The sequence below is a fragment of the Salvelinus alpinus genome, chromosome 10 (assembly GCF_045679555.1).
Source record: "Salvelinus alpinus chromosome 10, SLU_Salpinus.1, whole genome shotgun sequence".
Taxonomy (NCBI): domain Eukaryota; kingdom Metazoa; phylum Chordata; class Actinopteri; order Salmoniformes; family Salmonidae; genus Salvelinus; species Salvelinus alpinus.
In genome coordinates this window covers 70,373,522-70,517,700 of record NC_092095.1, presented here as the reverse complement: position 1 = coordinate 70,517,700, position 144,179 = coordinate 70,373,522, and the positions used below count along the sequence as shown (strand labels likewise).

General features: G+C 48.6%; 5 protein-coding genes across 19 annotated transcripts in view; 2 read left to right on the top strand and 3 right to left on the bottom strand.

Annotated features, from left to right (window-relative positions):
- Positions 1 to 19,513, top strand: part of phka2 (phosphorylase kinase, alpha 2 (liver)) — a 36,209-nt gene extending 16,696 nt beyond the window's left edge. The window contains exons 17-32 of one of the 3 annotated variants that reach the window (XM_071330814.1): positions 472 to 616; positions 1,037 to 1,115; positions 1,281 to 1,420; positions 1,875 to 2,045; positions 5,646 to 5,745; positions 5,837 to 5,864; positions 6,135 to 6,273; positions 6,641 to 6,954; positions 7,127 to 7,256; positions 8,786 to 8,887; positions 9,374 to 9,492; positions 11,339 to 11,365; positions 13,545 to 13,598; positions 15,288 to 15,521; positions 16,963 to 17,163; positions 17,631 to 19,513. In XM_071330814.1, the coding sequence (XP_071186915.1) occupies positions 472 to 616; positions 1,037 to 1,115; positions 1,281 to 1,420; positions 1,875 to 2,045; positions 5,646 to 5,745; positions 5,837 to 5,864; positions 6,135 to 6,273; positions 6,641 to 6,954; positions 7,127 to 7,256; positions 8,786 to 8,887; positions 9,374 to 9,492; positions 11,339 to 11,365; positions 13,545 to 13,598; positions 15,288 to 15,521; positions 16,963 to 17,163; positions 17,631 to 17,804 (2,157 nt within the window). In that variant the 3' untranslated portion in view covers positions 17,805 to 19,513. Of the gene's footprint in view, positions 1 to 471; positions 617 to 1,036; positions 1,116 to 1,280; positions 1,421 to 1,874; positions 2,046 to 5,645; positions 5,792 to 5,836; positions 5,865 to 6,134; positions 6,274 to 6,640; positions 6,955 to 7,126; positions 7,257 to 8,785; positions 8,888 to 9,373; positions 9,493 to 11,338; positions 11,366 to 13,544; positions 13,599 to 15,287; positions 15,522 to 16,962; positions 17,164 to 17,630 lie in introns of all 3 variants that reach the window. The other 2 variants (XM_071330813.1, XM_071330815.1) reach the window with 2 other exon arrangements.
- Positions 19,512 to 36,180, bottom strand: LOC139532781 (uncharacterized). Its single transcript, XM_071330824.1, has 8 exons — positions 36,028 to 36,180; positions 35,714 to 35,887; positions 33,598 to 33,762; positions 29,752 to 31,074; positions 25,581 to 25,703; positions 22,913 to 23,119; positions 20,910 to 21,047; positions 19,512 to 20,338 (listed from the first exon to the last, which is right to left on the bottom strand). The coding sequence occupies exons 1-8, from the start codon at positions 36,086 to 36,088 to the stop codon at positions 20,184 to 20,186; spliced, it is 2,346 nt and encodes a 781-aa protein (XP_071186925.1). The 5' UTR covers positions 36,089 to 36,180; the 3' UTR covers positions 19,512 to 20,183.
- Positions 36,181 to 37,815: 1,635 nt separating this feature from the next.
- ppef1 (protein phosphatase, EF-hand calcium binding domain 1) lies at positions 37,816 to 100,922 on the bottom strand. 5 transcript variants are annotated; one of them, XM_071330819.1, is made up of 21 exons: positions 100,680 to 100,922; positions 99,765 to 100,451; positions 96,739 to 97,939; positions 96,116 to 96,151; positions 95,601 to 95,728; positions 95,405 to 95,465; positions 92,631 to 92,800; positions 92,234 to 92,348; positions 86,509 to 86,555; positions 86,236 to 86,402; positions 85,786 to 85,822; positions 85,465 to 85,614; positions 82,836 to 82,904; positions 74,448 to 74,843; positions 74,308 to 74,379; positions 73,896 to 74,081; positions 59,789 to 59,931; positions 40,803 to 40,909; positions 40,012 to 40,175; positions 39,813 to 39,897; positions 37,816 to 39,261 (listed from the first exon to the last, which is right to left on the bottom strand). In XM_071330819.1, exons 3-21 carry the CDS (start codon positions 96,791 to 96,793, stop codon positions 39,062 to 39,064), a joined length of 2,388 nt encoding a protein of 795 aa, XP_071186920.1. In that variant the 5' UTR covers positions 96,794 to 97,939; positions 99,765 to 100,451; positions 100,680 to 100,922; the 3' UTR covers positions 37,816 to 39,061. The 5 variants fall into 5 exon arrangements, with proteins under 5 accessions (XP_071186920.1, XP_071186921.1, XP_071186923.1 ...); XM_071330820.1 differs by having other exon boundaries at positions 96,739 to 96,912; XM_071330822.1 differs by lacking the exon at positions 96,116 to 96,151 and having other exon boundaries at positions 96,739 to 96,912.
- Positions 100,923 to 101,179: 257 nt separating this feature from the next.
- Positions 101,180 to 136,008, top strand: rs1a (retinoschisin 1a). 2 transcript variants are annotated; one of them, XM_071330811.1, is made up of 6 exons: positions 101,314 to 101,506; positions 102,254 to 102,279; positions 102,512 to 102,635; positions 118,842 to 118,983; positions 119,295 to 119,490; positions 135,089 to 136,008. In XM_071330811.1, exons 1-6 carry the CDS (start codon positions 101,449 to 101,451, stop codon positions 135,239 to 135,241), a joined length of 699 nt encoding a protein of 232 aa, XP_071186912.1. In that variant the 5' UTR covers positions 101,314 to 101,448; the 3' UTR covers positions 135,242 to 136,008. The 2 variants fall into 2 exon arrangements, with proteins under 2 accessions (XP_071186913.1, XP_071186912.1); XM_071330812.1 differs by lacking the exon at positions 102,254 to 102,279 and having other exon boundaries at positions 101,180 to 101,506.
- Positions 136,009 to 137,894: 1,886 nt separating this feature from the next.
- cdkl5 (cyclin dependent kinase like 5) overlaps positions 137,895 to 144,179 on the bottom strand; it is a 71,542-nt gene continuing 65,257 nt past the window's right edge. For 6 of the 8 annotated variants that reach the window (XM_071330796.1, XM_071330800.1, XM_071330798.1 and 3 more), the window contains 6 exons: positions 142,878 to 142,989; positions 142,072 to 142,204; positions 141,809 to 141,917; positions 140,873 to 141,037; positions 139,268 to 139,486; positions 137,895 to 139,104 (listed from right to left, as the gene is read on the bottom strand). In XM_071330796.1, coding sequence (XP_071186897.1) covers positions 138,706 to 139,104; positions 139,268 to 139,486; positions 140,873 to 141,037; positions 141,809 to 141,917; positions 142,072 to 142,204; positions 142,878 to 142,989 — 1,137 coding nt within the window. In that variant the 3' untranslated portion in view covers positions 137,895 to 138,705. The remainder of the gene's footprint in view (positions 139,105 to 139,267; positions 139,487 to 140,872; positions 141,038 to 141,808; positions 141,918 to 142,071; positions 142,205 to 142,877; positions 142,990 to 144,179) is intronic. The other 2 variants (XM_071330801.1, XM_071330803.1) reach the window with 1 other exon arrangement.

The window sequence follows — 144,179 nt, the reverse complement described above, 5'->3', positions numbered from 1 at the left end:
CTCCTTTAGTTCCTGGACCAGCATCACTTCTACCTGGCTCTGGAAAACCATCTCTCTGTCTCTCCTCTCTTTTAGTTCCTGGACCAGCATCACTTCTACCTGGCTCTGGACAACCATCTCACTGTCTCTCCTCTCTTTTAGTTCCTGGACCAGCATCACTTCTACCTGGCTCTGGACAACCATCTCTCTGTCTCTCCTCTCCTTTAGTTCCTGGACCAGCATCACTTCTATCTGGCTCTGGACAACCATCTCTCTGTCTCTCCTCTCCTTTAGTTCCTGGACCAGCATCACTTCTATCTGGCTCTGGACAACCATCTCACTGTCTCTCCTCTCCTTTAGTTCCTGGACCAGCATCACTTCTACCTGGCTCTGGACAACCAACTCTCTGTCTCTCCTCTCCTTTAGTTCCTGGACCAGCATCACTTCTACCTGGCTCTGGAAAACCATCTCACTGTCTCTCCTCTCCTTTAGTTCCTGGACCAGCATCACTTCTACCTGGCTCTGGACAACCAGATGATAGTGGAGATGCTAAGGACGGAGCTGTCCTATCTCTCCTCCTCCTGGAGGATGACCGGACGCCCTACCCTGACCTTCCCCATCACACACAGCATGCTGGGTAAATACCCTCCCCTTCCCCGTCACGCACAGCATGCTGGGTAAATACCCTCCCCTTCCCTGTCACACACAGCCTGCTGGGTAAATACCCTCCCCTTCCCTGTCACACACAGCCTGCTGGGTAAATACCCTCCCCTTCCCTGTCACACACAGCATGCTGGGTAAATACCCTCCCCTTCCCCGTCACACACAGCATGCTGGGTAAATACCCTCCCCTTCCCCATCACACACAGCATGCTGGGTAATCATTCTGTGTTGTTTGTGTGACTTCTGGACTAAACATTTATTTAAATGGGAATTCAAGGCTTAATCTGAGTCCAGGAAACTGACCTTTGCTGGGAAACTACATTCTGTATGGGACAAACAAGGTTTAGTGATTGGTTGGTTGGTTAATTGATCATGTTTCCCTTGTTGTTCCCAGTGGATGATGGTGAGAGCATCGACCCGTGTATTCTGTCCACTCTGAGGAAGCTGCACGATGGATACTTTGGAGGGGCAAGGTCAGACTGACTCTCTTCCATTTTTAAGATCACTCATCTTAAGAGAGCTCTCTGGATATTTACAGAAGGAAATGCTAGGCTCCAATATTTATGTCACTACATCCCTGCTTGTGAAAGTTCCAGTGATGTCCTATTTGGTTCCATTCCATCTTGTGTGTTTTGCAGGGTTCAGATGGCAAACATCTCCAGCTTCCAGACTACCTCGTTCCACACAGAGCTCAGCTTCCTCGACGGAGACACTGATGACGACCTGCTGGAGAATGAAGAAGACGAGGAAGACGAAGAAGAAAGTTATGTCCCCTCAGGTACGTCAGCCGTGGTGGTGGTGGTGTGTGTGTGTGTGTGTGTGTGTGTGTGTGTGTGTGTGTGTGTGTGTGTATAGGTCATTGGTGTTTGTGTGTTTGTATTTGTGTTTGCATGTTTGTGCTTGCGCTATGTAATATCATATTGCTGAGTCTACATTTATCTCCCACAAACAGTAAATAAACAAACAGTAAATGTAATGATAACTTTACTAGGCATGTTGAGGCCTTGGACCTGGGCCATGAAGGAGAGGATGTCTCTGGTGGTGTGTTCAGCACTAAACACGTCAGCCGTGGTGTGTGTGTGTGTGTGTGTGTGTGTGTGTGTGTGTGTGTGTGTGTGTGTGTGTGTGTGTGTGTGTGTGTGTGTGTGTGTGTAGGTCATTGGTGTGTGTTTGTGCTTGCGGTATGTAATATCATATTGCTGAGTCTACATTTATCTCCCGCCCCCCTCCAGGCAGCTCCAAGGACATGTTTGACCACTACCTCAGCCAGCTGATGCAGAGCACAGCCACCAAGTGTCATCTCCCTCCCATCCAGAGGGGGCAGCACCATGTGTTTAGTGCTGAACACACCACCAGAGACATCCTCTCCTTCATGGCCCAGGTGCAAGGCCTCAACATGCCTAGTAAGTTATCATCACATTTACTGTTTGTTTATTCACCAAGTGTTAGGTTTAGGGTTATGTTTAGGCGTATTTATGGGACTCTACTGTATGTATGGGACTCTGTTGGTTTCTACTGTATGGGACTCTGTTGGTTTCTACTGTATGGTTGGGACTCTGTTGGTTTCTACTGTATGGTTGGGACTCTGTTGGTTTCTACTGTATGGTTGGGACTCTGTTGGTTTCTACTGTATGGTTGGGACTCTGTTGGTTTCTACTGTATGGTTGGGACTCTGTTGGTTTCTACTGTATGGTTGGGACTCTGTTGATTTCTACTGTATGGTTGGGACTCTGTTGGTTTCTACTGTATGGTTGGGACTCTGTTGGTTTCTACTGTATGGTTGGGACTCTGTTGGTTTCTACTGTATGGTTGGGACTCTGTTGGTTTCTACTGTATGGTTGGGACTATGTTGGTTTCTACTGTATGGTTGGGACTCTGTTGGTTTATACTGTATGGTTGGGACTCTGTTGGTTTATACTGTATGGTTGGGACTCTGTTGGTTTCTACTGTATGGTTGGGACTCTGTTGGTTTCTACTGTATGGTTGGGACTCTGTTGGTTTCTACTGTATGGTTGGGACTCTGTTGGTTTCTACTGTATGGTTGGGACTTTGTTGGTTTCTACTGTATGGTTGGTACTCTGTTGGTTTCTACTGTATGGTTGGGACTCTGTTGGTTTCTACTGTATGGTTGGGACTCTGTTGGTTTCTACTGTATGGTTGGGACTCTGTTGGTTTCTACTGTATGGGACTCTGTTGGTTTCTACTGTATGGTTGGGACTCTGTTGGTTTCTACTGTATGGTTGGGACTCTGTTGGTTTCTACTGTATGTATGGGACTCTGTTGGTTTCTACTGTATGGTTGGGACTCTGTTGGTTTCTACTGTATGGTTGGGACTCTGTTGGTTTCTACTGTATGGTTGGGACTCTGTTGGTTTCTACTGTATGGTTGGGACTCTGTTGGTTTCTACTGTATGGTTGGGACTCTGTTGGTTTCTACTGTATGGTTGGGACTCTGTTGGTTTCTACTGTATGTATGGGACTCTGTTGGTTTCTACTGTATGGTTGGGACTCTGTTGGTTTCTACTGTATGGTTGGGACTCTGTTGGTTTCTACTGTATGGGACTCTGTTGGTTTCTACTGTATGGTTGGGACTCTGTTGGTTTCTACTGTATGGGACTCTGTTGGTTTCTACTGTATGGTTGGGACTCTGTTGGTTTCTACTGTATGGTTGGGACTCTGTTGGTTTCTACTGTATGTATGGGACTCTGTTGGTTTCTACTGTATGGTTGGGACTCTGTTGGTTTCTACTGTATGGTTGGGACTCTGTTGGTTTCTACTGTATGGTTGGGACTCTGTTGGTTTCTACTGTATGGTTGGGACTCTGTTGGTTTCTACTGTATGGTTGAGACTCTGTTGGTTTCTACTGTATGGTTGGGACTCTGTTGGTTTCTACTGTATGGTTGGGACTCTGTTGGTTTCTACTGTATGTATGGGACTCTGTTGGTTTCTACTGTATGGTTGGGACTCTGTTGGTTTCTACTGTATGGGACTCTGTTGGTTTCTACTGTATGGTTGGGACTCTGTTGGTTTCTACTGTATGGTTGGGACTCTGTTGATTTCTACTGTATGGTTGGGACTCTGTTGGTTTCTACTGTATGGTTGGGACTCTGTTGGTTTCTACTGTATGGTTGGGACTCTGTTGGTTTCTACTGTATGGTTGGGACTCTGTTGGTTTCTACTGTATGGTTGGGACTATGTTGGTTTCTACTGTATGGTTGGGACTCTGTTGGTTTATACTGTATGGTTGGGACTCTGTTGGTTTATACTGTATGGTTGGGACTCTGTTGGTTTCTACTGTATGGTTGGGACTCTGTTGGTTTCTACTGTATGGTTGGGACTCTGTTGGTTTCTACTGTATGGTTGGGACTCTGTTGGTTTCTACTGTATGGTTGGGACTCTGTTGGTTTCTACTGTATGGTTGGGACTTTGTTGGTTTCTACTGTATGGTTGGTACTCTGTTGGTTTCTACTGTATGGTTGGGACTCTGTTGGTTTCTACTGTATGGTTGGGACTCTGTTGGTTTCTACTGTATGGTTGGGACTCTGTTGGTTTCTACTGTATGGGACTCTGTTGGTTTCTACTGTATGGTTGGGACTCTGTTGGTTTCTACTGTATGGTTGGGACTCTGTTGGTTTCTACTGTATGTATGGGACTCTGTTGGTTTCTACTGTATGGTTGGGACTCTGTTGGTTTCTACTGTATGGTTGGGACTCTGTTGGTTTCTACTGTATGGGACTATGTTGGTTTCTACTGTATGGTTGGGACTCTGTTGGTTTCTACTGTATGGTTGGGACTCTGTTGGTTTCTACTGTATGGTTGGGACTCTGTTGGTTTCTACTGTATGGTTGGGACTCTGTTGGTTTCTACTGTATGTATGGGACTCTGTTGGTTTCTACTGTATGGTTGGGACTCTGTTGGTTTCTACTGTATGGTTGGGACTCTGTTGGTTTCTACTGTATGGTTGGGACTCTGTTGGTTTCTACTGTATGGTTGGGACTCTGTTGGTTTCTACTGTATGGGACTCTGTTGGTTTCTACTGTATGGTTGGGACTCTGTTGGTTTCTACTGTATGGGACTCTGTTGGTTTCTACTGTATGGTTGGGACTCTGTTGGTTTCTACTGTATGGTTGGGACTCTGTTGGTTTCTACTGTATGTATGGGACTCTGTTGGTTTCTACTGTATGGTTGGGACTCTGTTGGTTTCTACTGTATGGTTGGGACTCTGTTGGTTTCTACTGTATGGTTGGGACTCTGTTGGTTTCTACTGTATGGTTGGGACTCTGTTGGTTTCTACTGTATGGTTGAGACTCTGTTGGTTTCTACTGTATGGTTGGGACTCTGTTGGTTTCTACTGTATGGTTGGGACTCTGTTGGTTTCTACTGTATGTATGGGACTCTGTTGGTTTCTACTGTATGGTTGGGACTCTGTTGGTTTCTACTGTATGGGACTCTGTTGGTTTCTACTGTATGGTTGGGACTCTGTTGGTTTCTACTGTATGGTTGGGACTCTGTTGGTTTCTACTGTATGGTTGGGACTCTGTTGGTTTCTACTGTATGGTTGGGACTCTGTTGGTTTCTACTGTATGGGACTCTGTTGGTTTCTACTGTATGGTTGGGACTCTGTTGGTTTCTACTGTATGGTTGGGACTCTGGTTTCTACTGTATGGTTGGGACTCTGTTGGTTTCTACTGTATGGGTCTCTGTTGGTTTCTACTGTATGGGACTCTGTTGGTTTCTACTGTATGGTTGGGACTCTGTTGGTTTCTACTGTATGGTTGGGACTCTGTTGGTTTCTACTGTATGGTACTCTGTAGATATGTGGTAGTAGAGTAGGGGCCTGAGTGGACACACTTAATATGTTGTGAAATCTGTTGTGAATGTATTGTAATGTTTTAACTGCCTTCATTTTGCTGGACCCCAGAAAGAGTAGCTGCTGCCTTGGCAGGAACTAATGGGGCTCCATAATAAATACAAATACTGTATGGTGAGTGTTGTTTCTTACAGAGGCCTCCATGTATCTTCCTATGACTCCCATCATGAACAAGCACCGTAAATCTCTCAACCTTCTGCACGTGGCCCAGCTCACACCGCTCCATCCACACCAACCACACCAACCACACCACTACACACCACATCAACAGCAGCCCAAGGTCAGTGGCCCAGCTCACACCGCTCCATCCACACCAACCACACCACCACACACCACATCAACAGCAGCCCAAGGTCAGTGGCCCAGCTCACACCGCTCCATCCACACCAACCACACCACTACACACCACATCAACAGCAGCCCAAGGTCAGTTAGTCTACGCCAACAACATACTCCAATACTGTCTTTCTGGTGCGTCTGTGTGTTTGGATCCTCTAATGTGTGTGTGTGTGTGTGTGTGTGTGTGTGTGTGTGTGTGTGTGTGTGTGTGTGTGTGTGTGTGTGTGTGTGTGTGTGTGTGTGTGTGTGTGTGTGTGTGTGTGTGTGTGTATTCTTGCTCTCAGACCCCCAGTATTGCAGACCTCCAGCTGCCGCAGGACTCTCAGGGTAACACAGACTTTGGGTCTCTGGTGAGACAGTTGAAGGAGTGTCCCACACTGCAGGACCAGGCAGACATACTATATATCCTCTGTGTGATGAAAGGTACTGATTTAGATCAGGGGGGACAAACTGTAAAGGTCCATTATCATTTCTACACACTCTCTATTTAGTTGTAGGTGTTCAAGTGTGACCTGGAGTATTTTAATTTTTACACAAAATAATAATTTCCCCCATTTTTTGTTTTACTCCAACCTCCTGCGGGTCAGATCAAATGGGCCATATATCCCACCCCTGGATTAGATGGTGCACGTGTTGGGTTGAATTGAATCTTTGAATTGAATCAAATGTAATTGAATTCTCTACATGTTTAGGTTTGTATGTTTAGGTGAATTGACTCCTCAGGTTGAGTTGAATTGACTCCTCAGATTGAATTGAACTGAATGAAATGTAATTCTCTCTAACCTGAAAGGTGCTGATTGGCTGGTGGACGTGGGGGGTCAGGGCGGGGTCAGTGTGAGGTGTCTCCTGGAGGAGCTGTATGCCCAGGCTGGGGCCAACAAGGAGTGGGGTCTGATCAGATACATCTCTGGTATCCTGAGAAAGAGAGTGGAGGTGCTGGCTGAGGCCTGTACAGATCTCATCTCCCACCACAAGCAGCTGACAGTGGGGTTACCACCGGAGCCCAGGGAGAAAGTCATCTCAGCTCCTCTTCCTCCAGAAGAACTCAACTCTCTGATCTATGAGGCCAGTGGGCAGGACATCAGCATCGCTGTGCTCACTCAGGTACAACACATTATAACTGGGATTATATAACATGCTTACAGATGCCCATTTCCATCAAAATTCTCTGCCTGATGCGAGTCTAGCTTGAGCGGTTAAAGCAAACTTTGGTCAGTTTTGTAACAAGTCTCTGTGATGAAGGGAAAGTAATGACTGGTGTATTGTGATAATGCAGGAGATCATGGTGTACCTGGCCATGTACGTCCGCTCCCAGCCGGCTCTGTTTGGGGACATGCTGCGTCTCCGAATCGGACTCATCATGCAGGTGATGGCTACAGAGCTGGCCCGCAGTCTACACTGCTCAGGTAGGGTTCAGTCTACACTGCTCAGGTAGGGTTCAGTCTACACTGCTCAGGTAGGGTTTAGTCTACACTGCTCAGGTAGGGTTCAGTCTACACTGCTCAGGTAGGGTTCAGTCTACACTGCTCAGGTAGGGTTCAGTCTACACTGCTCAGGTAGGGTTCAGTCTACACTGCTCAGGTAGGGTTTAGTCTACACTGCTCAGGAAGGGTTTAGTCTACACTGCTCAGGAAGGGTTTAGTCTACACTGCTCAGGTAGGGTTCGGTCTACACTGCTCAGGAAGGGTTCAGTCTACACTGCTCAGGTAGGGTTTAGTCTACACTGCTCAGGTAGGGTTCAGTCTACACTGCTCAGGTAGGGTTCGGTCTACACTGCTCAGGTAGGGTTCGGTCTACACTGCTCAGGTAGGGTTCGGTCTACACTGCTCAGGTAGGGTTCGGTCTACACTGCTCAGGTAGGGTTTAGTCTACACTGCTCGGGTAGGGTTCAGTCTACACTGCTCGGGTAGGGTTCAGTCTACACTGCTCAGGTAGGGTTCGGTCTACACTGCTCAGGTAGGGTTTAGTCTACACTGCTCAGGTAGGGTTTGGTCTACACTGCTCAGGTAGGGTTCGGTCTACACTGCTCAGGAAGGGTTTAGTCTACACTGCTCAGGTAGGGTTCGGTCTACACTGCTCAGGAAGGGTTCAGTCTACACTGCTCAGGTAGGGTTCAGTCTACACTGCTCAGGTAGGGTTCGGTCTACACTGCTCAGGAAGGGTTGTCTGCACTGCTCAGGAAAGGTTCAGTCTACACTGCTCAGGTAGGGTTTAGTCTGCACTGCTCAGGAGGGGTTCAGTCTACACTGCTCAGGAAGGGTTGTCTGCACTGCTCAGGAAGGGTTCAGTCTACACTGCTCAGGAAGGGTTTAGTCTACACTGCTCAGGAAGGGTTTAGTCTACACTGCTCAGGAAGGGTTCAGTCTACACTGCTCAGGAATGGTTCAGTCTACACTGCTCAGGAAGGGTTCATTCTACACTGCTCAGGAAGGGTTCAGTCTACACTGCTCAGGAAGGGTTCAGTCTACACTGCTCAGGAAGGGTTTAGTCTACACTGCTCAGGAAGGGTTCAGTCTACACTGCTCAGGAAGGGTTTAGTCTACACTGCTCAGGAAGGGTTTAGTCTACACTGCTCAGGAAGGGTTCAGTCTACACTGCTCAGGAAGGGTTCAGTCTACACTGCTCAGGAAGGGTTCAGTCTACACTGCTCAGGTAGGGTTCGGTCTACACTGCTCAGGAAGGGTTCAGTCTACACTGCTCAGGAAGGGTTCAGTACCATTCTTAGAATGGTTGAATATATCAGCTGTGTTGTAAAGGCCTCAGTAGACTCGCCATCTGAACAGGGCTCTGGTAGTTCTTTCAGGTAGACCTGGTTAGTAGTAACACTACTAACACTGGATGTTGAGCTGTATGGCCTTTAGTGTGGAAGTGCCTGGGGAGTTTTTACCGAGTGTCTCTACTCAGCGTTGCAGGCGTCTCTTTCTGTCCTCTGCAGGGGAGGAGGCCTCTGAGAGCCTGATGAACTTGAGTCCATCAGACATGAAGAACCTGCTACACCACATCCTCAGTGGGAAGGAGTTTGGGGTGGAGAGGAGCAGTGAGTCTTTCCCAATCCCAAATCAGCCCCTAGCCCCGACCCCTACATAGACCCCTAGCCCCGACCCCTACATAGACCCCTAGCCCCGACCCCTAGCCCCGACCCCTACATAGACCCCTAGCCCCGACCCCTACATAGACCCCTAGCCCCGACCCCTACATAGACCCCTAGCCCCGACCCCTACATAGACCCCTAGCCCCGACCCCTACATAGACCCCTAGCCCCGACCCCTACATAGACCCCTAGCCCCGACCCCTACATAGACCCCTAGCCCCGACCCCTACATAGACCCCTAGCCCCGACCCCTACATAGACCCCTAGCCCCGACCCCTACATAGCCAGCATTAGTAGTTTCTACAGTATTAATAAATTTCCTGATTCTTCTCGAATCTTTACAGGTGTACTGGTATCTTTGCAGGTGTAGTACTATTTTATTGATTCAAATGAATTGTTGTGTTGTGTCTGTCTCCCTTCCTCCTGTGTCAGTGCGTCCTATGCAGTCCTCAGCCACCAGCCCGGCTGTCTCCATCCATGAGCTGGGTCACACCGGAGCCACGAAGACGGAGCGCACCGGCATCCGCAGGCTGAAGCGTGAGATCAAACAGGTATGGTCTCGTCAGCGGACTATTGCATGTCATGGAGAATATCTACATCAGGGTTCTCCAACAGGTCCATCACAAGCTACCAGTAACACGCAATCTACCTAAGAGGAGCTCGCCAAACAATTCTGAAAAAGCATTTATTTTTCACGTGTTCTTTTGCAAACTGTCATAAACAAATCTCACTAGTATTAGACCACTCAAGCTCCTGGCTACTATCCAATCAAATCCACATTGCCATCCAACCACCCCTGGTTAGCCACAACTGGCTTAAAGCCAAACGGAACACAATATCTGCCAATTCATCTCCAGCAGTATTGCCCCTCTGGGGTGTGTGCGTTTGTCATTCACTTGGTGCAGCCAGTTAGGGATCACAATAACTGTCTTCTGAGTAGACAGAATGACATTCACCCAAGAAAACAGAATTTGGGAACATACAAAGACTGCCTATTGGAAAGCAGGAAAAAATGTATCTTAAATTTCTTAAATGTAAATTTAAAAGTAGCTCTCATGCTAGAAAGGGTTGGAGACCCCTGATTTCCTTTGACCTATCATTTAATCTAAAGGTTAGTATAGACCTAATGCCCTATAATCTAATATAAAGGTTAGTATAGACCTAATGCTCTATAATATAATCTAAAGGTTAGTATAGACCTAATGCTCTATAATCTAATATAAAGGTTAGTATAGACCTAATGCTCTATAATATAATCTACAGGTTAGTATAGACCTAATGCTCTATCATTTAATCTAAAGGTTAGTATAGACCTAATGGTCTATAATATAATCTAAAGGTTAGTATAGACCTAATGCTCTATAATCTAAAGGTTAGTATAGACCTAATGCTCTATCATTTAATCTAATGGTTAGTATAGACCTAATGCTCTATAATATAATCTACAGGTTAGTATAGACCTAATGCTCTATAATCTAAAGGTTAGTATAGACCTAATGCTCTATAATCTAAAGGTTAGTATAGACCTAATGCTCTATAATATAATCTACAGGTTAGTATAGACCTAATGCTCTATAATTTAATCTAAAGGTTAGTATAGACCTAATGCTCTATAATCTAATATAAAGGTTAGTATAGACCTAATGCTCTATAATATAATCTACAGGTTAGTATAGACCTAATGCTCTATCATTTAATCTAAATGTTAGTATAGACCTAATGCTCTATAATCTAATATATAGGTTAGTATAGACCTAATGCTCTATCATTTAATCTAATGGTTAGTATAGACCTAATGCTCTATAATATAATCTACAGGTTAGTATAGACCTAATGCTCTATAATCTAAAGGTTAGTATAGACCTAATGCTCTATAATCTAAAGGTTAGTATAGACCTAATGCTCTATAATATAATCTACAGGTTAGTATAGACCTAATGCTCTATAATTTAATCTAAAGGTTAGTATAGACCTAATGCTCTATAATATAATCTACAGGTTAGTATAGACCTAATGCTCTATAATATAATCTAAAGGTTAGTATAGACCTAATGCTCTATAATTTAATCTAAAGGTTAGTATAGACCTAATGCTCTATCATTTAATCTAAAGGTTAGTATAGACCTAATGCTCTATAATCTACAGGTTAGTATAGACCTAATGCACTATAATTTAATCTAAAGGTTAGTATAGACCTAATGCTCTATAATCTACAGGTTAGTATAGACCTAATGCACTATAATTTAATCTAAAGGTTAGTATAGACCTAATGCTCTATAATCTAAAGGTTAGTATAGACCTAATGCTCTTTCTGTATGTTTGATTCTAGTTAGAAGATATGACGACAGAATGCTCTTTGTCTATAGTAGTAATAATGTTGTATGGTTCTGATTGCAGTTGGAGGACTCGTCTCGTCCGATCAGCGTGGGTTGAGTTTGTTAGTTAATAGTCATGTTATCTCATCAGCTCTACTCTCCACAGCTAGACCATAATGAAACCAACCATTATAACATGACATGAAGCCATCAGCTCTAATCTCCACAGCTAGACCATCATGAAACCAACCATTATAACATGACATGAAGTCATCAGCTCTAATCTCCACAGCTAGACCATCATGAAACCAACCATTATAACATGAAGCCACCAGCTGAAAGCCCATTCATACCAGCTGTACTAGAATACAGTCAGTAGTGCCTTACCTCATGCTGAGCTGTACCAGCTGTACTAGAATACAGTCAGTAGGGCCTTACCTCATGCTGAGCTGTACCAGCTGTACTAGAATACAGTCAGTAGGGCCTTACCTCATGCTGAGCTGTACCAGCTGTACTAGAATACAGTCAGTAGTGCCTTACCTCATGCTGAGCTGTACCAGCTGTACTAGAACACAGTCAGTAGTGCCTTACCTCATGCTGAGCTGTACCAGCTGTACTAGAATACAGTCAGTAGTGCCTTACCTCGTGCTGAGCTGTACCAGCTGTACTAGAATACAGTCAGTAGTGCCTTACCTCATGCTGAGCTGTACTAGAATACAGTCAGTAGTGCCTTACCTCATGCTGAGCTGTACCAGCTGTACTAGAATACAGTCAGTAGTGCCTTACCTCATGCTGAGCTGTACCAGCTGTACTAGAATACAGTCAGTAGTGCCTTACCTCATGCTGAGCTGTACTAGAACACAGTCAGTAGTGCCTTACCTCATGCTGAGCTGTACCAGCTGTACTAGAATACAGTCAGTAGTGCCTTACCTCATGCTGAGCTGTACCAGCTGTACTAGAATACAGTCAGTAGTGCCTTACCTCATGCTGAGCTGTACCAGCTGTACTAGAATACAGTCAGTAGTGCCTTACCTCGTGCTGAGCTGTACCAGCTGTACTATAATACAGTCAGTAGTGCCTTACCTCATGCTGAGCTGTACCAGCTGTACTAGAACACAGTCAGTAGTGCCTTACCTCATGCTGAGCTGTACCAGCTGTACTAGAATACAGTCAGTAGTGCCTTACCTCGTGCTGAGCTGTACCAGCTGTACTAGAATACAGTCAGTAGTGCCTTACCTCATGCTGAGCTGTACCAGCTGTACTAGAACACAGTCAGTAGTGCCTTACCTCATGCTGAGCTGTACCAGCTGTACTAGAATACAGTCAGTAGGGCCTTACCTCATGCTGAGCTGTACCAGCTGTACTAGAATACAGTCAGTAGTGCCTTACCTCGTGCTGAGCTGTACCGGCTGTACTAGAATACAGTCAGTAGTGCCTTACCTCATGCTGAGCTGTACCAGCTGTACTAGAATACAGTCAGTAGTGCCTTACCTCGTGCTGAGCTGTACCAGCTGTACTAGAACACAGTCAGTAGTGCCTTACCTCATGCTGAGCTGTACCAGCTGTACTAGAATACAGTCAGTAGTGCCTTACCTCATGCTGAGCTGTACCAGCTGTACTAGAATACAGTCAGTAGTGCCTTACCTCATGCTGAGCTGTACCAGCTGTACTAGAATACAGTCAGTAGTGCCTTACCTCATGCTGAGCTGTACCAGCTGTACTAGAATACAGTCAGTAGTGCCTTACCTCATGCTGAGCTGTACCAGCTGTACTAGAATACAGTCAGTAGTGCCTTACCTCGTGCTGAGCTGTACCAGCTGTACTAGAATACAGTCAGTAGGGCCTTACCTCATGCTGAGCTGTACCAGCTGTACTAGAATACAGTCAGTAGTGCCTTACCTCATGCTGAGCTGTACCAGCTGTACTAGAATACAGTCAGTAGTGCCTTACCTCGTGCTGAGCTGTACCAGCTGTACTAGAATACAGTCAGTAGTGCCTTACCTCATGCTGAGCTGTACCAGCTGTACTAGAACACAGTCAGTAGGGCCTTACCTCATGCTGAGCTGTACCAGCTGTACTAGAATACAGTCAGTAGTGCCTTACCTCGTGCTGAGCTGCTGATCATGTTTGCCTGTTTCCCAGCCCACATCTTTAACTGTAATGTTTTATCATAATCTAAACTGTATTTACAAGGTGTGAGTTTGACTTCCCTTCACGCCGCCATCCTCTCCTTCTGTGTCTCTCCCTCGATGACAACATGACGTCTTCTCCGTGTTGTTCCTTTCCAGATGAGTACCAGTGGTTATTCCATCAGCAGCAATGTCACCTCTCCCCGTTCCACGGTAAACCATGAACCACGTCTCCCTCATTATCCCATGTTCACTAAACCATGCAGATGAGGTTCACTCTGAACGGTTGTCTTTCTTCGTTACATTGCCTTATGCTTGCTGTACTAACATGTACTGGCCTGTAGCATGCTGCTGTCGTCATGGTGACACACTGTATTTGAGTCAAAGAACAGGAAAACATAAGACTGTGTATGGTAGAAGTCACTGTGTGTGTGTGTGTGTGTGTGTGTGTGTGTGTGTGTGTGTGTGTGTGTGTGTGTGTGTGTGTGTGTGTGTGTGTGTGTGTGTGTGTGTGTGTACGTACGTACGTGTGTGTGTTTATGCATGTCAGTACATGAACCGAGTGTACGCCCTTGTGTGTGTTTGTACCTGAGCGTGTGTGTATGTGTGTGTTTTTGCACATAGACAGTGTACAAACCATTAGGAGCACCACACCCTCAGAACAGCAGGGACTCTACAAGGTGTCGAAGGCGTTCCACAGGGATGCTGGCCCATGTTGACTCCACAGGGATGCTGGCCCATGTTGACTCCACAGGGATGCTGGCCCATGTTGACTCCACAGGGATGCTGGCCCATGTTGACTCCACAGGGATGCTGGCCCATGTTGACTCCACAGGGATGCTGGCCCATGTTGACTCCACAGGGATGCTGGCCCATGTTGACTCCACAGGGATGCTGGCCCATGTTGACTCCACAGGGATGCTGGCCCATGTTGACTCCACAGGGATGCTGGCCCATGTTGACTCCACAGGGATGCTGGCCCATGTTGACTCCACAGGGATGCTGGCCCATGTTGACTCCACAGGGATGCTGGCCCATGTTGACTCCACAGGGATGCTGGCCCATGTTGACTCCACAGGGATGCTGGCCCATGTTGACTCCACAGGGATGCTGGCCCATGTTGACTCCACAGGGATGCTGGCCCATGTTGACTCCACAGGGATGCTGGCCCATGTTGACTCCACAGGGATGCTGGCCCATGTTGACTCCACAGGGATGCTGGCCCATGTTGACTCCACAGGGATGCTGGCCCATGTTGACTCCACAGGGATGCTGGCCCATGTTGACTCCACAGGGATGCTGGCCCATGTTGACTCCACAGGGATGCTGGCCCATGTTGACTCCACAGGGATGCTGGCCCATGTTGACTCCACAGGGATGCTGGCCCATGTTGACTCCACAGGGATGCTGGCCCATGTTGACTCCACAGGGATGCTGGCCCATGTTGACTCCTATCCTTTGAGTGGTGGACCATTATTGATACACACAGGAAGCTGTTTAGCGTGAAACACACAGCAGCGTTGCAGTTCTTTACACAAACCGGTGTGCCTGGCACCTACTACCATACCCGTTCAAAGGCACTTCAATCTGTTGTCTTGCCCATTCACCCTCTGAATGGCACACACACACAATCCATGTCTCAAGGCTTAAAAATCATTCTTTAACCTGTCCCCCCCCCCCTCATATATACTAATTGAAGTGGATTTAACAAGTTACATCAACAAGGGATCATAGCTTTCACCTGGATTCACTGTGTGTGTGTGTGTGTGTGTGTGTGTGTGTGTGTGTGTGTGTGTGTGTGTGTGTGTGTGTGTGTGTGTGTGTGTGTGTGTGTGTGTGTGTGTGTGTGTGTGTGTGTACCGCAGCGTGAGTACGTATATGAACACGTCTCTCCCCCTGTAGCGTTGCAGCAGCCCCTCCACCCCCAGTGGTATCCTGTCCCCTGTTGGCCCCGGGGGGGCAGACAGCCACCTGCAGTGGGAGGAGCGGCAGGGCCAGTGGCTGAGGAGGAGACGGCTGGATGGGGCCATCAACAGGGTCCCAATGGGCTTCTACCAGAAGGTGTGGAAGATCCTGCAGAAGTGCCACGGCCTGTCAATAGATGGATACGTGCTGCCTTCCTCCACTACCAGAGAGGTATGTAGTGTCATGGCCTGTCAATAGATGGATACGTGCTGCCTTCCTCCACTACCAGAGAGGTATGTAGTGTCATGGCCTGTCAATAGATGGATACGTGCTGCCTTCCTCCACTACCAGAGAGGTATGTAGTGTCATGGCCTGTCAATAGATGGATACGTGCTGCCTTCCTCCACTACCAGAGAGGTATGTTGTCAAATCAATAGATTGATCAATCAAATGGTATTTATATAGCCCTTTTTACAACACAATATTGTATTGTACCTCCCTTATCTCACCTCATTTGCTCACATTGTATATACTTATTTTTTTCTACTGTATTATTGACTGTATGTTTGTTTTATTCCATGTGTAACTCTGTGTTGTTGTATGTGTCAAACTGCTTTGCTTTATCTTGGCCAGGTCGCAATTGTAAATGAGAACTTGTTCTCAACTTGCCTACCTGGTTAAATAAAGGTTAAATAAAAAATGTAATAAATAAAACACAATTTATAATGTGCAGTAACCCCCCAGACCCCTAGACAGCAGCACGGCGTCAAGGAACATCTCTCTGATGTGTTAGAAACATTTAGAACAAATGTTGCTTCCTATAATAGTAGGAAATAATATGTCATTTCAGACACTCTATGATTGGCCAGATCGATCCCTTGATGGAGATTCAATCTGTGTCCGGGAAACCGTTCCGACTCTGACGGGAAACCGTTCCGACTCTGACGGGAAACCGTTCCGACTCTGACCGGAAACCGTTCCGACTCTGACGGGAAACCGTTCCGACTCTGACGGGAAACCGCTCCGACTCTGACGGGAAACCGTTCCTGACTCTGACGTGAAACCGTTCCGACTCTGACGGGAAACCGTTCCGACTCTGACGGGAAACCGTTCCGACTCTGACGGGAAACCGCTCCGACTCTGACGGGAAACCGTTCCTGACTCTGACGTGAAACCGTTCCGACTCTGACGGGAAACCGTTCCGACTCTGACGGGAAACCGTTCCGACTCTGACGGGAAACCGCTCCGACTCTGACGGGAAACCGCTCCGACTCTGACGGGAAACCGCTCCGACTCTGACGGGAAACCGTTCCTGACTCTGACGTGAAACCGTTCCGACTCTGACGGGAAACCGTTCCGACTCTGACGGGAAACCGTTCCGACTCTGACGGGAAACCGTTCCGACTCTGACGGGAAACCGCTCCGACTCTGACGGGAAACCGTTCCGACTCTGAGGGGAAACCGTTCCTGACTCTGAGGGGAAACCGTTCCTGACTCTGAGGGGAAACCGGTCCGACTCTGAGGGGAAACCGTTCCTGACTCTGACGGGAAACCGGTCCGACTCTGACGGGAAACCGGTCCGACTCTGACGGGAAACCGGTCCGACTCTGAGGGGAAACCGTTCCTGACTCTGACGGGAAACCGTTGTGACTCTGACGTTGTGTCCCTGCAGATGACGGAGGGTGAGATCAAGTTTGCGGTGCACGTGGAGTCTGTTCTGAACCACGTCCCCCAGCCAGAGTACAGACAGCTGCTGGTGGAGGCTGTGATGGTGCTGACTCTGGTGGCTGACATGGATGTGGACAACATCGGAGGAATCATCCTGATAGACCGCATCGTACACATGGCCAATGACCTCTTCTTACAGGACCAGGTAAGTCTGAGCCAGAACGGCCCATAGGGCAGGAGCCTTTTCCCTGTTTCTATAGCGATGTACAAGTGAGTACACCCTCTGGAAAACCTGTAAGCAGAGACGCATCGGGTCCCATGTTTAAAGTGTTTGGTATGACTTGACCAGGGATCGAACCCCCAAGCCTCCAATCTCAGGGTGGAAACTATTCCCACGAGGTCACGGAGATGGTCACTAGAAAGTAATGTCCTATAAAGGGTTAATGTGTAATGGTCCAGTTCAGTGACCTGGATGTCTGTCCTGTATCGTTGCCATATTATCATGTTAACTAGAGTCACGTGTCTCTGCCTGACTCGTCCATATGACTATCATAACATAACATGTGTCAGAAGTGGGATCCGAGCCCCACGTCTCAGTTTGAAGTAAGACCTATTGTCTAACTAGACAACATGATCTGTATCTACCTATCAGCCATGTCCTCTATGTTCCAGAGGACCCATGGAGCCAATGAGTACTTCCTGGAGAAGGATCCAGCCACGGGGATATGTCACTTCTTCTATGACAGCGCCCCTAGTGGCAGCTACGGTACCATGACCTACCTCTCCAAGGCTGTGGTCACATACCTACAAGACTTCCTGCCACAGTCCACCTGTCTCATGCAATGACGTATCAGACTGGGTTTGATGTAGAGCACTCTCCCTGGCCTCGCAGGCAGCTATCAAGAGAGTCTAGTCAAGTAATATATGATAGTGTGGAACGAAATACTACTGCCTAGTTCCGATTCTCCCCAAGTGTACACTCGTTCACTTCCATTCAAGGATGATTTAATCATTGGATTGAATTCTTGACGTGAGTGAGTGCACACTTCAGAGAGAAGGGGGAGAACTAGACTTAGGTAGGAAGTTGGATGGGGATTGACCTATGACCTATGACTAAGATATTCACAACACACACTCTACTCAAAGGAGTTTTATTGCAGCTAATTGATTGATTATAATCAATAATATAGCAGGTTTAAAATTAAATATATGTTTGTTTTTTATTTTAAGTGTTGGACTACACGCGGTATTAAAATTATTTATTATTTTAATTTTAACATTTAATATATATGTGCAAATCAGATCTAGTTGTTTAAAACAATCTAATATGATATAATGACTGTATTTTGCCTAACCCTCCTCTATTGTATCAGTGTCTCACCCTGTCTTGTGGGAATATAAACATATCCAGGAGTTACTATGTTGTCCCGTGTTGAAGTACTGCAGCTGCCCGTGTACCTTTAATACCACTGTAAAATGTACCTCTCGTGTTATCTCAAGTGTTGCTCACCATCACCACTGTATGTGTCACAAATACTGTACATTTATCCATATGTACCCGGAGCATGTCAGCAAGGCCTTCATAGCTGCTAATGTGAATGTGTGCTTATCTGTGAAGTAAAATAATGGCAATGTGATTATATATAACATGGTTGAATCAGTCCAACAGCGGTTCATCCCATATTCAGCCTTTAGCCGTATACATCCTGTACAACAGAGTGTGTTAGACATTAGCATCCCAGCCGTATACATCCTGTACAACAGAGTGTGTTAGACATTAGCATCCCAGCCGTATACATCCTGTACAACAGAGTGTGTTAGACATTAGCATCCCAGCCGTATACATCCTGTACAACAGAGTGTGTTAGACATTAGCATCCTAGCCGTATACATCCTGTACAACAGAGTGTGTTAGACATTAGCATCCTAGCCGTATACATCCTGTACAACAGAGTGTGTTAGACATTAGCATCCTAGCCGTATACATCCTGTACAACAGAGTGTGTTAGACATTAGCATCCTAGCCGTATACATCCTGTACAACAGAGTGTGTTAGACATTAGCATCCTAGCCGTATACATCCTGTACAACAGAGTGTGTTAGACATTAGCATCCCAGCCGTATACATCCTGTACAACAGAGTGTGTTAGACATTAGCATCCCAGCCGTATACATCCTGTACAACAGAGTGTGTTAGACATTAGCATCCCAGCCGTATACATCCTGTACAACAGAGTGTGTTAGACATTAGCATCCCAGCCGTATACATCCTGTACAACAGAGTGTGTTAGACATTAGCATCCCAGCCGTATACATCCTGTACAACAGAGTGTGTTAGACATTAGCATCCCAGCCGTATACATCCTGTACAACAGAGTGTGTTAGACATTAGCATCCTAGCCGTATACATCCTGTACAACAGAGTGTGTTAGACATTAGCATCCTAGCAGGCTTATAGCTGAGACCATAAGGAAAGGGAGAATCTGTTCTGCAGTTAAGGACGACTGAGGCTGAAACTGTTCTGTTTTTGTGTCTAACTTTATTTTATATATATATATATATTAAAAAGAGTACATTTCCATAGAGACTATAAATATAGTGGATACAGAGAAATAATTTATTTTTAAAAAGTACTATGACCGTTTATATAACAGACTAAATTACAATTAATACTGTCACTTTAATCAATTAATACTGTCACTTTAAATTACATTTGATATTCCTGGCCATGAAATGACCATGTTATAAGTCTGTAGTTGAGAACATTTTGACACGTGGACCAAGTTGAGGACATTTTGAGGGGATCAATTCTATAAATCTATTATAACAGTGTCTGACACCATGGTTTCACTCATTCATTCACACTACCTTGTAAAACAACATGTAATCATTTGAAGGAAATATATTTAAATGGCATCGATTAAATCCCTAAACTAATAACGTGTTCTGGTTTCTCTTCAGCTATATGTCTGTATAATGCAGTACAAGCCTCTATCAATGTTACAGATATGTTCTGAATATGACAATAATATTTTAAACACAGTTTATTCTTATACTGTTCTCAATGATTTGACAAAAAAAAATCTAACGCCTGTCCCTATTGTCTGCAAAATGAAGTGACAAAATGTAGATTCAATTGTGGAAGTCATTGTTCAAAGGAGGAACAGAGGGACGGTAGAAGCAGTAGAATAAATTACATTTTAAATGATCTCCACACCATCTCTGCTACACATTACTCTGCAGGTCTTTCCTTGGCTGACACTTCTTCCTACTGTAGGGGGAGAGGCGGTGAGAGGCAGGACAGGAACACTGGTAACTTCCTTTATGGTTCAGGCACAGGTGAGAGCAGCCCCCATTCTTACGGCTGCACTCATTGGTATCTGTTGATGAAACGGGGCCGGTCAGAAAAATATCATTATCTGTTGATGAAACGGGGCTGGTCAGAAAAATATCATTATCTGTTGATGAAACGGGGCTGGTCAGAAAAATATCATTATCTGTTGATGAAACGGGGCTGGTCAGAAAAATATCATTGATATCTGTTGATGAAACGGGGCTGGTCAGAAAAATATCATTGATATCTGTTGATGAAACGGGGCTAGTCAGAAAAATATCATTATCTGTTGATGAAACGGGGCTGGTCAGAAAAATATCATTGGAAGTGATTTGTGATCGTAGATTTGTCAAAAGACTTCCGTTTAATCAATTTATGTCGTGTGTGTGTGTGTATTAGTGTGGGTATGGATGTGTGTATTAGTGTGGGTATTAGTGTGTGTGTGTGTGTGTGTGTATTAGTGTGGGTATTAGTGTGGGTATTAGTGTGGGTATTAGTGTGGGTATTAGTGTGTGTGTGTGTGTATTAGTGTGTGTATTAGTGTGGGTATTAGTGTGTGTATTAGTGTGGGTATTAGTGTGGGTATTAGTGTGGGTATGGATGTGTATCTATCTCACCTCTGCAGTGGTGTCTGTCTGAGTCCAGTTTGTAGCCTCTGGGACAGATACAGCGGTGGGAGCCAGGCAGGTTCACACACTTCCACTGACACCTGTGTCCAGGTACACCGACCTCTGGCTCCTCACATTCATTGATGTCTGTAAAAGGATCCGTGTCATTCCAGCAGTTGAAGACAACCTGATCGCCGTACACATTTTGTTTGCTGAATGACATCGTTGTATCTATTTTCTATTGATTCCACTAAGCTACATGGAATTGTTTTAAGAAGGTCATACCGAGGATCATTTAGTTATTTGATTTTGTATTTTAAGACCCCTTGAGGTATAAAAATATATACAGTACCAGTCAAAAGTTTGGACACACCTACTCATTCCAGTTTTTTTTTTAAATTTTACTATTTTCTACATTGTAGAATAATAGTGAAGACATCAACACTATGAAATAACACATATGGAATCATGTAGTAAACAAAACAAAGTGTTATAAAAATCAAAATGTATTTTATATTTCAGATTCTTCAAAGTAGCCACCCTTTGCCTTGATGACAGCTTTGCACACACTTGGCATTCTCTCAACCAGCTTCACCTGGAATGCTTTTCCAACAGTCTTGAAGGAGTTCTCACATATGCTGAGCACTTTTGGGCTGCTTTTCCCTCACTTTGCGGTCCAACTCATCCCAAACCATCTCAATTGGGTTGAGGTCGGGTAATTGTGGAGGCCAGGTCATCTGATGCAGCACTCCATCACTATCCTTCTTGGTCAAATAGCCCTTACACAGCCTGGAGGTGTGTTTTGGGTCATTGTCCTGTTGAAAAACAAATTATAGTCCCACTAAGCGCAAACCAGATGGGATGGTGTATTGCTGCAGAATGCTGTGGTAGCCATGCTGGTTAAGTGTGCCTTGAATTGACCTGGCCTCCACAATCACCCAACCTCAACCCAATTGAGATGGTTTGGGATGAGTTGGACCGCATAGTGAGGGAAAAGAAGCCAACAAGTGCTCAGCATATGTGGGAACTCCTTCAAGACTGTTGGAAAAACATTCTTCATGAAGCTACTTGAGAGAATGTCAAGAGTGTGCAAAGCTGTCATCAAGTCAAAGGGTGGCTACTTTGAAGAATCTAAAATCTAAAATATATTTAGATTTTTTACAACTTTTTGGGTTACTACATTATTCCATGTGTTATTTCATAGTTTTGATGTCTTCACTATTATTCTACAATGTAGAAAATAGTTTAAAAAAATAAAGAAAAACCCTTGAATGAGTAGGTGTCCAAACTTTTGGCTGGTATTGTATATTTCCATAAACTTTTTCAACTGGTACTGGGGACCCGTGAGAAGAGTCTTGTGAGCGTTGTAGCTCAAAATACGTGTTTGTGAGAGTCTCACCTTTCCACAGAGGGGTCATATTAGTTTGTAGCCCAAACCGTTTGGATTTGGGCTACAAGTTGGCAGATCGTCTGTACCAAGTTCAGAGGAGTCCCAAGATGCTTGTGGGGGTCATAGAGCAAAAGGGAGAACCCCATCATGTTCTTGAGTTTAATCTTTCCATAGAGGTGTTCGGACGCTACAGACGATATTTTGAGAGACCGATTTTCGGGATGCCTCATGGTCTGACAAACACCGCTCTATCTCTGTCACCTTTCACCCCAGATGTCTCATGGTCTGACAAACACCGCTCTAGCTCTGTCACCTTTCACCCCAGATGTCTCATGGTCTGACAAACACCGCTCTAGCTCTGTCACCTTTCACCCCAGATGCCTCATGGTCTGACAAACACCGCTCTAGCTCTGTCACCTTTCACCCCAGATGCAGAAGTGCGACATCGGCTGATGTGGTGGATTGAGATGTCTCTAGCATAACTTTATCGATTTTTATGGGAGGATTATGCTAATTCGATTTCCGCGAGGGTAATTAAGAGAGAGATATTCCACTAGTCTAATTAAAAGTTGTGGCATTCTATTCATTTCTGCTAAACCTACGGCATCCCAGTGTCTCCTACCTACACACTCCTTTCTGGACGAGTTTCCTCCAGGTATTGTGGTTGAGGGTTGTTTCCTGTACCCTGCTGGACACTCAGCCACACAGGCCCTTCCGTCCCCGGCCAGGACGTGTCCGTAGGGGCAAGAGCAGCGGAACGAGCCAAAGGTGTTGACGCAGGTCTGCTGGCAGTGCTGTTGCTGCTGGCCCTCCACACACTCATCCACATCTGCACCGAGGACACACACAGGTATGTGTTTAAACACACGTTCGTGCGTACGCACAGGAACACACACACAATTAGGAAAGTGGCCTGTCTGATGCTGATGTCACAAAGGCCCTGAGATGAAAGAGTAGAGCAGCTCTCTCTCGCTTTGATTCTCTCCGTCTCTCATTTTCTCTCGCTCTGGCACACCTCATTACCATGGAGACCAGGCATGCACCGTTGGCTTTCATGTACGACAAAGGTGATGATGGCCTTTTGTTTTGATCGTGTTCAGTGTTCTGCTGCGACAACAGTATGTATTAGCTAACATCCACCTCTTCTGTTCTACTGATTTGATCTGCAGCCCTGGTCTCAGTGGTCTGGTCTCAGTGGTCTGGTCTCAGTGGTCTGGTCTCAGTGGTCTGGTCTCAGTGGTCTGGCCCCGTTTCAATATGACAAATAAAGAGACTAACAGACTGGGAGAAAAACATCTGGCTTATAGAGGAAGCTGCAGCATGTGGGAAACAACTCAGGAAGATATATCAACTACTGTACCTGCTAGTTGAGCTGCTGCTGTTTCCCAGGAGAGCACCTGTAGCTGTGTGTGTGTGTGTGTGTGTGTGTGTGTGTGTGTGTGTGTGTGTGTGTGTGTGTGTGTGTGTGTGTGTGTGTGTGTGTGTGTGTGTGTGTGTGTGTGTGTGTGTGTGTGTGTGTGTGTGTAGATGTGTGTGTGTGTGTGTTTACACCACTGCTGTGTTATTGGAATGTGTAAATGAATATTTATCTCTGCTCTATGGTATGCCTGTCTGAGTCAGACAGATTATAGCATGTGTTGATATTGTGATAGTCAGCTCTGTCTACAGGAGAAAAACCACCTGTTTATTCAACCACCTGTCTATAGACAGTGAATCATGCTAGTACTTTATTCTGAGACGCAAATGATGGGTTACTACCTGGAAATAAACTGTTGAGGGGAAATAGAACGAGTGAGAAAGTATTTCTCAACAGCTAAACACTTTTTTAACAGAAGCCAATTTCAACCTTTTTAAGGTGGATCATTTGACCCAAGTTATTTACTCCACACCCAAAACCAAATGTCCAGCTGTCACAAGAGACTACTTTGTAGGTGCACCGTGGAACAGAGCTCATGAAACATATTAACGGGGTCTTTCCTCATGCTGAAGCTTGTCCCTCTGCAGTGCTGCCTTGTGATCAGAGTGTTAAAGATGTTATGGATTAAGAATGTATAGCTCTAAATGGGGGATTCTCAGGCTGTAAAAACATCATTGAATTTAGGGGGCATCATGATCACATGGTAGACCCTGTCGGTGCAGACACTACAGCTGTTCTTTATACAGAGACTGTGGAGGAAGACATCTTGACTAGTCAGAGACTGTGGAGGAAGACATCTTGGCTAGTCAGAGACTGTGGAGGAAGACATCTTGGCTAGTCAGAGACTGTGGAGGAAGACATCTTGGCTAGTCAGAGACTGTGGAGGAAGACATCTTGGCTAGTCAGAGACTGTGGAGGAAGACATCTTGGCTAGTCAGAGACTGTGGAGGAAGACATATTGGCTAGTCAGAGACTGTGGAGGAAGACATCTTGACTAGTCAGAGACTGTGGAGGAAGACATCTGGACTAGTCAGAGACTGTGGACATAAGACATCTTGGCTAGTCAGAGACTGTGGAGGAAGACATCTTGGCTAGTCAGAGACTGTGGAGGAAGACATCTTGGCTAGTCAGAGACTGTGGACAGAAGACATCTTGGCTAGTCAGAGACTGTGGAGGAAGACATCTTGGCTAGTCAGAGGCTGTGGACAGAAGACATCTTGACTAGTCAGAGGCTGTGGACAGAAGACATCTTGGCTAGTCAGAGACTGTGGAGGAAGACATCTTGGCTAGTCAGAGACTGTGGAGGAAGACATCTTGACTAGTCAGAGGCTGTGGACAGAAGACATTTGGCTAGTCAGAGACTGTGGAGGAAGACATCGTAGCTAGTCAGAGACTGTGGAGGAAGACATCTTGGCTAGTCAGAGACTGTGGACAGAAGACATCTTGACTAGTCAGAGGCTGTGGACAGAAGACATCTTGACTAGTCAGAGGCTGTGGACAGAAGACATCTTGACTAGTCAGAGGCTGTGGACAGAAGACATCTTGGCTAGTCAGAGACTGTGGAGGAAGACATCTTAGGTAGTCAAGGCAACAAAAACAAGACATTTGACCTCCCCCCAACAAGGAGGAGCACAAACACAACACTGACTAGTGGTTTTGGGCTCATAAAGTTAAATACTTATTTCTACCACAAAGCATAGTGTATGTGTAGTAGCTCTTGCACCAGTTGTTTCAGTGAAACATGTCCCATGAGTACTTGCGTTACTTGCTACGGCTTTAGCGCAATGGGTGAACACTGTCTTGTGTCGCACAGGAGACCCTGGGCTCAAACACAGTCACTTCGTCTCTCACCTCGATGGATTGTTTTACTGACCTCTACAGGTACGGTGGTCCTCTAACAGGGTGAAGCCTGGTCTGCAGTGACACTGAGCTTGTTCCTGGTTCACACTACACAGCTGGGAACAGCCTCCATTGTTCAGGGCGCAGGGCGTCACCTCTAGGGTGAGAGGTCAGAGGTTAGAGATGGGGAAGTCAGTGTCTCATGTCTGTATTACATTTTTTTGTGTATATCCTGTCTGTCTGTATATTCTGTTTATTATCTGGTAACATTTCACTGGGTCAAATGTTTGGTATATGTAAATGTGCTTGGTGAATAAAGGTGATTGTGATTCTGTATAGGACTATAGCAGGTGTGCAGGCTGTATGTGTTATGATAGGGCTGGAATAAAGACCCTGCAGGAGGGTAACTCTCCAGGAGTAGGGCTGGAATAAAGACCCTGCAGGAGGGTATTTCTCCAGGAGTAGGGCTGAAATAAAGACCCTGCAGGAGGGTAGTTCTCCAGGAGTAGGGCTGGAATAAAGACCCTGCAGGAGGGTAGTTCTCCAGGAGTAGGGCTGGAATAAAGACCCTGCAGGAGGGTAACTCTCCAGGAGTAGGGCTGGAATAAAGACCCTGCAGGAGGGTGACTCTTCAGGAGTAGGGCTGGAATAAAGACCCTGCAGGAGGGTGCCTCTCCAGGAGTAGGGCTGGAATAAAGACCCTGCAGGAGGGTAACTCTCCAGGAGTAGGGCTGGAATAAAGACCCTGCAGGAGGGTATTTCTCCAGGAGTAGGGCTGGAATAAAGACCCTGCAGGAGGGTGACTCTCCAGGAGTAGGGCTGGAATAAAGACCCTGCAGGAGGGTGACTCTCCAGGAGTAGGGCTGGAATAAAGACCCTGCAGGAGGGTGACTCTCCAGGAGTAGTGCTGGAATAAAGACCCTGCAGGAGGGTAACTCTCCAGGAGTAGGGCTGGAATAAAGACCCTGCAGGAGGGTGCCTCTCCAGGAGTAGGGCTGGAATAAAGACCCTGCAGGAGGGTTCCTCTCCAGGAGTAGGGCTGGAATAAAGACCCTGCAGGAGGGTGACTCTCCAGGAGTAGGGCTGGAATAAAGACCCTGCAGGAGGGTAACTCTCCAGGAGTAGGGCTGGAATAAAGACCCTGCAGGAGGTTGACTCTCCAGGAGTAGTGCTGGAATAAAGACCCTGCAGGAGGGTAGTTCTCCAGGAGTAGGGCTGGAATAAAGACCCTGCAGGAGGGTGCCTCTCCAGGAGTAGGGCTGGAATAAAGACCCTGCAGGAGGGTAGTTCTCCAGGAGTAGGGCTGGAATAAAGACCCTGCAGGAGGGTGCCTCTCCAGGAGTAGGGCTGGAATAAAGACCCTGCAGGAGGGTGACTCTCCAGGAGTAGGGCTGGAATAAAGACCCTGCAGGAGGGTGACTCTCCAGGAGTAGGGCTGGAATAAAGACCCTGCAGGAGGGTGCCTCTCCAGGAGTAGGGCTGGAATAAAGACCCTGCAGGAGGGTCACTCTCCAGGAGTAGGGCTGGAATAAAGACCCTGCAGGAGGGTGACTCTCCAGGAGTAGGGCTGGAATAAAGACCCTGCAGGAGGGTGACTCTCCAGGAGTAGGGCTGGAATAAAAACCCTGCAGGAGGGTGCCTCTCCAGGAGTAGGGCTAGAATAAAGACCTTGCAGGAGGGTAACTCTCCAGGAGTAGGGCTGGAATAAAGACCCTGCAGGAGGGTAGTTCTCCAGGAGTAGGGCTGGAATAAAGACCCTGCGGGAGGGTAGTTCTCCAGGAGTAGGGCTGGAATAAAGACCATGCAGGAGGGTAGTTCTCCAGGAGTAGGGCTGGAATAAAGACCCTGCAGGAGGGTAGTTCTCCAGGAGTAGGGCTGGAATAAAAACCCTGCAGGAGGGTGCCTCTCCAGGAGTAGGGCTAGAATAAAGACCTTGCAGGAGGGTAACTCTCCAGGAGTAGGGCTGGAATAAAGACCCTGCAGGAGGGTATTTCTCCAGGAGTAGGGCTGGAATAAAGACCCTGCAGGAGGGTAACTCTCCAGGAGTAGGGCTGGAATAAAGACCCTGCGGGAGGGTGGTTCTCCAGGAGTAGGGCTGGAATAAAGACCCTGCAGGAAGGTAGTTCTCCAGGAGTAGGGCTGGAATAAAGACCCTGCAAGAGGGTATTTCTCCAGGAGTAGGGCTGGAATAAAGACCCTGCAGGAGGGTATTTCTCCAGGAGTAGGGCTGGAATAAAGACCCTGCAGGAAGGTAGTTCTCCAGGAGTAGGGCTGGAATAAAGACCCTGCAGGAAGGTAGTTCTCCAGGAGTAGGGCTGGAATAAAGACCCTGCAGGAAGGTAGTTCTCCAGGAGTAGGGCTGGAATAAAGACCCTGCAGGAGGGTAGTTCTCCAGGAGTAGGGCTGGAATAAAGACCCTGCAGGAGGGTAGTTCTCCAGGAGTAGGGCTGGAATAAAGACCCTGCAGGAAGGTAGTTCTCCAGGAGTAGGGCTGGAATAAAGACCCTGCAGGAGGGTAGTTCTCCAGGAGTAGGGCTGGAATAAAGACCCTGCAGGAGGGTAGTTCTCCAGGAGTAGGGCTGGAATAAAGACCCTGCAGGAGGGTAGTTCTCCAGGAGTAGGGCTGGCCACTTCTGCATTTAGACTTTACCTTAACTGAGCCCCAGCAATTTAAAATAGGACTGTCTTCCAACAACCACAGCTGGTCCCAATCCACTCCCTACCCATCAAAGAGTTAGTTCCAAGAGGAAGGGGAAAGAAGTGAATTGGGACCGGCTGCCACAGTCTACCAAGCACAGCACTGACTTCCTGGTGATTCCACTCAGTCTGCCAGTCAGTCACTCAGTTAGTCGGTTACTGAGAGATGATGCGTGTAACAGATATTCTGATGTCACTGAGGTAAAATGTAGAAAACAGAGAGAGCTGCACACGTCTCCTTTCATTACCTCTTTCTCTCCTAACACACATCTATACACATATCTACACATCATATATAAACACATATTCAATACACATCACTTCTACACATCATCTATACATCATATATAAACATCTCCACACATCATCTATATCACATATCTACTAGGACTACCTGGCATGATGACTCCTTGCTGTCCCCAGTCCACCTGGTCGTGCTCCTGCTCCAGTTTCAACTGTTCTGCCTGCGGCTATGGAACCCTGACCTGTTCACCGGACGTGCTACCTGTCCCAGATCTGCTGTTTTCAACTCTCTAGAGACAGCAGGAGCGGTAGAGATACTCTCAATGATCAGCTATGAAAAGACTGCACCCTCGACAACTACTGTGATTATTATTATTTGACCATGCTGGTCATTTATGAACATTTGAACATCTTGGCCATGTTCTGTTATAATCTCCACCCGGCACAGCCAGAAGAGGACTGGCCACCCCTCATAGCCTGGTTCCTCTCTAGGTTTCTTCCTAGGTTTTGGCCTTTCTAGGGAGTTTTTCCTAGCCACCGTGCTTCTACACCTGCATTGCTTGCTGGGGTTTTAGGCTGGGTTTCTGTACAGCACTTTGAGATATCAGCTGATGTAAGAAGGGCTATATAAATACATTTGATCATCTCCACACACCTCTTCACACACATCATCTCTACACAGCATCTCCACACATCATCTCCACACATCATCTCCACACACCTCTCCACACACCTCTCCACACACATCATCTATACACATCCTCTATACACCTCATCTATACACCTCATCTATACACATCATCTCCACACATCATCTCCACACATCCTCTCTACACCTCATCTCTACACCTCATCTATACACATCATCTATACACATCATCTCCACACATCCTCTCTACACCTCATCTATACACCTCATCTCTACACCTCATCTATACACATCATCTCCACACACCCTCTCTACACCTCATCTCTACACCTCATCTATACACATCATCTCCACACATCCTCTCTACACCTCATCTATACACCTCATCTATACACATCATCTCCACACATCATCTCCACACACCATCTCTACACCTCATCTCCACACAGCAACTAACAGGGTTAAGTACAGGGACTCTTTACTTCTCACCTGCCCAAACACAGAGGACACAGTCGATGAGGTGAACAAAGCTTCTATGGTCTTCTGTAGCTCTTCAATTTGGTAGTAGAGAATCTGTAGAGGCATCACAATGGGGAAGGATAGTGCAGTGACTTACCCAAGCAGACAGGTGTGATACCACTCCACCGTCCAGCCTGTAGACAGTAGCTGTGGATATCCCCGTGGGCCAGTGTGTACCCTGCATAGCAGGCGTACTGGATGTAGTGTTTGTAGTCCCGGGGACCGGGGTTGTCTACCGTACGGAAGTAGAAGGTGCCATGAGCTGGCAGGGGAGGGTAAGGGCACAGCGGACGCCTGTTTAGGGTCACAGGCCTGGGCAGCTCCTCTGTGTCTGTAGCACCCTGAATAAGATGCTGCTCTGACCTGTTCAAAGCCAGATATTTTGAGGTCCCATTGTATCGAGACGTTTCACCATCATCACCGGACAATGGTGATGGCGATGTCTCGCTCGCCTGACTGTGATGACTGTCACTTGTGTCGGTTTCATTGTCCTGTGAGGACCCGTTTGATGCCAGATCCGGAGAGGTCACGTTGTGTTGATGAGTTTCACCACCATCGTCATCATCATCATCAGATAATGATGCAGTCTCCTTCACTTGGATGTGATGACCATACATGTCTGTTCCATTGACCCAGTGGCTGGTGGTGTTGATAGAGTTGATGAAGCTTGTGGAGCTTGTCTCAGTGGGTCTCTGAGGACGGGGCTCCTGTGTGTCTGTGCTGGACTCACTGAGCTCCTGTGTGTCTGTGCTGGACTCACTGGGCTCCTGTGTGTCTGTGCTGGACTCACTGAGCTCCTGTGTGTCTGTGCTGGACTCACTGAGCTCCTGTGTGTCTGTGCTGGACTCACTGAGCTCCTGTGTGTCTGTGCTGGACTCACTGAGCTCCTGTGTGTCTGTGCTGCTCACATCTGCTGGCTCCATAACGCCCTGGCCAGGCTCTAACTGGGTGGCCCCTGTCAGCACCTCCTTCCTGGGTAATGAATCCTCCTGCTCAGCCTGGGCTACGGAGGTCCCCTGGTGCCAATACCCTTCAGTGACCGGCAGGCTGGATGTGGAAGTAATGGCCTCTGTAGTAGCAGAGGAGGATGTGGAGGCCTGAGGTCTAGTGGGCTTCTCACGGGCCCCTTCTCTGTCTGTTAGATCCCTGGTGTCTTTCAAAATCTCCTCCACAAGGTTAGCTTTGGGGCTGCGGTCTATGGAGTCTGGGTCTTTTAGGTGGGTCTGGGGGTCTTTAGGTGGTGCGTTGGCCAGCAACACGGGCTTGAAGAAGACATCCTTGGAGGCGGTGTTAGCGATGGTACTGTAGTGAAGCCGTAGGTGGTTCTTCAGAGCAGACAGCACGTCAAGGTTCTGGCTCTGGATCCTGGGCATCGGGACGGCTGGCTCCTTCTGCTTCCATGAACTCATCATATCAGACTCTAGGAGGGGAGAGACACAGAGGAGGATCAGGAGACATCATCAGACTCTAGGAGGGGAGAGGCACAGAGGAGGATCAATACCAGGAGACATCATCAGACTCTAGGAGGGGAGAGACACAGAGGAGGATCAATACCAGGAGACATCATCAGACTCTAGGAGGGGAGAGACACAGAGGAGGATCAGGAGACATCATCAGACTCTAGGAGGGAGAGGCACAGAGGAGGATCAGGAGACATCATCAGACTCTAGGAGGGGAGAGGCACAGAGGAGGATCAGGAGACATCATCAGACTCTAGGAGGGGAGAGACACAGAGGAGGATCAGGAGACATCATCAGACTCTAGGAGGGAGAGGCACAGAGGAGGATCAGGAGACATCATCAGACTCTAGGAGGGGAGAGACACAGAGGAGGATCAGGAGACATCATCAGACTCTAGGAGGGGAGAGGCACAGAGGAGGATCAGGAGACATCATCAGACTCTAGTAGGGGAGAGACACAGAGGAGGATCAATACCAGGAGACATCATCAGACTCTAGTAGGGGAGAGACACAGAGGAGGATCAATACCAGGAGACATCATCAGACTCTAGGAGGGGAGAGACACAGAGGAGGATCAATACCAGGAGACATCATCAGACTCTAGGAGGGGAGAGACACAGAGGAGGATCAATACCAGGAGACATCATCAGACTCTAGTAGGGGAGAGACACAGAGGAGGATCAATACCAGGAGACATCATCAGACTCTAGGAGGGGAGAGACACAGAGGAGGATCAATACCAGGAGACATCATCAGACTCTAGGAGGGGAGAGGCACAGAGGAGGATCAATACCAGGAGACATCATCAGACTCTAGGAGGGGAGAGACACAGAAGAGGATCAATACCAGGAGACATCATCAGACTCTAGGAGGGGAGAGACACAGAGGAGGATCAGGAGACATCATCAGACTCGAGGAGGGGAGAGACACAGAGGAGGATCAGGAGACATCATCAGACTCTAGGAGGGGAGAGACACAGAGGAGGATCAGGAGACATCATCAGACTCTAGGAGGGGAGAGGCACAGAGGAGGATCAATACCAGGAGACATCATCAGACTCTAGGAGGGGAGAGACACAGAGGAGGATCAGGAGACATCATCAGACTCTAGGAGGGGAGAGACACAGAGGAGGATCAATACCAGGAGACATCATCAGACTCTAGGAGGGGAGAGACACAGAGGAGGATCAATACCAGGAGACATCATCACTCTAGGAGGGGAGAGGCACAGAGGAGGATCAATACCAGGAGACATCATCAGACTCTAGGAGGGGAGAGACACAGAGGAGGATCAGGAGACATCATCAGACTCTAGTAGGGGAGAGACACAGAGGAGGATCAATACCAGGAGACATCATCAGACTCTAGGAGAGGAGAGACACAGAGGAGGATCAATACCAGGAGACATCATCAGACTCTAGGAGGGGAGAGACACAGAGGAGGATCAATACCAGGAGACATCATCAGACTCTAGGAGGGGAGAGACACAGAGGAGGATCAGGAGACATCATCAGACTCTAGGAGGGGAGAGGCACAGAGGAGGATCAGGAGACATCATCAGACTCTAGTAGGGGAGAGACACAGAGGAGGATCAATACCAGGAGACATCATCAGACTCTAGGAGGGGAGAGACACAGAGGAGGATCAATACCAGGAGACATCATCAGACTCTAGGAGGGGGGAGACACAGAGGAGGATCAGGAGACATCATCAGACTCTAGGAGGGGAGAGGCACAGAGGAGGATCAGGAGACATCATCAGACTCTAGTAGGGGAGAGACACAGAGGAGGATCAATACCAGGAGACATCATCAGACTCTAGGAGGGGAGAGACACAGAGGAGGATCAATACCAGGAGACATCATCAGACTCTAGGAGGGGAGAGACACAGAGGAGGATCAGGAGACATCATCAGACTCTAGGAGGGGAGAGGCACAGAGGAGGATCAATACCAGGAGACATCATCAGACTCTAGGAGGGGAGAGACACAGAGGAGGATCAATACCAGGAGACATCATCAGACTCTAGGAGGGGAGAGACACAGAGGAGGATCAATACCAGGAGACATCATCAGACTCTAGGAGGGGAGAGACACAGAGGAGGATCAATACCAGGAGACATCATCAGACTCTAGGAGGGGAGAGACACAGAGGAGGATCAATACCAGGAGACATCATCAGACTCTAGGAGGGGAGAGACACAGAGGAGGATCAATACCAGGAGACATCATCAGACTCTAGGAGGGGAGAGACACATAGTAGGATCAATACCAGGAGACATCTTAAGGCAGGGTAAAAATCAGATTACAGGGTATGTTTTATAATTTGTCCACATGAAGGAGGTAGCCTACTGTAGAATACCATGCTGATAGTAATCTACAGCTGTCTCACTCTCAGGCCTCACACTGAAAAGAGAGAGGTGGAGGGCCACGGTGGACGCTCACCAAGGGGGCAAAGAGGACTAAGTCAGTAAGTCAAGTCTCTCACCCTTGCAGACAGGCCTGGTGCCGTTCCAGTTCTGGCCCTTGCAGTAGAGCAGTGAGTGTCCATAGAGCCTGTAGCCAGCATCACAGCTGAAGTGAACCCAGGACCCGTCCTCTGTCACACTGGTAACCCCCTGTAGGAGATCCCCTGGGCTGAGACACCCAGAGGCTGGAATACACACACAGGAGATTCAACACAGATTAGAAGAGAAAGAAAGAGAGAGAAATCCAATGTTGATAAACTCCCATATCTATTGGGTGAAATGCCACAGTGTGACATCACAGCAGCAAGATTTGTGACCTGTTGCCACACAAAAAAGGGCAACTAGTGAAGAACAAACACCATTGTAAATACAACCTATATTTATTTATTTTCCCTTTTGTACTTTAACTATTTTCACATCGCTACAACACTGTATATAAACATATGACATTTGAAATGTCTTTATTCTTTTGGAACTTTTGTGAGTGTAATATTTACTGTTCATTTTATGTTTATTTCACTTTTGTTCATCCATTTCACTTGCTTTGGCAATGCAAACACATATTTCCCATGCCGATAAAGCCCCTTAAATTGAATTGAGAGAGAGAGCAAAAGAGGGAGATTTAACAGCTCAACTCGTACATTTCCTCAGTGAAAACAATGTACTGAGCAAATGTCAAATTGGCTTTCTACTAAATTACCGTACAACAGACCACGTATTCACCCTGCACACCCTAATTGACAAACAAACAAACCAAAACAAAGGCAAAGTCTTCTCATGCTTTGTTGATTTCAAAAAAGCTTTTGACTCAATTTGGCATGAGGGTCTGCTATACAAATTGATGGAAAATGGTGTTGGGGGAAAAACATACGACATTACAAACAACAAGTGTGCATTTAAAATTGGCAAAAAACACGCACATTTCTTTCCACAGGGCCGTGGGGTGAGACAGGGATGCAGTTTAAGCCCCACCCTCTTCAACATATATATCAACGACTTGGCGAGGGCACTAGAACAGTCTGCAGCACCCGGCCTCACCCTACTAAACTCTGAAGTCAAATGTCTACCGTTTGCTGATGATCTGGTGCTTCTGTCACCAACCAAGGAGGGCCTACAGCAGCACCTAGATATTCTGCACAGATTCTGTCAGACCTGGGCCCTGACAGTAAATCTCAGTAAGACAAAAAATGTGGTGTTCCAAAGAAGGTCCAGTTGCCAGGACAACAAATACAAATTCCATCTAGACACCGTTGCCCTAGAGCACACAAGAAACTATACATACCCTGGCCTAAACATCAGCGCCACAAGGTAACTTCCACAAAGCTGTGAACAATCTGAGAGACAAGACAAGAATTGCCTTCTATGCCATCAAAAGGAACATAAAATTCGACATACCAATTAGGATCTGGCTAAAAATACTTGAATCAGTTATAGAATCCATTGCCCTTTATGGTTGTGAGGTCTGGGGTCCGCTCACCAACCAAGAATTTACAAAATGTGACAAACATCAAATTGAGACTGCATGCAGAATTCTGCTAAAATATCCTCTGTGTACAACGTAAAACACCAAATAATGCATGCAGAGCAGAATTAGGCCGATACCCGCTAATGATCAAAATCCAGAAAAGAGACGTTAAATTCTACTACCACCTAAAAGGAAGCAAGTCCCTAACCTTCCATAACAAAGCCATCACCTACAGAGGGAAAGGGGGATACCTAGTCAGTTGTCCAACTGAATGTATTCAACTGAAATGTGTCTTCCATATTTAACCCAACCCCTCTGAATCAGAGAGGTGCGTGGCGCTGCCTTAGTCCACATCCACGTCTTCGCCACCCATGAACCTGGAGAAGAGTCACAGGACTGCAACGCAATTAGACACAACCAAATCATGAGAAAACAAAAAGATAACTACTTGACCCATTGGAAAGAATTCACAAAAAAACAGAGCAAACTAGAATGCTATTTGGCCCTAAACAGAGAGTACACAGTGGCAGAATACCAGTCCACTGTGACTGACCCAAACTTAAGGAAAGCTTTGACTACGTACAGACTCAGTGAGCATAACCTTGCTATTGAGAAATTGAGAGAGAGAGATGTGTAACTTGAAATAAATGTATCAAACTCAAGTCACTTACCAACACACACAGGAGGTTCCCTGGACCATTGTCCAGACACACAGCTGTTGGTTCTATATCCATGGATCTTATAGCCAGGGTTACAGGTGAACGCCACATACAGCCCGCTGTAGCGGAAGAATGTTCTACCGTTCTCCAGATGTCTGAAACTACTGCATTCCTCACCCAATGACCCTGGAGACAGAACAGAGATCAACATGAAGACAGTCTGATGCCATGAGGAGTTCCCATTGATCTCAAAAGTCATTTTACCAACCTAACAGAAACAACAGATCCAATAGATGAAATCCAAACCAGCTGGTAGACAGACTGACCTGGAGGGAGGGTCCATAGCAGAGCGACTAGTGCAGAGAGAAGCCCTGTCAGAGGCCCCATGGTCTCTCCCTGCAGCAGACTGAGGTGCTCTACTCTTTCTCTCTCTCCCTTCCCTCTTCTCTCTCCCTCTCTCTATACTCTTCTCTCTTTCCCTTCCTCTCCCTCCCTCCCTTCCCTCTTCTCTCCCATCCTCCCTCTCTTTCTGTGTATTTGTGATTTTCTGGCACCGTGTAGTTCTGAGTGTGTGTGTGTTCGCGTGCATGTGTGATCCTGTTTGTGTTGTCCTGTGTGTGTTGTCCTGTTTGTGTGTGTGATCCTGTTTGTGTTGTCCTGTGTGTGTTGTCCTGTTTGTGTTGTCCTGTTTGTGTTGTCCTGTTTGTGTGTTGTCCTGTTTGTGTTGTCCTGTTTGTGTTGTCCTGTGTGTGTTGTCCTGTTTGTGTGTGTGATCCTGAACACCAGACCTGTGGAATGTCTCCTACCCTCCTGAGAGAGGCTGGTCCTGCCATTTGGCCTCCCTCCCTCCCTGTCAGTCAGAAGTACGAGGTGTGTTTAACAGTGCTCACACATTGCTTTGTAATTATGGGTCTTCCAATACACACCCACATCTACATGCATGCAGAAACATGTGCACAAACACACACACACACCGAATACAAATGTGAACCAACCGAGTAAGGAAACGGTCAAGGAAACAGCCAGTAAAGAGCATTTAAAGCTACACATCACATGATACAACATAACAGCAAACTTACTGGTTCACTAGTAGATACAGAATAAGGCAGCCTTGTCTGAGATAGAACAGCCAATAGGAGCAGGAGTCTATCACCTGTTTCTGTAATGAGACAGCTGGATGTACAGTACAACCCCTGGACAGGACACTAGTCTATCACCCGTTTCTGTAGTGAGACAGCTGGATGTACAGTACACCCCCTGGACAGGACACTAGTCTATCACCCGTTTCTGTAGTGAGACAGCTGGATGTACAGTACACCCCCTGGACAGGACACTAGTCTATCACCCGTTTCTGTAGTGAGACAGCTGGATGTACAGTACACCCCCTGGACAGGACACTAGTCTATCACCCGTTTCTGTAGTGAGACAGCTGGATGTACAGTACACCCCCTGGACAGGACACTAGTCTATCTCCTGTTTCTGTAGTGAGACAGCTGGATGTACAGTACACCCCCTGGACAGGACACTAGTCTATCACCCGTTTCTGTAGTGAGACAGCTGGATGTACAGTACACCCCCTGGACAGGACACTAGTCTATCTCCTGTTTCTGTAGTGAGACAGCTGGATGTACAGTACACCCCCTGGACAGGACACTAGTCTATCTCCTGTTTCTGTAGTGAGACAGCTTGATGTACAGTACAGTACACCCCCCCCAATGAATTAATAACCAGATCCTGTCCATGCTTTTATTGACATGATATGCCAGGATCGATCATGAACTGTTTTTATTGAGAAATGGTCATATACCTCTATGTCAGCATCATGGACTGTCAGCTCTGGTGGACATTCCTGCAGTCAGCATGCCAATTACACGCTCCCACAAAACTTGTGACATCTGTGTTGTGTGACAAAACGGCACATTCTAAAGTGGCCTTTTATTGTCCCCCAGCACAAGGTGCACCTGTGTAATGTTCATGCTGTTTAATCAGCTTCTTGATATGCCACACCTGTCAGGTGGATGGATTATCTTGGCAAAGGAGAAATGCTCACTAACAGGGATTTAAACAAGGATGTAAACAAATTTGTGCACAAAATTTGAGAGAAATAAGCTTGGAACATTTGTGGGATTGTTTATTTCAGCTTCATGAAACATGGGACCAACACTTTACATGCTGCGTTTATGAGGTTGGAATAATACTGTCAAATTTAGAAAATTACGATAATGACCTCTTAAGTGTAAGAGGTGTTTAAAAATACATTTCAGCCTGTTCTGGTGGGATGGTTTTGGCCTGCCTAGTGACATCACCAGGAGGTAAATTAGTTAATAGAACAATAAGAAAGACGTCGAAACCTCTCTGCCAATAACAGATCATTTTCAGTTTCCCAGACCCCTCCCAGACAGTCATAGCTAAATTCTTGCTTGAGAAATAGCTCTTTGCTAAGACGCTATTTTAGTTTATTTTTTACCATTTTAATGAAAACAATCACAGTAAGGTACTTACCCAGAAATTATTTAATATCGAGATTTATTTTAAATTAAAACGTCCGCATTGGTCCTTTAACCCTGAAGAGAGGATGTAGCAGTCTGGTCTCAGAGTTACAGGCCTGTCTCAGACCTAGAAAAGATGGGGCACAGTGCTGTACCTCTGCAGAGCAGAGCTAGGACATGCCGCGGGGAGCTCTTGTCTGCTTTGTCTGTAGAAACCTCACGTGTGTTGGTCCGTCTCCATATCAGTAGCTGGTGAGAGTAGTGTGTTCTCCTCTGAGACATGTTCTATACCACAGGGAGAAGACCACACCTCCTCGATCTACAATATTCCTGACTCATGCATGTGCTACACTGAGTGTATGGTTGACCACAAGACTGTTTAAGCCTGCAGAGCTAAAGCCAAGGCGAGCATGGCTCCCCTCAAGCCTGCTGCTGGTCTTTGTAGACCTCTCAGCATAGCTGCTGGTCTTTGTAGTTCGCTCTCAGCCTAGCTGCTGGTCTTTGTAGTTCTCTCTCAGCATAGCTGCTGGTCTTTGTAGTTCACTCTCAGCATAGCTGCTGGTCTTTGTAGTTCGCTCTCAGTATAGCTGCTGGTCTTTGTAGTTCGCTCTCAGCCTAGCTGCTGGTCTTTGTAGTTCGCTCTCAGCATAGCTGCTGGTCTTTGTAGTTCTATCAGCCTAGCTGCTGGTCTTTGTAGATCTCTCAGCCTAGCCGCTGGTCTGTGTAGCCGCTGGTCTTTGTAGTTCTCTCAACCTAGCCGCTGGTCTTTGTAGTTCTCTCAGCCCTGCTGCCAGTGTTGGCTCACTGAGCTAAAGCCAAGTCATTGCCCGGGTAGCTAATGTGAGTCTTCAGGTCTACAACAAGATTTGTCTCAGCCCTGCTGTTGGTCCTTAACATCCAGTTTGTGCACCACCCTGAAGGCCTCTAGGAACTCGTTGAAGTCGATGCTGCCGTCCTTGTTGAAGTCTATACTCTTAGCCAGTTCATCTATGGCCCGGTCATCCACCTCCACACCCAGGTGAGCACTAAACAGACGCCAGGTCTGACGGAACTCCTCGATGGAGATCTGACCTGGATGGGGAGAGACAGTGAGAGAAACTAAGAAATACTAAAAGGTTTTCTGTCTAACAAGCTAATGGTTAACGTAGCATGATGTGAACTAGCAGGCTTAGGAGCTGTAATAGCTAATGGTTAATGTAGCATGATGTGAACTAGCAGGCTTAGGAGCTGTAATAGCTAATGGTTAACGTAGCATGATGTGAACTAGCAGGCTTAGGAGCTGTAATAGCTAATGGTTAACGTAGCATGATGTGAACTAGCAGGCTTAGTAGCTGTAATAGCTAATGGTTAACGTAGCATGATGTGAACTAGCAGGCTTAGGAGCTGTAATAGCTAATGGTTAACGTAGCATGATGTGAACTAGCAGGCTTAGGAGCTGTAATAGCTAATGGTTAACGTAGCATGATGTGAACTAGCAGGCTTAGGAGCTGTAATAGCTAATGGTTAATGTAGCATGATGTGAACTAGCAGGATTAGGAGCTGTAATAGCTAATGGTTAACGTAGCATGATGTGAACTAGCAGGCTTAGGAGCTGTAATAGTCATCATCAGAATAACATGTACCAGAGTGGTCTTTGTCCATGATGTTGAAGATAATCTCAAGGTCTGTTCGATATCTGTAAAGAGTTTCAGCCAAGTTTGGAGTGACCTGAACAAAACACATAGAGAGAGTTTTTGTGAAAGGAGCAGCTTTATTCAACAGCTTTATTGATTGCCAAATAAAATCAATCAATTGATCGATCAGTCTCTTCCTGGTTCTGACCTGGGGTATGGGTTGTCCCAGGCCCATGTCCTCGAAGCAGGACTGGTAGTCGATGCTGCCATCTGGAGCCAGCCGTGCCAGGCGCGGGCGCAGAGTCCTCCAGGGCAGGTCCAGTCTCAGGACTGACTCCACCACCAGGGCCCACTCACTGACAGAGATACAGCCTGGAACAGACAGTCTAACTCACTGACAGAGATACAACCTGGAACAGACAGTCTAACTCACTGACAGAGATACAACCTGGAACAGACAGTCTAACTCACTGACAGAGATACAGCCTGGAACAGACAGTCTAACTCACTCACTGACAGATATACAGCCTGGAACAGACAGTCTAACTAACTCACTGACAGAGATACAGCCTGGAACAGACAGTCTAACTCACTGACAGAGGTACAGCCTGGAACAGACAGTCTAACTCACTGACAGAGATACAGCCTGGAACAGACAGTCTAACTCACTGACAGAGATACAACCTGGAACAGACAGTCTAACTCACTGACAGACAGAGATACAGCCTGGAACAGACAGTCTAACTCACTGACAGAGATACAGCCTGAAACAGACAGTCTAACTCACTGACAGACAGAGGTATAGCCTGGAACAGACACAGCAGAGTCACTAATGATTCACAATGATGGGCGCGTTCCAGGTGGTATTTATGGAAGGTGGCTACACATCTCAGAACCTGACTATGTCATAGGAGTTTGGGGTGTTCTTTAACATTTACATTTACATTTAAGTCATTAGCTGGCAGGCAGTGTGTGTGTGTTATTGCAAAAATATCTTACCACTGTTACTTGTGTCATACTGCTGAAAGGCAGCCATGAGTTCTGAGCGGTGGGCAAACAGCTTCTCCTGTACAGCCCTTACAGCCGAACCCTCTGCCACATTCACTCTGCGGACGGACGGGCGGACGGACACACACACACGATAATCAACTCATTGTCACGCTCTGTATGTAGAGACCAGTAGGAACCGTGATCCCCAGCCCCTACCTCCACCTACACCCCAGCCCCTACCTCCACTTCCACCCCAGCCCCTACCTCCACTTCCAACCCAGCCCCTACCTCCACTTCCAACTCAGCCCCTACCTCCACCTCCACCTCCACCTCCACCTCCACCCCAGCCCCTATCCCCACCTCCACCCCAGCCCCTACCTCCACTTCCACCTCAGCCCCTACCTCCACTTCCACCCCAGCCCCTACCTCCATTTCCAACCCAGCCCCTAACTCCACTTCCACCTCAGCCCCTACCTCCACCTCCAACCCAGCCCCTACCTCCACTTCCACCTCAGCCCCTACCTCCACCTCCACCCCAGCCCCTACCTCCACTTCCACCCCAGCCCCTACCTCCAACTCCAACCCCTACCTCCACTTCCAACCCAGCCCCTACCTCCACTTCCAACCCAGCCCCTACCTCCACTTCCAACCCAGCCCCTACCTCCACTTCCAACCCAGCCCCTACCTCCACTTCCATCCCAGCCCCTACCTCCACTTCCAACCCAGCCCCTACCTCCACTTCCACCTCAGCCCCTACCTCCACCTCCACCCCAGCCCCTACCTCCACCTCCACCCCAGCCCCTACCTCCACTTCCACCTCAGCCCCTACCTCCACCTCCACCCCAGCCCCTACCTCCACCTCCACCCCAGCCCCTACCTCCAACTCCAACCCCTACCTCCACTTCCACCCCAGCCCCTACCTCCACTTCCAACCCAGCCCCTACCTCCACTTCCAACCCAGCCCCTACCTCCACTTCCAACCCAGCCCCTACCTCCACTTCCAACCCAGCCCCTACCTCCACTTCCATCCCAGCCCCTACCTCCACTTCCAACCCAGCCCCTACCTCCACTTCCACCTCAGCCCCTACCTCCACCTCCACCCCAGCCCCTACCTCCACCTCCACCCCAGCCCCTACCTCCACTTCCACCTCAGCCCCTACCTCCACCTCCACCCCAGCCCCTACCTCCACCTCCACCCCAGCCCCTACCTCCACTTCCACCTCAGCCCCTACCTCCACTTCCACCCCAGCCCCTACCTCCACTTCCACCTCAGCCCCTACCTCCACTTCCACCTCAGCCCCTACCTCCACCTCCACCCCAGCCCCTACCTCCACCTCCACCCCAGCCCCTACCTCCACCTCCACCTCCACCCCAGCCCCTACCTCCACTTCCAACCCAGCCCCTACCTCCACTTCCACCTCAGCCCCTACCTCCACTTCCAACCCAGCCCCTACCTCCACCTCCACCCCAGCCCCTACCTCCACCTCCATCCCAGCCCCTACCTCCACCTCCACCTCCACCCCAGCCCCTACCTCCACTTCCAACCCAGCCCCTACCTCCACTTCCACCTCAGCCCCTACCTCCACTTCCACCCCAGCCCCTACCTCCACTTCCACCTCAGCCCCTACCTCCACTTCCACCCCAACCCCTACCTCCACTTCCACCCCAGCCCCTACCTCCACTTCCACCCCAGCCCCTACCTCCACTTCCACCTCAGCCCCTACCTCCACTTCCACCTCAGCCCCTACCTCCACTTCCACCCCAGCCCCTACCTCCACCTCCACCCCAGCCCCTACCTCCACCTCCACCCCAGCCCCTACCTCTACCTCCACCCCAGCCTCTACCTCCACCCCAGCCCCTACCTCCACTTCCACCTCAGCCCCTACCTCCACTTCCACCTCAGCCCCTACCTCCACTTCCACCTCAGCCCCTACCTCCACCTCCACCCCAGCCCCTACCTCCACCTCCACCTCCACCCCAGCCCCTACCTCCACCTCCACCCCAGCCCCTACCTCCACCTCCACCCCAGCCCCTACCTCCACTTCCACCTCAGCCCCTACCTCCACTTCCACCCCAGCCCCTACCTCCATTTCCAACCCAGCCCCTAACTCCACTTCCACCTCAGCCCCTACCTCCACTTCCACCTCAGCCCCTACCTCCACCTCCACCCCAGCCCCTACCTCCACTTCCACCCCAGCCCCTACCTCCACATCCACCCCAGCCCCTACCTCCAACTCCAACCCCTACCTCCACTTCCAACCCAGCCCCTACCTCCACTTCCAACCCAGCCCCTACCTCCACTTCCAACCCAGCCCCTACCTCCACTTCCACCTCAGCCCCTACCTCCACTTCCAACCCAGCCCCTAACTCCACTTCCACCTCAGCCCCTACCTCCACCTCCACCCCAGCCCCTACCTCCACCTCCACCCCAGCCCCTACCTCCACCTCCACCCCAGCCCCTACCTCCACCTCCAACCCAGCCCCTACCTCCACTTCCACCTCAGCCCCTACCTCCACCTCCAACTCCAGCCCCTACCTCCACCTCCAACCCAGCCCCTACCTCCACCTCCAACCCAGCCCCTACCTCCACCTCCACCTCAGCCCCTACCTCCACCTCCAACTCCAGCCCCTACCTCCACCTCCAACCCAGCCCCTACCTCCACTTCCACCTCAGCCCCTACCTCCACTTCCACCCCAGCCCCTACCTCCACTTCCAACCCAGCCCCTACCTCCACTTCCACCTCAGCCCCTACCTCCACCTCCAACTCCAACCCCTACCTCCACCTCCAACCCAGCCCCTACCTCCACTTCCACCCCAGCCCCTACCTCCACCTCCACCCCAGCCCCTACCTCCACCTCCACCTCAGCCCCTACCTCCACTTCCACCCCAGCCCCTACCTCCACCTCCACCTCCAACCCAGCCCCTACCTCCACCTCCAACTCCAACCCCTACCTCCAACTCCAACCCAGCCCCTACCTCCACCTCCACCTCCAACCCAGCCCCTACCTCCACTTCCACCTCAGCCCCTACCTCCAACTCCAACCCAGCCCCTACCTCCACTTCCACCTCAGCCCCTACCTCCACTTCCACTTCCACCCCAGCCCCTACCTCCATTTCCAACCCAGCCCCTAACTCCACTTCCACCCCAGCCCCTACCTCCAACTCCAACCCCTACCTCCACCTCCAACCCAGCCCCTACCTCCACTTCCAACCCAGCCCCTACCTCCACCTCCAACGCAGCCCCTACCTCCACCTCCAACCCAGCCCCTACCTCCACCTCCACCTCAGCCCCTACCTCCACCTCCAACTCCAACCCCCACCTCCACCTCCAACCCAGCCCCTACCTCCACTTCCAACCCAGCCCCTACCTCCACCTCCAAACCAGCCCCTACCTCCACTTCCACCCCAGCCCCTACCTCCACTTCCACCTCAGCCCCTACCTCCACCTCCAACCCAGCCCCTACCTCCACTTCCAACCCAGCCCCTACCTCCACCTCCAAACCAGCCCCTACCTCCACTTCCACCCCAGCCCCTACCTCCACTTCCACCTCAGCCCCTACCTCCACCTCCAACCCAGCCCCTACCTCCACTTCCACCTCAGCCCCTACCTCCACCTCCAACCCAGCCCCTACCTCCAACTCCAACCCCTACCTCCACTTCCACCCCAGCCCCTACCTCCACTTCCACCTCAGCCCCTACCTCCACCTCCACCTCCAACCCAGCCCCTACCTCCAACTCCAACCCAGCCCCTACCTCCACTTCCACCCCAGCCCCTACCTCCAACTCCAACCCCTACCTCCACCTCCAACCCAGCCCCTACCTCCACTTCCACCCCAGCCCCTACCTCCACTTCCACCTCAGCCCCTACCTCCACTTCCACCCCAGCCCCTACCTCCACTTCCAACCCAGCCCCTACCTCCACCTCCACCTCCAACCCAGCCCCTACCTCCACTTCCACCTCAGCCCCTACCTCCACCTCCAACTCCAGCCCCTACCTCCACCTCCACCTCAGCCCCTACCTCCACTTCCACCTCAGCCCCTACCTCCACCTCCACCCTAGCCCCTACCTCCACTTCCACCTCAGCCCCTACCTCCACTTCCACCCCAGCCCCTACCTCCAACTCCAACCCAGACCCTACCTCCACTTCCACCTCAGCCCCTACCTCCACCTCCACCCCAGCCCCTACCTCCACCTCCAACCTAGCCCCTACCTCCACTTCCACCTCAGCCCCTACCTCCACCTCCAACTCCAACCCCTACCTCCACCTCCACCCCAGCCCCTACCTCCACCTCCACCCCAGCCCCTACCTCCACCTCCACCCCAGCCCCTACCTCCACCTCCACCCCAGCCCCTACCTCCACCTCCAACCTAGCCCCTACCTCCACTTCCACCTCAGCCCCTACCTCCACCTCCAACTCCAACCCCTACCTCCACCTCCAACCCAGCCCCTACATCCACTTCCACCCCAGCCCCTACCTCCACTTCCAACCCAGCCCCTACCTCCACCTCCACCCCAGCCCCTACCTCCACTTCCACCCCAGCCCCTACCTCCACTTCCACCCCAGCCCCTACCTCCACTTCCACCCCAGCCCCTACCTCCACTTCCACCCCAGCTCCTACCTCCACTTCCACCCCAGCCCCTACCTCCACTTCCACCCCAGCCCCTACCTCCACCTCCACCTCCAACCCAGCCCCTACCTCCACCTCCAACTCCAACCCCTACCTCCACCTCCAACTCCAACCCCTACCTCCACCTCCAACCTAGCCCCTACCTCCACTTCCACCTCAGCCCCTACCTCCACCTCCAACTCCAACCCCTACCTCCACCTCCAACCCAGCCCCTACCTCCACCTCCACCCCAGCCCCTACCTCCACCTCCACCCCAGCCCCTACCTCCACCTCCACCCCAGCCCCTACCTCCACCTCCAACCTAGCCCCTACCTCCACTTCCACCTCAGCCCCTACCTCCACCTCCAACCCAGCCCCTACATCCACTTCCACCCCAGCCCCTACCTCCACTTCCAACCCAGCCCCTACCTCCACCTCCACCCCAGCCCCTACCTCCACTTCCACCCCAGCCCCTACCTCCACTTCCACCCCAGCCCCTACCTCCACTTCCACCCCAGCCCCTACCTCCACTTCCACCCCAGCTCCTACCTCCACTTCCACCCCAGCCCCTACCTCCACTTCCACCCCAGCCCCTACCTCCACCTCCACCTCCAACCCAGCCCCTACCTCCACCTCCAACTCCAACCCCTACCTCCACCTCCAACTCCAACCCCTACCTCCACCTCCAACTCCAACCCAGCCCCTACCTCCACCTCCAACTCCAACCCAGCCCCTACCTCCACTTCCACCTTAGCCCCTACCTCCAACTCCAACCCAGCCCCTACCTCCACTTCCACCTCAGCCCCTACCTCCATTTCCAACCCAGCCCCTAACTCCACTTCCACCCCAGCCCCTACCTCCAACTCCAACCCCTACCTCCACCTCCAACCCAGCCCCTACCTCCACTTCCACCCCAGCCCCTACCTCCACCTCCAACCCAGCCCCTACCTCCACCTCCAACCCAGCCCCTACCTCCACTTCCACCTCAGCCCCTACCTCCACCTCCAATTCCAACGCCTACCTCCACCTCCAACCCAGCCCCTACCTCCACTTCCACCCCAGCCCCTACCTCCACTTCCAACCCAGCCCCTACCTCCACCTCCAAACCAGCCCCTACCTCCACTTCCACCCCAGCCCCTACCTCCACTTCCACCTCAGCCCCTACCTCCACCTCCAACCCAGCCCCTACCTCCACTTCCACCTCAGCCCCTACCTCCACCTCCAACCCAGCCCCTACCTCCAACTCCAACCCCTACCTCCACTTCCACCCCAGCCCCTACCTCCACTTCCACCTCAGCCCCTACCTCCACTTCCACCCCAGCCCCTACCTCCACTTCCAACCCAGCCCCTACCTCCACCTCCACCTCCAACCCAGCCCCTACCTCCACTTCCACCTCAGCCCCTACCTCCACCTCCAACTCCAGCCCCTACCTCCACCTCCACCTCAGCCCCTACCTCCACTTCCACCTCAGCCCCTACCTCCACCTCCACCCTAGCCCCTACCTCCACTTCCACCCCAGCCCCTACCTCCACTTCCACCCCAGCCCCTACCTCCAACTCCAACCCAGACCCTACCTCCACTTCCACCTCAGCCCCTACCTCCACCTCCACCCCAGCCCCTACCTCCACCTCCAACCTAGCCCCTACCTCCACTTCCACCTCAGCCCCTACCTCCACCTCCAACTCCAACCCCTACCTCCACCTCCAACCCAGCCCCTACCTCCACCTCCACCCTAGCCCCTACCTCCACCTCCACCCCAGCCCCTACCTCCACCTCCACCCCAGCCCCTACCTCCACCTCCAACCTAGCCCCTACCTCCACTTCCACCTCAGCCCCTACCTCCACTTCCACCTCAGCCCCTACCTCCACCTCCAACTCCAACCCCTACCTCCACCTCCAACCCAGCCCCTACATCCACTTCCACCCCAGCCCCTACCTCCACTTCCACCCCAGCTCCTACCTCCACTTCCACCCCAGCCCCTACCTCCACTTCCACCCCAGCCCCTACCTCCACCTCCACCTCCAACCCAGCCCCTACCTCCAACTCCAACCCAGCCCCTACCTCCACCTCCAACTCCAACCCCTACCTCCACCTCCAACTCCAACCCAGCCCCTACCTCCACCTCCAACTCCAACCCAGCCCCTACCTCCACTTCCACCTTAGCCCCTACCTCCACTTCCACCCCAGCCCCTACCTCCACTTCCACCTCAGCCCCTACCTCCATTTCCAACCCAGCCCCTAACTCCACTTCCACCCCAGCCCCTACCTCCAACTCCAACCCCTACCTCCACCTCCAACCCAGCCCCTACCTCCACCTCCAAACCAGCCCCTACCTCCACTTCCACCCCAGCCCCTACCTCCACTTCCACCTCAGCCCCTACCTCCACCTCCAACCCAGCCCCTACCTCCACCTCCAACATAGCCCCTACCTCCACCTCCAACATAGCCCCTACCTCCACCCCAGCCCCTACCTCCACTTCCACCTCAGCCCCTACCTCCACTTCCAACCCAGCCCCTACCTCCACCTCCAAACCAGCCCCTACCTCCACTTCCACCCCAGCCCCTACCTCCACTTCCACCTCAGCCCCTACCTCCACCTCCAACCCAGCCCCTACCTCCACCTCCAACATAGCCCCTACCTCCACCTCCAACATAGCCCCTACCTCCACCCCAGCCCCTACCTCCACTTCCACCTCAGCCCCTACCTCCACTTCCACCCCAGCCCCTACCTCCACTTCCAACCCAGGCCCTACCTCCACCTCCAACCCAGCCCCTACCTCCACCTCCAACATAGCCCCTACCTCCACCTCCAACATAGCCCCTACCTCCACCCCAGCCCCTACCTCCACTTCCACCTCAGCCCCTACCTCCACTTCCACCCCAGCCCCTACCTCCACTTCCAACCCAGCCCCTACCTCCACTTCCACCTCAGCCCCTACCTCCACTTCCACCTCAGCCCCTACCTCCACTTCCATCTCAGCCCCTACCTCCACCTCCACCCCAGCCCCTACCTCCACTTCCACCCCAGCCCCTACCTCCACTTCCACCTCAGCCCCTACCTCCAACTCCAACCCCTACCTCCACCTCCAACCCAGCCCCTACCTCCAACTCCAACCCCTACCTCCACCTCCAACCCAGCCCCTACCTCCACTTCCACCTCAGCCCCTACCTCCACCTCCAACTCCAACCCCTACCTCCACCTCCAACCCAGCCCCTACATCCACTTCCACCCCAGCCCCTACCTCCACTTCCAACCCAGCCCCTACCTCCACCTCCACCCCAGCCCCTACCTCCACTTCCACCCCAGCCCCTACCTCCACTTCCACCCCAGCCCCTACCTCCACTTCCACCCCAGCCCCTACCTCCACTTCCACCCCAGCCCCTACCTCCACTTCCACCCCAGCCCCTACCTCCACTTCCACCCCAGCCCCTACCTCCACTTCCACCCCAGCCCCTACCTCCACTTCCAACCCAGCCCCTACCTCCACCTCCAACTCCAGCCCCTACCTCCACCTCCACCTCAGCCCCTACCTCCACTTCCACCTCAGCCCCTACCTCCACCTCCACCCTAGCCCCTACCTCCACTTCCACCTCAGCCCCTACCTCCACCTCCACCTCCAACCCAGCCCCTACCTCCAACTCCAACCCAGCCCCTACCTCCACCTCCAACTCCAACCCAGCCCCTACCTCCACCTCCAACTCCAACCCAGCCCCTACCTCCACTTCCACCTTAGCCCCTACCTCCAACTCCAACCCAGCCCCTACCTCCACTTCCACCTCAGCCCCTACCTCCATTTCCAACCCAGCCCCTAACTCCACTTCCACCCCAGCCCCTACCTCCAACTCCAACCCCTACCTCCACCTCCAACCCCTACCTCCACTTCCACCCCAGCCCCTACCTCCACCTCCAACCCAGCCCCTACCTCCACCTCCAACCCAGCCCCTACCTCCACTTCCACCTCAGCCCCTACCTCCACCTCCAACTCCAACGCCTACCTCCACCTCCACCCCAGCCCCTACCTCCACTTCCACCCCAGCCCCTACCTCCACTTCCAACCCAGCCCCTACCTCCACCTCCAAACCAGCCCCTACCTCCACTTCCACCCCAGCCCCTACCTCCACTTCCACCTCAGCCCCTACCTCCACCTCCAAACCAGCCCCTACCTCCACCTCCAAACCAGCCCCTACCTCCACTTCCACCCCAGCCCCTACCTCCACTTCCACCTCAGCCCCTACCTCCACCTCCAACCCAGCCCCTACCTCCACCTCCAACATAGCCCCTACCTCCACCTCCAACATAGCCCCTACCTCCACCCCAGCCCCTACCTCCACTTCCACCTCAGCCCCTACCTCCACTTCCACCCCAGCCCCTACCTCCACTTCCAACCCAGCCCCTACCTCCACTTCCACCTCAGCCCCTACCTCCACTTCCACCTCAGCCCCTACCTCCACTTCCATCTCAGCCCCTACCTCCACCTCCACCCCAGCCCCTACCTCCACTTCCACCCCAGCCCCTACCTCCACTTCCACCTCAGCCCCTACCTCCAACTCCAACCCCTACCTCCACCTCCAACCCAGCCCCTACCTCCACTTCCACCCCAGCCCCTACCTCCAACTCCAACCCCTACCTCCACCTCCAACCCAGCCCCTACCTCCACTTCCACCTCAGCCCCTACCTCCACCTCCAACCCCTACCTCCACCTCCAACCCAGCCCCTACATCCACTTCCACCCCAGCCCCTACCTCCACTTCCAACCCAGCCCCTACCTCCACCTCCACCCCAGCCCCTACCTCCACTTCCACCCCAGCCCCTACCTCCACTTCCACCCCAGCCCCTACCTCCACTTCCACCCCAGCCCCTACCTCCACTTCCACCCCAGCTCCTACCTCCACTTCCACCCCAGCCCCTACCTCCACTTCCACCCCAGCCCCTACCTCCACCTCCACCTCCAACCCAGCCCCTACCTCCAACTCCAACCCAGCCCCTACCTCCACCTCCAACTCCAACCCCTACCTCCACCTCCAACTCCAACCCAGCCCCTACCTCCACCTCCAACTCCAACCCAGCCCCTACCTCCACTTCCACCTTAGCCCCTACCTCCAACTCCAACCCAGCCCCTACCTCCACTTCCACCTCAGCCCCTACCTCCATTTCCAACCCAGCCCCTAACTCCACTTCCACCCCAGCCCCTACCTCCACTTCCACCCCAGCCCCTACCTCCACTTCCACCCCAGCTCCTACCTCCACTTCCACCCCAGCCCCTACCTCCACTTCCACCCCAGCCCCTACCTCCACCTCCACCTCCAACCCAGCCCCTACCTCCAACTCCAACCCAGCCCCTACCTCCACTTCCACCCCAGCCCCTACCTCCACCTCCACCTCCAACCCAGCCCCTACCTCCAACTCCAACCCAGCCCCTACCTCCACCTCCAACTCCAACCCCTACCTCCACCTCCAACTCCAACCCAGCCCCTACCTCCACCTCCAACTCCAACCCAGCCCCTACCTCCACTTCCACCCCAGCTCCTACCTCCACTTCCACCCCAGCCCCTACCTCCACTTCCACCCCAGCCCCTACCTCCACCTCCACCTCCAACCCAGCCCCTACCTCCAACTCCAACCCAGCCCCTACCTCCACCTCCAACTCCAACCCCTACCTCCACCTCCAACTCCAACCCAGCCCCTACCTCCACCTCCAACTCCAACCCAGCCCCTACCTCCACTTCCACCTTAGCCCCTACCTCCAACTCCAACCCAGCCCCTACCTCCACTTCCACCTCAGCCCCTACCTCCATTTCCAACCCAGCCCCTAACTCCACTTCCACCCCAGCCCCTACCTCCACTTCCACCCCAGCCCCTACCTCCACTTCCACCCCAGCTCCTACCTCCACTTCCACCCCAGCCCCTACCTCCACCTCCACCTCCAACCCAGCCCCTACCTCCACCTCCAACCCAGCCCCTACCTCCAACTCCAACCCAGCCCCTACCTCCACCTCCAACTCCAACCCCTACCTCCACCTCCAACTCCAACCCAGCCCCTACCTCCACCTCCAACTCCAACCCAGCCCCTACCTCCACTTCCACCTTAGCCCCTACCTCCAACTCCAACCCAGCCCCTACCTCCACTTCCACCTCAGCCCCTACCTCCACTTCCACCTCAGCCCCTACCCCAACCCCTACCTCCACTTCCACCCCAGCCCCTACCTCCACTTCCACCCCAGCCCCTACCTCCACTTCCACCTCAGCCCCTACCTCCACTTCCACCCCAGCCCCTACCTCCACTTCCACCCCAGCCCCTACCTCCACTTCCACCCCAGCTCCTACCTCCACTTCCACCCCAGCCCCTACCTCCACTTCCACCCCAGCCCCTACCTCCACCTCCACCTCCAACCCAGCCCCTACCTCCAACTCCAACCCAGCCCCTACCTCCACTTCCACCCCAGCCCCTACCTCCACCTCCACCTCCAACCCAGCCCCTACCTCCAACTCCAACCCAGCCCCTACCTCCACCTCCAACTCCAACCCCTACCTCCACCTCCAACTCCAACCCAGCCCCTACCTCCACCTCCAACTCCAACCCAGCCCCTACCTCCACTTCCACCCCAGCTCCTACCTCCACTTCCACCCCAGCCCCTACCTCCACTTCCACCCCAGCCCCTACCTCCACCTCCACCTCCAACCCAGCCCCTACCTCCAACTCCAACCCAGCCCCTACCTCCACCTCCAACTCCAACCCCTACCTCCACCTCCAACTCCAACCCAGCCCCTACCTCCACCTCCAACTCCAACCCAGCCCCTACCTCCACTTCCACCTTAGCCCCTACCTCCAACTCCAACCCAGCCCCTACCTCCACTTCCACCTCAGCCCCTACCTCCATTTCCAACCCAGCCCCTAACTCCACTTCCACCCCAGCCCCTACCTCCACTTCCACCCCAGCCCCTACCTCCACTTCCACCCCAGCCCCTACCTCCACTTCCACCCCAGCCCCTACCTCCACCTCCACCTCCAACCCAGCCCCTACCTCCACCTCCAACCCAGCCCCTACCTCCAACTCCAACCCAGCCCCCACCTCCACCCCCAACTCCAACCCCTACCTCCACCTCCAACTCCAACCCAGCCCCTACCTCCACCTCCAACTCCAACCCAGCCCCTACCTCCACTTCCACCTTAGCCCCTACCTCCAACTCCAACCCAGCCCCTACCTCCACTTCCACCTCAGCCCCTACCTCCACTTCCACCTCAGCCCCTACCTCCACTTCCACCCCAACCCCTACCTCCACTTCCACCCCAGCCCCTACCTCCACTTCCACCCCAGCCCCTACCTCCACTTCCACCTCAGCCCCTACCTCCACTTCCAACCCAGCCCCTACCTCCACTTCCACCTCAGCCCCTACCTCCACCTCCAACTCCAACCCCTACCTCCACCTCCAACCCAGCCCCTACATCCACTTCCACCCCAGCCCCTACCTCCACTTCCAACCCAGCCCCTACCTCCACCTCCACCCCAGCCCCTACCTCCACTTCCACCCCAGCCCCTACCTCCACTTCCACCCCAGCCCCTACCTCCACTTCCACCCCAGCCCCTACCTCCACTTCCACCCCAGCTCCTACCTCCACTTCCACCCCAGCCCCTACCTCCACCTCCACCTCCAACCCAGCCCCTACCTCCACCTCCAACTCCAACCCCTACCTCCACCTCCAACTCCAACCCAGCCCCTACCTCCACCTCCAACTCCAACCCAGCCCCTACCTCCACTTCCACCTTAGCCCCTACCTCCAACTCCAACCCAGCCCCTACCTCCACTTCCACCTCAGCCCCTACCTCCATTTCCAACCCAGCCCCTAACTCCACTTCCACCCCAGCCCCTACCTCCAACTCCAACCCCTACCTCCACCTCCAACCCAGCCCCTACCTCCACTTCCACCCCAGCCCCTACCTCCACCTCCAACCCAGCCCCTACCTCCACCTCCAACCCAGCCCCTACCTCCACTTCCACCTCAGCCCCTACCTCCACCTCCAACTCCAACGCCTACCTCCACCTCCAACCCAGCCCCTACCTCCATTTCCAACCCAGCCCCTAACTCCACTTCCACCCCAGCCCCTACCTCCAACTCCAACCCCTACCTCCACCTCCAACCCAGCCCCTACCTCCACTTCCACCCCAGCCCCTACCTCCACCTCCAACCCAGCCCCTACCTCCACCTCCAACCCAGCCCCTACCTCCACTTCCACCTCAGCCCCTACCTCCACCTCCAACTCCAACGCCTACCTCCACCTCCAACCCAGCCCCTACCTCCACTTCCACCCCAGCCCCTACCTCCACTTCCAACCCAGCCCCTACCTCCACCTCCAAACCAGCCCCTACCTCCACTTCCACCCCAGCCCCTACCTCCACTTCCACCCCAGCCCCTACCTCCACTTCCACCTCAGCCCCTACCTCCAACTCCAACCCCTACCTCCACCTCCAACCCAGCCCCTACCTCCACTTCCACCCCAGCCCCTACCTCCAACTCCAACCCCTACCTCCACCTCCAACCCAGCCCCTACCTCCACTTCCACCTCAGCCCCTACCTCCACCTCCAACTCCAACCCCTACCTCCACCTCCAACCCAGCCCCTACATCCACTTCCACCCCAGCCCCTACCTCCACTTCCAACCCAGCCCCTACCTCCACCTCCACCCCAGCCCCTACCTCCACTTCCACCCCAGCCCCTACCTCCACTTCCACCCCAGCCCCTACCTCCACTTCCACCCCAGCCCCTACCTCCACTTCCACCCCAGCTCCTACCTCCACTTCCACCCCAGCCCCTACCTCCACTTCCACCCCAGCCCCTACCTCCACCTCCACCTCCAACCCAGCCCCTACCTCCACTTCCACCCCAGCCCCTACCTCCAACTCCAACCCCTACCTCCACCTCCAACCCAGCCCCTACCTCCACTTCCACCTCAGCCCCTACCTCCACTTCCACCTCAGCCCCTACCTCCACCTCCAACTCCAACGCCTACCTCCACCTCCAACCCAGCCCCTACCTCCACTTCCACCCCAGCCCCTACCTCCACTTCCACCCCAGCCCCTACCTCCAACTCCAACCCCTACCTCCACCTCCAACCCAGCCCCTACCTCCACCTCCAACCCAGCCCCTACCTCCACTTCCACCTCCAACCCAGCCCCTACCTCCACCTCCAACTCCAACGCCTACCTCCACCTCCAACCCAGCCCCTACCTCCACTTCCACTATGGCCCCTACCTCCACTTCCAACCCAGCCCCTACCTCCACCTCCAAACCAGCCCCTACCTCCACTTCCACCCCAGCCCCTACCTCCACTTCCACCTCAGCCCCTACCTCCACCTCCAACCCAGCCCCTACCTCCACCTCCAACATAGCCCCTACCTCCACCTCCAACATAGCCCCTACCTCCACCCCAGCCCCTACCTCCACTTCCACCTCAGCCCCTACCTCCACTTCCACCCCAGCCCCTACCTCCACTTCCACCCCAGCCCCTACCTCCACCTCCACCTCCAACCCAGCCCCTACCTCCACCTCCAACTCCAACCCCTACCTCCACCTCCAACTCCAACCCAGCCCCTACCTCCACCTCCAACTCCAACCCAGCCCCTACCTCCACTTCCACCTTAGCCCCTACCTCCAACTCCAACCCAGCCCCTACCTCCACTTCCACCTCAGCCCCTACCTCCATTTCCAACCCAGCCCCTAACTCCACTTCCACCCCAGCCCCTACCTCCAACTCCAACCCCTACCTCCACCTCCAACCCAGCCCCTACCTCCACTTCCACCCCAGCCCCTACCTCCACCTCCAACCCAGCCCCTACCTCCACCTCCAACCCAGCCCCTACCTCCACTTCCACCTCAGCCCCTACCTCCACCTCCAACTCCAACGCCTACCTCCACCTCCAACCCAGCCCCTACCTCCATTTCCAACCCAGCCCCTAACTCCACTTCCACCCCAGCCCCTACCTCCAACTCCAACCCCTACCTCCACCTCCAACCCAGCCCCTACCTCCACTTCCACCCCAGCCCCTACCTCCACCTCCAACCCAGCCCCTACCTCCACCTCCAACCCAGCCCCTACCTCCACTTCCACCTCAGCCCCTACCTCCACCTCCAACTCCAACGCCTACCTCCACCTCCAACCCAGCCCCTACCTCCACTTCCACCCCAGCCCCTACCTCCACTTCCAACCCAGCCCCTACCTCCACCTCCAAACCAGCCCCTACCTCCACTTCCACCCCAGCCCCTACCTCCACTTCCACCCCAGCCCCTACCTCCACTTCCACCTCAGCCCCTACCTCCAACTCCAACCCCTACCTCCACCTCCAACCCAGCCCCTACCTCCACTTCCACCCCAGCCCCTACCTCCAACTCCAACCCCTACCTCCACCTCCAACCCAGCCCCTACCTCCACTTCCACCTCAGCCCCTACCTCCACCTCCAACTCCAACCCCTACCTCCACCTCCAACCCAGCCCCTACATCCACTTCCACCCCAGCCCCTACCTCCACTTCCAACCCAGCCCCTACCTCCACCTCCACCCCAGCCCCTACCTCCACTTCCACCCCAGCCCCTACCTCCACTTCCACCCCAGCCCCTACCTCCACTTCCACCCCAGCCCCTACCTCCACTTCCACCCCAGCTCCTACCTCCACTTCCACCCCAGCCCCTACCTCCACTTCCACCCCAGCCCCTACCTCCACCTCCACCTCCAACCCAGCCCCTACCTCCACTTCCACCCCAGCCCCTACCTCCAACTCCAACCCCTACCTCCACCTCCAACCCAGCCCCTACCTCCACTTCCACCTCAGCCCCTACCTCCACCTCCAACTCCAACCCCTACCTCCACCTCCAACCCAGCCCCTACCTCCACCTCCAACCCAGCCCCTACCTCCACTTCCACCTCAGCCCCTACCTCCACCTCCAACTCCAACGCCTACCTCCACCTCCAACCCAGCCCCTACCTCCACTTCCACCCCAGCCCCTACCTCCACTTCCAACCCAGCCCCTACCTCCACCTCCAAACCAGCCCCTACCTCCACTTCCACCCCAGCCCCTACCTCCACTTCCACCTCAGCCCCTACCTCCACCTCCAACCCAGCCCCTACCTCCACCTCCAACATAGCCCCTACCTCCACCTCCAACATAGCCCCTACCTCCACCCCAGCCCCTACCTCCACTTCCACCTCAGCCCCTACCTCCACTTCCACCCCAGCCCCTACCTCCACTTCCAACCCAGCCCCTACCTCCACTTCCACCTCAGCCCCTACCTCCACTTCCACCTCAGCCCCTACCTCCACTTCCATCTCAGCCCCTACCTCCACCTCCACCCCAGCCCCTACCTCCACTTCCACCCCAGCCCCTACCTCCACTTCCACCTCAGCCCCTACCTCCAACTCCAACCCCTACCTCCACCTCCAACCCAGCCCCTACCTCCACTTCCACCCCAGCCCCTACCTCCAACTCCAGCCCCTACATCCACTTCCACCCCAGCCCCTACCTCCACTTCCAACCCAGCCCCTACCTCCACCTCCACCCCAGCCCCTACCTCCACTTCCACCCCAGCCCCTACCTCCACTTCCACCCCAGCCCCTACCTCCACTTCCACCCCAGCCCCTACCTCCACTTCCACCCCAGCTCCTACCTCCACTTCCACCCCAGCCCCTACCTCCACTTCCACCCCAGCCCCTACCTCCACCTCCACCTCCAACCCAGCCCCTACCTCCAACTCCAACCCAGCCCCTACCTCCACCTCCAACTCCAACCCCTACCTCCACCTCCAACTCCAACCCAGCCCCTACCTCCACCTCCAACTCCAACCCAGCCCCTACCTCCACTTCCACCTTAGCCCCTACCTCCAACTCCAACCCAGCCCCTACCTCCACTTCCACCTCAGCCCCTACCTCCATTTCCAACCCAGCCCCTAACTCCACTTCCACCCCAGCCCCTACCTCCAACTCCAACCCCTACCTCCAACCCAGCCCCTACCTCCACTTCCACCCCAGCCCCTACCTCCACCTCCAACCCAGCCCCTACCTCCACCTCCAACCCAGCCCCTACCTCCACTTCCACCTCAGCCCCTACCTCCACCTCCAACTCCAACGCCTACCTCCACCTCCAACCCAGCCCCTACCTCCACTTCCACCCCAGCCACTACCTCCACTTCCAACCCAGCCCCTACCTCCACTTCCACCCCAGCCCCTACCTCCACTTCCAACCCAGCCCCTACCTCCACCTCCAAACCAGCCCCTACCTCCACTTCCACCCCAGCCCCTACCTCCACTTCCACCTCAGCCCCTACCTCCACCTCCAACCCAGCCCCTACCTCCACCTCCAACATAGCCCCTACCTCCACCTCCAACATAGCCCCTACCTCCACCCCAGCCCCTACCTCCACTTCCACCCCAGCCACTACCTCCACTTCCAACCCAGCCCCTACCTCCACTTCCACCTCAGCCCCTACCTCCACTTCCATCTCAGCCCCTACCTCCACCTCCACCCCAGCCCCTACCTCCACTTCCACCCCAGCCCCTACCTCCACTTCCACCTCAGCCCCTACCTCCACTTCCACCTCAGCCCCTACCTCCAACTCCAACCCCTACCTCCAACCCAGCCCCTACCTCCACTTCCACCCCAGCCCCTACCTCCAACTCCAACCCCTACCTCCACCTCCAACCCAGCCCCTACCTCCACTTCCACCCCAGCCCCTACCTCCACTTCCAACCCAGCCCCTACCTCCACTTCAGCCCCTACCTCCACTTCTACCCCAGCCCCTACCTTCACTTCCAACCCAGCCCCTACCTCCACCTCCAACCCAGCCCCTACCTCCACTTCCACCTCAGCCCCTACCTCCACCTCCAACTCCAGCCCCTACCTCCACCTCCAACTCCAGCCCCTACCTCCACTTCCACCTCAGCCCCTACCTCCACCCCAGCCCCTACCTCCACTTCCACCTCAGCCCCTACCTCCACTTCCACCCCAGCCCCTACCTCCAACTCCAACCCAGCCCCTACATCCACCTCCAACTCCAACGCCTACCTCCACCTCCAACCCAGCCCCTACCTCCACTTCCACCCCAGCCACTACCTCCACTTCCAACCCAGCCCCTACCTCCACTTCCACCCCAGCCCCTACCTCCACTTCCAACCCAGCCCCTACCTCCACCTCCAAACCAGCCCCTACCTCCACTTCCACCCCAGCCCCTACCTCCACTTCCACCTCAGCCCCTACCTCCACCTCCAACCCAGCCCCTACCTCCACCTCCAACATAGCCCCTACCTCCACCTCCAACATAGCCCCTACCTCCACCCCAGCCCCTACCTCCACTTCCACCCCAGCCCCTACCTCCACTTCCAACCCAGCCCCTACCTCCACTTCCAACCCAGCCCCTACCTCCACTTCCACCTCAGCCCCTACCTCCACTTCCATCTCAGCCCCTACCTCCACCTCCACCCCAGCCCCTACCTCCACTTCCACCCCAGCCCCTACCTCCACTTCCACCTCAGCCCCTACCTCCACTTCCACCTCAGCCCCTACCTCCAACTCCAACCCCTACCTCCAACCCAGCCCCTACCTCCACTTCCACCCCAGCCCCTACCTCCAACTCCAACCCCTACCTCCACCTCCACCTCCAACCCAGCCCCTACCTCCACTTCCACCCCAGCCCCTACCTCCACTTCCAACCCAGCCCCTACCTCCACTTCAGCCCCTACCTCCACTTCTACCCCAGCCCCTACCTTCACTTCCAACCCAGCCCCTACCTCCACCTCCAACCCAGCCCCTACCTCCACTTCCACCTCAGCCCCTACCTCCACCTCCAACTCCAGCCCCTACCTCCACCTCCAACTCCAGCCCCTACCTCCACTTCCACCTCAGCCCCTACCTCCACCCCAGCCCCTACCTCCACTTCCACCTCAGCCCCTACCTCCACTTCCACCCCAGCCCCTACCTCCAACTCCAACCCAGCCCCTACATCCACTTCCACCTCAGCCCCTACCTCCACCCCAGCCCCTACCTCCACCTCCACCCCAGCCCCTACCTCCACCCCAGCCCCTACCTCCACCCAAGCCCCTACCTCCACCCCAGCCCCTACCTCCACCCCAGCCCCTACCTCCACCTCTACCCCAGCCCCTACCTCCACCCCCTACCTCCACCCCAGCCCCTACCTCCACCCCAGCCCCTACCTCCACCTCCACACCAGCCCCTACCTCCACCCCAGCCCCTACCTGCACCCCGGCCCCTACCTCCACCCCGGCCCCTACCTCCACCTCCACCTAAGCCCCTACCTCCACCCCAGCCCCTACCTCCACCTCAGCCCCTACCTCCACCTCCACCCCAGCCCCTACCTCCACCTCCACCCCAGCCCCTACCTCTGAGTCAGGGTGAGTTTCCTGGTGTTCCTGCTGACCTGGTACTGGAAGAACCGAGGGACCAGCTCTCTGCCCAGCTTAATGTAGGCTCCACGGTTACTACCCTCCTCATAGTAGTTAGACGCAGAGAAAATGGTGATCACCTGAGAGAACAAAATACACTTAGATCTTATAGAGCCAGGTGGACTACTAGCCATGGGGGGGGGGGGGCTCCTAGACACATATTAACTATCATATATCTTATAGAGCTAGTCCTGTTGTCTACTAGCCATGGGGGGGGGGGGGGCTCCTAGACACATATTAACTATCATACAGTGGGGCAAAAAAGTATTTAGTCAGCCACCAATTGTGCAAGTTCTCCCACTTAAAAAGATGAGAGAGGCCTGTAATTTTCGTCATAGGTACACTTCAACTATGACAGACAAAATGAGGAAAAAAAATCCAGAAAATCACATTGTAGGATTTTTTATGAATTTATTTGCAAATTATGGTGTAAAATAAGTATTTGGTCAATAACAAAAGTTTCTCAATACTTTGTTATATATCCTTTGTTGGCAATGACAGAGGTCAAACGTTTTCTGTAAGTCTTCACAAGGTTTTCCACACTGTTGCTGGTATTTTGGCCCATTCCTCCATGCAGATCTCCTCTAGAGCAGTGATGTTTTGGGGCTGTTGCTGGGCAACACGGACTTTCAACTCCCTCCAAAGATTTTCTATGGGGTTGAGATCTGGAGACTGGCTAGGCCACTCCAGGACCTTGAAATGCTTCTTACGAAGCCACTCCTTCGTTGCCCGGGCGGTGTGTTTGGGATCATTGTCATGCTGAAAGACCCAGCCACGTTTCATCTTCAATGCCCTTGCTGATGGAAGGAGGTTTTCACTCAAAATCTCACAATACATGACCCCATTCATTCTTTCCTTTACACGGATCAGTCGTCCTGGTCCCTTTGCAGAAAAACAGCCCCAAAGCATGATGTTTCCACCCCCATGCTTCACAGTAGGTATGGTGTTCTTTGGATGCAACTCAGCATTCTTTGTCCTCCAAACACGACGAGTTGAGTTTTTACCAAAAAGTTATATTTTGGTTTCATCTGACCATATGACATTCTCCCAATCTTCTTCTGGATCATCCAAATGCTCTCTAGCAAACTTCAGACGGGCCTGGACATGTACTGGCTTAAGCAGGGGGACACGTCTGGCACTGCAGGATTTGAGTCCCTGGCGGCGTAGTGTGTTACTGATGGTAGGCTTTGTTACTTTGGTCCCAGCTCTCTGCAGGTCATTCACTAGGTTCTGGGATTTTTGCTCACCGTTCTTGTGATCATTTTGACCCCACGGGGTGAGATCTTGCGTGGAGCCCCAGATCGAGGGAGATTATCAGTGGTCTTGTATGTCTTCCATTTCCTAATAATTGCTCCCACAGTTGATTTCTTCAAACCAAGTTGCTTACCTATTGCAGATTCAGTCTTCCCAGCCTGGTGCAGGTCTACAATTTTGTTTCTGGTGTCCTTTGACAGCTCTTTGGTCTTGGCCATAGTGGAGTTTGGAGTGTGACTGTTTGAGGTTGTGGACAGGTGTCTTTTATACTGATAACAAGTTCAAACAGGTGCCATTTATACAGGTAACGAGTGGAGGACAGAGGAGCCTCTTAAAGAAGAAGTTACATGTCTGTGAGAGCCAGAAATCTTGCTTGTTTGTAGGTGACCAAATACTTATTTTCCACCATAATTTGCAAATAAATTCATAAAAAATCCTACAATGTGATTTTATGGATTTTTTTCCCTCATTTTGTCTGTCATAGTTGAAGTGTACCTATGATGAAAATTACAGGCCTCTCTCATCTTTTTAAGTGGGAGAACTTGCACAATTGGTGGCTGACTAAATACTTTTTTGCCCCACTGTATATCTTATAGAGCTAGTCCTGTTGTCTACTAACCATGGGAGGGGGGGGGGGGGGCTCTTAGACACATATTAACTATCATATATCTTATAGAGCTAGTCCTGTTGTCTACTAGCCATGGGGGGGGGGCTCCTAGACACATATTAACTATCATATATCTTATAGAGCTAGTCCTGTTGTCTACTAGCCATGGGGGGGGGGGGGCTCCTAGACACATATTAACTATCATATATCTTATAGAGCTAGTCCTGTTGTCTACTAGCCATGGGGGGGGGGGGGGGGCTCCTAGACACATATTAACTATCATATATCTTATAGAGCTAGTCCTGTCGTCTACTAGCCATGGGGGGGGGGGGGGGGGGCTCCTAGACACATATTAACTATCATATATCTTATAGAGCTAGTCCTGTTGTCTACTAGCCATGGGGGGGGGGGGGGGGGGCTCCTAGACACATATTAACTATCATATATCTTATAGAGCTAGTCCTGTCGTCTACTAGCCATGGGGGGGGGGGGGGGGCTCCTAGACACATATTAACTATCATATATCTTATAGAGCTAGTACTGTTGTCTACTAGCCATGGGGGGTGGGGGTGGGGGGCTCCTAGACACACATTAACTATCATATATCTTATAGAGCTAGTCCTGTTGTCTACTAGCCATGGGGGGGGGGGGCTCCTAGACACATATTAACTATCATATATCTTATAGAGCTAGTCCTGTTGTCTACTAGCCATGGGGGGGGGGGGGGGGCTCCTAGACACACATTAACTATCATATATCTTATAGAGCTAGTCCTGTTGTCTACTAGCCATGGGGGGGGGGGGGGGGCTCCTAGACACATATTAACTATCATATATCTTATAGAGCTAGTCCTGTTGTCTACTAGCCATGGGGGGGGGGGGGTGGGGGGCTCCTAGACACACATTAACTATCATATATCTTATAGAGCTAGTCCTGTTGTCTACTAGCCATGGGGGGGGGGGGGCTCCTAGACACATATTAACTATCATATATCTTATAGAGCTAGTCCTGTTGTCTACTAGCCATGGGGGGGGGGGGGGGGGGCTCCTAGACACACATTAACTATCATATATCTTACAGAGCTAGTCCTGTTGTCTACTAGCCATGGGAGGGGGGGGGGGGCTCCTAGACACATTAACTATCATATATCTTATAGAGCTAGTCCTGTTGTCTACTAGCCATGGGAGGGGGGGGGGGGCTCCTAGACACATATTAACTATCATATATCTTATAGAGCTAGTCCTGTTGTCTACTAGCCATGGAGGGGGGGGGGGGGCTCCTAGACACATATTAACTATCATATATCTTATAGAGCTAGTCCTGTTGTCTACTAGCCATGGGGGGGGGGGGGGGCTCCTAGACACATATTAACTATCATATATCTTATAGAGCTAGTCCTGTTGTCTACTAGCCATGGGGGGGGGGGGGGGGGGCTCCTAGACACATATTAACTATCATATATCTTATAGAGCTAGTCCTGTTGTCTACTAGCCATGGGGGGGGGGGCTCCTAGACACATATTAACTATCATATATCTTATAGAGCTAGTCCTGTTGTCTACTAGCCATGGGGGGGGGGGGGGGGGGGGCTCCTAGACACATATTAACTATCATATATCTTATAGATCTAGTCCTGTTGTCTACTAGCCATGGGGGGGGGGGGGGCTCCTAGACACATATTAACTATCATATATCTTATAGAGCTAGTCCTGTTGTCTACTAGCCATGGGGGGGGGGGGGGGGGGGGGGCTCCTAGACACATATTAACTATCATATATCTTATAGAGCTAGTCCTGTTGTCTACTAGCCATGGGGGGGGGGGCTACTAGACACACATTAACTATCATATATCTTATAGAGCTAGTCCTGTTGTCTACTAGCCATGGGGGGGGGGGGGGGGCTACTAGACACACATTAACTATCATATATCTTAATGTAGGCTCCACGGTTACTACCCTCCTCATAGTAGTTAGACGCAGAGAAAATGGTGATCACCTGAGAGAACAAAATACACTTAGATCTTATAGAGCCAGGTGGACTACTAGCCATGGGGGGGGGGGGGGCTCCTAGACACATATTAACTATCATATATCTTATAGAGCTAGTCCTGTTGTCTACTAGCCATGGGGGGGGGGGGGCTCCTAGACACATATTAACTATCATACAGTGGGGCAAAAAAGTATTTAGTCAGCCACCAATTGTGCAAGTTCTCCCACTTAAAAAGATGAGAGAGGCCTGTAATTTTCGTCATAGGTACACTTCAACTATGACAGACAAAATGAGGAAAAAAAATCCAGAAAATCACATTGTAGGATTTTTTATGAATTTATTTGCAAATTATGGTGTAAAATAAGTATTTGGTCAATAACAAAAGTTTCTCAATACTTTGTTATATATCCTTTGTTGGCAATGACAGAGGTCAAACGTTTTCTGTAAGTCTTCACAAGGTTTTCCACACTGTTGCTGGTATTTTGGCCCATTCCTCCATGCAGATCTCCTCTAGAGCAGTGATGTTTTGGGGCTGTTGCTGGGCAACACGGACTTTCAACTCCCTCCAAAGATTTTCTATGGGGTTGAGATCTGGAGACTGGCTAGGCCACTCCAGGACCTTGAAATGCTTCTTACGAAGCCACTCCTTCGTTGCCCGGGCGGTGTGTTTGGGATCATTGTCATGCTGAAAGACCCAGCCACGTTTCATCTTCAATGCCCTTGCTGATGGAAGGAGGTTTTCACTCAAAATCTCACAATACATGACCCCATTCATTCTTTCCTTTACACGGATCAGTCGTCCTGGTCCCTTTGCAGAAAAACAGCCCCAAAGCATGATGTTTCCACCCCCATGCTTCACAGTAGGTATGGTGTTCTTTGGATGCAACTCAGCATTCTTTGTCCTCCAAACACGACGAGTTGAGTTTTTACCAAAAAGTTATATTTTGGTTTCATCTGACCATATGACATTCTCCCAATCTTCTTCTGGATCATCCAAATGCTCTCTAGCAAACTTCAGACGGGCCTGGACATGTACTGGCTTAAGCAGGGGGACACGTCTGGCACTGCAGGATTTGAGTCCCTGGCGGCGTAGTGTGTTACTGATGGTAGGCTTTGTTACTTTGGTCCCAGCTCTCTGCAGGTCATTCACTAGGTTCTGGGATTTTTGCTCACCGTTCTTGTGATCATTTTGACCCCACGGGGTGAGATCTTGCGTGGAGCCCCAGATCGAGGGAGATTATCAGTGGTCTTGTATGTCTTCCATTTCCTAATAATTGCTCCCACAGTTGATTTCTTCAAACCAAGTTGCTTACCTATTGCAGATTCAGTCTTCCCAGCCTGGTGCAGGTCTACAATTTTGTTTCTGGTGTCCTTTGACAGCTCTTTGGTCTTGGCCATAGTGGAGTTTGGAGTGTGACTGTTTGAGGTTGTGGACAGGTGTCTTTTATACTGATAACAAGTTCAAACAGGTGCCATTTATACAGGTAACGAGTGGAGGACAGAGGAGCCTCTTAAAGAAGAAGTTACATGTCTGTGAGAGCCAGAAATCTTGCTTGTTTGTAGGTGACCAAATACTTATTTTCCACCATAATTTGCAAATAAATTCATAAAAAATCCTACAATGTGATTTTATGGATTTTTTTCCCTCATTTTGTCTGTCATAGTTGAAGTGTACCTATGATGAAAATTACAGGCCTCTCTCATCTTTTTAAGTGGGAGAACTTGCACAATTGGTGGCTGACTAAATACTTTTTTGCCCCACTGTATATCTTATAGAGCTAGTCCTGTTGTCTACTAACCATGGGAGGGGGGGGGGGGGCTCTTAGACACATATTAACTATCATATATCTTATAGAGCTAGTCCTGTTGTCTACTAGCCATGGGGGGGGGGCTCCTAGACACATATTAACTATCATATATCTTATAGAGCTAGTCCTGTTGTCTACTAGCCATGGGGGGGGGGGGGCTCCTAGACACATATTAACTATCATATATCTTATAGAGCTAGTCCTGTTGTCTACTAGCCATGGGGGGGGGGGGGGGGCTCCTAGACACATATTAACTATCATATATCTTATAGAGCTAGTCCTGTCGTCTACTAGCCATGGGGGGGGGGGGGGGGCTCCTAGACACATATTAACTATCATATATCTTATAGAGCTAGTCCTGTTGTCTACTAGCCATGGGGGGGGGGGGGGGGGCTCCTAGACACATATTAACTATCATATATCTTATAGAGCTAGTCCTGTCGTCTACTAGCCATGGGGGGGGGGGGGGGGCTCCTAGACACATATTAACTATCATATATCTTATAGAGCTAGTACTGTTGTCTACTAGCCATGGGGGGGGGGGTGGGGGGCTCCTAGACACACATTAACTATCATATATCTTATAGAGCTAGTCCTGTTGTCTACTAGCCATGGGGGGGGGGGGGCTCCTAGACACATATTAACTATCATATATCTTATAGAGCTAGTCCTGTTGTCTACTAGCCATGGGGGGGGGGGGGGGCTCCTAGACACACATTAACTATCATATATCTTATAGAGCTAGTCCTGTTGTCTACTAGCCATGGGGGGGGGGGGGGGCTCCTAGACACATATTAACTATCATATATCTTATAGAGCTAGTCCTGTTGTCTACTAGCCATGGGGGGGGGGGGTGGGGGGCTCCTAGACACACATTAACTATCATATATCTTATAGAGCTAGTCCTGTTGTCTACTAGCCATGGGGGGGGGGGGGCTCCTAGACACATATTAACTATCATATATCTTATAGAGCTAGTCCTGTTGTCTACTAGCCATGGGGGGGGGGGGGGGGGCTCCTAGACACACATTAACTATCATATATCTTATAGAGCTAGTCCTGTTGTCTACTAGCCATGGGAGGGGGGGGGGGCTCCTAGACACATTAACTATCATATATCTTATAGAGCTAGTCCTGTTGTCTACTAGCCATGGGAGGGGGGGGGGGGGGGCTCCTAGACACATATTAACTATCATATATCTTATAGAGCTAGTCCTGTTGTCTACTAGCCATGGAGGGGGGGGGGGGCTCCTAGACACATATTAACTATCATATATCTTATAGAGCTAGTCCTGTTGTCTACTAGCCATGGGGGGGGGGGGGGGGGGCTCCTAGACACATATTAACTATCATATATCTTATAGAGCTAGTCCTGTTGTCTACTAGCCATGGGGGGGGGGGGGGGGGCTCCTAGACACATATTAACTATCATATATCTTATAGAGCTAGTCCTGTTGTCTACTAGCCATGGGGGGGGGGGCTCCTAGACACATATTAACTATCATATATCTTATAGAGCTAGTCCTGTTGTCTACTAGCCATGGGGGGGGGGGGGGGGGGGGCTCCTAGACACATATTAACTATCATATATCTTATAGAGCTAGTCCTGTTGTCTACTAGCCATGGGGGGGGGGGGGGGCTCCTAGACACATATTAACTATCATATATCTTATAGAGCTAGTCCTGTTGTCTACTAGCCATGGGGGGGGGGGGGGGGGCTCCTAGACACATATTAACTATCATATATCTTATAGAGCTAGTCCTGTTGTCTACTAGCCATGGGGGGGGGGGGGGGGCTACTAGACACACATTAACTATCATATATCTTATAGAGCTAGTCCTGTTGTCTACTAGCCATGGGGGGGGGGGGGGGCTACTAGACACACATTAACTATCATATATCTTATAGAGCTAGTCCTGTCGTCTACTAGCCATGGGAGGGGGGGGGGGGGCTCCTAGACACATATTAACTATCATACATCTTATAGAGCTAGTCCTGTTGTCTACTAGCCATGGGGGGGGGGGGGGGCTCCTAGACACACATTAACTATCATATATCTTATAGAGCTAGTCCTGTTGTCTACTAGCCATGGGGGGGGGGGCTCCTAGACACATATTAACTATCATATATCTTATAGAGCTAGTCCTGTCGTCTACTAGCCATGGGGGGGGGGGGGGCTCCTAGACACATATTAACTATCATATATCTTATAGAGCTAGTCCTGTTGTCTACTAGCCATGGGGGGGGGGGGGGGGCTCCTAGACACACATTAACTATCATATATCTTATAGAGCTAGTCCTGTTGTCTACTAGCCATGGGGGGGGGGGGGGGGGCTACTAGACACACATTAACTATCATATATCTTATAGAGCTAGTCCTGTTGTCTACTAGCCATGGGGGGGGGGGGGGGGGCTACTAGACACACATTAACTATCATATATCTTATAGAGCTAGTCCTGTCGTCTACTAGCCATGGGAGGGGGGGGGGGGGCTCCTAGACACATATTAACTATCATACATCTTATAGAGCTAGTCCTGTTGTCTACTAGCCATGGGAGGGGGGGGGGGGGGGCTCCTAGACACATATTAACTATCATATATCTTATAGAGCTAGTCCTGTTGTCTACTAGCCATGGGGGGGGGGGGGGGGGGGCTCCTAGACACACATTAACTATCATATATCTTATAGAGCTAGTCCTGTTGTCTACTAGCCATGGGGGGGGGGGGGCTCCTAGACACACATTAACTATCATATATCTTATAGAGCTAGTCCTGTTGTCTACTAGCCATGGGGGGGGGGGGGGCTCCTAGACACACATTAACTATCATATATCTTATAGAGCTAGTCCTGTTGTCTACTAGCCATGGGGGGGGGGGCTCCTAGACACATATTAACTATCATATATCTTATAGAGCTAGTCCTGTCGTCTACTAGCCATGGGGGGGGGGGGGGGCTCCTAGACACATATTAACTATCATATATCTTATAGAGCTAGTCCTGTTGTCTACTAGCCATGGGGGGGGGGGGGGGGCTCCTAGACACACATTAACTATCATATATCTTATAGAGCTAGTCCTGTTGTCTACTAGCCATGGGGGGGGGGGGGGGCTCCTAGACACATATTAACTATCATATATCTTATAGAGGTAGTCCTGTCGTCTACTAGCCATGGGGGGGGGGGGGGCTCCTAGACACATATTAACTATCATATATCTTATAGAGCTAGTCCTGTTGTCTACTAGCCATGGGGGGGGGGGGGGGGGCTCCTAGACACACATTAACTATCATATATCTTATAGAGCTAGTCCTGTTGTCTACTAGCCATGGGGGGGGGGGGCTCCTAGACACATATTAACTATCATATATCTTATAGAGCTAGTCCTGTCGTCTACTAGCCATGGGGGGGGGGGGGGGGCTCCTAGACACATATTAACTATCATATATCTTATAGAGCTAGTCCTGTTGTCTACTAGCCATGGGGGGGGGGGGGGGGGGCTACTAGACACACATTAACTATCATATATCTTATAGAGCTAGTCCTGTTGTCTACTAGCCATGGGGGGGGGGGGCTCCTAGACACATATTAACTATCATATATCTTATAGAGCTAGTCCTGTTGTCTACTAGCCATGGGGGGGGGGGGGGGGGCTCCTAGACACATATTAACTATCATATATCTTATAGAGCTAGTCCTGTTGTCTACTAGCCATGGGGGGGGGGGGGGGGGCTCCTAGACACATATTAACTATCATATATCTTATAGAGCTAGTCCTGTTGTCTACTAGCCATGGGGGGGGGGGGGCTCCTAGACACATATTAACTATCATATATCTTATAGAGCTAGTCCTGTCGTCTACTAGCCATGGGAGGGGGGGGGGGGCTCCCAGACACATATTAACTATCATATATCTTATAGAGCTAGTCCTGTTGTCTACTAGCCATGGGGGGGGGGGGGGGGCTCCTAGACACATATTAACTATCATATATCTTATAGAGCTAGTCCTGTTGTCTACTAGCCATGGGGGGGGGGGGGGGGGCTCCTAGACACATATTAACTATCATATATCTTATAGAGCTAGTCCTGTTGTCTACTAGCCATGGGGGGGGGGGGGGGCTCCTAGACACATATTAACTATCATATATCTTATAGAGCTAGTCCTGTTGTCTACTAGCCATGGGGGGGGGGGGGGGCTCCTAGACACATATTAACTATCATATATCTTATAGAGCTAGTCCTGTTGTCTACTAGCCATGGGGGGGGGGGGGGGGGGGGGGGCTCCTAGACACACATTAACTATCATATATCTTATAGAGCTAGTCCTGTTGTCTACTAGCCATGGGGAGGGGGGGGGGGGGCTCCTAGACACATATTAACTATCATATATCTTATAGAGCTAGTCCTGTTGTCTACTAGCCATGGGGAGGGGGGGGGGGGGCTCCTAGACACATATTAACTATCATATATCTTATAGAGCTAGTCCTGTTGTCTACTAGCCATGGGGAGGGGGGGGGGGGGGCTCCTAGACACATATTAACTATCATATATCTTATAGAGCTAGTCCTGTTGTCTACTAGCCATGGGGGGGGGGGCTCCTAGACACACATTAACTATCATATATCTTATAGAGCTAGTCCTGTTGTCTACTAGCCATGGGGGGGGGGGGGGGGCTCCTAGACACACATTAACTATCATATATCTTATAGAGCTAGTCCTGTCGTCTACTAGCCATGGGAGGGGGGGGGGGGCTCCCAGACACATATTAACTATCATATATCTTATAGAGCTAGTCCTGTTGTCTACTAGCCATGGGGGGGGGGGGGGGGCTCCTAGACACATATTAACTATCATATATCTTATAGAGCTAGTCCTGTTGTCTACTAGCCATGGGGGGGGGGGGGGGCTCCTAGACACATATTAACTATCATATATCTTATAGAGCTAGTCCTGTTGTCTACTAGCCATGGGGGGGGGGGGGGGGGGGGGGCTCCTAGACACATATTAACTATCATATATCTTATAGAGCTAGTCCTGTTGTCTACTAGCCATGGGGGGGGGGGGGGGGGGGGGGCTCCTAGACACATATTAACTATCATATATCTTATAGAGCTAGTCCTGTTGTCTACTAGCCATGGGGGGGGGGGGGGCTCCTAGACACATATTAACTATCATATATCTTATAGAGCTAGTCCTGTTGTCTACTAGCCATGGGGGGGGGGGGGCTCCTAGACACATATTAACTATCATATATCTTATAGAGCTAGTCCTGTTGTCTACTAGCCATGGGGGGGGGGGGGGGGGCTCCTAGACACACATTAACTATCATATATCTTATAGAGCTAGTCCTGTTGTCTACTAGCCATGGGGGGGGGGGGCTCCTAGACACATATTAACTATCATATATCTTATAGAGCTAGTCCTGTTGTCTACTAGCCATGGGGAGGGGGGGAGGGGGCTCCTAGACACATATTAACTATCATATATCTTATAGAGCTAGTCCTGTTGTCTACTAGCCATGGGGAGGGGGGGGCTCCTAGACACATATTAACTATCATATATCTTATAGAGCTAGTCCTGTTGTCTACTAGCCATGGGGAGGGGGGGGGGGGGGGCTCCTAGACACATATTAACTATCATATATCTTATAGAGCTAGTCCTGTTGTCTACTAGCCATGGGGAGGGGGGGGGGGGGCTCCTAGACACATATTAACTATCATATATCTTATAGAGCTAGTCCTGTTGTCTACTAGCCATGGGGGGGGGGGCTCCTAGACACACATTAACTATCATATATCTTATAGAGCTAGTCCTGTTGTCTACTAGCCATGGGGGGGGGGGGGGGGGGGGGGCTCCTAGACACACATTAACTATCATATATCTTATAGAGCTAGTCCTGTTGTCTACTAGCCATGGAGGGGGGGGGGGGCTCCTAGACACATATTAACTATCATATATCTTATAGAGCTAGTCCTGTTGTCTACTAGCCATGGGGGGGGGGGGGGGGCTCCTAGACACATATTAACTATCATTTATCTTATAGAGCTAGTCCTGTTGTCTACTAGCCATGGGGGGGGGGGGGGCTCCTAGACACACATTAACTATCATATATCTTATAGAGCTAGTCCTGTTGTCTACTAGCCATGGGAGGGGGGGGGGGGCTCCTAGACACATATTAACTATCATATATCTTATAGAGCTAGTCCTGTTGTCTACTAGCCATGGAGGGGGGGGGGGGGCTCCCAGACACATATTAACTATCATATATCTTATAGAGCTAGTCCTGTTGTCTACTAGCCATGGGGGGGGGGGGCTCCTAGACACATATTAACTATCATATATCTTATAGAGCTAGTCCTGTTGTCTACTAGCCATGGGAGGGGGGGGGGGGGGGCTCCCAGACACATATTAACTATCATATATCTTATAGAGCTAGTCCTGTTGTCTACTAGCCATGGGGGGGGGGGGGGGGGCTCCTAGACACATATTAACTATCATATATCTTATAGAGCTAGTCCTGTTGTCTACTAGCCATGGGGGGGGGGGGCTCCTAGACACATTAACTATCATATATCTTATAGAGCTAGTCCTGTTGTCTACTAACCATGGGGGGGGGGGGGCTCCTAGACACATTAACTATCATATATCTTATAGAGCTAGTCCTGTTGTCTACCAGCCATGGAGGGGGGGGGGGGGCTCCTAGACACATATTAACTATCATATATCTTATAGAGCTAGTCCTGTTGTCTACTAGCCATGGGGGGGGGGGCTCCTAGACACATATTAACTATCATATATCTTATAGAGCTAGTCCTGTTGTCTACTAGCCATGGGGGGGGGGGCTCCTAGACACATTAACTATCATATATCTTATAGAGCTAGTCCTGTTGTCTACTAGCTATGGGGGGGGTGGGGGGCTCCCAGACACATATTAACTATCATATATCTTATAGAGCTAGTCCTGTTGTCTACTAGCCATGGGGGGGGGGGGCTCCTAGACACATATTAACTATCATATATCTTATAGAGCTAGTCCTGTTGTCTACTAGCCATGGGAGGGGGGGGGGGGGCTCCTAGACACACATTAACTATCATATATCTTATAGAGCTAGTCCTGTTGTCTACTAGCCATGGGGGGGGGGGCTCCTAGACACACATTAACTATCATATATCTTATAGAGCTAGTCCTGTTGTCTACTAGCCATGGGGGGGGGCTCCTAGACACACATTAACTATCATATATCTTATAGAGCTAGTCCTGTTGTCTACTAGCCATGGGGGGGGGGGGGGGCTCCCAGACACATATTAACTATCATATATCTTATAGAGCTAGTCCTGTTGTCTACTAGCCATGGGGGGGGGGGGGGCTCCCAGACACATATTAACTATCATTTATCTTATAGAGCTAGTCCTGTCGTCTACTAGCCATGGGGGGGGGGGGGGGGGGCTCCTAGACACACATTAACTATCATATATCTTATAGAGCTAGTCCTGTTGTCTACTAGCCATGGGGGGGGGGGGGGCTCCTAGACACATATTAACTATCATATATCTTATAGAGCTAGTCCTGTTGTCTACTAGCCATGGGGGGGGGGCTCCTAGACACATATTAACTATCATATATCTTATAGAGCTAGTCCTGTCGTCTACTAGCCATGGGGGGGGGGGGGGGCTCCTAGACACACATTAACTATCATATATCTTATAGAGCTAGTCCTGTTGTCTACTAGCCATGGGGGGGGGGGGGGGGGGGGGGGCTCCTAGACACACATTAACTATCATATATCTTATAGAGCTAGTCCTGTTGTCTACTAGCCATGGGGGGGGGGGGGGGGGCTCCTAGACACACATTAACTATCATATATCTTATAGAGCTAGTCCTGTTGTCTACTAGCCATGGGGGGGGGGGGGGCTCCTAGACACACATTAACTATCATATATCTTATAGAGCTAGTCCTGTTGTCTACTAGCCATGGGGGGGGGGGGGGGGCTCCTAGACACACATTAACTATCATATATCTTATAGAGCTAGTCCTGTTGTCTACTAGCCATGGGAGGGGGGGGGGGCTCCTAGACACACATTAACTATCATATATCTTATAGAGCTAGTCCTGTTGTCTACTAGCCATGGGGGGGGGGGGGGGGGGCTCCTAGACACATATTAACTATCATATATCTTATAGAGCTAGTCCTGTCGTCTACTAGCCATGGAGGGGGGGGGGGGGGCTCCTAGACACACATTAGCTATCATATATCTTATAGAGCTAGTCCTGTCGTCTACTAGCCATGGGGGGGGGGGAGGGGGGGCTCCTAGACACATATTAACTATAATTTATCTTATAGAGCTAGTCCTGTTCAATGGAGATTAGAAGCAGGCCTAACAGATCACCTGTCCGTCGTGGCAGAGCTCGTAGCCCTCCTGTTTACACTCATGTGATCTGATCAGCAGAGTCATGCCGTGTCTCTCCAGCAGGCGTCTGGTCACGTCTGGCCCGAAGTAACTGCCTCCTCCCCTGAATGTGTTGGGACTGCAGCCTGGCTGGCTCTTTGGGTCGCTCCACAGCAAATCTACTACCTTCAACATGAGACACAGTCAGAATCGTCACTACTACCGGAATGCAGGATTGGTGAATAGGATAACTTCCTGTTAGACTATGTTTCAACTATATATCAACTTCACTAGGAAGAAAAAAGAGCAGGAAGCCAAATTCTGCAAGTCTACTTTGTAATCTTCTTGATCCACCGAACCAGCCAACCACCACGGTTTGGCCTCCAGCCTGTAGGTGGCGCTCTGCTCTCACCTGTTTCCACTCCAACTCCTCCCTGGGCGGCTGACGGACGGGGAGGGCGGTGAAGGAGTCCAGGAAGGGCACCTAACAATAATAATATTATTAGTATTGTTATTATTATTGGTTATTATTATTATCATTAGGAAGAACACCTGGAGGTTGTTGGTGGGGCTCAGCATGCTGGGAGAAAGGCAGCGGCGCGGAGTGAGGCGGGACGACCCCTGGGGGGAGCACAGCGAAGATGAGGAGGAAGAGGAGGAGCTGCCCTGTCTGGTGAGGTGACGTCTCTTCTTGGGGGTGTTGCCATGGTCCTGACCCCTGCTCCTACACCGGGGGCTCTCTGGCTGGCCCCTGCTCCTACACCGGGGGCTCTCTGGCTGGCCCCTGCTCCTACACCGGGGGCTCTCTGGCTGGCCCATGCTCCTACACCGGGGGCTCTCTGGCTGGCCCATGCTCCTACACCGGGGGCTCTTTGGCTGGCCCCTGCTCCTACACCGGGGACTCTCTGGCTGGCCCCTGCTCCTACACCGGGGGCTCTCTGGCTGGCCCTAAGTAGAGTAGAGAATCTTTATTATCCCTGAGGGTAAACTTTACAGCTGAAAGTCAATAAAATACAACTATACAAAATAAAACAAGAACACAATGTAATACTTAACATCCTACTGTATCATGACCTGACTACTGCTCCTAGTCATCCTACTGTATCAGGACCTGACCTGACTACTGCTCCTAGTCATCCTACTGTATCATGACCTGACCTGACTACTGCTCCTAGTCACCTCCATCCTACTGTATCAGGACCTGACCTGTCTACTGCTCCTAGTCATCCTACTGTATCAGGACCTGACCTGTCTACTGCTCCTAGTCATCCTACTGTATCAGGACCTGACCTGTCTACTGCTCCTAGTCATCCTACTGTATCAGGACCTGACCTGTCTACTGCTCCTAGTCACCTCCATCCTACTGTATCAGGACCTGACCTGTCTACTGCAACTAGTCACCTCCATCCTACTGTATCAGGACCTGACCTGTCTACTGCTCCTAGTCATCCTACTGTATCAGGACCTGACCTGTCTACTGCTCCTAGTCAACTCCATCCTACTGTATCAGGACGTGACCTGTCTACTGCTCCTAGTCATCCTACTGTATCAGGAACTGACATGCCTACTGCTCCTAGTCACCTCCATCCTACTGTATCAGGTACTGACCTGTCTACTGCTCCTAGTCACCTCCATCCTACTGTATCAGGACCTGACCTGTCTACTGCTCCTAGTCACCTCCATCCTACTGTATCAGGAACTGACCTGTCTACTGCTCCAAGTCACCTCCATCCTACTGTATCAGGAACTGACCTGTCTACTGCTCCTAGTCACCTCCATCCTACTGTATCAGGACCTGACCTGACAACTGCTCCTAGTCACCTCCATCCTACTGTATCAGGACCTGACCTGTCTACTGCTCCTAGTCATCCTACTGTATCAGGAACTGACCTGACTACTGCTCCTAGTCACCTCCATCCTACTGTATCAGGACCTGGCCTGACTACTGCTCCTAGTCATCCTACTGTATCAGGACCTGACCTGTCTACTGCTCCTAGTCAACTCCATCCTACTGTATCAGGACGTGACCTGTCTACTGCTCCTAGTCATCCTACTGTATCAGGAACTGACATGCCTACTGCTCCTAGTCACCTCCATCCTACTGTATCAGGTACTGACCTGTCTACTGCTCCTAGTCACCTCCATCCTACTGTATCAGGACCTGACCTGTCTACTGCTCCTAGTCACCTCCATCCTACTGTATCAGGAACTGACCTGTCTACTGCTCCAAGTCACCTCCATCCTACTGTATCAGGAACTGACCTGTCTACTGCTCCTGGTCACCTCCATCCTACTGTATCAGGACCTGACCTGACAACTGCTCCTAGTCACCTCCATCCTACTGTATCAGGACCTGACCTGTCTACTGCTCCTAGTCATCCTACTGTATCAGGAACTGACCTGACTACTGCTCCTAGTCACCTCCATCCTACTGTATCAGGACCTGACCTGACTACTGCTCCTAGTCATCCTACTGTATCAGGACCTGACCTGACTACTGCTCCTAGTCATCCTACTGTATCATGACCTGACCTGACTACTGCTCCTAGTCACCTCCATCCTACTGTATCAGGACCTGACCTGTCTACTGCTCCTAGTCATCCTACTGTATCAGGACCTGACCTGTCTACTGCTCCTAGTCATCCTACTGTATCAGGACCTGACCTGTCTACTGCTCCTAGTCATCCTACTGTATCAGGACCTGACCTGTCTACTGCTCCTAGTCACCTCCATCCTACTGTATCAGGACCTGACCTGTCTACTGCAACTAGTCACCTCCATCCTACTGTATCAGGACCTGACCTGTCTACTGCTCCTAGTCATCCTACTGTATCAGGACCTGACCTGTCTACTGCTCCTAGTCAACTCCATCCTACTGTATCAGGACGTGACCTGTCTACTGCTCCTAGTCATCCTACTGTATCAGGAACTGACATGCCTACTGCTCCTAGTCACCTCCATCCTACTGTATCAGGTACTGACCTGTCTACTGCTCCTAGTCACCTCCATCCTACTGTATCAGGACCTGACCTGTCTACTGCTCCTAGTCACCTCCATCCTACTGTATCAGGAACTGACCTGTCTACTGCTCCAAGTCACCTCCATCCTACTGTATCAGGAACTGACCTGTCTACTGCTCCTAGTCACCTCCATCCTACTGTATCAGGACCTGACCTGACAACTGCTCCTAGTCACCTCCATCCTACTGTATCAGGACCTGACCTGTCTACTGCTCCTAGTCATCCTACTGTATCAGGAACTGACCTGACTACTGCTCCTAGTCACCTCCATCCTACTGTATCAGGACCTGACCTGACTACTGCTCCTAGTCATCCTACTGTATCAGGACCTGACCTGTCTACTGCTCCTAGTCACCTCCATCCTACTGTATCAGGACCTGACCTGACTACTGCTCCTAGTCATCCTACTGTATCAGGACCTGACCTGTCTACTGCTCCTAGTCAACTCCATCCTACTGTATCAGGACGTGACCTGTCTACTGCTCCTAGTCATCCTACTGTATCAGGAACTGACATGCCTACTGCTCCTAGTCACCTCCATCCTACTGTATCAGGTACTGACCTGTCTACTGCTCCTAGTCACCTCCATCCTACTGTATCAGGACCTGACCTGTCTACTGCTCCTAGTCACCTCCATCCTACTGTATCAGGAACTGACCTGTCTACTGCTCCAAGTCACCTCCATCCTACTGTATCAGGACCTGACCTGACTACTGCTCCTAGTCATCCTACTGTATCATGACCTGACCTGACTACTGCTCCTAGTCACCTCCATCCTACTGTATCAGGACCTGACCTGTCTACTGCTCCTAGTCATCCTACTGTATCAGGACCTGACCTGTCTACTGCTCCTAGTCATCCTACTGTATCAGGACCTGACCTGTCTACTGCTCCTAGTCATCCTACTGTATCAGGACCTGACCTGTCTACTGCTCCTAGTCACCTCCATCCTACTGTATCAGGACCTGACCTGTCTACTGCAACTAGTCACCTCCATCCTACTGTATCAGGACCTGACCTGTCTACTGCTCCTAGTCATCCTACTGTATCAGGACCTGACCTGTCTACTGCTCCTAGTCAACTCCATCCTACTGTATCAGGACGTGACCTGTCTACTGCTCCTAGTCATCCTACTGTATCAGGAACTGACATGCCTACTGCTCCTAGTCACCTCCATCCTACTGTATCAGGTACTGACCTGTCTACTGCTCCTAGTCACCTCCATCCTACTGTATCAGGACCTGACCTGTCTACTGCTCCTAGTCACCTCCATCCTACTGTATCAGGAACTGACCTGTCTACTGCTCCAAGTCACCTCCATCCTACTGTATCAGGAACTGACCTGTCTACTGCTCCTAGTCACCTCCATCCTACTGTATCAGGACCTGACCTGACAACTGCTCCTAGTCACCTCCATCCTACTGTATCAGGACCTGACCTGTCTACTGCTCCTAGTCATCCTACTGTATCAGGAACTGACCTGACTACTGCTCCTAGTCACCTCCATCCTACTGTATCAGGACCTGGCCTGACTACTGCTCCTAGTCATCCTACTGTATCAGGACCTGACCTGTCTACTGCTCCTAGTCAACTCCATCCTACTGTATCAGGACGTGACCTGTCTACTGCTCCTAGTCATCCTACTGTATCAGGAACTGACATGCCTACTGCTCCTAGTCACCTCCATCCTACTGTATCAGGTACTGACCTGTCTACTGCTCCTAGTCACCTCCATCCTACTGTATCAGGACCTGACCTGTCTACTGCTCCTAGTCACCTCCATCCTACTGTATCAGGAACTGACCTGTCTACTGCTCCAAGTCACCTCCATCCTACTGTATCAGGAACTGACCTGTCTACTGCTCCTGGTCACCTCCATCCTACTGTATCAGGACCTGACCTGACAACTGCTCCTAGTCACCTCCATCCTACTGTATCAGGACCTGACCTGTCTACTGCTCCTAGTCATCCTACTGTATCAGGAACTGACCTGACTACTGCTCCTAGTCACCTCCATCCTACTGTATCAGGACCTGACCTGACTACTGCTCCTAGTCATCCTACTGTATCAGGACCTGACCTGACTACTGCTCCTAGTCATCCTACTGTATCATGACCTGACCTGACTACTGCTCCTAGTCACCTCCATCCTACTGTATCAGGACCTGACCTGTCTACTGCTCCTAGTCATCCTACTGTATCAGGACCTGACCTGTCTACTGCTCCTAGTCATCCTACTGTATCAGGACCTGACCTGTCTACTGCTCCTAGTCATCCTACTGTATCAGGACCTGACCTGTCTACTGCTCCTAGTCACCTCCATCCTACTGTATCAGGACCTGACCTGTCTACTGCAACTAGTCACCTCCATCCTACTGTATCAGGACCTGACCTGTCTACTGCTCCTAGTCATCCTACTGTATCAGGACCTGACCTGTCTACTGCTCCTAGTCAACTCCATCCTACTGTATCAGGACGTGACCTGTCTACTGCTCCTAGTCATCCTACTGTATCAGGAACTGACATGCCTACTGCTCCTAGTCACCTCCATCCTACTGTATCAGGTACTGACCTGTCTACTGCTCCTAGTCACCTCCATCCTACTGTATCAGGACCTGACCTGTCTACTGCTCCTAGTCACCTCCATCCTACTGTATCAGGAACTGACCTGTCTACTGCTCCAAGTCACCTCCATCCTACTGTATCAGGAACTGACCTGTCTACTGCTCCTAGTCACCTCCATCCTACTGTATCAGGACCTGACCTGACAACTGCTCCTAGTCACCTCCATCCTACTGTATCAGGACCTGACCTGTCTACTGCTCCTAGTCATCCTACTGTATCAGGAACTGACCTGACTACTGCTCCTAGTCACCTCCATCCTACTGTATCAGGACCTGACCTGACTACTGCTCCTAGTCATCCTACTGTATCAGGACCTGACCTGTCTACTGCTCCTAGTCACCTCCATCCTACTGTATCAGGACCTGACCTGTCTACTGCTCCTAGTCATCCTACTGTATCAGGACCTGACCTGTCTACTGCTCCTAGTCAACTCCATCCTACTGTATCAGGACGTGACCTGTCTACTGCTCCTAGTCATCCTACTGTATCAGGAACTGACATGCCTACTGCTCCTAGTCACCTCCATCCTACTGTATCAGGTACTGACCTGTCTACTGCTCCTAGTCACCTCCATCCTACTGTATCAGGACCTGACCTGTCTACTGCTCCTAGTCACCTCCATCCTACTGTATCAGGAACTGACCTGTCTACTGCTCCAAGTCACCTCCATCCTACTGTATCAGGAACTGACCTGTCTACTGCTCCTAGTCACCTCCATCCTACTGTATCAGGACCTGACCTGACAACTGCTCCTAGTCACCTCCATCCTACTGTATCAGGACCTGACCTGTCTACTGCTCCTAGTCATCCTACTGTATCAGGAACTGACCTGACTACTGCTCCTAGTCACCTCCATCCTACTGTATCAGGACCTGACCTGTCTACTGCTCCTAGTCACCTCCATCCTACTGTATCAGGAACTGACCTGTCTACTGCTCCAAGTCACCTCCATCCTACTGTATCAGGAACTGACCTGTCTACTGCTCCTAGTCACCTCCATCCTACTGTATCAGGACCTGACCTGACAACTGCTCCTAGTCACCTCCATCCTACTGTATCAGGACCTGACCTGTCTACTGCTCCTAGTCATCCTACTGTATCAGGAACTGACCTGACTACTGCTCCTAGTCACCTCCATCCTACTGTATCAGGACCTGACCTGACTACTGCTCCTAGTCATCCTACTGTATCAGGACCTGACCTGTCTACTGCTCCTAGTCACCTCCATCCTACTGTATCAGGACCTGACCTGACTACTGCTCCTAGTCATCCTACTGTATCAGGACCTGACCTGTCTACTGCTCCTAGTCAACTCCATCCTACTGTATCAGGACGTGACCTGTCTACTGCTCCTAGTCATCCTACTGTATCAGGAACTGACATGCCTACTGCTCCTAGTCACCTCCATCCTACTGTATCAGGTACTGACCTGTCTACTGCTCCTAGTCACCTCCATCCTACTGTATCAGGACCTGACCTGTCTACTGCTCCTAGTCACCTCCATCCTACTGTATCAGGAACTGACCTGTCTACTGCTCCAAGTCACCTCCATCCTACTGTATCAGGAACTGACCTGTCTACTGCTCCTAGTCACCTCCATCCTACTGTATCAGGACCTGACCTGACAACTGCTCCTAGTCACCTCCATCCTACTGTATCAGGACCTGACCTGTCTACTGCTCCTAGTCATCCTACTGTATCAGGAACTGACCTGACTACTGCTCCTAGTCACCTCCATCCTACTGTATCAGGACCTGACCTGACTACTGCTCCTAGTCATCCTACTGTATCAGGACCTGACCTGTCTACTGCTCCTAGTCACCTCCATCCTACTGTATCAGGACCTGACCTGACTACTGCTCCTAGTCATCCTACTGTATCAGGACCTGACCTGTCTACTGCTCCTAGTCATCCTACTGTATCAGGAACTGACCTGACTACTGCTCCTAGTCATCTCCATCCTAATGTATCAGGACCTGACCTGTCTACTGCTCCTAGTCACCTCCATCCTACTGTATCAGGACCTGACCTGTCTACTGCTCCTAGTCACCTCCATCCTACTGTATCAGGAACTGACCTGACTACTGCTCCTAGTCATCCTACTGTATCAGGAACTGACCTGACAACTGCTCCTAGTCATCCTACTGTATCAGGACCTGACCTGTCTACTGCTCCTAGTTACCTCCATCCTACTGTATCAGGACCTGACCGGTCTACTGCTCCTAGTCACCTCCATCCTACTGTATCAGGACCTGACCTGTCTACTGCTCCTAGTCACCGCCATCCTACTGTTCCAGGACCTGACCTGTCTACTGCTCCTGGTCACCTCCATCCTACTATATCAGGAACTGACCTGACTACTGCTCCTAGTCATCCTACTGTATCAGGAACTGACCTGACTACTGCTCCTATTCACCTCCATCCTACTGTATCAGGACCTGACCTGTCTACTGCTCCTAGTCATCCTACTGTATCAGGAACTGACCTGACTACTGCTCCTAGTCACCTCCATCCTAATGTATCAGGTACTGACCTGTCTACTGCTCCTAGTCACCTCCATCCTACTGTATCAGGAACTGACCTGACTACTGCTCCTAGTCACCTCCATCCTACTGTATCAGGACCTGACCTGTCTACTGCTCCTAGTCATCCTACTGTATCAGGAACTGACCTGTCTACTGCTCCTAGTCACCTCCATCCTACTGTATCAGGACCTGACCTGACTACTGCTCCTAGTCACCTCCATCCTACTGTATCAGGACCTGACCTGTCTACTGCTCCTAGTCATCCTACTGTATCAGGAACTGACCTGACTACTGCTCCTAGTTACCTCCATCCTACTGTATCAGGACCTGACCTGACTACTACTCCTAGTCATCCTACTGTATCAGGACCTGACCTGTCTACTGCTCCTAGTCATCCTACTGTATCAGGAACTGACCTGACAACTGCTCCTAGTCATCCTACTGTATCAGGAACTGACCTGACTACTGCTCCTAGTCACCCTACTGTATCAGGACCTGACCTGTCTACTGCTCCTAGTCACCTCCATCATACTGTATCAGGACCTGACCTGTCTACTACTCCTAGTCATCCTACTGTATCAGGACCTGACCTGTCTACTGCTCCTAGTCATCCTACTGTATCAGGAACTGACCTGTCTACTGCTTCTAGTCACCTCCATCCTACTGTATCAGGAACTGACCTGACTACTGCTCCTAGTCACCTCCATCCTACTGTATCAGGACCTGACCTGACAACTGCTCCTAGTCATCCTGCTGTATCAGGAACTGACCTGACTACTGCTCCTAGTCACCTCCAGATGGTTCAGACTCCTCCTAGGAAGCCTCAGGGCAGATTTCACCTGCAAATGAATAGACAGAGGAAAGAGAGTACAGTTATCTTGAATGACCACTGACTGAATGTCACTCTGTTTCACTACAGTCAGGGATTGAAATGAAGCCAGTCTGCTAGCCTGAGGCTAGTACGTTTCAGACCGGGTCAGTAGAAAAATGTGTCCAACTAGCCCTGCCGCTAAGGATATTTTGTATTTTCAAAGATCTCATGGCACTTATTTCGGACCCGAGCTAGTAAAATTGTGGTCTACTAGCCCGGCTAGCCAGTGGAACAGTCCTTCAGTTCTATCCGAGCCAGTGTGGACTGCAGGCTAGAGAAAAGTAGGATGAATCTTTGTTGTCCCAAATGGCTGACTGTTTGGTAGACAGAAAACAAGGTCATAGGATTCTCTCAATGGAACAACCACACATTCTGATATCTGGACCATTTCCTCATAGGCTACTACCCAGGACCTACTACCCAGGACCTACTACCCAGGACCTACAGTACAAGACCTACTACCCAGGACCTACTACCCAGGACCTACAGTACAAGACCTACTACCCAGGACCTACTACCCAGGACCTACAGTACAAGACCTACTACCCAGGAACTACAGTACAAGACCTACTACCCAGGACCTACTACCCAGGACCTACAGTACAAGACCTACTACCCAGGACCTACAGTACAAGACCTAGTACCCAGGACCTACAGTACAAGACCTAGTACCCAGGACCTACTACCCAGGACCTACAGTACAAGACCTACTACCCAGGACCTACTACCCAGGACCTAGTACCCAGGACCTAGTACCCAGGACCTACTACCCAGGACCTAGTACCCAGGACCTAGTACCCAGGACCTACAGTACAAGACCTACTACCCAGGACCTACTACCCAGGACCTACAGTACAAGACCTACTACCCAGGACCTACTACCCAGGACCTACTACCCAGGACCTAGTACCCAGGACCTACTACCCAGGAACTACAGTATAAGACCTACTACCTAGGACCTACTACCCAGGAACTACAGTACAGGACCTACTACCCAGGACCTACTACCCAGGACCTACAGTACAGGACCTACAGTACAGGACCTAGTACCCAGGACCTACTACCCAGGACCTACAGTACAAGACCTACTACCCAGGACCTACTACCCAGGACCTACTACCCAGGACCTACTACCCAGGACCTACTACCCAGGACCTACAGTACAAGACCTACTACCCAGGACCTACTACCCAGGACCTTGTACCCAGGACCTACTACCCAGGAACTACAGTACAGGACCTACTACCCAGGACCTACTACCCAGGACCTACAGTACAGGACCTACAGTACAGGACCTAGTACCCAGGACCTAGTACCCAGGACCTACAGTACAGGACCTACTACCCAGGACCTACTACCCAGGACCTAGTACCCAGGACCTAGTACCCAGGACCTACTACCCAGGACCTACTACCCAGGATCTACAGTACAGGACCTACTACCCAGGACCTACAGTACAGGACCTACTACCCAGGACCTACAGTACAGGACCTACTACCCAGGACCTACAGTACATGACCTACTACCCAGGACCTACAGTACAGGACCTACAGTACAGGACCTACTACCCAGAACCTACTACCCAGGAACTACAGTACAGGACCTACTACCCAGGACTTACTACCCGGGATCTACAGTACAGAACCTACTACCCAGGACCTACAGTACAGAACCTAGTACCCAGGACCTACTACCCAGGAACTACAGTACAGGACCTACTACCCAGGACCTACAGTACAGGACCTACAGTACAGGACCTAGTACCCAGGACCTACAGTACAGGACCTACTACCCAGGACCTAGTACCCAGGACCTAGTACCCAGGACCTAGTACCCAGGACCTACTACCCAGGACCTACTACCCAGGACCTACTACCCAGGATCTACAGTACAGGACCTACTACCCAGGACCTACAGTACAGGACCTACTACCCAGGACCTACAGTACATGACCTACTACCCAGGACCTACAGTACAGGACCTACAGTACAGGACCTACTACCCAGGACCTACTACCCAGGACCTACTATCCAGGACTTACTACCCGGGATCTACAGTACAGAACCTACTACCCAGGACCTACAGTACAGAACCTACTACCCAGGATCTACAGTACAGAACCTACTACCCAGGACCTACTACCCAGGACCTACTACACAGGACCTACTGTACAGGACCTACAATACAGGACCTACAGTACAGGACCTACAGTACAGGACCTACTGTACAGGACCTACAATACAGGACCTACAGTACAGGACCTACAGTACAGGACCTACTGTACAGGACATACAGTACAGGACCTACAGTACAGGACCTACAGTACAGGACCTACTGTACAGGACCTACAGTACAGTACCTACTGTACAGGACCTACAGTACAGGACCTACAGTACAGGACCTACTGTACAGGACCTACAGGACCTACAATACAGGACCTACAGTACAGGACCTACTGTACAGGACCTACTGTACAGGACCTACAGTACAGGACCCACAGTACCTGTAGGTTTACAATCTGTTTTCACCTTGTGTCTCTCTATAGAGTTGAGGAAATCCAGGTCCGTCATGTCTGATATTCCTCCATGGACAATGAGCACCTTGTTATCGATGACTGTTGCTATGGGGAGGAGGCTGAACACATCCTGGACCAGCAGTAGGATGTCCCTGCCATGTGTCTGCAGAGGAGAGAGAGAGAGAGAGAGAGAGAGAGAGAGAGAGAGAGAGAGAGAGAGAGAGAGAGAGAGTGAGGTGTACATGTCTGCAGAGTGGTCATGACAAGAAGCTGCCACTAGATGGCGGTGAGTACAACTGCATAGGTCCGGTGTGAACAGTGAAGGGGACTTTACCTTGTACTTCTGCATAACTTCTTTAGTGAATCCATATCTGACAAACAGAAAACAGAGCAGCGGTAATATACTGCAATGTTGTGCTTGTCTTGCATGTTCTTGTGTGCAACAAAGGACAGTTCCAAGCAACATTTGTTGTCTTGTATATAAAAACCTGTATCTGAAGCATTGTACAGGTGAGCTTGTACTAGAACTGAATAGATATGTGAAACAGCTGGGGGTTGTCGAGGAACAATTAGAATGAAAATGCTAACGTGTTTCTCTATCTGGTTCATGATGTGGTCCTCGTGGTCGCCTCTGTTCAGGGTCATGTGGTCTGTGTGTGTAACTACCGGAGGTTCATGATGTGATCTTCGTGGTTGACTCTGTTCAGGGTCATGTGGTGTGTGTGTGTGTGTGTGTGTGTGTGTGTGTGTGTGTGTGTGTGTGTGTGTGTGTGTGTGTAACTACCGGAGGTTCATGATGTGGTCCTCGTGGTTGCCTCTGTTCAGGGTCATGTGGTCAGGGTAGAGGAGCAGGTAGGCAAACAGCAGGATAATGATCTCCACAGACTTCTTCCCTCGGTCCACGAAGTCTCCGTTGAACACGTACGGAGTCTCTGCCGAGGGGAGGCCGTTCTGAAACACACGGAATAATTACTATGGAAAAAGTAGGCCACTGTTTCTATTCATGTAGTGTCACAAGTATACTACGGCATGTACAGTATCATGTCAAGAGCCTAACCTTGTAGAATATGAGCAGCAAGTCATCTAGTCGGCCATGTAAATCTCCTGAAGAAAATGACAAGCATTAGAAGATTTTAAAGGTAGTAGACACATTTCCTCCTAGAAATTAGACCATCCATGGCATATGAAACCAAAATGACAGGGTTAATTGGTTAACTGAGTTAATCAAGAGTTAATTAGCATGCTCTCTGCCATTAAATGAGTCATTCATGTTCTGTGTGTGTGTTTAACATTCGTCTCAAGGATTCTTGAGTTTGATGAGATGCGTCTCTGACTACAGGGAAGGAGGCCGTTGAGGTGAAACACAGTCTTTTCATTGTGGATATAAACAACCAGGATCAAGAGCTCTATTTTGGGAGCTGAGGGGCTGTTGTGTCCTAGATAGTCAGTGTTGTGTCCTAGATAGTCAGTGTTGTGTCCTAGATAGTCAGTGTTGTGTCCTAGATAGTCAGTGTTGTGTCCTAGATAGTCAGTGTTGTGTCGTAGATAGTCAGTGTTGTGTCCTAGATAGTCAGTGTTGTGTCCTAGATAGTCAGTGTTGTGTCCTAGATAGTCAGTGTTGTGTCCTAGATAGTCAGTGTTGTGTCCTAGATAGTCAGTGTTGTGTCCTAGATAGTCAGTGTTGTGTCCTAGATAGTCAGTGTTGTGTCCTAGATAGTCAGTGTTGTGTCCTAGATAGTCAGTGTTGTGTCCTAGATAGTCAGTGTTGTGTCCTAGATAGTCAGTGTTGTGTCCTAGATAGTCAGTGTTGTGTCCTAGATAGTCAGTGTTGTGTCCTAGATAGTCAGTGTTGTGTCGTAGATAGTCAGTGTTGTGTCCTAGATAGTCAGTGTTGTGTCCTAGATAGTCAGTGTTGTGTCCTAGATAGTCAGTGTTGTGTCCTAGATAGTCAGTGTTGTGTCCTAGATAGTCAGCCTGTGTTATTGTGTACCAGACAGTCAGCCTGTGTTATTGTGTACCAGACAGTCAGCCTGTGTTATTGTGTCCCAGACAGTCAGCCTGTGTTATTGTGTACCAGACAGTCAGCCTGTGTTATTGTGTACCAGACAGTCAGCCTGTGTTATTGTGTACTAGATAGTCAGCCTGTGTTATTGTGTACTAGACAGTCAGCCTGTGTTATTGTGTACTAGACAGTCAGCCTGTGTTATTGTGTACCAGACAGTCAGCCTGTGTTATTGTGTACCAGACAGTCAGCCTGTGTTATTGTGTACTAGACAGTCAGCCTGTGTTATTGTGTACTAGACAGTCAGCCTGTGTTATTGTGTACCAGACAGTCAGCCTGTGTTATTGTGTACCAGACAGTCAGCCTGTGTTATTGTGTACCAGACAGTCAGCCTGTGTTATTGTGTACCAGACAGTCAGCCTGTGTTATTGTGTACCAGACAGTCAGCCTGTGTTATTGTGTACCAGACAGTCAGCCTGTGTTATTGTGTACTAGACAGTCAGCCTGTGTTATTGTGTACCAGACAGTCAGCCTGTGTTATTGTGTACCAGACAGTCAGCCTGTGTTATTGTGTCCTAGACAGTCAGCCTGTGTTATTGTGTACTAGACAGTCAGCCTGTGTTATTGTGTACCAGACAGTCAGCCTGTGTTATTGTGTACCAGACAGTCAGCCTGTGTTATTGTGTCCTAGACAGTCAGCCTGTGTTATTGTGTACTAGACAGTCAGCCTGTGTTATTGTGTACCAGACAGTCAGCCTGTGTTATTGTGTACCAGACAGTCAGCCTGTGTTGTGTACTAGACAGTCAGCCTGTGTTATTGTGTACCAGACAGTCAGCCTGTGTTGTGTACTAGATAGTCAGCCTGTGTTATTGTGTACCAGACAGTTAGCCTGTGTTATTGTGTCCTAGACAGTCAGCCTGTGTTATTGTGTACCAGACAGTCAGCCTGTGTTATTGTGTACCAGACAGTCAGCCTGTGTTATTGTGTACTAGACAGTCAGCCTGTGTTATTGTGTCCCAGACAGTCAGCCTGTGTTATTGTGTACTAGACAGTCAGCCTGTGTTATTGTGTACTAGACAGTCAGCCTGTGTTATTGTGTCCCAGACAGTCAGCCTGTGTTATTGTGTCCCAGACAGTCAGCCTGTGTTATTGTGTCCCAGACAGTCAGCCTGTGTTATTGTGTACCAGACAGTCAGCCTGTGTTATTGTGTACCAGACAGTCAGCCTGTGTTATTGTGTACCAGACAGTCAGCCTGTGTTATTGTGTACCAGACAGTCAGCCTGTGTTATTGTGTACCAGACAGTCAGCCTGTGTTATTGTGTACCAGACAGTCAGCCTGTGTTATTGTGTACTAGACAGTCAGCCTGTGTTATTGTGTACTAGACAGTCAGCCTGTGTTATTGTGTACTAGACAGTCAGCCTGTGTTATTGTGTACCAGACAGTCAGCCTGTGTTATTGTGTACCAGACAGTCAGCCTGTGTTATTGTGTCCTAGATAGTCAGCCTGTGTTATTGTGTACCAGACAGTCAGCCTGTGTTATTGTGTACTAGACAGTCAGCCTGTGTTATTGTGTACTAGACAGTCAGCCTGTGTTATTGTGTACCAGACAGTCAGCCTGTGTTATTGTGTACCAGACAGTCAGCCTGTGTTATTGTGTACTAGACAGCCTGTGTTATTGTGTACCAAACAGTCAGCCTGTGTTATTGTGTACCAGACAGTCAGCCTGTGTTATTGTGTACTAGACAGTCAGCCTGTGTTATTGTGTACTAGACAGTCAGCCTGTGTTATTGTGTACTAGACAGTCAGCCTGTGTTATTGTGTACCAGACAGTCAGCCTGTGTTATTGTGTACTAGACAGTCAGCCTGTGTTATTGTGTACTAGACAGTCAGCCTGTGTTATTGTGTACCAGACAGTCAGCCTGTGTTATTGTGTACTAGACAGTCAGCCTGTGTTATTGTGTACCAGACAGTCAGCCTGTGTTATTGTGTCCTAGATAGTCAGCCTGTGTTATTGTGTACTAGACAGTCAGCCTGTGTTATCAGCCTGTGTTATTGTGTACCAGACAGTCAGCCTGTGTTATTGTGTACCAGACAGTCAGCCTGTGTTATTGTGTACTAGACAGTCAGCCTGTGTTATTGTGTACTAGACAGTCAGCCTGTGTTATTGTGTACTAGACAGTCAGCCTGTGTTATTGTGTACCAGACAGTCAGCCTGTGTTATTGTGTACTAGACAGTCAGCCTGTGTTATTGTGTACTAGATAGTCAGCCTGTGTTATTGTGTACTAGACAGTCAGCCTGTGTTATTGTGTACTAGACAGTCAGCCTGTGTTATTGTGTACTAGACAGTCAGCCTGTGTTATTGTGTCCTAGACAGTCAGCCTGTGTTATTGTGTACCAGACAGTCAGCCTGTGTTATTGTGTACTAGATAGTCAGCCTGTGTTATTGTGTACTAGATAGTCAGCCTGTGTTATTGTGTACTAGACAGTCAGCCTGTGTTATTGTGTACCAGACAGTCAGCCTGTGTTATTGTGTACTAGATAGTCAGCCTGTGTTATTGTGTACTAGATAGTCAGCCTGTGTTATTGTGTACCAGACAGTCAGCCTGTGTTATTGTGTACCAGACAGTCAGCCTGTGTTATTGTGTACTAGACAGTCAGCCTGTGTTATTGTGTACTAGACAGTCAGCCCGTGTTATTGTGTACTAGACAGTCAGCCTGTGTTATTGTGTCCTAGACAGTCAGCCTGTGTTATTGTGTCCTAGATAGTCAGCCTGTGTTATTGTGTACTAGACAGTCAGCCTGTGTTATTGTGTACTAGACAGTCAGCCTGTGTTATTGTGTCCTAGACAGTCAGCCTGTGTTATTGTGTACTAGACAGTCAGCCTGTGTTATTGTGTACTAGATAGTCAGCCTGTGTTATTGTGTACTAGACAGTCAGCCTGTGTTATTGTGTCCTAGATAGTCAGCCTGTGTTATTGTGTACTAGACAGTCAGCCTGTGTTATTGTGTACTAGACAGTCAGCCTGTGTTATTGTGTCCTAGATAGTCAGCCTGTGTTATTGTGTACTAGACAGTCAGCCTGTGTTATTGTGTACTAGACAGTCAGCCTGTGTTATTGTGTACTAGACAGTCAGCCTGTGTTATTGTGTACTAGACAGTCAGCCTGTGTTATTGTGTACCAGACAGTCAGCCTGTGTTATTGTGTACCAGACAGTCAGCCTGTGTTATTGTGTCCTAGACAGTCAGCCTGTGTTATTGTGTACCAGACAGTCAGCCTGTGTTATTGTGTACCAGACAGTCAGCCTGTGTTATTGTGTACCAGACAGTCAGCCTGTGTTATTGTGTACCAGACAGTCAGCCTGTGTTATTGTGTACTAGACAGTCAGCCTGTGTTATTGTGTACTAGACAGTCAGCCTGTGTTATTGTGTACTAGACAGTCAGCCTGTGTTATTGTGTACTAGACAGTCAGCCTGTGTTATTGTGTACTAGACAGTCAGCCTGTGTTATTGTGTACTAGACAGTCAGCCTGTGTTATTGTGTACCAGACAGTCAGCCTGTGTTATTGTGTACCAGACAGTCAGCCTGTGTTATTGTGTACTAGACAGTCAGCCTGTGTTATTGTGTACTAGACAGTCAGCCTGTTATTGTGTACCAGACAGTCAGCCTGTGTTATTGTGTACTAGACAGTCAGCCTGTGTTATTGTGTACTAGACAGTCAGCCTGTGTTATTGTGTACCAGACAGTCAGCCTGTGTTATTGTGTACCAGACAGTCAGCCTGTGTTATTGTGTACCAGACAGTCAGCCTGTGTTATTGTGTACCAGACAGTCAGCCTGTGTTATTGTGTCCTAGACAGTCAGCCTGTGTTATTGTGTACTAGATAGTCAGCCTGTGTTATTGTGTACTAGATAGTCAGCCTGTGTTATTGTGTACTAGATAGTCAGCCTGTGTTATTGTGTACCAGACAGTCAGCCTGTGTTATTGTGTACCAGACAGTCAGCCTGTGTTATTGTGTCCTAGACAGTCAGCCTGTGTTATTGTGTACTAGATAGTCAGCCTGTGTTATTGTGTACCAGACAGTCAGCCTGTGTTATTGTGTACCAGACAGTCAGCCTGTGTTATTGTGTACCAGACAGTCAGCCTGTGTTATTGTGTACCAGACAGTCAGCCTGTGTTATTGTGTACTAGATAGTCAGCCTGTGTTATTGTGTACTAGATAGTCAGCCTGTGTTATTGTGTACTAGATAGTCAGCCTGTGTTATTGTGTACCAGACAGTCAGCCTGTGTTATTGTGTACCAGACAGTCAGCCTGTGTTATTGTGTCCTAGACAGTCAGCCTGTGTTATTGTGTACCAGACAGTCAGCCTGTGTTATTGTGTACTAGACAGTCAGCCTGTGTTATTGTGTACTAGACAGTCAGCCTGTGTTATTGTGTACTAGACAGTCAGCCTGTGTTATTGTGTACTAGACAGTCAGCCTGTGTTATTGTGTACCAGACAGTCAGCCTGTGTTATTGTGTCCTAGATAGTGTTGTGCACTAGATAGTCAACTTGACATCTGGATACTCACGTCTCCCCCCAAAAAGCTAAAGGCCTTTAAATGAAAATAACCAACAAGTACAAGACAGTACATGGTCAAATATTGGACAACATAGTTATCAGTAGTGAAAAGAATATTGGGGTGGTGGATTAGTTTCCCTCATACAGTGTAAAGTGCTCTGATCATCTGGAAAAGCTCTGTATCAATCCAATCAATGGAAATGGATCAACAACCCACCACATATTGTGATCTCCTTGGCGTAGGGTGTGGACAGCTGAATGACGTTTGGCATCTGTTTCAGGAGCTTCTTAGTCTGCTGTAACAACTGCAACATGTATCTGCTGTGGAGAGGCTGAGAGCAGAGGAACCATGAGGTACGACTATAGGCCATTCATCTGTTATTATTCATTAAGCTGCCATACTGTCCACAACAGCTCCTGTACTCCCTGGGCACATACTCAGAAAGCAGTCCTGATCTAGGATCAGTGTTTGCCTTTTAGATCATAATGAGTATGATTATACGGACACGGTGAAGTTGATCCTAGACCAGCACTACTACTCTGAGACGCTTTAAGAATACTGGTCCTGTAGCACACAGTGGGAAAAATAAAGTTTGAATTGAATGGTACGGTACCTGTTGTTCTTTGAATGCAGAGAGCAGGGCGTTGGTGTGAGAGACGGTGAGGGGGAAGGTGAGGTGAGGACCGCTGTAGGACTCAGGAACAGTGATCTGTTCATACATGGTCTGTCTCTCTCTGTCTGACCACGGGTCAACCACCGGGTCCAGCAGGTGGGAGATCAGATCTGACAACATGGAGGATGGAACACACAGGTTTAATAGAATAGAATCAAACTGGAGGATGGAACACGCAGGTTTAATAGAATAGAATCAAACTGGAGGATGGAACACGCAGGTTTAATAGAATAGAATCAAACTGGAGGATGGAACACGCAGGTTTAATAGAATAGAATCAAACTGGAGGATGGAACACGCAGGTTTAATAGAATAGAATCAAACTGGAGGATGGAACACGCAGGTTTAATAGAATAGAATCAAACTGGAGGATGGAACACGCAGGTTTAATAGAATAGAATCAAACTGGAGGATGGAACACGCAGGTTTAATAGAATAGAATCAAACTGGAGGATGGAACACGCAGGTTTAATAGAATAGAATTAAACTGGAGGATGGAACACGCAGGTTTAATAGAATAGAATTAAACTGGAGGATGGAACACGCAGGTTTAATAGAATAGAATTAAACTGGAGGATGGAACACGCAGGTTTAATAGAATAGAATTAAACTGGAGGATGGAACACGCAGGTTTAATAGAATAGAATCAAACTGGAGGATGGAACACACAGGGGGGTTAATAGAATAGAATCAAACTGGAGGATGGAACACACAGGGGGGTTAATAGAATAGAATCAAACTGGAGGATGGAACACACAGGGGGGTTAATAGAATAGAATCAAACTGGAGGATGGAACACACAGGGGGGTTAATAGAATAGAGAACCCACAGGGGGGTTAATAGAATAGAACCCACAGGGGGGTTAATAGAATAGAACCCACAGGGGGGTTAACAGAATAGAACCCACAGGGGGGTTAACAGAATAGAACCCACAGGGGGGTTAACAGAATAGAACCCACAGGGGGGTTAACAGAATAGAACACACAAGGGGGTTAACAGAATAGAACACACAGGGGGGTTAACAGAATAGAACACACAGGGGGGTTAACAGAATAGAACACACAGGGGGGTTAACAGAATAGAACACACAGGGGGGTTAATAGAATAGAACCCACAGGGGGGTTAATAGAATAGAACACACAGGGGGGGTTAACAGAATAGAACACACAGGGGGGGTTAACAGAATAGAACACACAGGGGGGGTTAACAGAATAGAACACACAGAGGGGTTAATAGAATAGAACCCACAGGGGGGTTAATAGAATAGAACCCACAGGGGGGTTAATAGAATAGAACCCACAGGGGGGTTAATAGAATAGAACCCACAGGGGGGTTAATAGAATAGAACCCACAGGGGGGTTAATAGAATAGAACCCACAGGGGGGTTAATAGAATAGAACCCACAGGGGGGTTAATAGAATAGAACCCACAGGGGGGTTAATAGAATAGAACCCACAGGGGGGTTAATAGAATAGAACCCACAGGGGGGTTAATAGAATAGAACCCACAGGGGGGTTAATAGAATAGAACCCACAGGGGGGTTAATAGAATAGAACCCACAGGGGGATTAATAGAATAGAACCCACAGGGGGGTTAATAGAATAGAACCCACAGGGGGGTTAATAGAATAGAACCCACAGGGGGGTTAATAGAATAGAACCCACAGGGGGGTTAATAGAATAGAACCCACAGGGGGGTTAATAGAATAGAACCCACAGGGGGGTTAATAGAATAGAACCCACAGGGGGGTTAATAGAATAGAACCCACAGGGGGATTAATAGAATAGAACACACCGGAGGGTTAATAGAATAGAACCCACAGGGGGGTTAATAGAATAGAACACACAGGGGGGTTAATAGAATAGAACACACAGGGGGGTTAATAGAATAGAACACACAGGGGGGTTAATAGAATAGAACCCACAGGGGGGTTAATAGAATAGAACCCACAGGGGGGTTAACAGAATAGAACCCACAGGGGGGTTAACAGAATAGAACCCACATGGGGGTTAATAGAATAGAACCCACAGGGGGGTTAATAGAATAGAACCCACAGGGGGGTTAATAGAATAGAACCCACAGGGGGTTCCACCTCTGGAATAGCCTGCTACAGTAGGTTAACGTCCAGCCACAGACACTCCTTTGTGGAGACAAACAGGCAGGACATCATAATCAGATGTTGTTATTGAAGAGGACAGCAGCCACACCTCTCTCAGACACTATCTGTGGAGTGGTCGCTTCTGTCTTCAGAACACATCTCTAAACAACCAGTCAGTTTATCATATTTACTCTGATCAAAACCCACAGAGATCACCTACACTGTATCTACTGTCATTAAAAGCACAACTTATATATTGTAAAAATAGGCAAGATGGTCTGAGCATCGTCTCCTGTTGTCTTGAACACTAAAGAGCCTGGCTGGCTAATTATCTGCAGCAAGGTGTTGGTCTGTACGTGTACAGGCAGGCCCCAGCTGTGGCAGCAGCAGTCACAAGAACACAATATCCCACATTACTACAGCAGAGGAAAACAGAATAGCATGCGGACGCTGTTGCTAAGCAACATCTTCACCATAATATGTTTTAGGCATAGGCTATTAATGGATCGGGACGTTTTTTGTTCAGTCTATAAATAATTATGGGCATTCCATTTTTTTTGTGCTAGGAACTGACAGTACAACAATTTTCCTGAAAACATAAGAAAATGTTAGTTACCTGGACCATTCCCATTGGGTTGAGTGAAGTTGTCCAGCATGAAACTGAAGAAACTGGAGAGCTGAGGAAGATTCAAACAGAGTCAGTTGTATTCCATATGGCCAAGTACTAACAGCCTGTGTTGGCCTGCTGGCTAAAGCCGAGGCCTCTTCAGGTCTCAGACGAGGCTGAGCCACCTGGGTTCCGTCTCCATTACCTGTAGCTGGTCCTGCTCCCCAGCATACTCTATAGACTGGAAGATGTTCCAGGTGTATCTCTGTCTCATCTCTAACCTGGCTATGTAACGTCTGTACCAGCGCTGGATCAGGATGGCTGCTTTCATAGCTGAGAGGAGGAGATGGAAGGCGGAATAAAATAACAGTTTAATAAAGGTTGCTGTTTAATAACAGCCCCCTGCAGGTAGTTAGCGGTACTGAATAAAATAACTGTTTAATAACGTTTCTGTTTAATAACAGCCCCCTGCAGGTAGTTAGCGGTACTGAATAAAATAACAGTTTAATAACGTTGCTGTTTAATAACAGTCCCCTGCAGGTAGTTAGCAGTACTGAAAACTAATGAAGCCATGAGGGAGTCAGAAAACACAAAGATAGAGGCCAAGAGAAAGAGAGACACACAGGATGACCATGGGCCTTGACCAATAGGACACAATGATACAGTAAGGTTGACCAATAGGACTCCGCAATAGGGGTGACATGAGAGGAGGCCTCTTACCCAGTGCAGGGCTGGGAGTGTTCTTGGCCATCTCGTCTGTAGTGAGGAGTGATTAAATAAAATAATGTATAGTGAACCAGTTCAGAGGGAGAGAGGCAGAATTAACAACACACCAGGGAGGAAAGAGAATCAGAAGTAGAAAATCACTTCAGAGTAAATTCATTTAAACAAGTTTGTCAGCTAAAAGAAGAAGTAAAGAAATAAGGCAAAGAAAAGCAGAACATTTGACCAACATCTTGAAAACATCCAACTACAGTAGGAGGGAAAACTACACCATTTCTAATTCATCAGCTGCCGGCTGATAAACATACTGAATTCTCAAAGATGTCAAAAGGTGCTCTATGATCAAACTGTATATTCACTGGATTCACAATCTACGAGATGTAGCCTGGTCCCAGATCTGTGTATTCACTGGATTCACAATCTACGAGATGTAGCCTGGTCCCAGATCTGTATATTCACTGGATTCACAATCTACGAGATGTAGCCTGGTCCCAGATCTGTTTGTATTGTCTTGCCAACTACAGTTTTCTGCTGTGCCAACCTTAACAGATCTGGGACCAGGCTACATGAGTCCTGGGGGAAGACAATGAGAACCATCACTTGTCCCCAGTCTGTCTCACCTGTCGTCAGTCTCCTCCCCTTGTTGTTGGTGGTGACGGAGGTGCCACATCCCATAATGCTAGTCACTACAGGCGTCCAGCAGTCACTACAGTCGCCTCGTATATCTCACTGGTCATCCCCAAAGCCAACACCTCCTTTGGCCTCCTTTCCTTCCAGTTCTCTGCTGCCAGTGACTGGAATGAATTGCAAAAATCGCTGAAGCTGAAGACTTACATTTCCCTCACCAACTTTAAACATCAGCTATCTGAGCAGCTAACCGATCGCTGCAGCTGCACGTAGTCCATCTGTAAATAGCCCACCCAATCTACCTACCTCATCCCTTTATTGTTTTTATTTACTTTGCTGCTCTTTTGCACACCAGTATCACTACTTACACACCATCATCTGCTCATCATCATCTGCTCATCTATCATTCCAGTGTTAATCTGCTAAATTGTAATTACGTCGCTACTATGGCCTATTTATTGCCTTACCTCCTCATGCCATTTGCACACACTGTATATAGACGTTCTTTTTTTTATTTTGTGTTATTGACAGTACTCTTGTTTATTCCATGTGTAACTCTGTGTTGTTGTTTGTGTCGCACTGCTTTGCTTTATCTTGGCCAGGTCGCAGTTGTAAATGAGAACTTGTTCTCAACTAGCCTACCTGGTTAAATAAAGGTGAAATAATATATATATTTTTTTAAACAGGCGTCCAGCAGTCACTACAGGCGTCCAGCAGTCACTACAGGCGTCCAGCAGTCACTACAGGCGTCCAGCAGTCACTACAGGCGTCCAGCAGTCACTACAGGCGTCCAGCAGTCACTACAGGCATCCAGCAGTCACTACAGGCGTCCAGCAGTCACTACAGGCGTCCAGCAGTCACTACAGGCATCCAGCAGTCACTACAGGCGTCCAGCAGTCACGACAGGCGTCCAGCAGTCACGACAGGCGTCCAGCAGTCACTACAGGCGTCCAGCAGTCACTACAGGCGTCCAGCAGTCACAGATGTCAGTGACCCAAGGGTTCTGTATCATGTAATATTATGTCTGTGGCCATTCTGTTAGGGGCAAGGCAGTATGTCTGTGGCCATTCTGTTAGGGGCAAGGCAGTATGTCTGTGGCCATTCTGTTAGGGGCAAGGCAGTATGTCTGTGGCCATTCTGTTAGGGGCAAGGCAGTATGTCTGTGGTCATTCTGTTAAGGGTAAGGCAGTATGTCTGTGAATGGAAACAGAGAGGGAGAGAGTCAGACAGGCAGACAGAGGGCGAGAGAGAGAAAAATGGCATACTCCTTGAATCCTCTCTCCTCAAAACCCATTGGATGAGAAAGCCAGCGGTCCCTCCCCTCTAACCTTCTCCTTCAATGGGTTCTTAGGAGACGAGAGAGGAAGCGAAAAGTACACTACATGACAAAATCACGGGCATTAATATAGAGTTGGTCCCCGCTTTGCTGCTATAACAGCCTCCACTCTTCTGGGAAGGATTTCCACTAGATGTTGTAACATTGCTGAGGGGATTTGCTTCCATTTAACCACAAGAGCATTAGTGAGGTTTGGCACTGATGTTGGGTGATTAGGCCTGGCTCGCAGTCGGCGCTCCAGTTCATCCCAAATGTGTTAGATGAGGTTGAGGTCAGGGCTCAAGTTCTTCCACACCGATCTCGACAAACCATTTCTGTATGGACCTCGCTTTGTGCATGGGGGCATTGTCATGCTGAAACAGGGAAGGGCCTTCCCCAAACTGTAGCCACCAAATTGGAAGCACAGAATCATCTAGAATGTCATTGTATGCTGTAGCGTTAATGTTTCCCTTCACTGGAACTAAGGGGCCTAGCCCGAACTATGAACAACAGCCCCAGACCATTATTCCTTCTCCACCAAACTTTACAGTTGGCACAATGCATTGGGGCAGGTGGCGTTCTCCTGGAATCCACCAAACCCAGATTTGTCCATCGGACTACCAGATGGTGAAGAGTGATTCATCAACCCAGAGAACATGTTTCCACTGCTCCAGAGTTCAATGGCAGCGAAGTTTACCGCTCCAGCTGACACTTGGCATTGCGCATGGTGATCTTAGGCTTGTGTGCGGCTGCTCGGCCATGGAAACCCATTTCTTGAAGCTCCCGACAAAGTTATTGTGATGTTGCTTCTAGAGGCAGTTTGAAACACGATAGTGAGTGTTGCAACCGAGGACAGACTGTTTTTACACGCTACACACTGCAACACTTGGTGGTCCTGTTCTGTGAGCTTGTGTGGTCTACCACTTCGTTGGCTGATCCGTTGTTACTCTTAGATGTTTCCACTTCACAATAACAGCACTTAAGGTTGACTGGGGAAGCTCTAGCTGGGCAGAAATGTGACAGACTTGTTGGAAAGGTGGCATCTTATAACGGTGCCACGTTGAAAGCCACTGAGCTCTTCAGTAAGGCCATTATACTGCCCATGTTTGTCTATGGAGATTGCAAGGCTGGATGCTCGACCTAATACACCCATCATCAGCAACAGATGTGGCTGAAATAGGCAAATCCAGTCATTTGAAGGGGTTTCCACATACTTTTGTATGCAATTGTGATATTGAGATGTAATTGAGGCTGTCCCTGCTGAAAAGCCTCCAGTTGAAGCCTAATTGTTGATGTTCACATGTGAATTGGTTAAAATCAGTAATGGGTTGCCATGGAGGCACATGTTTGATATAGCATGAAACAAAAAGTCCATTGGGATCAACTATGAATAACCAACATCGCCTCGCTCTCAGCCTCTGTTACAATACCCCAGCAGCATCTCATTTCACAAACGGCTCTTGGTGGGGGGAAAAACAACAAATGGCGAAATACGCACATAATTCTGCTCTATTAAATTAAACATGTCGCATAAACTAATTCATCCTGCATGCGTCACTGTAGTATGCCCATTGATCTGCAAGGAGACAAACACCTGTTGCTGTTCACATGTAAAATCTGCAAAGGTGAATATAATTAAATTCCCTACACAGGATGCAACAGCTGATTCAGTGACGAATAGCCTATTGCCAGTAAACGACTTACCTACTACAAGTCCAAGACCACCCAGCCTGTTCGTCCTGGACACCGGTTGGGTTGATAAAGATGTTCGGTTGTGCCGCAGCAGAATCTACGCCAAAATATGAGTCTTGCACAGTGTACGCTTCCGCTTCCTTAATCAACACGCGTGTTGAGTGGGCATCACGCACCGCGAGGAACAAAAGGGTCCATTTGATTTCCGCTTTCCCCACGCGCCGGAGTTCGGCTATGGTTGACAGAGTTTGGCGCGCAGCTGCTCCCCTGACAAGCAAATGCATCAATTATGGTCATGATTTCCCCGCCCCTCGAAGTAATTGGACTGCCATTAGAGGCGAGAGCATACCGCGTTAATATTCAATTATACAACCTTCAGGTGCGCAATTTGTTTTACACATTTAGTGGTGCATTGATTTGTTGGAATGACAACACAATAAGTAAAAACAAGACATCTTTATTAAATACACATAAAATTCAAAGTGTCCATAAGACCATTCAGGCGCCCGGTTGCCTGGCATGTTTTCTGCCCTGTCTCAGCCGCGCCATGGCAGTGTGGACCTCTAGTTGGGTGATGACTTTCCTCCTGTTGAGCCGTGACAGGCGGGCGGCCTCGGAGCCGACCAGACGGACCAGCACCCTCCGTGGGCAGGTAGACTGGTTCACCAACAAACAGTCCATGGTGGGGATGCCTTCACCCTGTAATTAAAAACTTTTAAAAAAGCATTCTTGTAGGTTTCTGCTCCAAACCTAACGCACCCGAATCTAATAATTAGCTGGTTGATACATTTTATCAGGTTAGTTACGGAGGTTGGATCGAATATCTACAGCAGGGTAGCGCTCCAGGAATAGGGTTGGCAAGCCCTGTGACATCAATTTACACCAAATAACTTTAAGTAATGCCAAATGTGGCCCATTATTGCCAACCTCTCTCCGGATCTTGTAGATGAAGGTCGAGTAGGCCTTGTTTTTTCTCTTCTGCGCTCTGAAGGGTTTCTTCGTTGTTCTGCTAATAAAGACCTTCATTGTGTTTTTCCTTTGGATAGATTTATAATTTTTTTTATTTACAATGACCTTTTTATAGGCCTATGACACCCACTTTGGTGTTATGAAGATTGAATTCAGCCTTGGGCAATTTATCTATGGTGTGCACCTGTGCTGTTCACGCCTGGCTGGGTCACTTTTAGTTCCAGCATTTTGAAACGTTTTGACACGTTAACCCATCTGACCAATCGGAGAACCTATTTATCTTTATAAATAAAAATGATACTTCCTGGTCTGAAAATAATGAAAACCTTATACAGAAAGTCTGGGGGTTGCTGTTATGTTGAACCCACACACACACACTATTCCCTTATTCTGCAAAGAAATCATTTCCTAAAATAGACAACCCTAAATGCCTTGAGTACACCTTCTGCTCCATGATATGGGTGACAGGGTATAGCAGCTGGGCCCCTTCAGGGGAACTAGCCAGTAGGACCATGCTCTGGTACATTACACATTGCATTACTGTATCCTCATTGCATTTTCCCAACTGGCCCTCAACAGATGAGGGAGGGACTTTGTGAGGAGATAAAGGGTATTACTGGCCATTAGTGTCCTGTGGATTATCATAATCCAGCCCTAGTGCTGTCAGAGTGGCTTCAGTATAGTGCTTCAGTATAGTGCCTCAGTGTGGTCCTGTCACTGTGTAGGCATGAAGATGGAATCCCATGGACAGTGTATTCTGTTGGCCCTCCTGCTTGTCTCTAACGGTATGTTCGTCTCTTCTTTGCCTTTGTCTTCCCTCATTATGTCTGTGTCTCTCTGGATGGTGAGTTTGATCAAAGCATGACCTCAGACTATAGGCTTCTAGAGTGTGGTGGGTTGAAATGGTTGTACAGCTTTAATATGCACTGTCAAATATTTTCACATATTGGTTGATTGGTGTTGGATTGAATACTGAAAGAAACATATATTGGTTGATTGGGCTCCCGAGTGGCGCAGCAGTCTAAGACACTGCATCTAGAGGCGTCACTACAGACTCTGGTTTGATTCCAGGCTGCATCACAACCAGCTGTGATTGGGAGTCCCATAGGGCGGCGCACAATTGGCCCAGCGTCCTCCAGGTTAGGGTTTGGCCGGGGTAGGCCGTCATTGTAAATAAGAATTTGTTCTTAACTGACTTGTCTAGTTAAATAAATAAAAAAATAAAACAATTGGTGTTGGATTGAATACTGAAAGAAACAACAGATATTTTTAGGTATTTCTGTTATAAATAGATGGATTGTTATAGTTTTACTGTAGCAGTTATGTGTCTAGTTTCCCAATATTCAAATCCCTCACCAGGCGACATGCTTCACTGAATAATGTGCTGGATTAATTGTGGTCTAGTAGTCAGACTGTGGAATGGACAGACTGTACATGTATGGAATATGAGAGACTTGTTATGGTTGGAAAGTGTTTCTGTCTTTACATCTAATGTTCTGTCTCTGTGCTGCGCTGGGGGTCTGTCCCAACAGTTCTAATCCGTGTACACGCTCAGGAGGTAGGTGCAATCAAATCTAGTGATTGATCATCAAACATATAAAATGATAATGTAATGTATGTGTGAATTGACTGATGTCCTCCAACCTAAGGCAGAGGTCTTCTCCAGCTCCAGTCCTGCAGAGCCTCTGCCTACTTTAGTTCACACCCAAGTAGTTCTCCAGGACCTGAGTTAAAGAACCCTGCCCTGGCCTTAGAGACTAATGTTCCACCTCTCCCTCTCTGTGTTTCAGGGGGAGGAAGTGACTGAGACATGGACAGGACGAGCCTGTAAGTGTGACTGTGAGGGGTCAGAATCCCCAACCCAGTTCACCTCCCTCTCCCCCACCCCACCACGTGTCATGGAGTGCATGCCAGGTAAAGACCTTCTGTCTGTCTCTGTCTATGTGTGTCTCTGTCTCTCTCTGTCTATCTGTCTTTCTCACTCTCTTTCTCTCTATGTCTCTCTCAATTCAAGTCAATTCAATTCAAGGGCTTTATTGGCATGGGAAACATATGTTAACATTGCCAAAGCAAGTGAAGTAGATAATATACAAAAGTGAAATAAACTATTAAAATGAACAGTAAACATTACACTCACAAAAGTTCCAAAAGAATAAAGACCTTTCAAATGTCATATTATGTATATATACAGTGTTGTAACGATGTGCAAATGGTTAAAGTACAAAAGGGAAAATAAATAATCATAAATATGGGTTGTATTTACAATGGTGTTTGTTCTTCACTGGTTGCCCTTTTCTTGTGGCAACAGGTCACAAATCTTGCGGCTGTGATGTCACACTGTGGTATTTCACCCAGTAGATATGGGAGTTTATCAAAATCGGGTTTGTTTTCAAATTCTTTGTGTGTCTGTGTAATCTGAGGGAAATATGTGTCTCTAATATGGTCATAGATTTGACAGGAGGTTAGGAAGTGCAGCTCATTTTCCACCTCATTTTGTGGGCAGTGAGCACATAACCTGTCTTCTCTTGAGAGCCAGGTCTGCCTACGGCAGCCTTTCTCAATAGCAGGGCTATGCTCACTGAGTCCGTACATAGTCAAAGCTTTCCTTAAGTTTGGGTCAGTCACAGTGGTCAGGTATTCTTCCACTGTGTACTCCCTGCTTTGGGCCAAATAGCATTCTAGTTTGCTCTGTTTTTATGTTAATTACTTGACACATTAGAAATAATTATCTCTTTGTTTTCTCATGATTTGGTTGGGTCTAATTGTGCTGCTGTCCTGGGACTCTGTGGGGTGTGATTGTGTTTGTGAACAGAGCCCCAGGACCAGCTTGCTTAGGGGACGAAGTCTCCAGGTTCATCTCTCTGTAGGTGATGGCTTTATTATGGAAGGTTTGGGAATCACTTCCTTTTAGGTGGTTGTAGAATTTAACAGCTCTTTTCTGGATTTTGATAATTAGCGGGTATCGCCCTAATTCTGCTCTCTCTCTCTCTGTCTATTTCTCTGTCTGTCTCTCTCTCTTTCTCTGTGTCTCTCTCTGTCTACCTATCTCTCTCTCTCTCTCTGTCTCTCTTTTTCCCATCTGTCTGTCTGTCTGTCTGTCTGTCTGTCTGTCTCTGTCTCTCTTGCTCTGTCTGTCTCTCTTTTTCCCCCTGTCTCTGTCTCTCTCTCTCTGTCTGTCTCTCTGTCTCTCTCTGTCTATCTCTCTCTGTCTCTCTGTCCTTCTTTTCCCCCTGTCTCTCTCTCTCTCTCTCTCTCTCTCTCTCTCTCTCTCTCTCTCTCTCTCTCTCTCTCTTTTTTCCCCTGTCTCTCTCTCACTCTCTCTCTCTCTCTCTCTCTCTCTGTCTCTCTTTTTTACCCTGTCTCTCTCTGTCTCTCTCTCTGCCTGTCTCTCTCTCTCTCTCTCTGTCTCTCTCTCTGTGTCTCTCTCTCTGTCTCTCTCTCTGTCTCTCTCTCTGTCTCTCTCTCTGTCTCTCTGTCTCTATCTGGTTGTTTAGTAGCTAGGTGCTACATGTAGCTCTGTCTCTGGCCTGTGATCTCATGATCTGTAGTTAGTCGTCAGTACTTTAGGCACGGTAAGCTGGGTGTGCCTCATACATAAATGATTACTGGACTGGAACCATTCTACAGAAGACTTGACACTCATTAACCTGACTTCAATAGCTTGTGAGCAGACATCCAATCACATTTAGATGTAGAAGTATCAACTAAATGAACATCATATCGGTGTGTTGAGTTACCGTAGTTACCATAGGTCTACTGGTATGTATTCAATTGTAATGGATCAATATTGTTTTTAATTTAATTTGATTGGAAACTGAAATCTTTGTAGGGGCTGAGAGGCAGAAGGGTGTGTGTGCGTGTGTGTGTGTGCGTATGTGTGTGTGTGTGTGTATGTGTATGTGTGTGCGTGTGCGTGTGCGTGTGCGTGTGTGTGTGTGTGTGTTGAGCTGGATGAACAAGTCTGTGCCTGCAGTCAGGTGGAATGTCATTAATCAGCAGATGGAGAGCCTCCTTGCTCCACTTCACACAGGCTGTGTGTGTAATCACATGAGAGAAAGAGACAGACAGACAGACAGACAGACAGACAGACAGACAGACAGACAGACAGACAGACAGACAGACAGACAGACAGACAGACAGAGTACTGTGCAGTATGCTTGCAGGATTATCCCTTTACTAGAACAGGGTTGTGATACAGAGATTACTAGGACCAAAATAGGACGTCTGTCCTTCTCACACTTATAAAAAGGAAAGGTGTTGATTGGGTGATCAGAGCCTCCTCTATCTTCCTGTTCAAACAGCAGAGTGGATAGGAGAGGCTGGGTGCATCCCAAATGAATCCCTATTCCCTCCAATGCACTTCTTCTGAGCAGAGCCCTATGGGCCATAGGGACGCAACCTGGTACTGGTTCCAAGAGTCAAACAGCAGGCTACTACTATACTATTACTACTATACTACTATACTATTACTACTATACCACTATACTATTACTACTATACTACTATACTATTACTACTATACTACTATACTATTACTACTATACTACTATACTATTACTACTATACTACTATACTATTACTACTATACTACTATACTACTACTACTATACTACTATACTATTACTGCTATACTACTATACTATTACTACTATACTACTATACTATTACTACTATACTACTATACTATTACTACTATACTACTATACCATTACTACTGTACTACTATACTATTACTACTATACTACTATACTATTACTACTATACTACTATACTATTACTACTATACTACTATACTATTACTACTATACTACTATACCATTACTACTGTACTACTATACTATTACTACTATACTACTATACCATTACTACTGTACTACTATACTATTACTACTATACTACTATACCATTACTACTGCACTACTATACTATTACTACTATACTACTATACTATTACTACTATACTACTATACTATTACTACTATACTACTATACCATTACTACTGTACTACTATACTATTACTACTATACTACTATACTACTATACTATTACTACTGTCCTACTATACTATTACTACTATACTATTATACTATTACTACTATACTACTATACCATTACTACTGTACTACTATACTATTACTACTATACTACTATACTATTACTACTATACTACTATACCATTACTACTGTACTACTATACTATTACCACTATTACTACTATACTATCGCTACTATACTACCATACTACTATTATTACTACTGCTACTATACTACCATACTATTACTATTACTACTACTACTATACTATTACTACTATACTACTATACTATTACTACTATACTACTATACCATTACTACTGTACTACTATACTATTACCACTATACAACTATACTGGTACCACTATACTATTACTACTATACTACTATACTATCGCTACTATACTACCATACTATTATTATTACTACTGCTACTATACTACTACTGCTACTACTACTACTACTACTACTACTACTATTATACTACTACTACTACTACTACTACTACTACTACTACTACTACTACTACTACTACTAGTATACTACTACTACTACTACTACTATACTACTTCTACTACTATTATACTACTACTACTACTACTACAACTACTACTACTAATATACCACTACTACTATACTACTACTAGTATTTATAATACTACTACTAATATACTACCACTACTACTATTATTACTAGTACTACTACTATTACTATTACTACTATACTACTACTACTATTATTAGTATTACTACTACTATACTACTTCTACTACTGTTATACTACTACTACTACTACTACTACCACTACTACTAATATAGTACTACTACTATAATACTACTAGTATTCATACCATTACTACTAATATACTACTACTACTACTATTAATACTAGTACTACTACTATTACTACTACTACCACTTCTACTACTACTATTATTAATACTACTATACTGCTATACTACTACTACTGCTACTACTACTACTACCACTACTATACTACAACTATACTACCACAACTACTACTGCTACTACTACTATTACTATACTACTACTACTACTACAACTATACCACTACTACTATTATTACTATTACTACTACTACTATTACTACGACTACTACTACTATACTACTGCTACTACTACCACTACTACACTACTACTCCTATTATTACTACTGCCACCACTACTACTATACTACTACCACTACCATGCTACCACTACTATTACTACTAATACTACTACTACTATTATTAATACCACTATACTACTACTACTACTATTATTACTACTATTACCACTACTACTACTATACTACTACAGCTATGCTACTACTACTACTACTACTACTATCATTACTACTACTGCTACTACTACTACTACTATACTCCTACCACTACTATGCTATTACTACCACTATACTAATACTACTACTTCTACTGCTACTTCTACTACTACTACTACTACGATGATTACTATTACTAATACTACCACTATTCTACTACTACTATACCAATACTACAACCATACTAATACTACTACCATACTACTACTATTATTACTACTACTACTACTACTACGATGATTACTATTACTATTACTACTACTACTACTCCTACTATACTACTACTACTATACTACTACACCTATGCTACTACTACTACTACTACTATCATTACTACTACCGCTACTATTACCACTACTACTACTACTACTATACTACTACCACTACTATGCTACTACTACCACTACACTAATACTACCACTTCTACTGCTACTTCTACTAATACTACTACTACGGTGCTTACTATTACTATTACTAATAATATTACTTCTACTACTACTACTACTATTCTACTACTACTATACCAATGCTACTACTATACTACTACTACTATACTACTACTACTACTACCTCTATTACTATACTACTACTACTACTATACCACTACTGCTATTATTACTATTACTACATATACTACTACTATTATTGCTATTACTACTACTACTACTTCTTCTACTACTACCACTGGTACTACTATTACTACTACTACTACTACTAGTACTACTACCACTAGTACTAATACCCCTAGTACTACTACTACTAGTACTGCTACTACTACTACTATTACTACTACCACTCGTACTACTACCACTAGTACTACTACTACTACCAGGAACAATGGAAGAGAGTAGAGTAAAGTACATGTTCCAACATGACAGTGGGTTATATCAGCTCATAGTAAACAGTAGGACAGTGGGTTATATCACCTCATAGTAAACAGTAGGACAGTGGGTTATATCAGCTCATAGTAAACAGTAGGACAGTGGGTTATATCAGCTCATAGTAAACAGTAGGACAGTGGGTTATATCAGCTCATAGTAAACAGTAAGACAGTGGGTTATATCAGCTCATAGTAAACAGTAGGACAGTGGGTTATATCAGCTCATAGTAAACATTAGGACGGTGGGTTATATCAGCTCATAGTAAACAGTAGGACAGTGGGTTATATCAGCTCATAGTAAACAGTAGGACAGTGTGTTATATCAGCTCATAGTAAACAGTAGGACAGTGTGTTATATCAGCTCATAGTAAACAGTAGGACAGTGGGTTATATCAGCTCATAGGTAACAGTAGGACAGTGGGTTATATTTCTTCATAGTAAACAGTAGGACGGTGGGTTATATCAGCTCATAGTAAACAGTAGGACAGTGGGTTATATCAGCTCATAGTAAACAGTAGGACAGTGGGTTATATCACCTCATAGTAAACAGTAGGACAGTGGGTTATATCAGCTCATAGTAAACAGTAGGACAGTGGGTTATATCAGCTCATAGTAAACAGTAGGACAGTGGGTTATATCAGCTCATAGTAAACAGTAAGACAGTGGGTTATATCAGCTCATAGTAAACAGTAGGACAGTGTGTTATATCAGCTCATAGTAAACAGTAGGACAGTGGGTTATATCAGCTCATAGTAAACAGTAGGACAGTGGGTTATATTTCTTCATAGTAAACAGTAGGACGGTGGGTTATATCAGCTCATAGTAAACAGTAGGACAGTGGGTTATATCAGCTCATAGTAAACAGTAGGACAGTGGGTTATATCACCTCATAGTAAACAGTAGGACAGTGGGTTATATCAGCTCATAGTAAACAGTAGGACAGTGGGTTATATCAGCTCATAGTAAACAGTAGGACAGTGGGTTATATCAGCTCATAGTAAACAGTAAGACAGTGGGTTATATCAGCTCATAGTAAACAGTAGGACAGTGTGTTATATCAGCTCATAGTAAACAGTAGGACAGTGGGTTATATCAGCTCATAGTAAACAGTAGGACAGTGGGTTATATCAGCTCATAGTAAACAGTAGGACAGTGGGTTATATCAGCTCATAGTAAACAGTAGGACAGTGGGTTATATCAGCTCATAGTAAACAGTAAGACAGTGGGTTATATCAGCTCATAGTAAACAGTAGGACAGTGGGTTATATCAGCTCATAGTAAACAGTAGGACAGTGGGTTATATCAGCTCATAGTAAACAGTAGGACAGTGGGTTATATCAGCTCATAGTAAACAGTAGGACAGTGGGTTATATCAGCTCATAGTAAACAGTAGGACAGTGGGTTATATCAGCTCATAGTAAACAGTAGGACAGTGGGTTATATCAGCTCATAGTAAACAGTAGGACAGTGTGTTATATCAGCTCATAGTAAACAGTAGGACAGTGGGTTATATCACCTCATAGTAAACAGTAGGACAGTGTGTTATATCAGCTCATAGTAAACAGTAGGACAGTGGGTTATATCAGCTCATAGTAAACAGTAGGACAGTGGGTTATATCAGCTCATAGTAAACAGTAGGACAGTGTGTTATATCAGCTCATAGTAAACAGTAGGACAGTGGGTTATATCAGCTCATAGTAAACAGTAGGACAGTGGGTTATATCAGCTCATAGTAAACAGTAGGACAGTGGGTTATATCAGCTCATAGTAAACAGTAGGACAGTGGGTTATATCAGCTCATAGTAAACAGTAGGACAGTGTGTTATATCAGCTCATAGTAAACAGTAGGACGGTGGGTTATATCACCTCATAGTAAACAGTAGGACGGTGGGTTATATCACCTCATAGTAAACAGTAGGACGGTGGGTTATATCATCTCATAGTAAACAATAGGACAGTGGGTTATATTAGCTCATAGTAAACAGTAGGGCAGTGGGTTATATCAGCTCATAGTAAACAGTAGGACAGTGTGTTATATCAGCTCATAGTAAACACTAGGACAGTGGGTTATATCACCTCGTAGTAAACAGTAGGACAGTGTGTTATATCAGCTCATAGTAAACAGTAGGACAGTGGGTTATATCAGCTCATAGTAAACAGTAGGACAGTGGGTTATATCAGCATAGTAAACAGTAGGACAGTGGGTTATATCAGCTCATAGTAACAGTAGGACAGTGGGTTATATCAGCTCATAGTAAACAGTAGGACAGTGGGTTATATCAGCTCATAGTAAACAGTAGGACAGTGGGTTATATCAGCTCATAGTAAACAGTAGGACAGTGGGTTATATCACCTCATAGTAAACAGTAGGACAGTGGGTTATATCAGCTCATAGTAAACAGTAGGACAGTGGGTTATATCAGCTCATAGGTAACAGTAGGACAGTGGGTTATATCAGCTCATAGTAAACAGTAGGACAGTGGGTTATATCAGCTCATAGTAAACAGTAGGACAGTGGGTTATATCAGCTCATAGTAAACAGTAGGACAGTGGGTTATATCACCTCATAGTAAACAGTAGGACAGTGGGTTATATCAGCTCATAGTAAACAGTAGGACAGTGGGTTATATCAGCTCATAGTAAACAGTAGGACAGTGGGTTATATCAGCTCATAGTAAACAGTAAGACAGTGGGTTATATCAGCTCATAGTAAACAGTAGGACAGTGGGTTATATCAGCTCATAGTAAACATTAGGACGGTGGGTTATATCAGCTCATAGTAAACAGTAGGACAGTGGGTTATATCAGCTCATAGTAAACAGTAGGACAGTGTGTTATATCAGCTCATAGTAAACAGTAGGACAGTGTGTTATATCAGCTCATAGTAAACAGTAGGACAGTGGGTTATATCAGCTCATAGGTAACAGTAGGACAGTGGGTTATATTTCTTCATAGTAAACAGTAGGACTGTGGGTTATATCAGCTCATAGTAAACAGTAGGACAGTGGGTTATATCAGCTCATAGTAAACAGTAGGACAGTGGGTTATATCACCTCATAGTAAACAGTAGGACAGTGGGTTATATCAGCTCATAGTAAACAGTAGGACAGTGGGTTATATCAGCTCATAGTAAACAGTAGGACAGTGGGTTATATCAGCTCATAGTAAACAGTAAGACAGTGGGTTATATCAGCTCATAGTAAACAGTAGGACAGTGTGTTATGTCAGCTCATAGTAAACAGTAGGACAGTGGGTTATATCAGCTCATAGTAAACAGTAGGACAGTGGGTTATATTTCTTCATAGTAAACAGTAGGACGGTGGGTTATATCAGCTCATAGTAAACAGTAGGACAGTGGGTTATATCAGCTCATAGTAAACAGTAGGACAGTGGGTTATATCACCTCATAGTAAACAGTAGGACAGTGGGTTATATCAGCTCATAGTAAACAGTAGGACAGTGGGTTATATCAGCTCATAGTAAACAGTAGGACAGTGGGTTATATCAGCTCATAGTAAACAGTAAGACAGTGGGTTATATCAGCTCATAGTAAACAGTAGGACAGTGTGTTATATCAGCTCATAGTAAACAGTAGGACAGTGGGTTATATCAGCTCATAGTAAACAGTAGGACAGTGGGTTATATCAGCTCATAGTAAACAGTAGGACAGTGGGTTATATCAGCTCATAGTAAACAGTAAGACAGTGGGTTATATCAGCTCATAGTAAACAGTAGGACAGTGGGTTATATCAGCTCATAGTAAACAGTAGGACAGTGGGTTATATCAGCTCATAGTAAACAGTAGGACAGTGGGTTATATCAGCTCATAGTAAACAGTAGGACAGTGGGTTATATCAGCTCATAGTAAACAGTAGGACAGTGGGTTATATCAGCTCATAGTAAACAGTAGGACAGTGTGTTATATCAGCTCATAGTAAACAGTAGGACAGTGGGTTATATCACCTCATAGTAAACAGTAGGACAGTGTGTTATATCAGCTCATAGTAAACAGTAGGACAGTGGGTTATATCAGCTCATAGTAAACAGTAGGACAGTGGGTTATATCAGCTCATAGTAAACAGTAGGACAGTGTGTTATATCAGCTCATAGTAAACAGTAGGACAGTGGGTTATATCAGCTCATAGTAAACAGTAGGACAGTGGGTTATATCAGCTCATAGTAAACAGTAGGACAGTGGGTTATATCAGCTCATAGTAAACAGTAGGACAGTGGGTTATATCAGCTCATAGTAAACAGTAGGACAGTGGGTTATATCAGCTCATAGTAAACAGTAGGACGGTGGGTTATATCACCTCATAGTAAACAGTAGGACGGTGGGTTATATCACCTCATAGTAAACAGTAGGACGGTGGGTTATATCATCTCATAGTAAACAGTAGGACAGTGGGTTATATCAGCTCATAGTAAACAGTAGGACAGTGTGTTATATCAGCTCATAGTAAACAGTAGGACGGTGGGTTATATCACCTCATAGTAAACAGTAGGACGGTGGGTTATATCACCTCATAGTAAACAGTAGGACGGTGGGTTATATCATCTCATAGTAAACAATAGGACAGTGGGTTATATTAGCTCATAGTAAACAGTCGGGCAGTGGGTTATATCAGCTCATAGTAAACAGTAGGACAGTGTGTTATATCAGCTCATAGTAAACACTAGGACAGTGTGTTATATCAGCTCATAGTAAACACTAGGACAGTGGGTTATATCAGCTCATAGTAAACAGTAGGACAGTGGGTTATATCAGCTCATAGTAAACAGTAGGACAGTGGGTTATATCAGCTCATAGTAAACAGTAAGACAGTGGGTTATATCAGCTCATAGTAAACAGTAGGACAGTGGGTTATATCAGCTCATAGTAAACAGTAGGACAGTGGGTTATATCAGCTCATAGTAAACAGTAGGACAGTGGGTTATATCAGCTCATAGTAAACAGTAGGACAGTGGGTTATATCAGCTCATAGTAAACAGTAGGACAGTGGGTTATATCAGCTCATAGTAAACAGTAGGACAGTGGGTTATATCAGCTCATAGTAAACAGTAGGACAGTGTGTTATATCAGCTCATAGTAAACAGTAGGACAGTGGGTTATATCACCTCATAGTAAACAGTAGGACAGTGTGTTATATCAGCTCATAGTAAACAGTAGGACAGTGGGTTATATCAGCTCATAGTAAACAGTAGGACAGTGGGTTATATCAGCTCATAGTAAACAGTAGGACAGTGTGTTATATCACCTCATAGTAAACAGTAGGACGGTGGGTTATATCACCTCATAGTAAACAGTAGGACGGTGGGTTATATCATCTCATAGTAAACAATAGGACAGTGGGTTATATTAGCTCATAGTAAACAGTAGGGCAGTGGGTTATATCAGCTCATAGTAAACAGTAGGACAGTGTGTTATATCAGCTCATAGTAAACACTAGGACAGTGTGTTATATCAGCTCATAGTAAACACTAGGACAGTGGGTTATATCAGCTCATAGTAAACAGTAGGACAGTGGGTTATATCAGCTCATAGTAAACAGTAGGACAGTGGGTTATATCAGCTCATAGTAAACAGTAAGACAGTGGGTTATATCAGCTCATAGTAAACAGTAGGACAGTGGGTTATATCAGCTCATAGTAAACAGTAGGACAGTGGGTTATATCAGCTCATAGTAAACAGTAGGACAGTGGGTTATATCAGCTCATAGTAAACAGTAGGACAGTGGGTTATATCAGCTCATAGTAAACAGTAGGACAGTGGGTTATATCAGCTCATAGTAAACAGTAGGACAGTGGGTTATATCAGCTCATAGTAAACAGTAGGACAGTGTGTTATATCAGCTCATAGTAAACAGTAGGACAGTGGGTTATATCACCTCATAGTAAACAGTAGGACAGTGTGTTATATCAGCTCATAGTAAACAGTAGGACAGTGGGTTATATCAGCTCATAGTAAACAGTAGGACAGTGGGTTATATCAGCTCATAGTAAACAGTAGGACAGTGTGTTATATCAGCTCATAGTAAACAGTAGGACAGTGGGTTATATCAGCTCATAGTAAACAGTAGGACAGTGGGTTATATCAGCTCATAGTAAACAGTAGGACAGTGGGTTATATCAGCTCATAGTAAACAGTAGGACAGTGGGTTATATCAGCTCATAGTAAACAGTAGGACAGTGTGTTATATCAGCTCATAGTAAACAGTAGGACGGTGGGTTATATCACCTCATAGTAAACAGTAGGACGGTGGGTTATATCACCTCATAGTAAACAGTAGGACGGTGGGTTATATCATCTCATAGTAAACAATAGGACAGTGGGTTATATTAGCTCATAGTAAACAGTAGGGCAGTGGGTTATATCAGCTCATAGTAAACAGTAGGACAGTGTGTTATATCAGCTCATAGTAAACACTAGGACAGTGGGTTATATCACCTCGTAGTAAACAGTAGGACAGTGTGTTATATCAGCTCATAGTAAACAGTAGGACAGTGGGTTATATCAGCTCATAGTAAACAGTAGGACAGTGGGTTATATCAGCTCATAGTAAACAGTAGGACAGTGGGTTATATCAGCTCATAGTAAACAGTAGGACAGTGGGTTATATCAGCTCATAGTAAACAGTAGGACAGTGGGTTATATCAGCTCATAGTAAACAGTAGGACAGTGGGTTATATCAGCTCATAGTAAACAGTAGGACAGTGGGTTATATCACCTCATAGTAAACAGTAGGACAGTGGGTTATATCAGCTCATAGTAAACAGTAGGACAGTGGGTTATATCAGCTCATAGGTAACAGTAGGACAGTGGGTTATATCAGCTCATAGTAAACAGTAGGACAGTGGGTTATATCAGCTCATAGTAAACAGTAGGACAGTGGGTTATATCAGCTCATAGTAAACAGTAGGACAGTGGGTTATATCAGCTCATAGTAAACAGTAGGACAGTGGGTTATATCAGCTCATAGTAAACAGTAGGACAGTGGGTTATATCAGCTCATAGTAAACAGTAGGACAGTGTGTTATATCAGCTCATAGTAAACAGTAGGACAGTGGGTTATATCAGCTCATAGTAAACAGTAGGACAGTGGGTTATATCAGCTCATAGTAAACAGTAGGACAGTGGGTTATATCAGCTCATAGTAAACAGTAGGACAGTGTGTTATATCAGCTCATAGTAAACAGTAGGACAGTGGGTTATATCAGCTCATAGGTAACAGTAGGACAGTGTGGGTGGCTATGTGCTGTTTTCAGTGTCCTACTCCAGGGCTCCCCAACCTGCGGCCCACAGGTGGTTTTATTTGGCCCCCCATTGTTGGACATAAAAGACTGTAACAGCAGGAAATCAGCTCCAAGTGATTGTAATTGAAGAAATCTGTTCCATAGTATTCCTACGCATAATAGAGAGACGTGATTGTATACAAATGTAAGTCAGCTTTGAAATGATTGTTTTATGCAAACATTATACTGTATCTGTTTAGGCTTCTTGCGGTCAATTTGCAGTCTTTAAATGATTTGCAGTTGTGTCCCGGCCCCCCCGACCATCCGCTCAAGATCAAATCGGCCCACGGCTCAATTTAGTTGTATGGTCCATGTCGCACTCATTGTTGGTTATCCAGGAAGGAAACAACTTGGTTGGGTTAAAGCCTCTGGTAGGATGTGACAGCCAACCATCTGCTGCGCTCTTCTACTAATGGATGTTTATCTAATAGATGTTTATCTAATGGATGTTTATCTAATGGATGTTTATCTAATGGATGTTTATCTAATGGATGTTTATCTAATGGATGTTTATCTAATGGATGTTTATCTAATGGATGTTTATCTAATGGATGTTTATCTAATGGATGTTTATCTAATGGATGTTTATCTAATAGATGTTTATCTAATAGGTGTTTATCTAATGGATGTTTATCTAATAGATGTTTATCTAATGGATGTTTATCTAATAGATGTTTATCTAATAGGTGTTTATCTAATGGATGTTTATCTAATGGATGTTTATCTAATGGATGTTTATCTAATGGATGTTTATCTAATGGATGTTTATCTAATGGATGTTTATCTAATAGATGTTTATCTAATGGATGTTTATCTAATGGATGTTTATCTAATGGATGTTTATCTAATAGATGTTTATCTAATAGGTGTTTATCTAATGGATGTTTATCTAATGGATGTTTATCTAATGGATGTTTATCTAATGGATGTTTATCTAATAGATGTTTATCTAATAGGTGTTTATCTAATGGATGTTTATCTAATAGATGTTTATCTAATGGATGTTTATCTAATGGATGTTTATCTAATGGATGTTTATCTAATGGATGTTTATCTAATAGATGTTTATCTAATGGATGTTTATCTAATGGATGTTTATCTAATGGATGTTTATCTAATGGATGTTTATCTAATAGATGTTTATCTAATGGATGTTTATCTAATAGATGTTTATCTAATAAATGGATGTTTATCTAATGGATGTTTATCTAATGGATGTTTATCTAATGGATGTTTATCTAATGGATGTTTATCTAATAGATGTTTATCTAATGGATGTTTATCTAATGGATGTTTATCTAATGGATGTTTATCTAATGGATGTTTATCTAATAGATGTTTATCTAATGGATGTTTATCTAATGGATGTTTATCTAATGGATGTTTATCTAATAGATGTTTATCTAATGGATGTTTATCTAATAGGTGTTTATCTAATGGATGTTTATCTAATAGATGTTTATCTAATGGATGTTTATCTAATAGATGTTTATCTAATGGATGTTTATCTAATAGATGTTTATCTAATGGATGTTTATCTAATAGATGTTTATCTAATAAATGGATGTTTATCTAATGGATGTTTATCTAATGGATGTTTATCTAATGGATGTTTATCTAATAGATGTTTATCTAATGGATGTTTATCTAATGGATGTTTATCTAATGGATGTTTATCTAATGGATGTTTATCTAATAGATGTTTATCTAATGGATGTTTATCTAATGGATGTTTATCTAATGGATGTTTATCTAATAGATGTTTATCTAATGGATGTTTATCTAATAGGTGTTTATCTAATGGATGTTTATCTAATAGATGTTTATCTAATGGATGTTTATCTAATAGATGTTTATCTAATGGATGTTTATCTAATGGATGTTTATCTAATAGATGTTTATCTAATGGATGTTTATCTAATGGATGTTTATCTAATGGATGTTTATCTAATGGATGTTTATCTAATGGATGTTTATCTAATGGATGTTTATCTAATGGATGTTTATCTAATGGATGTTTATCTAATGGATGTTTATCTAATAGATGTTTATCTAATGGATGTTTATCTAATAGATGTTTATCTAATGGATGTTTATCTAATAGATGTTTATCTAATAAATGGATGTTTATCTAATGGATGTTTATCTAATGGATGTTTATCTAATGGATGTTTATCTAATGGATGTTTATCTAATGGATGTTTATCTAATTAATGGATGTTTATCTAATGGATGTTTATCTAATGGATGTTTATCTAATTAATGGATGTTTATCTAATGGATGTTTATCTAATAGATGTTTATCTAATGGATGTTTATCTAATAGATGTTTATCTAATAGATGTTTATCTAATGGATGTTTATCTAATGGATGTTTATCTAATAGATGTTTATCTAATGGATGTTTATCTAATAGATGTTTATCTAATGGATGTTTATCTAATAGATGTTTATCTAATGGATGTTTATCTAATGGATGTTTATCTAATGGATGTTTATCTAATGGATGTTTATCTAATAGATGTTTATCTAATGGATGTTTATCTAATGGATGTTTATCTAATGGATGTTTATCTAATGGATGTTTATCTAATAGATGTTTATCTAATGGATGTTTATCTAATGGATGTTTATCTAATGGATGTTTATCTAATGGATGTTTATCTAATAGATGTTTATCTAATGGATGTTTATCTAATGGATGTTTATCTAATAGATGTTTATCTAATAAATGTTTATCTAATGGATGTTTATCTAATAGATGTTTATCTAATGGATGTTTATCTAATGGATGTTTATCTAATGGATGTTTATCTAATGGATGTTTATCTAATGGATGTTTATCTAATAAATGTTTTTCTAATGGATGTTTATCTAATGGATGTTTATCTAATAGATGTTTACCTTCAATGTGGAGAATTAAAACAGAAGGATTTAGGATTGGAGATGTATGTGTGAGTCCAAAATGGCACCCTATTCCCTACATAGTGCACTACTTTAGACCAGAGCCCTATGGCACCCTATTCCCTACATAGTGCACTACTTTAGACCAGAGCCCTATGGCACCCTATTCCCTACATAGTGCACTACTTTTGGATGGAGCAGGAAATCAGGGATTGAGAGGGGGTGGGTGGGTTGGAGGGAGAGGATTAATGTGGTGGTGGTTGGTTAGGCACATGGTGCCTCAGTCACCAGACGTCACCTTGTATGCTGGTGTTGTCTTTCATAACAACGAGCGGGGGATGCTCCAGTTAGCTTCTGCAACTAGGAAGTGTTTTTGCCCTTCAATTGCAGTTCAGTATACAGTGTGTGCTGTGTAGAGAAGTGTCTTCCATTGGGCTAGACTATAGTGATTACGTGGTCTCTAACAACATACAGTACATGCAGATGATACGTGTCCTAGGATAGGAGGACCTGTGACGATAACTACAAAATAACTACAAAAGTAACTACAAAAATAATTAGCATCAGTGTGACGTCCATTGTTTGGCATCCAATGTTAACATTTTGACTACTTCCTTGTTGTGGACCATGATTTGCCTCTCTCACCTTGGCCTCCCTCCTCTCCAGAGTGTCCGTACCACCAGCCCCTGGGTTTGGAGGCTGGGTCAGTCAGACCAGACCAGATCAGCTGTTCCAACGAGGACCAGTACACTGGCTGGTTCTCCTCCTGGCTCCCCAGCAATGCCAGACTCAACAACCAGGGCTTTGGGTGAGTCCCCTGCCCCATCCTCTCCCTCAGGACCAACCCCTGGTAGGGCCTCTATCTCCCCCTCCCTGTGACTGTAAAGGAGGACATTGGGTGAGTCCCCTGCCCCATCCTCTCCCTCAGGACCAACCCCTGGTAGGGCCTCTATCTCCCCCTCCCTGTAACTGTAAAGGAGGACATTGGCTCAATCAGTAACCTCAGTGTTCCCTTGGGAAATAGCTCTTCTGACCTCATTGGTAAAATAATGGTCCCCCTCCAGGTCATTGTTTTTGCCTAGGCTTTAGCTCAGCGGGCTAACATAGTTTCCCTTCCAGGTGTGCATGGCTGTCTAAGTTCCAGGACAACAGCCAGTGGTTGCAGATTGACCTGAAGGAGGTGATGGTGGTGTCTGGTATCCTGACCCAGGGGCGCTGTGACGCTGACGAATGGATCACCAAGTACAGCGTCCAGTACCGCACCGACCAGAATCTCAACTGGATCTACTACAAGGACCAGACGGGGAACAACAGGGTGGGCCCATCATACCTTTACCTTTGAAATGTACTCATTGAGAAGATGCTGTTATTCAGAGCGACTCACAGTCAATAAATACTGTAACAAAACTTTTTACAATCATAACTTAGTTCATAGTTATATATCAATACATGGTTCGTTATGACATCACAAGGTTTACACATGTAATAATGTGGAAGACGGTCTTGGGATTTATACATACAGTATATCAAAATCAATCCTTCTCATCAGATCCCATATTTCTTTAGTTCTGTAGCAGTTCAGTAAAAGGTGTTCTAGTCCTGCCAGGTGAGGCAGGATGTCTGGCAGGAGGATTCTCCATCTGTGTTACTGCATGGTGGTCTGTGTTGTCCCTCCTCCTCACACTGTTACTGCATGGTGGTCTGTGTTGTCCCTCCTCCTCACACTGTTACTGCATGGTGGTCTGTGTTGTCCCTCCTCCTCACACTGTTACTGCATGGTGGTCTGTGTTGTCCCTCCTCCTCACACTGTTACTGCATGGTGGTCTGTGTTGTCCCTCCTCCTCACACTGTTACTGCATGGTGGTCTGTGTTGTCCCTCCTCTTCACACTGTTACTGCATGGTGGTCTGTGTTGTCCCTCCTCCTCACACTGTTACTACATGGTGGTCTGTGTTGTCCCTCCTCCTCACACTGTTACTGCATGGTGGTCTGTGTTGTCCCTCCTCCTCACACTGTTACTGCATGGTGGTCTGTGTTGTCCCTCATCCTCACACTGTTACTGTATGGTGCTCTGTGTTGTCCCTCCTCCTCACACTGTTACTGCATGGTGGTCTGTGTTGTCCCTCCTCCTCACACTGTTACTGCATGGTGGTCTGTGTTGTCCCTCCTCCTCACACTGTTACTGCATGGTGGTCTGTGTTGTCCCTCCTCCTCACACTGTTACTGCATGGTGGTCTGTGTTGTCCCTCCTCCTCACACTGTTACTGCATGGTGGTCTGTGTTGTCCCTCCTCCTCACACTGTTACTGCATGGTGGTCTGTGTTGTCCCTCCTCCTCACACTGTTACTACATGGTGGTCTGTGTTGTCCCTCCTCCTCACACTGTTACTGCATGGTGGTCTGTGTTGGTTCTCCTCCTCACACTGTTACTGCATGGTGGTCTGTGTTGTCCCTCCTCCTCACACTGTTACTGTATGGTGGTCTGTGTTGTCCCTCCTCCTCACACTGTTACTGCATGGTGGTCTGTGTTGTCCCTCCTCCTCACACTGTTACTGCATGGTGGTCTGTGTTGTCCCTCCTCCTCACACTGTTACTGCATGGTGGTCTGTGTTGTCCCTCCTCCTCACACTGTTACTGCATGGTGGTCTGTGTTGTCCCTCCTCCTCACACTGTTACTGCATGGTGGTCTGTGTTGGTTCTCCTCTTCACACTGTTACTGCATGGTGGTCTGTGTTGTCCCTCCTCCTCACACTGTTACTGCATGGTGGTCTGTGTTGTCCCTCCTCTTCACACTGTTACTGCATGGTGGTCTGTGTTGTCCCTCCTCTTCACACTGTTACTGCATGGTGGTCTGTGTTGTCCCTCCTCTTCACACTGTTACTGCATGGTGGTCTGTGTTGTCCCTCCTCTTCACACTGTTACTGCATGGTGGTCTGTGTTGTCCCTCCTCCTCACACTGTTACTGCATGGTGGTCTGTGTTGTCCCTCCTCCTCACACTGTTACTGCATGGTGGTCTGTGTTGTCCCTCCTCCTCACACTGTTACTACATGGTGGTCTGTGTTGTCCCTCCTCCTCACACTGTTACTGCATGGTGGTCTGTGTTGGTTCTCCTCCTCACACTGTTACTGCATGGTGGTCTGTGTTGTCCCTCCTCCTCACACTGTTACTGTATGGTGGTCTGTGTTGTCCCTCCTCCTCACACTGTTACTGCATGGTGGTCTGTGTTGTCCCTCCTCCTCACACTGTTACTGCATGGTGGTCTGTGTTGTCCCTCCTCCTCACACTGTTACTGCATGGTGGTCTGTGTTGTCCCTCCTCCTCACACTGTTACTGCATGGTGGTCTGTGTTGTCCCTCCTCCTCACACTGTTACTGCATGGTGGTCTGTGTTGGTTCTCCTCTTCACACTGTTACTGCATGGTGGTCTGTGTTGTCCCTCCTCCTCACACTGTTACTGCATGGTGGTCTGTGTTGTCCCTCCTCTTCACACTGTTACTGCATGGTGGTCTGTGTTGTCCCTCCTCTTCACACTGTTACTGCATGGTGGTCTGTGTTGTCCCTCCTCTTCACACTGTTACTGCATGGTGGTCTGTGTTGTCCCTCCTCTTCACACTGTTACTGCATGGTGGTCTGTGTTGTCCCTCCTCCTCACCCTGTTACTGCATGGTGGTCTGTGTTGTCCCTCCTCCTCACACTGTTACTGCATGGTGGTCTGTGTTGTCCCTCCTCTTCACACTGTTACTGCATGGTGGTCTGTGTTGTCCCTCCTCTTCACACTGTTACTGCATGGTGGTCTGTGTTGTCCCTCCTCTTCACACTGTTACTGCATGGTGGTCTGTGTTGTCCCTCCTCCTCACCCTGTTACTGCATGGTGGTCTGTGTTGTCCCTCCTCTTCACACTGTTACTGCATGGTGGTCTGTGTTGTCCCTCCTCTTCACACTGTTACTGCATGGTGGTCTGTGTTGTCCCTCCTCCTCACCCTGTTACTGCATGGTGGTCTGTGTTGTCCCTCCTCCTCACACTGTTACTGCATGGTGGTCTGTGTTGTCCCTCCTCCTCACCCTGTTACTGCATGGTGGTCTGTGTTGTCCCTCCTCTTCACACTGTTACTGCATGGTGGTCTGTGTTGTCCCTCCTCTTCACACTGTTACTGCATGGTGGTCTGTGTTGTCCCTCCTCCTCACCCTGTTACTGCATGGTGGTCTGTGTTGTCCCTCCTCCTCACACTGTTACTGCATGGTGGTCTGTGTTGTCCCTCCTCTTCACACTGTTACTGCATGGTGGTCTGTGTTGTCCCTCCTCTTCACACTGTTACTGCATGGTGGTCTGTGTTGTCCCTCCTCCTCACCCTGTTACTGCATGGTGGTCTGTGTTGTCCCTCCTCCTCACACTGTTACTGCATGGTGGTCTGTGTTGTCCCTCCTCCTCACACTGTTACTGCATGGTGGTCTGTGTTGTCCCTCCTCCTCACACTGTTACTGCATGGTGGTCTGTGTTGTCCCTCCTCCTCACACTGTTACTGCATGGTGGTCTGTGTTGTCCCTCCTCCTCACACTGTTACTGCATGGTGGTCTGTGTTGTCCCTCCTCCTCACACTGTTACTGCATGGTGGTCTGTGTTGTCCCTCCTCCTCACACTGTTACTGCATGGTGGTCTGTGTTGTCCCTCCTCACACTGTTACTGCATGGTGGTCTGTGTTGTCCCTCCTCACACTGTTACTGCATGGTGGTCTGTGTTGTCCCTCCTCCTCACACTGTTACTGCATGGTGGTCTGTGTTGTCCCTCCTCCTCACACTGTTACTGCATGGTGGTCTGTGTTGTCCCTCCTCCTCACACTGTTACTACATGGTGGTCTGTGTTGTCCCTCCTCCTCACACTGTTACTGCATGGTGGTCTGTGTTGTCCCTCCTCTTCACACTGTTACTGCATGGTGGTCTGTGTTGTCCCTCCTCCTCACACTGTTACTGCATGGTGGTCTGTGTTGTCCCTCCTCCTCACACTGTTACTGCATGGTGGTCTGTGTTGTCCCTCCTCTTCACACTGTTACTGCATGGTGGTCTGTGTTGTCCCTCCTCCTCACACTGTTACTGCATGGTGGTCTGTGTTGTCCCTCCTCCTCACACTGTTACTGCATGGTGGTCTGTGTTGTCCCTCCTCCTCACACTGTTACTGCATGGTGGTCTGTGTTGTCCCTCCTCCTCACCCTGTTACTGCATGGTGGTCTGTGTTGTCCCTCCTCCTCACACTGTTACTACATGGTGGTCTGTGTTGTCCCTCCTCCTCACACTGTTACTACATGGTGGTCTGTGTTGTCCCTCCTCCTCACACTGTTACTGCATGGTGGTCTGTGTTGTCCCTCCTCCTCACACTGTTACTGCATGGTGGTCTGTGTTGTCCCTCCTCCTCACACTGTTACTGTATGGTGGTCTGTGTTGTCCCTCCTCCTCACACTGTTACTACATGGTGGTCTGTGTTGTCCCTCCTCCTCACACTGTTACTGCATGGTGGTCTGTGTTGTCCCTCCTCCTCACATTGTTACTGCATGGTGGTCTCTTTTGTCCCTCCTCTTCACACTGTTACTGCATGGTGGTCTGTGTTGTCCCTCCTCCTCACACTGTTACTGCATGGTGGTCTGTGTTGTCCCTCCTCCTCACACTGTTACTGCATGGTGGTCTGTTTTGTCCCTCCTCTTCACACTGTTACTGCATGGTGGTCTGTGTTGTCCCTCCTCCTCACCCTGTTACTGCATGGTGGTCTGTGTTGTCCCTCCTCCTCACACTGTTACTGTATGGTGGTCTGTGTTGTCCCTCCTCTTCACACTGTTACTGCATGGTGGTCTGTGTTGTCCCTCATCCTCACACTGTTACTGCATGGTGGTCTGTGTTGGTTCTCCTCCTCACACTGTTACTGCATGGTGGTCTGTGTTGTCCCTCCTCCTCACACTGTTACTGCATGGTGGTCTGTGTTGTCCCTCCTCCTCACACTGTTACTGCATGGTGGTCTGTGTTGTCCCTCCTCCTCACACTGTTACTGCATGGTGGTCTGTGTTGTCCCTCCTCCTCACACTGTTACTGCATGGTGGTCTGTGTTGTCCCTCCTCCTCACACTGTTACTGCATGGTGGTCTGTGTTGTCCCTCCTCTTCACACTGTTACTGCATGGTGGTCTGTGTTGTCCCTCACACTGTTACTGCATGGTGGTCTGTGTTGTCCCTCCTCCTCACACTGTTACTGCATGGTGGTCTGTGTTGTCCCTCCTCTTCACACTGTTACTGCATGGTGGTCTGTGTTGTCCCTCACACTGTTACTGCATGGTGGTCTGTGTTGGTTCTCCTCCTCACACTGTTACTGCATGGTGGTCTGTGTTGTCCCTCCTCCTCACACTGTTACTGCATGGTGGTCTGTGTTGTCCCTCCTCCTCACACTGTTACTGCATGGTGGTCTGTGTTGTCCCTCCTCTTCACACTGTTACTGCATGGTGGTCTGTGTTGTCCCTCATCCTCACCCTGTTACTGCATGGTGGTCTGTGTTGTCCCTCCTCCTCACACTGTTACTGCATGGTGGTCTGTGTTGTCCCTCCTCCTCACACTGTTACTGCATGGTGGTCTGTATTGTCCCTCCTCCTCACACTGTTACTGCATGGTGGTCTGTGTTGTCCCTCCTCCTCACCCTGTTACTGCATGGTGGTCTGTGTTGTCCCTCCTCCTCACACTGTTACTGCATGGTGGTCTGTGTTGTCCCTCCTCCTCACACTGTTACTGCATGGTGGTCTGTGTTGTCCCTCCTCCTCACACTGTTACTGCATGGTGGTCTGTGTTGTCCCTCCTCACACTGTTACTGCATGGTGGTCTGTGTTGTCCCTCCTCACACTGTTACTGCATGGTGGTCTGTGTTGTCCCTCCTCCTCACACTGTTACTGCATGGTGGTCTGTGTTGTCCCTCCTCCTCACACTGTTACTGCATGGTGGTCTGTGTTGTCCCTCCTCCTCACACTGTTACTACATGGTGGTCTGTGTTGTCCCTCCTCCTCACACTGTTACTGCATGGTGGTCTGTGTTGTCCCTCCTCTTCACACTGTTACTGCATGGTGGTCTGTGTTGTCCCTCCTCCTCACACTGTTACTGCATGGTGGTCTGTGTTGTCCCTCCTCCTCACACTGTTACTGCATGGTGGTCTGTGTTGTCCCTCCTCTTCACACTGTTACTGCATGGTGGTCTGTGTTGTCCCTCCTCCTCACACTGTTACTGCATGGTGGTCTGTGTTGTCCCTCCTCCTCACACTGTTACTGCATGGTGGTCTGTGTTGTCCCTCCTCCTCACACTGTTACTGCATGGTGGTCTGTGTTGTCCCTCCTCCTCACCCTGTTACTGCATGGTGGTCTGTGTTGTCCCTCCTCCTCACACTGTTACTACATGGTGGTCTGTGTTGTCCCTCCTCCTCACACTGTTACTACATGGTGGTCTGTGTTGTCCCTCCTCCTCACACTGTTACTGCATGGTGGTCTGTGTTGTCCCTCCTCCTCACACTGTTACTGCATGGTGGTCTGTGTTGTCCCTCCTCCTCACACTGTTACTGTATGGTGGTCTGTGTTGTCCCTCCTCCTCACACTGTTACTACATGGTGGTCTGTGTTGTCCCTCCTCCTCACACTGTTACTGCATGGTGGTCTGTGTTGTCCCTCCTCCTCACACTGTTACTGCATGGTGGTCTGTTTTGTCCCTCCTCTTCACACTGTTACTGCATGGTGGTCTGTGTTGTCCCTCCTCCTCACACTGTTACTGCATGGTGGTCTGTGTTGTCCCTCCTCCTCACACTGTTACTGCATGGTGGTCTGTTTTGTCCCTCCTCTTCACACTGTTACTGCATGGTGGTCTGTGTTGTCCCTCCTCCTCACCCTGTTACTGCATGGTGGTCTGTGTTGTCCCTCCTCCTCACACTGTTACTGTATGGTGGTCTGTGTTGTCCCTCCTCTTCACACTGTTACTGCATGGTGGTCTGTGTTGTCCCTCATCCTCACACTGTTACTGCATGGTGGTCTGTGTTGGTTCTCCTCCTCACACTGTTACTGCATGGTGGTCTGTGTTGTCCCTCCTCCTCACACTGTTACTGCATGGTGGTCTGTGTTGTCCCTCCTCCTCACACTGTTACTGCATGGTGGTCTGTGTTGTCCCTCCTCCTCACACTGTTACTGCATGGTGGTCTGTGTTGTCCCTCCTCCTCACACTGTTACTGCATGGTGGTCTGTGTTGTCCCTCCTCCTCACACTGTTACTGCATGGTGGTCTGTGTTGTCCCTCACACTGTTACTGCATGGTGGTCTGTGTTGTCCCTCCTCCTCACACTGTTACTGCATGGTGGTCTGTGTTGTCCCTCCTCTTCACACTGTTACTGCATGGTGGTCTGTGTTGTCCCTCACACTGTTACTGCATGGTGGTCTGTGTTGTCCCTCCTCCTCACACTGTTACTGCATGGTGGTCTGTGTTGTCCCTCACACTGTTACTGCATGGTGGTCTGTGTTGGTTCTCCTCCTCACACTGTTACTGCATGGTGGTCTGTGTTGTCCCTCCTCCTCACACTGTTACTGCATGGTGGTCTGTGTTGTCCCTCCTCCTCACACTGTTACTGCATGGTGGTCTGTGTTGTCCCTCCTCCTCACACTGTTACTGCATGGTGGTCTGTGTTGTCCCTCCTCTTCACACTGTTACTGCATGGTGGTCTGTGTTGTCCCTCCTCTTCACACTGTTACTGCATGGTGGTCTGTGTTGTCCCTCCTCCTCACACTTTTACTGCATGGTGGTCTGTGTTGTCCCTCCTCCTCACACTGTTACTGCATGGTGGTCTGTGTTGTCCCTCCTGCTCACACTGTTACTGCATGGTGGTCTGTGTTGTCCCTCCTCCTCACACTGTTACTGCATGGTGGTCTGTGTTGTCCCTCCTCCTCACACTGTTACTGCATGGTGGTCTGTGTTGTCCCTCCTCCTCACACTGTTACTGCATGGTGGTCTGTGTTGTCCCTCCTCTTCACACTGTTACTGCATGGTGGTCTGTGTTGTCCCTCCTCCTCACACTGTTACTGCATGGTGGTCTGTGTTGTCCCTCCTCCTCACACTGTTACTGCATGGTGGTCTGTGTTGTCCCTCCTCCTCACACTGTTACTGCATGGTGGTCTGTGTTGTCCCTCCTCCTCACACTGTTACTGCATGGTGGTCTGTGTTGTCCCTCATCCTCACACTGTTACTGCATGGTGGTCTGTGTTGTCCCTCCTCCTCACACTGTTACTGCATGGTGGTCTGTGTTGTCCCTCCTCCTCACACTGTTACTGCATGGTGGTCTGTGTTGTCCCTCATCCTCACACTGTTACTGCATGGTGGTCTGTGTTGTCCCTCCTCCTCACACTGTTACTGCATGGTGGTCTGTGTTGTCCCTCCTCCTCACACTGTTACTGCATGGTGCTCTGTGTTGTCCCTCCTCCTCACACTGTTACTGCATGGTGGTCTGTGTTGATTCTCCTCCTCACACTGTTACTGCATGGTGGTCTGTGTTGTCCCTCCTCCTCACACTGTTACTGCATGGTGGTCTGTGTTGTCCCTCCTCCTCACACTGTTACTGCATGGTGGTCTGTGTTGTCCCTCCTCCTCACACTGTTACTGCATGGTGGTCTGTGTTGTCCCTCCTCCTCACACTGTTACTGCATGGTGGTCTGTGTTGTCCCTCCTCCTCACACTGTTACTGCATGGTGGTCTGTGTTGTCCCTCCTCCTCACACTGTTACTGCATGGTGGTCTGTGTTGTCCCTCCTCCTCACACTGTTACTGCATGGTGGTCTGTGTTGTCCCTCCTCCTCACACTGTTACTGCATGGTGGTCTGTGTTGTCCCTCCTCCTCACACTGTTACTGCATGGTGGTCTGTGTTGTCCCTCCTCCTCACACTGTTACTGCATGGTGGTCTGTGTTGTCCCTCCTCCTCACACTGTTACTGCATGGTGGTCTGTGTTGTCCCTCCTCCTCACACTGTTACTGCATGGTGGTCTGTGTTGTCCCTCCTCTTCACACTGTTACTGCATGGTGGTCTGTGTTGTCCCTCCTCCTCACACTGTTACTGCATGGTGGTCTGTGTTGTCCCTCCTCCTCACACTGTTACTGCATGGTGGTCTGTGTTGTCCCTCCTCCTCACACTGTTACTGTATGGTGGTCTGTGTTGTCCCTCCTCCTCACACTGTTACTGCATGGTGGTCTGTGTTGTCCCTCCTCCTCACACTGTTACTGCATGGTGGTCTGTGTTGGTTCTCCTCCTCACACTGTTACTGCATGGTGGTCTGTGTTGTCCCTCCTCCTCACACTGTTACTGCATGGTGGTCTGTGTTGTCCCTCCTCTTCACACTGTTACTGCATGGTGGTCTGTGTTGTCCCTCCTCCTCACACTGTTACTACATGGTGGTCTGTGTTGTCCCTCCTCCTCACACTGTTACTGCATGGTGGTCTGTGTTGTCCCTCCTCCTCACACTGTTACTGCATGGTGGTCTGTGTTGTCCCTCCTCCTCACACTGTTACTGCATGGTGGTCTGTGTTGTCCCTCCTCTTCACACTGTTACTACATGGTGGTCTGTGTTGTCCCTCCTCCTCACACTGTTACTGCATGGTGGTCTGTGTTGTCCCTCCTCCTCACACTGTTACTGCATGGTGGTCTGTGTTGTCCCTCCTCCTCACACTGTTACTGCATGGTGGTCTGTGTTGTCCCTCCTCCTCACACTGTTACTGCATGGTGGTCTGTGTTGTCCCTCCTCACACTGTTACTGCATGGTGGTCTGTGTTGTCCCTCCTCACACTGTTACTGCATGGTGGTCTGTGTTGTCCCTCCTCCTCACACTGTTACTGCATGGTGGTCTGTGTTGTCCCTCCTCCTCACACTGTTACTGCATGGTGGTCTGTGTTGTCCCTCCTCCTCACACTGTTACTACATGGTGGTCTGTGTTGTCCCTCCTCCTCACACTGTTACTGCATGGTGGTCTGTGTTGTCCCTCCTCTTCACACTGTTACTGCATGGTGGTCTGTGTTGTCCCTCCTCCTCACACTGTTACTGCATGGTGGTCTGTGTTGTCCCTCCTCCTCACACTGTTACTGCATGGTGGTCTGTGTTGTCCCTCCTCTTCACACTGTTACTGCATGGTGGTCTGTGTTGTCCCTCCTCCTCACACTGTTACTGCATGGTGGTCTGTGTTGTCCCTCCTCCTCACACTGTTACTGCATGGTGGTCTGTGTTGTCCCTCCTCCTCACACTGTTACTGCATGGTGGTCTGTGTTGTCCCTCCTCCTCACCCTGTTACTGCATGGTGGTCTGTGTTGTCCCTCCTCCTCACACTGTTACTACATGGTGGTCTGTGTTGTCCCTCCTCCTCACACTGTTACTACATGGTGGTCTGTGTTGTCCCTCCTCCTCACACTGTTACTGCATGGTGGTCTGTGTTGTCCCTCCTCCTCACACTGTTACTGCATGGTGGTCTGTGTTGTCCCTCCTCCTCACACTGTTACTGTATGGTGGTCTGTGTTGTCCCTCCTCCTCACACTGTTACTACATGGTGGTCTGTGTTGTCCCTCCTCCTCACACTGTTACTGCATGGTGGTCTGTGTTGTCCCTCCTCCTCACATTGTTACTGCATGGTGGTCTCTTTTGTCCCTCCTCTTCACACTGTTACTGCATGGTGGTCTGTGTTGTCCCTCCTCCTCACACTGTTACTGCATGGTGGTCTGTGTTGTCCCTCCTCCTCACACTGTTACTGCATGGTGGTCTGTTTTGTCCCTCCTCTTCACACTGTTACTGCATGGTGGTCTGTGTTGTCCCTCCTCCTCACCCTGTTACTGCATGGTGGTCTGTGTTGTCCCTCCTCCTCACACTGTTACTGTATGGTGGTCTGTGTTGTCCCTCCTCTTCACACTGTTACTGCATGGTGGTCTGTGTTGTCCCTCATCCTCACACTGTTACTGCATGGTGGTCTGTGTTGGTTCTCCTCCTCACACTGTTACTGCATGGTGGTCTGTGTTGTCCCTCCTCCTCACACTGTTACTGCATGGTGGTCTGTGTTGTCCCTCCTCCTCACACTGTTACTGCATGGTGGTCTGTGTTGTCCCTCCTCCTCACACTGTTACTGCATGGTGGTCTGTGTTGTCCCTCCTCCTCACACTGTTACTGCATGGTGGTCTGTGTTGTCCCTCCTCCTCACACTGTTACTGCATGGTGGTCTGTGTTGTCCCTCCTCTTCACACTGTTACTGCATGGTGGTCTGTGTTGTCCCTCACACTGTTACTGCATGGTGGTCTGTGTTGTCCCTCCTCCTCACACTGTTACTGCATGGTGGTCTGTGTTGTCCCTCCTCTTCACACTGTTACTGCATGGTGGTCTGTGTTGTCCCTCACACTGTTACTGCATGGTGGTCTGTGTTGGTTCTCCTCCTCACACTGTTACTGCATGGTGGTCTGTGTTGTCCCTCCTCCTCACACTGTTACTGCATGGTGGTCTGTGTTGTCCCTCCTCCTCACACTGTTACTGCATGGTGGTCTGTGTTGTCCCTCCTCTTCACACTGTTACTGCATGGTGGTCTGTGTTGTCCCTCATCCTCACCCTGTTACTGCATGGTGGTCTGTGTTGTCCCTCCTCCTCACACTGTTACTGCATGGTGGTCTGTGTTGTCCCTCCTCCTCACACTGTTACTGCATGGTGGTCTGTATTGTCCCTCCTCCTCACACTGTTACTGCATGGTGGTCTGTGTTGTCCCTCCTCCTCACCCTGTTACTGCATGGTGGTCTGTGTTGTCCCTCCTCCTCACACTGTTACTGCATGGTGGTCTGTGTTGTCCCTCCTCCTCACACTGTTACTGCATGGTGGTCTGTGTTGTCCCTCCTCCTCACACTGTTACTGCATGGTGGTCTGTGTTGTCCCTCCTCACACTGTTACTGCATGGTGGTCTGTGTTGTCCCTCCTCACACTGTTACTGCATGGTGGTCTGTGTTGTCCCTCCTCCTCACACTGTTACTGCATGGTGGTCTGTGTTGTCCCTCCTCCTCACACTGTTACTGCATGGTGGTCTGTGTTGTCCCTCCTCCTCACACTGTTACTACATGGTGGTCTGTGTTGTCCCTCCTCCTCACACTGTTACTGCATGGTGGTCTGTGTTGTCCCTCCTCTTCACACTGTTACTGCATGGTGGTCTGTGTTGTCCCTCCTCCTCACACTGTTACTGCATGGTGGTCTGTGTTGTCCCTCCTCCTCACACTGTTACTGCATGGTGGTCTGTGTTGTCCCTCCTCTTCACACTGTTACTGCATGGTGGTCTGTGTTGTCCCTCCTCCTCACACTGTTACTGCATGGTGGTCTGTGTTGTCCCTCCTCCTCACACTGTTACTGCATGGTGGTCTGTGTTGTCCCTCCTCCTCACACTGTTACTGCATGGTGGTCTGTGTTGTCCCTCCTCCTCACCCTGTTACTGCATGGTGGTCTGTGTTGTCCCTCCTCCTCACACTGTTACTACATGGTGGTCTGTGTTGTCCCTCCTCCTCACACTGTTACTACATGGTGGTCTGTGTTGTCCCTCCTCCTCACACTGTTACTGCATGGTGGTCTGTGTTGTCCCTCCTCCTCACACTGTTACTGCATGGTGGTCTGTGTTGTCCCTCCTCCTCACACTGTTACTGTATGGTGGTCTGTGTTGTCCCTCCTCCTCACACTGTTACTACATGGTGGTCTGTGTTGTCCCTCCTCCTCACACTGTTACTGCATGGTGGTCTGTGTTGTCCCTCCTCCTCACACTGTTACTGCATGGTGGTCTGTTTTGTCCCTCCTCTTCACACTGTTACTGCATGGTGGTCTGTGTTGTCCCTCCTCCTCACACTGTTACTGCATGGTGGTCTGTGTTGTCCCTCCTCCTCACACTGTTACTGCATGGTGGTCTGTTTTGTCCCTCCTCTTCACACTGTTACTGCATGGTGGTCTGTGTTGTCCCTCCTCCTCACCCTGTTACTGCATGGTGGTCTGTGTTGTCCCTCCTCCTCACACTGTTACTGTATGGTGGTCTGTGTTGTCCCTCCTCTTCACACTGTTACTGCATGGTGGTCTGTGTTGTCCCTCATCCTCACACTGTTACTGCATGGTGGTCTGTGTTGGTTCTCCTCCTCACACTGTTACTGCATGGTGGTCTGTGTTGTCCCTCCTCCTCACACTGTTACTGCATGGTGGTCTGTGTTGTCCCTCCTCCTCACACTGTTACTGCATGGTGGTCTGTGTTGTCCCTCCTCCTCACACTGTTACTGCATGGTGGTCTGTGTTGTCCCTCCTCCTCACACTGTTACTGCATGGTGGTCTGTGTTGTCCCTCCTCCTCACACTGTTACTGCATGGTGGTCTGTGTTGTCCCTCACACTGTTACTGCATGGTGGTCTGTGTTGTCCCTCCTCCTCACACTGTTACTGCATGGTGGTCTGTGTTGTCCCTCCTCTTCACACTGTTACTGCATGGTGGTCTGTGTTGTCCCTCACACTGTTACTGCATGGTGGTCTGTGTTGTCCCTCCTCCTCACACTGTTACTGCATGGTGGTCTGTGTTGTCCCTCACACTGTTACTGCATGGTGGTCTGTGTTGGTTCTCCTCCTCACACTGTTACTGCATGGTGGTCTGTGTTGTCCCTCCTCCTCACACTGTTACTGCATGGTGGTCTGTGTTGTCCCTCCTCCTCACACTGTTACTGCATGGTGGTCTGTGTTGTCCCTCCTCCTCACACTGTTACTGCATGGTGGTCTGTGTTGTCCCTCCTCTTCACACTGTTACTGCATGGTGGTCTGTGTTGTCCCTCCTCTTCACACTGTTACTGCATGGTGGTCTGTGTTGTCCCTCCTCCTCACACTTTTACTGCATGGTGGTCTGTGTTGTCCCTCCTCCTCACACTGTTACTGCATGGTGGTCTGTGTTGTCCCTCCTGCTCACACTGTTACTGCATGGTGGTCTGTGTTGTCCCTCCTCCTCACACTGTTACTGCATGGTGGTCTGTGTTGTCCCTCCTCCTCACACTGTTACTGCATGGTGGTCTGTGTTGTCCCTCCTCCTCACACTGTTACTGCATGGTGGTCTGTGTTGTCCCTCCTCTTCACACTGTTACTGCATGGTGGTCTGTGTTGTCCCTCCTCCTCACACTGTTACTGCATGGTGGTCTGTGTTGTCCCTCCTCCTCACACTGTTACTGCATGGTGGTCTGTGTTGTCCCTCCTCCTCACACTGTTACTGCATGGTGGTCTGTGTTGTCCCTCCTCCTCACACTGTTACTGCATGGTGGTCTGTGTTGTCCCTCATCCTCACACTGTTACTGCATGGTGGTCTGTGTTGTCCCTCCTCCTCACACTGTTACTGCATGGTGGTCTGTGTTGTCCCTCCTCCTCACACTGTTACTGCATGGTGGTCTGTGTTGTCCCTCATCCTCACACTGTTACTGCATGGTGGTCTGTGTTGTCCCTCCTCCTCACACTGTTACTGCATGGTGGTCTGTGTTGTCCCTCCTCCTCACACTGTTACTGCATGGTGCTCTGTGTTGTCCCTCCTCCTCACACTGTTACTGCATGGTGGTCTGTGTTGATTCTCCTCCTCACACTGTTACTGCATGGTGGTCTGTGTTGTCCCTCCTCCTCACACTGTTACTGCATGGTGGTCTGTGTTGTCCCTCCTCCTCACACTGTTACTGCATGGTGGTCTGTGTTGTCCCTCCTCCTCACACTGTTACTGCATGGTGGTCTGTGTTGTCCCTCCTCCTCACACTGTTACTGCATGGTGGTCTGTGTTGTCCCTCCTCCTCACACTGTTACTGCATGGTGGTCTGTGTTGTCCCTCCTCCTCACACTGTTACTGCATGGTGGTCTGTGTTGTCCCTCCTCCTCACACTGTTACTGCATGGTGGTCTGTGTTGTCCCTCCTCCTCACACTGTTACTGCATGGTGGTCTGTGTTGTCCCTCCTCCTCACACTGTTACTGCATGGTGGTCTGTGTTGTCCCTCCTCCTCACACTGTTACTGCATGGTGGTCTGTGTTGTCCCTCCTCCTCACACTGTTACTGCATGGTGGTCTGTGTTGTCCCTCCTCCTCACACTGTTACTGCATGGTGGTCTGTGTTGTCCCTCCTCTTCACACTGTTACTGCATGGTGGTCTGTGTTGTCCCTCCTCCTCACACTGTTACTGCATGGTGGTCTGTGTTGTCCCTCCTCCTCACACTGTTACTGCATGGTGGTCTGTGTTGTCCCTCCTCCTCACCCTGTTACTGCCTGGTGGTCTGTGCTGTCCCTCCTCCTCACACTGTTACTGCATGGTGGTCTGTGTTGTCCCTCCTCCTCACACTGTTACTGCATGGTGGTCTGTGTTGGTTCTCCTCCTCACACTGTTACTGCATGGTGGTCTGTGTTGTCCCTCCTCCTCACACTGTTACTGCATGGTGGTCTGTGTTGTCCCTCCTCTTCACACTGTTACTGCATGGTGGTCTGTGTTGTCCCTCCTCCTCACACTGTTACTACATGGTGGTCTGTGTTGTCCCTCCTCCTCACACTGTTACTGCATGGTGGTCTGTGTTGTCCCTCCTCCTCACACTGTTACTGCATGGTGGTCTGTGTTGTCCCTCCTCCTCACACTGTTACTGCATGGTGGTCTGTGTTGTCCCTCCTCTTCACACTGTTACTACATGGTGGTCTGTGTTGTCCCTCCTCCTCACACTGTTACTGCATGGTGGTCTGTGTTGTCCCTCCTCCTCACACTGTTACTGCATGGTGGTCTGTGTTGTCCCTCCTCTTCACACTGTTACTGCATGGTGGTCTGTGTTGGTTCTCCTCCTCACACTGTTACTGCATGGTGGTCTGTGTTGGTTCTCCTCCTCACACGGCTCCGTGTCTCTCCTCAGGTGTTCTACGGGAACTCGGACCGCTCCTCCTCGGTCCAGAACCTCCTGCGTCCTCCCATGGTAACTCGCTACATCCGTTTACTCCCTCTGGGCTGGCACACACGTATCGCCATCCGCATGGAGCTGCTGCTCTGCATGAGCAAGTGTACCTGATTCTGTCTGTCCTGACGACCAGGGTCACATTCAGCAGGGTACAACACCGTGGAACGTTCAGACAGAAAATGTAGTGAATAGAACTGACATGATTCTACATGACACAGTCATATTGGTTCTACACAATATATTTCTATGTGAAGGTCCTGTAATGATACACCATCCTGAACAGGCCCAAGGAGAGCCCTGGTCGTTCCCCTGGCTGTTCCCCTGGTCATTCCCCTGGTCGTTCCCCTGGCTGTTCCCTATGCCAAAGTGGAATCTACTGCTCTGGAAATCCTTGTTTCCTTTCCTTCCCCAAAACGGTTAAGTAATATCACTCTCCCAGGAATTGGTTTTATGTGTGAAAAGGTCCATTCTGTTTTCAGATCAGATGTGTTACAAAAACAGTTTTATTTATGATCATTTTTTTACACTGAACAAAAAGGGGTGGATGGTCAGTTGTTTCCACTTGGGTGAGGAAGAGGAGATAAATACATCCCTGTGAACCGACAAACCCAGAGAAATTGGGGATGATTATGTGATGAGGGAAGCTCAGAGAAAGAGAACACTACCAGTCCTGTGGTTAACTGGATGTTGTGTACTGTACTGTGCTGTGTTGTGTACTGTACTGTGTTGTGTACTGTGCTGTGTTGTGTGTGTGGATTCTGATGTAGTTTGTGACAGTGATGTAGAGAGTCCAGTGGAGGTATCGTTCATGGCTTGTTTTATTGTATTAATTTAAAGTTGACCAAAACCAGTTCCTGAAATAAAGACAAACTCTTGTACCTTCTTGTTTTGGAGTATCATTGAACAATATTCCTGTGTAATCCTCTGATGTCCAGTTTCAAATACATCTAAGAGGAATCTCCACTTGTGATGTGTGAAACCCTTTTCCTGATCCCCAAAAACAATTCATGGTGGTCAATTCAGGATCTGGATAATCTCGAATTTAAGATAATCTCAAGCTGATTTGTGTTTTCCTGTGACGGCGTGAAGGATTGTTCACTTCAAACCGCCACGAAACGGCCGTCAGAAATGATATAACAATGAGTTAACATAAACTGCAGGTGTGGGCTATTTGAGTTTAGACATTAGTGGGATAGCCTGGTGGTCCCAGATCGAGCTAAAGAGCACAAACAGATCGGGGGACCACCAGGCTAAATTAAAGGTGATCTTAAACCCAATATAATGAAATCACACCGTAAAGATTTCATGATATTTGCTGCAACTGGTCCTTGGAGTCTTTTTGCCACAGAACCCCTGGAAGACATTCAGTTCTATTGGACCCAGAACTATGGTTAGGACAAGGACAAGGATGCGACACAGACAACAAGGGAAAAGTGGAACTGAAGTTCAATACTGAAACGGATGTTTCCAAACTGAAAAAGCATGTATTCAAACTGCACGTTACAATGACAGGTGACGGCCCAAAGCAGTTAAATTAAAACGTTACTGTCAACTGTTAGTGTAAAACTGAATGTTAAATTAAAACATTACTGTCAACTGTTAGTGTAAAATTGAATGTTAAATTAAAACGTTACTGTCAACTGTTAGTGTAAAACGGAATGTTAAATTAAAACGTTACTGTCAACTGTTAGTGTAAAATTGAATGTTAAATTAAAACGTTACTGTCAACTGTTAGTGTAAAACTGAATGTTAAATTAAAATGTTATTAAAATGTTGTGCAAATATATGGAGGAGAACAATCCAATGGATCACCTGATACACTCAGTGAATGTTGGTGTTGTTAACACGTCTCCATGGAACATCAAATGTCCAGTCGGTGCAGAGTGTTTGGGGAGAACCGGACTGGAGTGAAAGGCTGGGGCTTTGAGGGGAGACGCCATCTTTCTGAGGGGCAGGCTGGGGCTTTGAGGGGAGACGCCATCTTTCTGAGGGGCAACCTGGGGCTTTGAGGGGAGACGCCATCTTTCTGAGGGGCAGCCTGGGGCTTTGAGGGGATACGCCATCTTTCTGAGGGGCAGCCTGGGGCTTTGAGGGGAGACGCCATCTTTCTGATATCTCTGCTATGGCTATCTCTGCTATGGATATCTCTGCTATGGCTATCTCTGCTATGGCTATCTCTGCTATGGATATCTCTGCTATGGATATCTCTGCTATGGCTATCTCTGCTATGGCTATCTCTGGTATGGATATCTCTGGTATGGCTATCTCTGCTATGGCTATCTCTGCTATGGATATCTCTGCTATGGATATCTCTGCTATGGCTATCTCTGCTATGGCTATCTCTGGTATGGATATCTCTGCTATGGCTATCTCTGCTATGGATATCTCTGGTATGGATATCTCTGCTATGGATATCTCTGGTATGGCTATCTCTGCTATGGATATCTCTGGTATGGCTATCTCTGCTATGGATATCTCTGGTATGTGCGTTTGTGTGTGTGCATCCTTCATCAGGAAACAACAGGACATCGCAACAGGAATCTCCACATGGTGCCTGAGTCTCTAATAACTAGATCAGCGGGTGTGACTGTCATGGTTACCGTACTGCAGAATGACCCTTTACAACAAACAGTACCTTACAGTACATTCCCATCTGTTTGTGCTAACTGACCATAGACCATATGAGTTGGAGCCAGGCTACACATGTTTGTCAAGATGATGTGGCAAATGATTACCTTTACAAACTTCACAACCTTGAGCCATATAGGTATCTCATTATTTTATCATACATTATAATATTATATCATTTGTCTTTGTCCATCTGTCGTACATATATCTCCATAACTTTGTGTCAAATCAGATCAAATAAATACATGAAAGAGACAAAGTAAACGGACAGAACAAACAGGCTGTACTGTAACAACAATAAATAGAAACTCTGAAAAACCTCCACAATTAAATATTTTGGATGAAATATTGAATTATTATTATATATAGTTAGAATCTCATAATCTTTTTTACATTTCTTTTTAAAGCTCTTGCAATATTACACAATTATTCATTCTACAATACTTATTAAATCTCCATTTAGGCCTACATATCGTTAAATAAAGTCAGTTAATTTAAATCAAATAAAATGAATTTCATGAATAATATAATATAATATCAATACAAATTCTATCAAATGTTTGAAGCATCAAAAAAGGTCAGATTTTTACGGCCAGTCAGTCATATAGTCCTGAACTTAGAGAGATAACCTTCTGATCTCTATAGTCCGAGGTGCGTCTGGCGGCCAGCAGGCGGCAGTAGTGAGAGCCCAGAGTCCTATTCATTAGGGCACACAATTGAAAACGTTTTAAAACGCTTCGCAACGCACCACAAACAAATAAGCGTTTCTTATTGGACAGTAGTCCATCTTGTCCCTCCCTGCTTCAGTCTGTTTTCTTCCGTTTGGTGCCTAATCAACATGACGACCCTTGAGGGCAGAGATACGTCTCCTCCACAGACATGTTTTTCCTAGAATGGACATCCCCATTCAAGTCAATGGGTGATAGAAATCTAATTCCATGTTCTCCTCACAGGGCTGTCTCTTTCAGGTCGTTGAGGTTTGGCATCCGTGACCTTGACGGTCTGGTAAAGGTGGGCCCGTTGGCGACCATTTGGTCGGGGTACGGCTGAGCCCCCTCCGCCCTGGCGAGGGCCGCCGCGTGCCAGTTGGACTCAATCTGCCCCTGTATCTGCCCCGGGAGGGGGTAACTCTGCTTCCGGTGGCTCTTAGACTGACCAGAGCTGGAGCTGCTGCTGCTAGGGTGTCCCTGGTGGGACCTACCGTCACCGAAGACTCCCCCTTTAGAGGAGGAGGTGGGGGGGTTGGGGAGGTGCTGGAATCGCAGGTCGGAAGGAGGAGGGGGTTGGCTGGAAGAGGAGGAGGGGGAGAGGTGCAGGAGCCTGCGTAGGGACTTCAGGGGTTGGTTCTAAGGGGAGGCATAGAAAACAATCACCACAAAGCTTGTGAACACTAAGCAGGTACACCAAGCTGGAAAGGAACAATTCAGTTTAGAATTCAGGAAATTCAGGAAGTGAATTGAAAATTCAGTTCAACCAGTAAACATAAATGAAGTGTGATTGTGAATCCACCTGTTTCTCCTGAGGCCAGTCACTGACTCTCTCTCTCTGTCTCCCTCTCTCCCTCTCTCGCTCTCTTTCTCTGTCGCGATCTCGGCTCTGCTCGCGTTCACGATCCTTATCCCGGGAGCGTTCACGGTTCCTCCTCCGGCTGCCGTGGTGAGAGGAAGACGAGGACGAGGACTTGGCCCCCTTCTGGATAAACAGGTTGTCCTGGCCATCACCAGGAACCTACCATTTCACAACAGGAAAGGTGGGGGAGAGGGGGGGTTAACACTGACACAGTCAAGAACGATAGACTCAGGACATTTCAATAAACCTGTACACCCCAAAACATCCACTAGACCTCCAGAGGGGAAAAAAGGCCAAGGAATCTACTCTGACTGCATTTGGGGTCTAGTGGACACTTTCCGAGTGCATTGTGGGTAACACAGCGTGCAAATATGATGAGCAGGCATCACAGGCACATCTCTGGATGGCTGTGGGTCCTCCATGCACCTCTCTCCTCCCCATTCCCTCTCCTCCTCCTCCTCCTCCTCCTCCTCGATCCTACTGCACCAGATGCTTCACATGCTGTTAATATCATTGAGCGGAGCGGACGGTGACATCACAGTGACGACATCACATGGAATGAACCCAGGAACCAACCAGCACACCAGCTCTCAAACCCAGGAAGTAGTGACTGTGAGACCCAACTGGCAGTACATTTCTGGATGACCATGGTCCAGTGACTCCTGTCCATCTCTGGCATCTCTGACAGAGAAACACTGACACATGTTCAATACTGTACTATAGCTTACAGTTACAACTCTATTGGCTACTGAGGGACTGTCTATCATCACGTCAGCCCATTGAGCAGAATGTATGCAAACAGAAATACTGTTGGTTAACCAGTCACTACTATGTAGACATGAACAGCTGAGATTGAGATGCTGGCTTTGCCTTGCACCACTAGGAGCAGATGGTCTCCTCTGCTGTAGAGGACTGTTTTAGAGGAGGCTGAGGACCTGATGGACTGGGCTGGGGGGCTTACATACTGTACACGGTGCCAGAGGGAGGACAGAGAGGGAGAGAGAGAGAGAAGAGAGAGAGATAGAGAGAGAGACAGAGAGAGAGAGAGAGAGAGAGACAGAGAGAGAGAGAGAGAGAGAGAGAGAGAGAGAGAGAGAGAGAGAGAGAGAGAGAGAGAGAGAGAGAGAGAGAGAGAGAGAGAGAGAGAGAGAGAGAGAGAGAGATCCGGTGTGGTGACATTTGCAGCCCTCAGGACGTAGCCTACTTAACTTTAGCTCCTGATCCCAGACCAGTTTAGAATAGGCTGACCTACATGCAATCTGCTTACAGCAGTGTGTTGTAGATCTGATTATAGGCCAGCGCACTACAGTTCACAGATCTGGAAGCTGGTGTGGTGGTATGAACTAAGAATGTCCGTCGATGTTCATGTCAACAATAACAGATGAATGAATGACTCCACAGTAGTTGACACATAGAGTGCTGTCACTGCATGTCTGTGTGACAGGGTAGGAACTAGGAACCATCGTTTTGGTCAGTGTTTCCTCTGCTTCCTAGCTTGTCACATATGTAAAATAGCATGCGTCAGGATAGAGGGTTATAGTTTACTGGTGAGGTAGAGTAGGGTGCGGTAGACTGATGCTGCAGCATGGGCGAGGGCACTACAGGAAGAGCTTTCTGAGAGGAGTTATGCTTTAAGCTATTCTTTGAGTTAAACAGAGGGAAAAGGCCCTTCTTGATGCTGGGGTTCCTTCCATCGTCGACTCTGTCTGTCTGTAATACAGGACACACAGCGCTCCAGTAACGGATAACACACTGGGAAACAGACACACCTGTGTTGGTCTCTGAATACCCCACACATATACACACATGGTTTAATGTTTATGAAGATGGAAAAGCAGCAGCAATAACAGAAACCCTAGGTAGCTACAATCTCCCTCCCTTTCTCTCTCTCTCTCTCTCTCTCCGTCGCGCTCTCTCTCTCTCCTTCTCACTCTCTCTGCCTCTCTCTCTCCCTCTCTCCGTCGCTCTCTCTCTCTCTCCTTCTCTCTCTCCCTCCCTCCCTCTCTCTCTCTCTCCCTCTCTCTCTCTCTCTCTCCCTCTCTCCGACTCTGTCTCTCCATCTCTCTCTCTCCCTCCCTCTCTCTCTTTCTCTCTCTCTCTCTCTCCCCCTCTCTCTCTCCCCCTCTCTCTCTCTCTCCCTCCCTCTCCCTCTCTCTCTCTCTCTCTCTCCCTCCCTCTCTCTCTCTCTCTCTCCCTCCCTCTCCCTCCCTCTCTCTCTCTCCCCCTCTCTCTCTCTCTCCCTCCCTCTCTCTCTCTCTCCCGCTCTCTCTCCCTCCCTCTCTCTCTCCCTCCCTCTCCCTCTCCCACTCTCTCTCTCTCTCCTTTACTCAAGAGTTTACTCATTATAACTGAAATGATGCTAGACAGGTAAACGTAGAGTATATAAATGTGTAATGTTGTAATTCAATCCAACATGTAAAGCTGTAAACCTGTGGATTAATCAGATGCATGTCTATGTGTGACTGAGAGGGGGAACCTCACGGTATTGGTCGGTTTCTTCTTCTTCTTCTTCATCGATCTGAAGAAGCCCTGTTTCTCCTTCTCTTTGGCCGGCTCTGGTTGGTTCATCACCATTGCCTCTGCAGTACTCCTGAAGTTGCCGGGACACAAGATTGTGTTAGCTCGCTGAGCTAAAGCCTAGACATTACCTCAGGGAGATTGCTCATCCCACGCTCAACAGGAGTCAATCTTATTCGTTCGTTCGTTCATTCATTGTAGATCATATCCAGTGATTGACAGCTCACCAGTCAAAGGCAGTCTGGCGTTTGGAGTGGTTGTTCATGACACCTGGGTCCACTGGCACCGGCGGTCCTCTGCTCTCCCTCTGAGCCCCAACATCATGGAAGGACGAGGAGTTGTCTGGCCTGGGAGACGGCACTGCAACACAACACAAAGAGAAGAAGAAACTTTCAGAGAAGGAGAAGAGACAGTCCCCATCCTTCTCTCTCTCTCTCTCTCTCTCTCTCTCTCTCTCTCTCTCTCTCTCTTGGTAACTCTCTCTCTCTTCTAACTCTCTCTCTCTCTTGGTAACTCTCTCTCTCTCTCTCTTGGTAACTCTCTCTCTCTTGGTAACTCTCTCTCTCTCTCTTGGTAACTCTCTCTCTCTCTCTCTCGGTAACTCTCTCTCTCTTGGTAACTCTCTCTCTCTCTCTCTTGGTAACTCTCTCTCTCTCTCTCTTGGTAACTCTCTCTCTCTCTCTCTTGGTAACTCTCTCTCTCTCTCTCTCGGTAACTCTCTCTCTCTTGGTAACTCTCTCGGTAACTCTCTCTCTCTCTCTCTCTCGGTAACTCTCTCTCTCTTGGTAACTCTCTCTCTCTCTCTTGGTAACTCTCTCTCTCTCTCTCTCTCTCTTGGTAACTCTCTCTCTCTCTCTCTCTCTCTCTCTCTCTCTCTCTCTCTCTCTCTCTCTCTCTCTTGGTAACTCTCTCTCTCTCTCTCTCTCTCTCTACATCTCTCTAGCTCTCTCTCTTGGTAACTATGTTTCTCTCTCTTGATCTCACTCTCTCTTGTTCTCTCTCTCTCTCTATCTATCTATCATAGTGCACGTACCTCTGTAGAAGCTTCCTACCCGTCTGGGCATGGAGTCACTGAAGATCATGCGGTTCTCCTTGGAGGAGACTGGGTCCTCGGGGTGGGGCTCATGGTACATCCCCACTGGTACCTACAGTACATCACAAACAAAGCAGAGTTGAACAGAACACAGAGAAAAGACTATGTTGAGTCACGCTTATTGATCCCATTATCTTAATGCTATAGCAAGATGTAACATGAGCTCCTTTCACACCCTGATATCTCACTCCTACATCCTTATCATAGTGTTTCACACTCTGATATCTCACTCCTACATCCTTATCTTAATGCTATAGCAAGATGTAACATGAGCTCCTTTCACACCCTGATATCTCACTCCTACATCCTTATCATAGTGTTTCACACTCTGATATCTCACTCCTACATCCTTATCATAGTGTTTCACACTCTGATATCTCACTCCTACATCCTTATCATAGTGTTTCACACTCTGATATCTCACTCCTACATCCTTATCATAGTGTGTCACACTCTGATATCTCACTCCTACATCCTTATCATAGTGTTTCACACTCTGATATCTCACTCCTACATCCTTATCACAGTGTTTCACACTCTGATATCTCACTCCTACATCCTTATCATAGTGTTTCACACTCTGGTATCTCACTCCTACATCCTTATCATAGTGTTTCACACCCTGATATCTCACTCCTACATCCTTATCATAGTGTTTCACACTCTGATATCTCACTCCTACATCCGTATCATAGTGTTTCACACCCTGATATCTCACTCCTACATCCTTATTATAATGTTTCACACCCTGATATCACACTCCTACATCCTTATCATAGTGTTTCACACCCTGATATCTCACTCCTACATCCTTATCATAGTGTTTCACACCCTGATATCTCACTCCTACATCCTTATCATAGTGTTTCACACCCTGATATCTCACTCCTACATCCTTATCATAGTGTTTCACACCCTGATATCTCACTCCTACATCCTTATCATAGTGTTTCACACCCTGATATCTCACTCCTACATCCTTATCATAGTGTTTCACACCCTGTCTTCCCTCGTCATTTTCCCAAAGATGATATCTCACTCCTACATCCTTATCATAGTGTTTCACACCCTGTCTTCCCTCGTCATTTTCCCAAAGATGATATCTCACTCCTACATCCTTATCATAGTATATTTAAGCAATAAGGCCCGAGGAGGTGTGGTATATGGCCAATATACCACAGCTAAGGGCTGCTCATACGCACAACACCACGCAGAGTGCCTGGACACAGCCGTTAGCCGTGG

What these genes read in the sequence shown, in the direction of transcription:
- rs1a (XM_071330811.1), top strand. Translation starts at nt 101,449, where the DNA reads ATGAAGATGGAATCCCATGGACAGTGTATTCTGTTGGCCCTCCTGCTT. An exon ending in CCTCCTGCTTGTCTCTAACG is followed by an intron (nt 101,507 to 102,253) that starts GTATGTTCGTCT and finishes CTGTCCCAACAG; the next exon opens with TTCTAATCCGTGTACACGCT. An exon ending in TCCGTGTACACGCTCAGGAG is followed by an intron (nt 102,280 to 102,511) that starts GTAGGTGCAATC and finishes TCTGTGTTTCAG; the next exon opens with GGGGAGGAAGTGACTGAGAC.
- LOC139532781 (XM_071330824.1), bottom strand. Translation starts at nt 36,088, where the DNA reads ATGGGGCCTCTGACAGGGCTTCTCTCTGCACTAGTCGCTCTGCTATGG. An exon ending in GCTATGGACCCTCCCTCCAG is followed by an intron (nt 35,888 to 36,027) that starts GTCAGTCTGTCT and finishes TTCTGTCTCCAG; the next exon opens with GGTCATTGGGTGAGGAATGC. An exon ending in TATCACACCTGTCTGCTTGG is followed by an intron (nt 25,704 to 29,751) that starts GTAAGTCACTGC and finishes CTCTCACCCTAG; the next exon opens with AGGTGACGCCCTGCGCCCTG.
- ppef1 (XM_071330819.1), bottom strand. Translation starts at nt 96,793, where the DNA reads ATGGGATGTGGCACCTCCGTCACCACCAACAACAAGGGGAGGAGACTG. An exon ending in CTGCATTCAAAGAACAACAG is followed by an intron (nt 92,349 to 92,630) that starts GTACCGTACCAT and finishes CTCTGCTCTCAG; the next exon opens with CCTCTCCACAGCAGATACAT. An exon ending in AAACTCACCCTGACTCAGAG is followed by an intron (nt 40,910 to 59,788) that starts GTAGGGGCTGGG and finishes GTCCGTCCGCAG; the next exon opens with AGTGAATGTGGCAGAGGGTT.